Source organism: Perca fluviatilis, chromosome 22 (assembly GCF_010015445.1).
Source record: "Perca fluviatilis chromosome 22, GENO_Pfluv_1.0, whole genome shotgun sequence".
NCBI classification, from domain to species: Eukaryota; Metazoa; Chordata; class Actinopteri; order Perciformes; family Percidae; genus Perca; species Perca fluviatilis.
Genome location: NC_053133.1, coordinates 2442190 through 2586368, shown reverse-complemented (window position 1 = coordinate 2586368; position 144179 = coordinate 2442190). Strand labels below are relative to the sequence as shown.

The 144179-nt window shown below is 40.3% G+C and overlaps 2 protein-coding genes across 7 annotated transcripts in view; both read right to left on the bottom strand.

Annotated features, from left to right (window-relative positions):
* Nucleotides 1–18704, bottom strand: part of gfod1 (glucose-fructose oxidoreductase domain containing 1) — a 48237-nt gene extending 29533 nt beyond the window's left edge. Inside the window, exon 1 of the mRNA XM_039790086.1 lies at nucleotides 18452–18704. Coding sequence (XP_039646020.1) covers nucleotides 18452–18704 — 253 coding nt within the window. The remainder of the gene's footprint in view (nucleotides 1–18451) is intronic.
* A 9038-nt stretch (nucleotides 18705–27742) lies between these two features.
* Nucleotides 27743–127710, bottom strand: slc12a7b (solute carrier family 12 member 7b). 6 transcript variants are annotated; one of them, XM_039789655.1, is made up of 26 exons: nucleotides 127348–127710; nucleotides 72349–72443; nucleotides 70724–70855; nucleotides 66519–66665; nucleotides 60282–60336; nucleotides 59196–59326; nucleotides 58338–58579; nucleotides 56323–56534; nucleotides 54245–54412; nucleotides 54040–54138; nucleotides 52666–52723; nucleotides 51222–51396; nucleotides 51008–51126; nucleotides 50742–50840; nucleotides 49844–49963; nucleotides 48646–48750; nucleotides 47281–47449; nucleotides 45959–46154; nucleotides 44359–44528; nucleotides 44035–44166; nucleotides 42415–42522; nucleotides 41437–41553; nucleotides 37398–37573; nucleotides 35297–35311; nucleotides 33278–33411; nucleotides 27743–30709 (listed from the first exon to the last, which is right to left on the bottom strand). In XM_039789655.1, the coding sequence occupies exons 1-26, from the start codon at nucleotides 127571–127573 to the stop codon at nucleotides 30618–30620; spliced, it is 3492 nt and encodes a 1163-aa protein (XP_039645589.1). In that variant the 5' UTR covers nucleotides 127574–127710; the 3' UTR covers nucleotides 27743–30617. The 6 variants fall into 6 exon arrangements, with proteins under 6 accessions (XP_039645589.1, XP_039645592.1, XP_039645595.1 ...); XM_039789658.1 differs by lacking the exon at nucleotides 127348–127710 and adding an exon at nucleotides 105182–105603; XM_039789661.1 differs by lacking the exon at nucleotides 127348–127710 and adding an exon at nucleotides 85528–85757.
* Between the last annotated feature and the right edge of the window lie 16469 nt (nucleotides 127711–144179).

The following is a 144179-nucleotide window of genomic DNA, read 5'->3' as shown; positions in this document are numbered from 1 at the left end:
CATTGTACTTTGTGTGCTTGGTATGTACTCCAACAGAGATGTTAAAAAAGAAGTGATTTTAAGTTGAAACTGAAACAATTTCTTGGCTAACAACAATGTATCCATCTGCCCTGTACTAAAAAGGACTTTATTAAGAGTTGTGCATAGGTATCCATGGGTTGCCAGGTACAGTGAACGCAGCTTTTGGCTCTCCGCCTGTACATGCATCATGGTACCACACCTTGCAACGTCACTGTAGCCGTTTTCTCATATGAACTACAGACAATGTCCAACGAATCGGGTCCGGACATTGTCCAAAGTTGCCCTTTCACACATGTAGCACACGACAGAAGATTGTCCATTTCAGACGCATTCTAACCTGGAAGAAATACTTGTTTGGTTATACGTTACGGTTGTACATTTGGTTTAGGAGAGTGGTGGCGTGCAGGATGCCCTTTCACACACGTAAGAAAGGGCCTGATGGCAAGACTTTGGCAAGTTGCGCACAGTCACTGCACCCGCCTGTCATCAATAAATAGTTCCAGCACATAACTTTAAAACACAAATTTGATTATTTTTAAATTTATTTTCACAAATGTTGTTGTATGGATTAATCAAACACATACAACATGTTCATGTGTTTGTCTATTTTCGCTTCAGGCCTTTTAATTGTTCTCCTCCTGCCTCCAGTTTTTATGATAAACTAAGCTATTCCAAGTCCAGACTCCAGCTCCATACTTAAACTAAACTAAACAATGTTTTTATATTACCAATGGATTAAATGACTATGTGTAATGTGAGAGGGGTCACTCTCTCTGCCTAATCTCATACACGTGAGATTAATATTGATCATCTAATTGCATTTTCTGAAAGAAAATAAATGCACGTATTTCTCAATATTTTTGAACTTTTCATTTAATCACTAAAGATTATAAATTAGCTGGCTGCGTCATGCACCTGCAGAAAAATTATTTGTCTTCTTCTCTCTGATACATCAGTATCAGTCATTTCTACTGGGAGATGCACATGTTGCTGTTTGTGATTGGCTATCCCTGTGACTGACTAACCGACAGCTGAGTCAGTGGAAAACAGCAGGAATATACTTAGCCCAGTGCTACAGAATGACTGAGTCACGCATGAGAACAAGCTGCTCTTTGTGGCAAAAATAAGAAGGATGGACAGAGATATGAACCATTCAGTAACACGAACCTGAAACCAAGAGTATATTTTAGAAATGGAGAGCTACAGTATCTGAGGGTGTCTCTCTTCACTGCTCACTCCATCTTTACATTCTTCCATCTCCGATTTGGCAGATTATATTCCAACTCGGAGAGCAAAAATAATGCTGAAACATTACGTTTTGTTAGCGGGAACAGATTGACAAGAATCCTTAATGTCACACAAACAAACCGTTTCCACCTATAGCACTCGCAACAGGAAGCCAGACAAACTTCACTGCGGTGAGGATACCAAAATATCACTTCCTGTTGCTGCCGTTTGTCTGTAAGGCTGTATGACCTTATGATCTGCAGTTCAAAACTATGACTGCTTAATTCATTCTCGCATCTTATGATACATGTTTTTGTGTTTCATCCTATCCTACGAAGCACAAATATCTGAAAGAATAAGCCCAAAACACACTGTAGTAACAGTGTCAGTGCCAGGAGAAGAACAAGACCGCTGGATCGGAGGTCCTGACAGACAGCAGCGTCGCCGCCCTGCTCTCAGATCTGCAGCTGCCTCTTGTCCTCAGTCCCAGATGGCTAATTACAAAACACAGACAGGCCTATGCCTGAACACTGGCACATAAAGGACATCTGAGAACTCCTATAATGGAAGAGCTTCACCTTGGGAATACACAGGATAAGCTCAGGACAGAAAATAAAGGGCCAGATAAAGTTCATGACACAGTGCACCAGTCAGTAACACATTATAGAAAATGATCAGAAGCGTGTGGAAGAGGAGGACAATAAAGTTCACACTGGTAGACACACGCTACCTCAGTGTGTTCGTGCAAGATGGAAATATATTTCACAACCGATTTCCCAATACCACAGCTGATTACGCAGGTATCTTTGTTTTGGCATGTCACAGTTAGCTCAGCAAGCTACGCACACACACACACACACACACACACACACACACACACACACACACACACACACACAACACACACACACACACACACACACACACACACACACACACACACACACACACACACACACACACACACACACACACACACACACACACACACACACACACACACACACACACACACACACTAAATGGGTGTGTTTGAATAGTCTCATATGTGAAGGATTTTATTGTTGCCAAGCATTAAGCCTGTAACTTGCATGTAAAAACATGATATAATAGTTACACTGATGAAGCAACAAACTGACCAAAACAAAAACTACTACTACCACAAAGTATTAGACTCTGACATTTGTCTTTATTATGAGCAATAATTCATCCTTAAAATATAAAGATTAGTGTTTATCATTTGGCTTAGCAATAATTGAAAATGACTTTAAATGTATAAAACAGCGAAACAAGCTACAATTTAACATTAATGGGCAATTGTGTACCTTCAATTTACGTCCACAAAAGTGCTTGTTTTAACATGATGGAAAGGATTCCTACAGAGGTCGACCTTTCTGTTTTGTTTTTTTTTTAAACAGAAACTTCCTCGAAATTGCTATCGCTAAAGCCACCAGACTCCATGTAAATAAACAATAATTTTATCATCGGAAAATACATTTCATTCAAAGTCGACGGACACAAAATAAAACTATAAAAAGCCGTTTTGATTCATATTTCCACTTTTCCAACAATCCTCACTCTGGTTTGGTTGAAATAAACACATAGTTTACTAATTTACATGTGAAAATATGTTGGCTCTATACACGCTAAAAGTATTGTTTTTTAAATGGAGTCTGGTGGGTTTAGCGCTAGCGATCTTGGAGCTGTTTCTGGTTAAACAAAGAGGATTTTATGCTTTAAAAAAGGTCTATCTCTGTAGGTATCCTTTCCATAATGTTGTCAGACACTTATGTGTGGCAAAAACAGCATTTTAAGTGGACACGGCTGCTGGTCACAGCTTTCTCAGTAAATACTGGACTAATTTCAAGGTTTTCCCATCAGTCACTTACACACAAAAACATAGCAAAATAGGGTCTAGGTTGAAAAAAAAAAAAAAAAAACGTAGTTACCCTTTAAACTCAGTATAATGGTCCTGACCTGAGGGTTGACAGTCATGTTTACAGCGTCATTGAAAGAAATACAATATCTTTTTTGCTTTGCTAGTTAACAGTTGTGCACGGAAGAGCACAATGTGCTCCTATGTATAATGGGTCAACGTCCCAGAATATCAAACTAGTAAGGGGCAAAAAGGCAAAAACAATCTGACGTGCTAGTTCAATCGGGACATTGTGAGGTTTTCCAGCTGCTGCATCGCTTCTCTTTCACACCACGCAGAATAAAACAAGCAATTTGTGTCACAGTCTGATTTCAGTGTTACCCAACACCAAATGATGAAATATCTTTAGGAACAATGCTGTTCATCGCTGTAGTAGGGTTCCACAGGCTTGAATCTATGGGTGCTTTCACACATATAGTTTGGTGGTGATTCGAGGGTGAAGTAGCAAAATTGTTTCATTTTTCATTTGGTTCGCTTTGCTTTCACACTGCACTTTTTTAAATGCACCAAACACTGTAAACACCAGTCACGCGATCGAGACGGTTGCTCGTTTATTAGACAGACTATCCGAAACCGGCCGACGCTTCTGATCTCAGAAATAATGGAGCAACACCACATTTATAACCCTCTGCTGAATTATTTTGATCCAAAATGTATCACCAATAGCCAAGACCATATTATAATTATGTAACTAAGTAAAGCACTGTAACGTGAACAGTCTATGCATAGAACGATAAAATCTGACCAGCAGTTGCTGGATGTATTTAGCCTACAGAGCTCCAGGACGCCGGCTACCAGCGGCAGGTGTTTAGCCGCCAACAGGTGACTGTGAGCCGGCTCCAGGCGCTGCCAGATGACGGTCCTTTAGGGGCTGTGGTGGCGGAGTTTAGACAGAAAAAGTAAGCGTCATGTAGCAATGACAGTTAAGTTTAGGCACCAAAACGACTAGTTAAGTTTAGGAAAAAGATCGAATTTGGATTCAAACACTCCCGAGGAACCAACGAGCGTTTCCTGGTTGAAAGTATTTTGTTTTCGCCACGACGTGCACCCTGTATATCTGTATATAATTATTATTCTGAAACAGATTTCCACCATATTGACCCTGGTGATAACTGCCATCTAAGTGGGTTAGGGTTCAGGTTCAGACGTCATGGACAAAATTAGATTAGATTGAAAGTGAATTATTATGTCAAGCCCTCCGCAGAGAACCCTGATGGCCTAGAGGTTTTAAGACACTGTCCATGAAATCCCATGTCCCCAGTTCAAGTCTTTCGTTCAGGTCTTTTGTTACATGCCATCCTTTCTCTCTCCCCTCATTTCCTGTCAGCTCTCCACTGTCCACTTTGAATATAAAGAAAAGTCGCAAAGAAAAAAAAGCCTCAAGGACCCAAAGCAGACTTTCCTCTGCTCAAATTTAATAACAAAGAAAAAACCTATCTCATTAAGACTCCAGTGTAATAATGCAGAATCATTCATTATTGAAAAGCCTGCGTCCGATCCCATCCTTTTTATTTATTGGAAATAATTCCACATCAAAAGCAGAGCCCTCTCGACTGCCCTTGGATTTAATAATACAATGTGATTCCTCATCCAAAGCCTGCACCCCAAGTTCACCGCCAGACAGCAGTTCCTTAAAGGTTCATGCAGAAGAAAAGCATCACTTTGAAGGGGCGGGGATGGGGAGGTCTTCTACTCTCCCCCGTTTACTTCAGGAATGCTCACTTGTCAGCGCAGCGTGGCGGCGGGCTGAAAGAGCCTCCTCCATTCAGCCATTCATCTGACACACAAAGGCAATTTCACAGGAAGACAAGCTTTCTCACCGCTTTTCTTTCTCACCTCTCCTCGTCGTCTCTTCGGCCCTTCCCTCTCTCTCGCACGCTGATTCTCACACACACACACACACACACACATACACACACACACACACACACACACACACACACACACACACACACACACACACACACACACACACACACACACACACACACACACACACACACACACACACACACACACACACACTGTCATTAGCATACTAATGGACGTCCAGGAGAACATGAACGTGAACCAGTGGGAAACTGGTGGTAAAAAAAACAAACATAGAAAGAAGGCCTGGGAATGGCAGCGTACCGCTCTATCTGTGGCGTTCTCTTGGCTGACTCCGTCTTAGGCCGCTGTCGATTTTTTTTCTGCTCGGAAACACAGCACGACCCAAAGACCTTAATCCATCAGTGTGATGAATACAAGGGAAGTCACACTAAAGAAAATGGAATTGATGCAGCCTTTCTGTCTGGTCTGGAAAGTCTTCTCAAGCCTGGTTACATTAAGTTGGATGAATCATACTTTAATTGTCGGTAGATTCTAAGGCGTCTGTGCTTGATAGGTGGGAAAACATTATTGCTTTTCCGTAAGTTAGAAATGGCAGGAAAAGAGCCTGATCTTGCATGCTGCAAGTCAAGAAAGACTGACTATCTGCTGTCATGACAAACGGCCACCCAGAGGCTTCAAGCTTAGACGCTGTCTCCACAAATACAGTACAGGCCAAAAGTTTGGACACACCTTCTCATTCAATGTGTTTCTTTATTTTCATGACTATTTACATTGTAGATTCTCACTGAAGGTATCAAAACTATGAATGAACACATATGGAATTATGTACTTAACAAAAAAGTGTGAAATAACTGTAAATTTAAAAAAAAAAAAAAAAAAAAAAAAAAAAAAAAAAAAAAAAAAAAAAAAAAAAAAAAAAAAAAAAAAAAATTTTTATCCCTCTTTTGAAAAATGGGAAAACAGCTGGAGCATTATATTTTATATTTTGTTACCCAGAGAGTGAGGAGAAAAAACTGTGAATGTCCCTTTAATTTGTCAGTCTGTACATTTTAGCCCTTTTAAAAAAAAGTTGAGTGGGCCGTCAAAGAGCTGATCACCGGTTGGAAGTTCAGTTGCATAAGAGCATCGGGGGTTGGAACATGTATTTATGATGACGCCTGGGTGCCCTTTGCAGTCAGGTTATAAATAGCTCTTTGCCTTTGGGTGGCCCTTCAGAGCAGGTGTCTGAGTGCTCATCAGAGTGTGGACCAACCATGGCTGCCATATGCTGCTTACTCTCACTCAGACTGGCTCTCATCTGGATGATGAGACACCTGAATAAATCCCTAATACTCCACAATCGGGAAAGTGGCACAAAGCAACTTAAAATTGGTCTCCCCCCCATCTATCAGTCAATTTAAGGCTTTGATAAATTACTTCCATGTATCTTCTTGTTAGAGCTGTAACAATTCAAAATTTTGCTGTACAATTAATTTTCGCAGAAATAATTGCGATTAACAATATGAAATTGTCTCTTTAATTTATTACATTTACATTTATTAAAGTATTACTTTCGTTAAACAAATTAAGGTTTTGAATGAATTCCAGGATCCATCTTTTGTTATATATCGCTGTCATGTGACCCAGATAATGTGGTAACACAAATACACAGCCTATGAAGTAAACAACACCTCTTTATTCTCAGGCCTTAAAGCGCCCATATTATGCTCATTTTCAGGTTCATAATTGTATTTAGAGGTTGTACCAGAATAGGTTTATGTGTTTTAATTTTCAAAAAACACCATATTTTTGTTGTGCTGCACATTGCTGCAGCTCCTCTTTTCACCCTGTGTGTTGAGCTCTCTGTTTTAGCTACAGAGTGAGACCTCTCACTTCTATCCCATCTTTGTTGGGAGTCGCACATGCTCAGTAGCTAGGTAAGGACTACTAGCCAGTCAGAAGCAGAGTATGAGGGCGTGCTACGCTAGCAGCTAGGCGAGCATTATAACGTGTGTTCCAAAGTGACCATGACAAGAAGCTTATGTCCATCTTACTAGCTGCAGGTAGAAAGGCCATAACTCGTAAATGGCTGAAGCAACAGGCTCCTTCGATCGATGACTGGATAGACATAGTTTATGACATATACAAAATGGAGAGATTGACATATTATCTCAAACTTCGGCCAAGAAGATTTTGCCAGCTTATGGTCTAAGTGGACCGTATATATTGCTCCCAGAAGAGTAGACTTTATATAATGTATACTACATGCATTTAATTCAAGTACATTTAATTCAAGTACACACAGTTCTATAATGTATATAGTTCAAGTTGTGGTACCAGCCAGACCTTTTATTGAAGATTAAGCACAAGTTATCAAAAGACAGTCAATTGTTTTGTTTTTGTTGTTTGTTTTTTTGCTTTCTTTTTTGTATGTGAAATCCATGAGAAATGTGACGGGTAATAACCTGGAGGTTGGCCAGATGTTTTTTGATCGTACTAATGTGGATTCTACTGCTTGTCTCTCTGTGTCTTTGTGAATACGTCCCTGACTTGTGGTTATTGTTTTCTGTAATGCTCTGGATACCAAAAAAAAAAAAAAAAAATATTCCTCAAAGTAGCCACCCTTTGCTTTTTTTGATAACTCTGCAAACCCTTGGTGTTCTCTCAATGAGCTTCATGAGGTAGTCACCTGAAATGGTTTTACCTTCACAGGTGTGCTTTGTCAGGGTTCATTAGTGGAAGTTTTTCCCTTATTAATAAAAAAAGCAAAGGGTGGCTACTTTGAAGAATCTAAAATATAAGACATGTTTCCAGTTATTTTACACTTTTTTGTTAAGTACATAATTCCATATGTGTTCATTCATAGTTTTGATGCCTTCAGTGAGAATCTACAATGTAAATAGTCATGAAAATAAAAAGGAAACGCATTTGAATGAGAAGGTGTGTCCAAACTTTTGGCCTGTACTGTATATCGGCATCGAAGATATGGCCATATGCCCAGCCCTTGTATGAAGTAATGGAGGCTGGGTAATTACCCAAAGTGCCCATCTACTTTGCTTCAAAATATTATTGGAGCGGGATGAGTATTAAATGCTATTCTAAGACAGCAGCACAGTCCGGTCGGTAGGGGTGAGTGGCTCAGACCTGATACCTGATAGTTTCTATCACTGACATGAGAGAGAGATCCCATTCATTTGGGATATACTTTAAAAAGGTTTGGGGAGGCCTTTCAGCAGCTCTTTGGATTTCACGGTGAGTGTGTGTGTGGTTACATTTCTACTTGATGTGATGACAGAATTTGTTCCATTTCCCAATCTGATAAATAACAGAGCAACGTGATGAAGGGGGATTTACATAAACGTCATGAAGTGCCGTTAACTGCTATAAAAAGATACACTTCCATGCCTGTTGCTCATCGCTGTAGAACCCCCCAGAGGTCACCACCGTGCTGCGGGGCACCTCTCCCACCACTTCCTCCTCCCAGTGTCAAACCTAAACTGCACAAAGGGACAGAAAGTGCAAATGAAACTCTTGCTGGTGTAACGTTTTCAGTTCAGCTCTCAGATTGCCTCTCAGCATCTGGCCGGCACACAAGCTGCTGACACACACACACACACACACACACACACACACACACACACACACACACACACACACACACACACACACACACACACACACACACACACACACACACACACACACACACACACACACACACACACACACACACACACACACACACACACACACACACACACACACACAAAGAGCACAATCTTCAAAAGTTGATGTCAACGACAATAAAAGGATGAAACAATCAATTAGTTCATCTACAGAAAATAATCTGCAACTAATTTGACAACACTGACTAATTCTATTAATCAATTTACACTCCCTAATATAGCTTCTCAATTGTGATGATTTGCTTGTTTTTTTCATCTTATGTGTTACTACACTGAATATTTTTTTAGCCATTAATCATCATTTTCTAAGATTTAATAAATCAAATGTTAATTGAGAAAATAATCCCCTGATTAATCGATAAGGAAAAGGAAATATAGTTACAGCCCAGAACTTTCAGACATATTTCACGGTCTTCCTCAGCAGACAAAGCAAACTTCATCTGCTGAGGAAGACCAGAAGGTGTGGTTGAAAGCTCTGTATAAAGCTAATAATTTATTTTATGTTCTAGTACAGAAAGTATACTTTCTGTATTGCGAGTTCATAAACTCCTGTCCTCTTATTGTAGCATTAAAGCAGGACACTTTGGATATGTTCACACCTGAGAACCTTTTTTTACAGACATTAGAATGATGCCTAAAAAAACCCAAAAAAAAACTGTATTCTAAACCTAAAAGACAAAGAAACTGGGGCACCAGCCTTCCCATTTTTCATATTTTTACAAGCATTGATCCCATGAATAAACTACAGCTCTGAAACATTAAAGAGCTACTGCTTCAAGCGACATTAAATATAGATAATAACTAATTCTACTGAGAAACTTACAATCGGCCACACTAAAATGTATCTTAAGGCTCTGACACATACAGTGTCTGAATTCCTCAGGCTGCAGTATATTGGAAATGCTAATGTAGAAAAAAAAACAGACCAAAGAATCCTTCATCCTTCAAAATCCTCTGGTTTAAGAAATCATACTTTCACAAGCTGGTGGCCAAGAAATCCTTCAGCCTCACACAAGTCTGTCTTTGTGTGTGCGTGTGTGTGCGTGTGTGTGCGTGCGTGTGCGCACAGTGCGAGGTCCCCTGCCTTCCCAACACACCAAGAAAGCCTAAGTTGACATCAGATGCCTCAGGAATGCCATAGTAGTGACAAGGAGAAAGGAGGAAAAGAAAGTGAGAGAAATCCATCTGGAAGGAGAGATGCGGCCCAACAAGACTGACTGGTTTGCTGGATTGAGGGGGACGAGCCTACTCTGGTCAAATCTGAACAACCTGTGGAGCATGTTGTACCGGTGTTTTTCCACTTTTCCCTCATTGCTCAAGTCAATATAGTTAAAGTAGGCATTTCATACTACATGTCTGCTTTAAGTCAGTTTAGGCGACTTTTCTTTAGTCATTGTACACTCTTTTTAGTAGTTCGGCATCAAGTTTTAGTGGTTTACGGCTCTTTTTTTAGCCATCGTAACTTACTTTAGTCATTTGACATCTCTTTTTAGTCATTTTACGTCTCTATTCCGTCATTTCGCATGTGATTTGGCCTGCTTGCTCTTTGAAGTCATTTGATTGACTCTCCAACAACAAATGTTAACAGTCATTCATTCATTCAGAGGTTCTGTTCCAGGGCCCATGGGCTTCTACCCAGTAGGCCTGCTCAAGAGTACATCCATGATACTTATATACCAACTAAATATCCCCTTCGGACTCTGGTAGGGGGGGGGGGGGCAACAGTGGTGGCCGACCAGATTCCACCCCTCTGTGACCAACAACATTACTGCCTGGAAGTGCTTAGTAAGGCTAGGGCATCATATGGTCTAGAGACAAAGCCAAATAACACATTTTGAGAGACATTTGCATTTCACTTGCACAATATAAATATAATTGACTTCAAGGCAGGATATATATTTAGTGTAACATTAAAATGGGCTAAAAGACAAATTAAAAGTTTTTTTTTTTTTTTTTTTTTTTTTATTTTTTTTTTTTATTTTTTTTTTTTTTTTAAACAGACAGTTTTTTTTTTTTTTTTTTTTTTTTTTTTTTTTTTTTTTTTTTTTTTTTTTTTTTTTTTTTTTTTTTTTTTTTTTTTTTATACAGCACAGCTGAAGACATGAAAGGAGAGAGAGAGGGGGAATGACATGCAGCAAAGGACAGAGGTCGCAGTCGAACCCAGGCCCGCTGTGTCGAGGAGTAAACCTCTATATATGGGCGCCCGCTCTACCAACTGAGCTGAGCTATCTGGGTGCCCGACCCATGTCTTTTTTTTAAATTATAAATCAGGTCGAGGTACTACTGTATATTAATAATTTGAAAGTATCAAAACGCTCAATCCACAGAGAAATGCACACAGCCCGTATTCAGAAACTGTGCCATTAAACAAGCTGCCAGGACTTCGTACAGTTGTGATGTCACAAGTATACTATATATAGGTGGAAAGTGACGCTACAGTGCCATTACAGTCATCACCGGCTGCAATGATGGTGCAGAGACACTGAGAGCGCAGATGCGGAAGACCCGGAAATGCTGACCAATCAGAGCAGACCGGGCTTTTTCAGGAGGGGGGGCTTAAAGAGACAGGCGCTAAAACAGAGCGTTTCAGACAGAGGGTGAATACAGGTATATTTAGACAGACAGTATGAGAAAAATAAAGTGTTTTTTTTTACATTAAAGCATTTAAACTTGTTTAAGTAGAAACCCAAAATATAACTATGAACCCTAAAATGAGCATAATATGAGAACTTTAAGACAGAAAATAACACAAAATGGTTTTCAAAGCCAGAGTTCACATTCCTCTGTTGAAGAAGTCTGATCACACTTATCAACTTAGCTCATGGGGTAAGCAATAAGCTAGCCACAGGCAGATTACTATCAGCTCACACACCCTGACAGAAGAGGAAGTTAGTTTTGCATTCTCACTGGCCTCAGTGCGTGAAACTTTCCTGGAGGTGTCATGCATTGTGGTGATGCAATATTCTGACATTTGGACTGACGTCTTATGGGGATCATTTTGACTCATTTGGATGACTTTTATTTCTTACGTGTCTACTTTTTGTACAATGGTTTTATTGGACTTTTAAAACACTGTAATTGAGAGGGTATGCAGAAAATTTAAAAGTACTATGTAAGTATCTCTTCAAAAGGTAGAAAATATGTAACATTGTTGTTGTCCTGTGTAAACCATGTATTTCCAAAACATCAACAATTTAAATATTCATGAGCTCAGACTAACAGCCCTGTTTTCAACTTTCTGACAATGCTTGTTTCACTTCATACTGGTTTATTTATCTTATCAGAAGTGGGACCCTTAAATGAACGCATTTATAATATATAAATAGAACGAGACTGACAAATCGCAAAAGCTGCGATCACAAAAAAAGAATTGTTTGGTTTTTCATTGCTACACAATCTAACCAACAACAGGGTCGGAAACACCTGGCCCCTGTGGGCTTATGTGACATATATACAGTACAGGCCAAAAGTTTGGACAGACTTTCTCATTCAATGCGTTTCCTTTTTATTTTCATGACTATTTACATTGTAGATTCTCACTGAAGGCATCAAAACTATGAATGAACACATATGGAATTATGTACTTAACAAAAAAGTGTGAAATAACTGAAAACATGTCTTATATTTTAGATTCTTCAAAGTAGCCACAGTTTGCTTTTTTATTAATAAGGGAAAAACTTCCACTAATGAACCCTGACAAAGCACACCTGTGAAGTGAAAACCATTTCAGGTGACTACCTCATGAAGCTCATTGAGAGAACACCAAGGATTTGCAGTGATTACCAAAAATCAAAGGGTGGCTACTTTGAGGAATCTAAAATATAAGACATGTTTTCAGTTATTTCACACTTTTTTGTTAAGTACATAATTCCATATGTGTTCATTCATAGTTTTGATGCCTTCAGTGAGAATCTACAATGTAAATAGTCATGAAAATAAAGAAACACATTGAATGAGAAGGTGTGTCCAAACTTTTGGCCTGTACTGTATGAATGAGAGCAGATGAAAAAAAAAAAACTTGTAAAACAACACACGCAAGTTTAAGGCTAGCAGTAATACTGTGCAAAAATGGCCAAGGCCGGGTTTAAGAGCAATCCACATGTTCTCATATAAGATTTTGGCAAGAGTAGCGTTGCTCCTTTAAATACTAGCTCAATGCGTAGTGTGTACGTAGTGAGTGTGTGGCCGAGCCAGCTAGAGAAAGATGGTGGATCGGACCAGACAGGTGTTTGCGATCGGAGCAGCGAACAAATTAACGGTAAAGTTGTGGTAGTAAATGTACTGAACGGTATCAGTTTGTCCATGAATAAATGCTGCAGCTCATCAAGACCCAGAGTTAGCCCCGAAGTAGTCTCGCATTGCCAGACCCACCTCCAAAGCGTTGTGGAGGAGGGGTCTGGCTAGTCCACACAGCATTACAGTATGGGAGAAAAACATGCTCTTGATGCTAAGCGCTGGACGGAGCAACGGTGCCTCTGCAAAATAGCCTCGGGAAAGAGCTTGTTTTGGTGGAATGGGTGTACGTTTCAAAGTAAATAAATAATTGTAGCCTAACACCAGACCCCCAACTGAGATGTACATGTGCTCCTGAATTCTTACAAGGTCCAAAGCAAAGCGCATCAAAACATACATCTTTATACTGCTGAGTCGTTTAAGCTATAGTGCGTAGTTTCTGTCGCCCCCATGAGGAATTCTAAGTAATGACAACAACATTGTCGGCATGTCCACATGATACAAGCCTTCCGTGATCACGCACCGCCCCCACGCCTCCTCCACCCAGTTACTAGAAGCCAAGAAGGACACAGAGGATTAAAATAAAAAATAAAAAGATAATTATGTCGAGTTTCTGTGCGTGAAAGTTGCCGGACAACACCAGTTTCTGAACATAGTCCTAATGAGAAATCCAGAGAGAGTTGTGTGGAGCTGATAGTCTTAATTAGCTTTGTAGTTACGCACGAAAGCTTTACGGTCATTTATTAGGCTAAGCAGAAATGAAAAAACTTGCTCTGATTTCAGCTTCTACAATGTGGTGATTTGATGCTTTCCTCAGTTTTATATCATTGAAAATGAACTTTTCTTTTTGAGTTTTCTGTTGGTCAGACAAAGATGTCAACTTGAGCAGCATTTTTCACTTTATAGGTACAATAATCAATAGAATAATCAAAAATAAACAGGCCAATCCATATTGAAACATAATCATAAATGATTACCCAAACATATTATAAGTACTGACAACGATATCGGCCAGTAAAGTAGCCTCACCAATACGTACACGGTGGACTCCGATTCTGACTTTTTGTATGATAATTGAAACCAGGTTCAACAGAATTTGCAAACACTGTTGTTATGTTTGTAATCCAACAGAACATGAATAGGATTGGATACCAGACTTGGCTGGGGAGGAGAGGAGGTTGGGAAAGGAACAAGCGGCGCTCGCACAATGGAGCCGTGAGGAAATGAGCTGAGAGGAAGGAGAGAAAGAATGGTCATTGACTGGTTTGCGGCGGCTGGTGTACAGGTTGAGTCAAGTTCACCGGGACGTGATTAGTGATTCTGGCTCAGGATCAGCTGGCGTGTGCAACTTTCATACAGGGTTACATTTGGACTTTACAAACATTGACCAGTTTTTTCCCTGGGTTTGTGGAAGACTTAGGTGCTTACGTATTTGGAAGAGGGGTCCTACCTCAAGAAAATGTTTTTTTTTTTTTAATGAAAGAAATATGCAATTTCACATTATTTTGGACCATTATTATTATCATATCTGTGTCTAAAATGTTAGAAAAGCTAGAGAAGATAATGAATAAAAAACACTAAGTTTAAAGACAAAACGTGCTAAAGAAGTCCACTGGGGACCGACTACAATCATCAGATCTAAGAGAAGTCTTTTAGTAAGTTTTGATTCTCAGGACTGATGTTACATTCATTCGGCTTAGGTGGAGACTTGTCTATATCCTTGACATTCCACTTCTGGTATTGCTCCGTTGCCGTCATAAATTACGCCAGATTTCACTCATTTTCGGCCGGATGTCCGATGTTTGAACGTACACATGTTCCACCAAAACAAGTTCCTTCCAGAGGCGCCGTGGCTCTGTCCGGAGCTTAGCTCCGCCCAAGACGATTGTGATTGGTTTAAAGAAATGCCAATAAACCAGAGCACGTTTTTTCTCCCATCCCAGAATGCTGTGGGGACTAGCCAGACCTTCCTTAGGAAAGAGATTTATTTCCTCAACAGTAGAGTGTGTGTCTGCCCTATGATTTAGCGGGTGTATATATTGACATTAGTGTGGTCATGGTATAAACAAACACCATCTACTGTACTTCAGGGCCTGTCCCTCTTGTTGGCTCATGCTGCCACTCCACAGAATTTACTGAAGCCAACGAGCAAACAGTAGCAGCAGTGTCAGAGTGAATGGAGCCACAGAGGCCTTATCTTGATGCTGGGATGCCGAGGCAGAAGTTACACGTTTACATTGGGAGTCACAGGCTACTTTAGGGACACTATTTCAACCACGGCAATATGCGGAAGCCCTTTAGAAACACACCCAATTCAGCTAGTTAGTAGTGCCGCTCTATTATGGGAAAAATCATAATCACAATTATTTTGGTCAATATTGAAATCACAGTTATTTAACACGATTACTCATTGACTTTTGGAAAGATGTTGCAATTATTGAATCTTAAAAAACAGCGTAAAAGTTGAACAAATCAACAGTGAAAACACCTTGAACTGGGAAATTTTTCCCTATGAACTTGTTTTTCTCATTCAGAACACAAGACAAAATAAGAGTTGACTTGCAAAACGTAATGTGCGAAATAATCGTTCTCTAATAACTCTGTTTTTGTGATAGTTAGGGACAGAAAGCGTGATCACGATTAAAATGTTGATTCATTGATACACCTTTATGCTGCAGATGCAATGTCTTTTAATTCAAAACTTTAATGACCTCGGCGTTCCGCTAAGGTCAAAAGGAGCACATATCAGCCGAGTCCGGTCACAAGACCTATTCCATAAGAGTCCCTCTGCAGCTCAGACTCCCGAAGCTCTTCCCTCTCCATCTCCGTCCCATCTCCGTCCCTCACACACAGAGATAATGCTAATATAGGCACTCCTGTAAGAAATGCCAATGAACCAGAGCATGTTTCTCTCCCATCCCAGAATGCTGTGTGGACTAGCCAGACCCTCCTCCGCAGCGCTGTGGAGGAAGGTCTGGCAATGCGAGACTTCTTCTAGAGTCACAGCAGCCTTGCTCATTAGAACCACCGTCGTCGATCCGGTTGGTGGATCATAGTCTCTGTCGTACAATAATACTGTACATGACAGGATAAATGGGTGAGGTCCATAGTATGTTCTCACTGCACTAGGATTCGTACACATCTATTTTTTGTAATATTTGGTTTCTAATATTCAGGTTTATAGATTTTGAAGGCATACGTTGCAATACAGATGCTGCGGCTGCAATATGAATACATTATTGAGCTTCAAAGTTTGATCTTCACCTTGGAAACAGCAGTTGACAAAAGTGCACTTAACTGTAGTTGACAAGGTCCATTTAGTAGCCACTCTGGTGCTTTAAATCATATCACATGGGCTTCACCAGAAGATGGGCTTTGCCAAGTAGTTATGGGAGTGCACTAGGATTGGGCATCGAGAACCAGTTCCAACTTGGAATTGTTTAAAAAAATTACAATTACATTGGAATCATTTGGAAAATTTGGTTCAGAATCTGATCATTGGTTTCAAATTTAACATGGGCAACATTTGGTCTCCATAGCGGCCAGGCGCTTGTTGTGTTGGCACCATGGAGCACAGTAAGCGGCGCTCTAACGTATGGCTGAAAAAGCCCGGCAAAACTGTAAATCACCTTTGAATAAAAATAAAAATGTTTTTATCTTGTATATGTGACCCGTTTCAACACCAGCTCTCAAAGAATCAGAATCAAGGGCGCCCGGATAGCTCAGTTGGTAGAGCCGGCAGCGGGCCCGAGTTCAACTCTGCCCTGTGGCCCTTTGCTGCATGTCATTCCCCCCTCTCTCCCCTTAAGCTGTCCTGGAACCAGAATTGTTAAAATCAAAACAATGCCCAACCCTCGATTGCAGATCAAATTCCCATTTGTTTTTCTATCTAGTGATGAAGATCATGCGTTATGATTGAAAGCTCCAGAACAACTACAATGGCTCATTTTGGTTTTTAGACAGTTGGTTGATGTCACTTTGGGCTCTGGAAAATTGTGTTTTATAAATGCATGAAACGTAAAAATTCTCAGATGAATCAATAATGAAGATCATCACTACTTGCAGCCCTGCTGTCCTCCCCCAGAAAACTGGTTTGTAGCTAAGACCCGATGTGTTCCACCCCATTACTCCCTGGACGCTAAGTATCTTTAGACCCATTTGTTTTTCAGCCACAAACCTGACCTATTCAAGCTTACTGCCAGCTGAGCTCTGCTGCCAAACTGTGGTGTAAATAAAGCCGGTGTGGAGTACAGCTCGTAGTCCTTGCCTCCGTTCTTTCACAGCGGCTCCACGGCTCCCCGAATGGGATCTCCAAAATAAGCTGCATTGCTCCAGATTTAAACTAGAACAACCTCTCTTTGTGTGTCTCTCTTTTCTTGCATTCAGGCATCTTCTGTGTCTGCCAGTTTCACTAGCACAGGTTAAGTTTAGCATTTAACCAAGGGCTTTGTTAAACGGGGAGTCCCCTAAGCCCACATCCAGTTTTGCTGTGGGCTTGTTTCCTTAGCAATACAATCAAGACAATCAGGCCTCTTTTAATACAATACATTAACATCACACAGGCAGGACATGTCGGATGTGCTGAGACAGAAACTGTAGCCTATCCTGTCAGAGAAGGTCTCAATATTTAAATCCTGTGCTCGAGGGAGGGAATTATAAATTCAACTTTCAACTTTATTTTGTTCCCTGTGGGCAATTACAGCAAGGCAATTTTGAAAACAACATAGACATACAATACAGAAGGAGATGGCGGGTGCCTAAATATCAGTGGGCTAGAAGATCAACAAACGTCACTAGTGGCCGACTTTTACCGACTTTCACATGTCCCAGTGTGTAAAGCACAGCATCAATAACATCTAAAAAAGCGGCAGAATGACGATAAAAATTAAATTACACACAATAAAGTCGAAGTGACATTCTTGCCTCTACTCGACAGTAGCGTTACTGCACACACTGCTGCACCTGAAGACGAGTCCAGACAAATACCTCGATGTCGACAGTGTGACGATATTGTAGGGTTGACAACTGGTGCTTTGACTAAATATCCTCACAATTAGATTTAAGATAAATAGTCATCAGTAATGTGGACATAATGACTGAATAATAGAAAGCTCTCATAAAGTCAGAAAATGACATCACTTTACTGTCATGTAGCCTTTAAAAACCAGGAAAAGACACCACTTAAGCCCTATTACGATATTACGTTGGGTAAGCAAGGCCCTACTTTTGGAGTTTTTTTCATCAGTAGGGTTGATGTTAAGAAACATTATGGGATGCTGCTCATGGCATCAATCCTCCCTCCAGCCCCATGCACCTATGATCTCATCTCCAACCTGACTGGACTGTTAGTCTGCTCCACTGCAGGACAATAAACCCACAAAGTTGACATGCGAGTGGCCCGGTGTACTGCCTGTCGGCTCGCCAACCACCATTGAACCATCCACCCCTGCCCCACCACACCACACCACACCACACCACACCACACCAGGGCCGCAGCATCCCTCCCTCCCGCCCGCCCAGCAGCTGCAGGACTCACCCAGCGTTTTGACTGCGATCTGCCGCGTCAGAGGCGGCGGCAGGTTGATGCAGACCAGATCCACATCCTGGTGCAGCAGCACATCGTCGATCCGGTTGGTGTAAAACGGGACGTTCATCTCCTTGGCCAGCTCCTCCGCCTCCTCCTGGGTCCGGCCCCACAGCGCTTTGACGGCGAAGCCCTCGTTCTTCAGCAGCGGGATGATCACCCTGGTGGTCAGGCTGGTGCCGAACACGCCGACCCCTGGAAGCATGGCTCGGTTAATTATTATTATTTTTTTCTTTATCTAGTTCTCTCGGTTTTCAGTTGTTTTAAACAGCTGTGGATGACGCCAGATCTGACCGGGAGGGACGCGGCGGATGGGACCGTCAGGTCGGCCATCCACCTGCAGCCAAACACCCGCTGTGCTGCATTTTCCCCGTCGCTCCGGCTCTGCGATCGGGCATGTAATGTCGTTATTACCCCACGGAAAATAATCCTAAAACAGATTTGAAAACCGGGACAGGCTTCCTCCGCGTTAGAAAGACCAATTTAAACGCACCATTCCGGGTCGCTACCTCGTCCACGTCTGACAGCGATCAGCGCATTGACTGCACCAAGCGGTGAAGGGCATGTCACCTCCTTCCTGGGTTTGGTATTCCTTTTCGAGCGGTCCCCTCGGTCCCCCCCTCCCCCCTTCAGGTAAAGCGAGACGGAATCAAATGAGAGCCAGAAAGGTGCTTTATCTGACGGCTCGCTGACACAAACACGGCCGCCGCTTACTGTCCGCGGGATCCGGCTGCAGCAGCGCTACCCTGCTCCAGGCTGCTGTTGATGTTGCGGCTCAGACCTGCGCGGTCAAGTCAGAGACAGTAACAGGAAGCGCTACTTGTAAAGGATTTTCAAAATAAAAGCGTCCATGACACGAATATGTTCAACATTTAATACACCATTGGAGCTTATTGAGTAGGCTATTAGAAGATGTGTAATAAAATACAGCGATACACTGATATTCAGTTTTAAATAATTTTATTTTGTTTTAATTACATACCCTTAAAGCATCTATGGGTAAATGTAAAGCAATCTGAATCTGCATGACCAACCAGCTCCACTACCTATATGAGTATATACTCCGTGATACTCATAGTGCACTGCATTTTTTGCATTATTATTATTATTAGCACGGTCTCTTAAATTGTAATGAGAGGACAGTTTAGATTGTGTTGGTTATGTTTTGCCTGTTATCATTGTTATTCCTGTACATATTCATTTATGTATTGATTGATGAGAAGTAATCTTTTATTCAGCATTGACCTTAGCTTCCCAAACACTGTCAGTGAGCTACTTTTTATTATTATTATAATTATTATAATTATTATTATTATTATAACAAATAGTATACATTGGAGTGGGAGTGTTAGGCTACAAATGTTACACTTTTATTTTATTGACAACCTTGGACAGTTTCCGGTCTTTTTCTATCTGTCTTTGTGTGACTTTCGTAGCTTTTACCGCGCTCTCCTCCCCAATTTAACCCTTCGGCTGCTGGAGAGAAATAATAACAATCACTCTAATATTCCTTCACTAGCAGTGGTGGAATGTTACTACATTTACTCAAGTATACTGTACTGAAGTACAAATGTTGAGGTACTTGTTGTATCACAGTATAAAGTAAACTAGCCAACAATATAACAGCTACAAGTCCAGCTGAGATGATGAGACCATTAAACACACAACTGGTTGGATCCTTTACACACACTACAATGGGAGGAGAGTTCTGCATTGAGTACTTTTATTTGTAATACTTTGAGTACATTCTCCGGATGATACTTACATACTTTTACTAGTAACTTTTAAAGTAACATTTTCAGTGCAGGACTTTTACTTCTACTTCTTCCACCACTGCTTTTTATGATAGTTCAGATGAAGTTAAAGTGCACTTGCTTTGCTTTATGTTATCTTTATCTCAGTGTTTATGTGTTAATGTAATATTGTTGTGTATATTTTTCTTAAGGGAAAGTGACACTAGAGCCATTTTTTGTAAAGGTGCTATTTTCATATGAACAGTGTTTGTCAGAATACAGCATAGAAAATCTGCTTAGAAATATAGGAAATATTGGATAGGGTAAAACAACACAGTGTAATTCTGCTAAATAAAACATTACATTCATTATTAATTATAAACAAATTGTATATCTGAATATAATACACATTTACACATTTGTATAGGCTCAGTCTGCCAGTTAAAAAAAAAAAAAACTATTCCAGTGCTGGCTCCATGGTATCAGAATTTTGGATAGTCGTCATGGAAACATGAATTGGTCATGTGACAAGGGCTGGGAAACCTGGCAGAACAGGTAGCCAAGTGACAGAACTCTGATCCAATGTAAATCACAAGTGTCAGAGTGACAGCACTCTAGCCCAATGGAATGGCAGGGTGCACCAGGGGGAGCCAATCATATTTCAAGGGGCCGGTGCCACCCCGTGCCCCCCTTCTAACCCCGCCCCTGCACACATCATCTTCTGCTGGGTTTATAAAGCAGCCAACTCACACACTGTGGCCTCACTCAGGACTCTGCCACAGTGGTTGGTTTACTACATATTGACCTGAAAATACTGCTACACATTTTTTTTTCTTCTTGTCTTTAAGTTGCATTGATATCACACAAAACATCCAAATGACAGCCTTTTGCCCGGCAGGACCTCTGCTGACCTATAGCTGATGGGATTATCAACAACATTTCAATGAATGGAAAAAAAAATGAGCGTCATAGCTGGAATCAATATGGGCACAAGCACACAAGATGACCCTGAAGTGCACACATCACGTAACTGTTATTTTTGTCATAGTGCCGTGCTGCTGCTGCTGAGAATCAATGAGGAAATGTCTTTGTGCCTTTCAGTCTTAGCGTCACACACACATCTGTACGTTTTCAACACACATCAGGCCGCGCTGTCAACATCAGGCCTCTCTTATCGATTTGGTCAACAAAGCGCCGGACAAACAGACGAGAGGGACAGTGCTTTGGTAAAAGACAACCACAGGCTGCAAGAGGTGAAAGGTCAGCAACGACCAAAACTCAAGAGTGTTGTTGTCAGAGAATGTTTGGCAGAATGTGTGACTGTGCATTTATTCTGCTTAAAATCAAAGCTGGCAGCTGAAAACCTTTTTGAACTCTGTATTATTTGGTAACAGGATTCAGGGTGTTGTTGCAATCGGTTATACATAACTTCCTCCTCACGTTACAGCAATACAACTTACGACAAGCCGGAGAGCAACTACTAGCTTTCAAAAGAAGTCAATACTTCTTCCTGCACCATACATAATGAATGCACAAATGGTAATGGAACAAGCCAGCTGATGTAACTTGTAAACATGAACAGCATCATGTCCCAGCACAGTCTACCTCTTCTTTTTTTTTCTCTCTCTCTGTCACGCTCTAATTGAATCAGATGTTGGTATGGTTTGTTTGTGTGAGACAGATTGTGTCACCAGTCGGGGTCAGGCCTGTGGGCGCTGGATAGCTGATCATCCAGTTAGATAGAAGGGGAGGAGCAGGCTGACACGTCCCACAGCAGAGGGGCTGAAAGATAACCTGACAGCCTGCTGCAAAGAGAGAGGATGCCAGTGGACTAGTACAGGCCGGTAAACGTACCGCTGTGCTGACAAGCATTTGGAACTATCTCTCTGGACGTCGTCTGATACAAAAATGTGCCCATGCTTGATTCGATCTCTATATCAGTGCTGCAGCATGGAGCTGCAGATTGAAGGTGGTTTAAAGGGAAGGGAGAGGCTTCCCTCTGCTGGATGAATGCCGTTCCACCAGCGTGACCACGGGTCTGCACATTCACCGCTGTCCAGAGCACTCACTTCAGTGGTGGAAGAAGTATTCAGATCCTTTACTTAAGTAAAAGTAATAAGGCATCAGAAAAAGGGTCAAAAGCATCAAAAAGAAGTTTCTGTGTTTAATGGTCTCATCATCTCAGCTGGACTTGTAGACCGTTATATTGTCGGCTAGTTTACTTTAGAATCAAACATCAGATTTTATAAACTACATGAGTTCTGTGTGCAGTAATCTTAATGTGTAAAGTAACTAGTAACTAAAGCTGTAACAGATGAATGTAGTGGAGTAACTAAAGTAACTAGTAACTAAAGCTGGAACAGATGAATGTAGCGGAGTAACTAAAGTAACTAGTAACTAAAGCTGGAACAGATGAATGTAGTGGAGTAACTAAAGTAACTAGTAACTAAAGCTGGAACAGATGAATGTAGCAGATGACTAAAGTAACTAGTAACTAAAGCTGGAACGATGAATGTAGCGGAGTAACTAAAGTAACTAGTAACTAAAGCTGGAACCGGATGAATGTAGCGGAGTAACTAAAGTAACTAGTAACTAAAGCTGGAACAGATGAATGTGGCGGAGTAACTAAAGTAACTAGTAACCAAAGCTGGAACAGATGAATGTAGCGGAGAAACTAAAGTAACTAGTAACTAAAGCTGGAACAGATGAATGTAGCGGAGTAACTAAAGTAACTAGTAACTAAAGCTGGAACAGATGAATGTAGCGGAGTAACTAAAGTAACTAGTAACTAAAGCTGGAACAGATGAATGTAGCGGAGTAACTAAAGTAACTAGTAACTAAAGCTGGAACAGATGAATGTAGCGGAGTAACTAAAGTAACTAGTAACTAAAGCTGGAACAGATGAATGTAGTGGATAACTAAAGTAACTAGTAACTAAAGCTGGAACAGATGAATGTAGTGGAGTAACTAAAGTAACTAGTAACTAAAGCTGGAACAGATGAATGTAGTGGAGTATCTAAAGTAACTAGTAACTAAAGCTGGAACAGATGAATGTAGTGGAGTAACTAAAGTAACTAGTAACTAAAGCTGGAACAGATGAATGTAGCGGAGTAACTAAAGTAACTAGTAACTAAAGCTGGAACAGATGAATGTAGCGGAGTAACTAAAGTAACTAGTAACTAAAGCTGGAACAGATGAATGTAGCGGAGTAACTAAAGTAACTAGTAACTAAAGCTGGAACAGATGAATGCAGTGGAGTAACTAAAGTAACTAGTAACTAAAGCTGGAACAGATGAATGCAGTGGAGTAACTAATGTAACTAGTAACTAAAGCTGGAACAGATGAATGTAGGGAGTAAACTAAAGTAACTAGTAACTAAAGCTGGAACAGATGAATGTAGCGGAGTAACTAAAGTAACTAGTAACTAAAGCTGGAACAGATGAATGCAGTGGAGTAACTAAAGTAACTAGTAACTAAAGCTGGAACAGATGAATGCAGTGGAGTATCTAAAGTAACTAGTAACTAAAGCTGGAACAGATGAATGTAGTGGAGTAACTAAAGTAACTAGTAACTAAAGCTGGAACAGATGAATGTAGTGGAGTAACTAAAGTAACTAGTAACTAAAGCTGGAACAGATGAATGTAGTGGAGTAACTAAAGTAACTAGTAACTAAAGCTGGAACAGATGAATGTAGTGGAGTAACTAAAGTAACTAGTAACTAAAGCTGGAACAGGTGAATGTAGCGGAGTAACTAAAGTAACTAGTAACTAAAGCTGGAACAGATGAATGTAGTGGAGTAACTAAAGTAACTAGTAACTAAAGCTGGAACAGATGAATGTAGTGGAGTAACTAAAGTAACTAGTAACTAAAGCTGGAACAGATGAATGTAGTGGAGTAACTAAAGTAACTAGTAACTAAAGCTGGAACAGATGAATGTAGTGGAGTAACTAAAGTAACTAGTAACTAAAGCTGGAACAGATGAATGTAGTGGAGTAACTAAAGTAACTAGTAACTAAAGCTGGAACAGATGAATGTAGCGGAGTAACTAAAGTAACTAGTAACTAAAGCTGGAACAGATGAATGTAGTGGAGTAACTAAAGTAACTAGTAACTAAAGCTGGAACAGATGAATGTAGTGGAGTAACTAAAGTAACTAGTAACTAAAGCTGGAACAGATGAATGTAGCGGAGTAACTAAAGTAACTAGTAACTAAAGCTGGAACAGATGAATGTAGCGGAGTAACTAAAGTAACTAGTAACTAAAGCTGGAACAGATGAATGTAGCGAAGTAACTAAAGTAACTAGTAACTAAAGCTGGAACAGATGAATGTAGCGGAGTAACTAAAGTAACTAGTAACTAAAGCTGGAACAGATGAATGTAGTGGAGTTAACTAAAGTAACTAGTAACTAAAGCTGGAACAGATGAATGTAGTGGAGTAACTAAAGTAACTAGTAACTAAAGCTGGAACAGATGAATGTAGTGGAGTAACTAAAGTAACTAGTAACTAAAGCTGGAACAGATGAATGTAGTGGAGTAACTAAAGTAACTAGTAACTAAAGCTGGAACAGATGAATGTAGTGGAGTAACTAAAGTAACTAGTAACTAAAGCTGGAACAGATGAATGCAGTGGAGTAACTAAAGTAACTAGTAACTAAAGCTGGAACAGATGAATGTAGTGGAGTAAAAAGTCCAATATTTCTCTCTGATATGTAGCGGAGTAGAAAGTGGCATGAAAAGAAAAGACTCAAGTAAAGTACAAGTACCTCAAATTAAGTACAGTACTTGAGTAAATGTACTTAGTTACATCCCACCACTGACTCACTCAGTGTTTCTGAAAGATTCTGAGTTTGTTCAACTGGAGTCAAAGTCTCTACGATCTACTGCAGTGTTATTTCCAACCTTTTTTTTTTTTTGCATGTGACCCCTTAATCTAAGTTATATCTCCTTGTGACTACCTAGCATATTTTGCATGTCTGTGTGAGCAGTGCAATTGAAGAGTTATTTTCCCTTCTCAGATTGTTTCATATAAATCATTTTAGAGGTATGAAAGGGTCAAACTAGTGTTTCACAAGAGAGAAGCAATGTTTTGAAAAAAGTCCAAATAAAAAAAAGCACAATTTAGTGTATTGAAGTGTAGGTTTTTCCTAAATCATCTCCTGACCCCTTGTAGGGTCCCTGTAGGTTGGAAACCTCTCTGTATGAACAGTCTAATCTAAATGTGGCAATAAGTTTGTCAGAAGTGGGAAGGAGGGAAAAGGGCACCCCCAGATAGATTTCAGAAATCCTAAAAAATCACTGGATTAATCTGCTACGTGGCCCCCCATGTTTAAACACATTCTTTTTTTACAGGTATATTAAGCAGTATTTCACTAAAAAAACAATGTATAGACTAATACAAATGGAATCCCTCTCAGTCATAACTTATGACCCACTAGAAGTGTGTGGTGGTGTCTGTATCCTCAGAGCCCCTGCCCTCTGCCGGGATTTTCTCTTTTCTTATTTTGCTGTGTTCGGGACGTTTATGGGCGTCAGCAGAGAGCCTTTGGGCCTCATGTTTGTGTGTCACCCCCAGCCAATGACAGCGTGCAGGGTGTGCAGGCTGTTCTCATTTTCCATACTGTTTTACTGCCGCATCTTGCCCAATGGGAGACCTGCTGACATTTTAACTTACCAAACAGAGTTGGAGACAATGAACCAAATATTTTACTAAGTTCCTCAATATTCAAAAAGTTAAGACATTTTTTCACGTTTGAATCTATTACTCGCAGGGACGTTGTCACTCCCCTCAGCGTTTCATATCGACGCACAAGTTTAACTGACACACACAGAGACACAGACAGGATGTAGCTCTGCATTCACACAAAATCCGGCAATGTGGCACCTTCCAGATGAGGTGTGTGTGTTAATTTGTGCTTTAGAACATAACGGCTGTGAAACAATCAGCAAATAACGTTCTATACCTCTAAATCACAGCTTTGTTCTCAATAACGTTGCTCGCTCTCTTCATTCACTCGCTACCTTACTCGACCACTGCTCTCTCTCTCTCTCTCTCTCTCTCTCTCTCTCTCTGGCTGTTGAGCATAATATCAACTGAAATATTAAAGGTATTACACTTGGACTTTGATATAAACCAGGGCCTCAAGATCAGGTAAAAATGCGAGAGCCATCACTCATGGCCCTCGAAGGTCTGGAGTCCTGGGCAGATGCCCAGTTGCTAATCCAACCCTGGTCATAGTCTTTATGTACCTTTATGTACCGAAACCACACGCATGCACACACACATTGTTTACAACAAGGCCAAGCAGGTGATAACCAGCATAAAAACAAGTGCTAGTGAGACAGTTCATAAATTAATAAAGAAAACCCATCAAGAAAATACTTTCACAAAAAAACATTGTTTGCCAAAGTGAGCTGCATATTAAGAATTCCAATTTGTTAAGAAATTATGAGTGAATACCAAAAACAGTTGGGCAACTTGGGGGCTTTTCCTATTTTATTAATAATAGAAGAAATATGTGTGGCGTCGTTCTATGGATTGCAATGTTGGTCGGTCCATCACTTTGGCTCGGACTGAAATAGTAGTAGTAGTAGTAACAACGATTGGTTGGATTGACATGAAATGATGCTGCTTATTAGAATGAATCCTGATAACTTGACTTTTCCTCTAGATTTAAATGTACTCAGTAAGGTATTTGCTTTATGACCTGCAAAACATTTCCATCAGTCTCAGCTGTACTTTGTGTTAAGTGCTATTTGGCTAATGTTAGCATGCTAACATGCTAAACTAAGATGGTGAACAAGGTAAACATTTCTATTACACATCAGCATGAGCATCATTTGAGCAGGTTAAAGCACCGAGTAGCCTACAGCATCACAGAGCTGCTAGCATGACTGTAGACTCATTCTAACATCCTAAGTTAAACCATGGCTTGCATCACTGCAATGTGATATCAGTCACAGGGACCTTGGTAAGGCCACTAGCCCTTAATGGCTTAAAGCTATGGTGGTAGTTTCTGTCTCCCCCATGAGGAATTCTAAGTAATGACAACAACACTGTCGGCGCGTCCACATGATACAAGCCTCAAGTGACCGCGCACTGCCCCCCCTCCTCCACACAGTTGCTAGTAGCCAAGGAGGACACGGAGGATTAAAAAAACATGACGGACTCTTCAGAAGAGGTCATTATCTTCACTCCAGTTTCTGCGTGTGAAAGTCGCCGGACGCCACAATCTTCTGAACATAGTCCTACTGAGAAATCCAGAGAGAGTTGTGTGGAGCTGATTTAGCTTTGTAGCAACTCATTTAGAAATGGCTTCAATGTAACAGATGTTCATTAATATCAAAAAGTTACGCACTGAAGCTTTAAAATGAAATCATTAATAAAAATAAAAAATATTACGAAAAAGATGATTCTTTGAGTCATGATAAAATGATAAAACTAACATGCTCCTCGAAGAATGAGGTTTTCCCGCAACCAGTGTGACTGAAGTGTGAATCAGGACGCAGACACATTTTTGGTTGATTTCAGCACTTTTAATAATTACTCAGAGGCACAAATACAATTTACAGGGCTACCTTCCTCTATCTGTGTGCCCACAAGTGACTTCCTGTTCCAGCCTGAGGCCTGCCAGCTGAGAAAAAAACAGCAGAAACACAACAGCTTCACCTCACAACAGTGCGCACGGGGGAACACACACACACACACACACACACACACACGCACACACACACACACACACTTTTTTCTGCTGGTCCTCTCACATCACAGAGGCTTTTTCCCTTCCATGAATGTAACATTAGTTCTGAAAGGGAGACGTGATTGAACAACTTTTTATTTCTTCAGCCGAGCCTCAGTGACACCTTGAGGTAGATAACATTCTCCAGTCACCTCCAACATCAGAGCTGAGAAGCACACACTGCTGACAATCCTATTTACCTCCAGAAACTTTATTTTCGGTTATTATTTAGCATCTTCTGTTTAGGGTTTCATGTATTTCATGTTCTCTTTAAGCACAGCTACTGCTATTCATCTCACTCACCAAATTCAAGAACAAGGAAACTTTTTAAATAATTTATCTTTACATCTTTTAATGTTTCAAACTTATTAAAAGTAGACAATGTCAAGTTTATTTATACAGGACTATGTTTTATCTTTGGTGGCTACAAATATAAAACTGAAAGAGTTTGAACTTCCTATAGTGAGAGTTATTTAAACCATTCATTTGTACCCTGGTTTCTTAATACTTTGAGTCCAGGGTTCCAGTCCTGTGTGTTGTGTATGCTGTGTTGAACAAAACACAAAAACGTGACATTTGCTGCCGTCTTCACACATACCGCCTCTCTCTGCCTCCTTCCATAAAAATCACACTGAAAATGAACAACACAAAGTTACAGAGGATCAATTATAATGTAACAAAGACTACATAGAACACAACTATATAGTTACACAGGCATATATGAAAAACTGAACAAAACACAATAAAACACTGATGTTGCATAACTGACAATCAGAAGTCATCATTTCCCTGCAAAGAAGTGCAGGATAATACAACGTTCTGCTTTACAAAATACTGCACAGCTAATTTGAAGAAAAAAAAGAAACTGTGGAGATACACGAGAAAGAGTTGAATTTGCTTCTCCTCTTTACTCTTACACAACATCTTTCTGCAGCATTTAGCCCATGTTAGATGGGTTTAAATGCCCTGGGAATTGCACTGTGAGTTCCATTGACTCAATTATTACTTTGCTGAATTTTAAAAGAATGCAGGCAGGGATGAGCTCTATCAAAAGATTTAAAAAAAAAACTTGTGCTTTTCATTTTTTAAAGATTGTCAATGTAAAAAGCGGTGGCTACTGCATAAGACTCACACAGTTTCTTTCTTTCTTTTGTGATTTTGGCACTTTTAATCCTACACATGCTCATTACAATGAATCTACTCATTCTGGGACTCAAAGCCTGAAGGGTGTTGTTCGCTAAAACATTATAAAAACAACATTTAAACACAAGTATTAGATAGAATGGAATTACTTGCTGCCTGCGTCCTCTTTTCAGGAGGTCATTTATCCGTATCTCGCTCCACCTATGTAAGAAGAATGTAGCGGTGTTTTGACCACTGTCAAGTGTAGGCGATAGAACCAGGTGAGAGTACACGATGAATTAAAGCCTAAACGATCGATAGTGCAAAGTCAACAGTGCTGTAACTACGCCGATAGGTGAAGAACTACACTAATTGACGTGTCAATTTGTGCTTTTACATTTAGCAATTTGTTAAATGCCAACAACAATTCTGAGGGCAAAATAAACATTTCATGTGCAAACCAATTAGCCAATCGACTATTTCATTAAGCTCCTGCATGCTGTCAAACAGCCCTTGGATTAAAAAAAACATAAATCTATAGTTACTCCCAACTGAACACTACTTCTCTTACCATAAATATGTATACATGTGCGTTTGATATGTCATTCTATAAAGCTTACAAAGGGTCCCAGAATATTAACTATGGCTGTTTTCCCTAATAAAACAATAGTGTCCTTTGAGGGTGGGATGTTCAAGATCACATATCGGTACCAGATATCTGAAAATGCTCCCATCCACTTAACAGAAGGTGATCCAACATGTGGTGCACGTTCAGCATCCTCCCGGACTCCCGGCCCTTCACTACATGATTTAAAAGGCGAACAACTACAGAACACTCCAACTACAAATGCTGCTTTAGGGAGGACAACGTTGGCGGCTCTACAACCCCAACCAGGACGTTCTAGAAGCTTCTAAACAGACTGCCCGCCCTCTCTGTAGTTCAGACTGAAGCCAGTTTCCTAATTATTTAAAATGAAAACATTTAGCACAAATGGTGATGCAGAACATACAGACCACCAAACTGTAATATTTGAAAATCCAGTATGAGTTGTTACGTAACTTGTTCTCTCTGTGCATGTTTTTTTTCTCAGGCCCAGTAAACATAAAGACTACGAGGGTCATATCATCAGCACACACTTCTTTGCTTTAAACAGTGAGTGCCAGTAACATGACAACATCGACACAAGAGGGAAAGAATATGAACATGTAATAGGACAAATAATGTTTTTCAGAGTTAAACGAACAATATAAAGTGTCTCTATGCTCTATCTTCCACATGCGGGGCTGCTGTGGCCCAGCGTGGACACACACTGGGGCCGCTCTCCCAGCCAGTCAACCGATTCAACGCTGTTTCCTTCATCCTGGGGTCCTTCAAACCATCTGTCAATCACAAGTGGTCCCGCCTTACAACAACCCCGCCTTCCATGAAAACAAAACAAATTAGGCTTCTTCCCCGAAAATGCCTGGTGACCGGTATCCATGGCAGCAGCTCGTGTGCAGGGTGGGGCGTGAGAGGTTTGGTTTTTTGTTAAGAGTAGATGGTGATGACTTCGCGGCCGCCGCCTCGGACCAGGAGGACCCGGTTCAGACCCTCGAGGAGAACCTCCAGGAACTCCATGTCTGAGAAAAGCAGTCAAGAAATAAAACGTACGGCCAAGTTACAGTGAGCAGCACAATTTCATCCTGTACCACATCATATCCCTCCACTCCACCTTCATTCCTACTGTCTACACCAGGGGTGTCAAACTCATTTTAGTTCATGGGCCGCATACAACCCAGTCTGACCTCAAGTGGGCCAGACCAGTAAAACCAGTGCATAATAACCGATAAATAACAGATCAAAATGTGTCCCTTTCTTTTGGTGAAAAGAGGTACAAGTTCATAATTAAGAATCTATTGACAGAACAGATGATGAACAGCCAAAAAGTGCAATTTCAAAAATATGTCTGTCAACTGTATTTTAGTTAAGATGGAAAAGGAAGTCTGAACATGATATTCCTTGGGAACACACCAAGAACACAGGCTTCCTATTTACCTCGGTGAAGAAATGGAACTGGTCAATTGTTTTTTTGGAAACACAACACTGTGTCAACTCCTCTCCTTTTTGACAAAGACATTTTTTCACCAGCGGCTACTGTATGTAAGCACGTATGTAGCATGTAATAATAACGTATCCAGCATAGGGCCTGCTACACTTATTAGGAAAGCGTGAGCCCCAATGGACAAACACATATTGGAAATCTAGAATGAATGACATCTGGGCAAACTTCACACTTTGCAAAGTCACCCAGTGGACCAGATTGGACTCTTTGGCGGGCCGGTTCTGGCCCTACAGCCATTTGTTTGACGCCCCTGCACTACTAATCTGCAATAACTTATTTATTGGCCAATTAGGGGCAATGCAAATAAATTGAGAATAAAACAATGAATTATTATCACCTTCAAAGTGGCTTTATGTAACTTTCAGTTTGTGTTGATTCTAGTGGCCACTTTGGCCGACACCTGCTGTCATAAAGCTCTTTTCTTTACGGTGCTGTATTACCCACTCTATATTACTGAGTTAGTGTTACAGGGAGGTCATATATTCACGATGAATATTTTGCTCAGACAGAAAATCATTCATTTACAATAAGAGAATATGTAACAGAGGCATCGTTGCATTTCCAGTGTAGCATACAGTAACTTAGTCTACTTTGGATGGATCGTGAGATAAACCAGGTATCACTGTCACTGGGTCACGGGCCAAAGCATTAAGAGATTGTTGTAGCATCCAACGTAGTAATATCTTATAATAATATAACACATTTCGTGAAACCCACGGACGCTTTACACAGGTACAGGGGGACAAGGGAAAAGAAAATAGTAGGGGAACACAAACACGGACTAAAAGGAATAAAATGTCTGCTCTAAATAGAACGGGGAGGTCATTTAATGTCGGCTACTGGCGTACAACCACATCGCTCAATCTGAAGTTACTTTATGAATGAAATAGACATATTACATATCTGAGGGCCAATACCAGGTCGGTTTTGAATCATTTACAATCCCATAATGTTCTCCATCTGTTGAAAGGCCGACTGAGATTGACTCGGTGTTTCACCCGTTGTCTTTCACTTTCCCTTTCAGCTTTTAGTTGATCTTTGTTTCATTCCCTTCTTTCCTGTGATGGTCCTGCCCCAGTATCAGCCATAACTACAACAGATAACTTCTAGAATAACATTAGAATACAATTAGGCCTATATAAAGAACTCTCCTGCTACCTTTTACCTGGCTCCACTAACCTGGCATACACTAACACAGGCTTTTCTGGTGTTCCAAAGAAATCTGTGACCCTTCAGAATGTGTTACTGTAGCTCCGTCTACCTGCCCTAAATCACTCTGTGACTTCGCAGGAAAAATCAGACCAGGGCAGAGACATTATGATAACTATATGAAACTAGCGGTCTTTTCACTGTTAGTCTCGTTTGCTGTTACAGGTCATTTATGATCATCAGATAGAACATTACACAGTTTCAGAAACATGTAAAAGTTACATATAGTCACTTTAAAGTTAATATAGCATACCTGATAGCAAACACTTATTTAAACATCCAGCAGTTACAGAGCAACATTAGCCTTCTCTTGGAGTTGTGTTTGTGTCCACCTGATGAACGTAATAGTCACTCTCTCTTAGCTCGGTTTTTGGTCAGGGGGAAATATCTGGTTCTTTAGCTGCTAAATGCATGGGTTTCAAAACCACTAAAATTAGTCATACTGTTCATAAGGTATGAGCTGTTTTTTATGAGTGGTCAAGGACAGAAAGTGCAGTTTAGTAATCCGTCTCTTTGCCAGTGTGCATTGTGTTTGAAAATAAAATACATTGTGTTGAATGGAAAAAAAAGAGTTCTTTTTTTTACCCAGACATTTAAAAAAATATGTTTTAAAGCTGGAATTGCAATACCGAAATACCGTCATAGCGTGATATTTTTGCTGAAGGTTATCACACCGTCAGAATCTTATACCGGCCCATGCCTAGCTGGTAGTGTACAGTGGGCTTTAAGAACAGATTTTGGGCCCGACAGAAACTCACTATAAAGCTCTGTAAAGCCGAGGGGAGCTGCAGATTTAGTTGATAATTCACATTGCCACGTTGCCATTTGATACAGTTTTTATTATAAAAGCATGTATTATAGCTGCTCTAAAGGATACAGTTTTCGTCTCCTCCTCTGTTCCTTGGTGGTCCGGGCATGTTGAGCAGAACCAGGTGAGCCCCCTGCGACTTGTTGACCACCACCTCGTTCATCTTGACAGCTGTGTGCATCCGGCGAACATTGGACTGGTTCCTAGTTTTGATGTGAAGGTCACAGTGGGAAAGGAAAGCACTGAAGAACACTTCAATGACTAAACTTCACCCTACACTTCATTAGGGATACGTGTACTACTGTACTATAGCCTTCAGGGGTTCATCAAAATGACAAACTAGAGCTGCACTGTGCTAGACATTTCTCTCTGTGCACTGAAGGTTTGTAAAGATTTTGATTCAGGTAATCACGGACATCGTATAAAACTACAAAAGGCCTTTTTCATGGTATACCTATTTGTCCCATAGCTTTCTCAGTTCCATACTACATACTGATTAGAAGGAGGGTTTGAGTATATAGTGTGTTCACAATAGAAAAGTAACAAAAGTCACTCTATCTTCAGTCTCTACTGACTCCAAAAACATCTTGAAATACAAGACAAGTTGAGATCTCCAACTATCTAGGGAGGTCCCCGACACGTATGCATGTATTTAAAAAAAAAAAAGGCGACAAATGTCGGACAAAGTGACAAAAACTTACTCAAAAAGTGACAAACGTGTAAAAACAACTGTCAAAAACATTGAGCTTGACCTTTATTTCCTAGCCCTCCTTCCCTTCCCCTAAGTGTCAGGCTGCCATTGTAAATAAGAACCTGTCCTTAATGACTTGCATGTAAAAAAAGGTGAAATAAAAAAAGAAAAAATACCAGGACCCTGAAACTGAAGCAGCTAAATGGAATTCAGCCATGATTCATGTTATCATTTACAGCTGTGCCTTCCCTACCGCGGCATGTCAAAATGTCTTCTGTGACAATAGCCTATTGTGGCAATACGGCAGCTTTCCTGGGAAAAACAGGAGCTGCGCACTGGAAAACAATATTTTAAAAATCATAAACCTTTGAGCCAGCACTTGATTATGCCTTCCTCTTTAAATGAATAATAACTTTATTTACCAAGCAGCTGGAAAACTCAGCGAGTCTTTGTATAACGGAAAAACTAATCTAACTAAATGCTTTTCCGACTTGCTTATGAATTCAAACATCACCAACACACTGTGTACTTCTAGAGAAAACACCAGTATAACACATAACCACATTTTAGTTAAAGCATTCTGTATGTTAGCCAAAGACACAAATGAGAACACAAAGCATGGAGACTGAAGCGTATTGAATTCCAAATAAAGAGGCAGCATTTTAAGACAAAAGGGACACTCAGTATCACACCCTAAAGTCATTTGGTGTTTATTATTGCTGAGTGTGTCATAGTCAATTATACATGCTGTAGTCTTTCAAATGAATTGAATCCTGTTTATTAATAGTTACCACTGTCAAAAATAGCATCTCCCATCCCCTATCTCTTTAAACGTTGCCTCTTTATCGTCCCCTTCACATTGTTAGATCAAAAGCGATAAAAGCACAAGACGTCGACTGCCAGAAGCCAACTTACATTAAGCAGAAAAACTAATTCACAAAATTCTGCTTTCCATGCTACTGAACGAGAAAAAAAACATTTTAGATTTTCATGTCAACACCACATTAAAAATGTTTTTTTTTTTTTATTTGCTCATCACTTTTAAAAAAGGTAACTGGAAAGCACAAAGTTGCTCATGCATACAAGCAATGTCTTCAATAGTACATGCAAATTAAGTCAATGAAGGCTTTTCCGCCAACATACTGGTTGAACAGGAAGTCCATGCATATTAGGACACACTAACAAGGACGTGCACACACACACACACACACACACACACACACACACACACACACACACACACACACACACACACACACACACACACACACACACCAACAACAACAACAGAAATGCGAGCACGAGCTGGAGGACACTGAACAAAGCTACAGTCACCACAGCAGCAGTACACACATACAGTACGGCCTAGAGCAAAAACAACAAAAACTGCGACTTACAGACTCTCCCACTCTCTAGAAGGAGGAAAATGGGACAGAACAACAGAAACAGGCTTAGATGCTTCCTAGATCAGCTCTCCAGCTCCCTCCACCACACCACATGCTTCCACCTGTCCCAAGCGGCTCGTCATGACACAAAAGGTGAGCCATGAAACCCCCCAAAAGTGACATGGAACCGTTTGATGTGTGTGGTGAGGCTTTATTAAAAAAAAGTAGCCTCCATTTCTTTCTGTCCTGTGTAACAAGTATTACATAATTGTCTAATTGTCAATTTCTTTTTTACATAATCGCCGTTTATTTGTTTAAAGGGTATGACTGTTTTGTTTAGATGTGCCAAATTGTAATTACATCAGTAATTATTGGTCAGAAAAAAAATGTTTTATGATAATAAAGATTCTAAAGCTGGGTACTTGTGTTATTACATTATCTGGGTCACTTAACCAAAATATGTTTCTGGGATTCCTTCAAAACTTAATTCTTTAAGTAATAAATAAAAAAAAGAGACAATTATATTGTTAATTGCAATAATTTCTGAGACAATTAATCGTACAGCAACATATGGAATTATTGTATACTCCTGTGAGATTCTCCGATGTGTTTACGATGGCTAATTTAAATTACAAACATTAGGAGCCAATATAAGTGGACTGGGACACACCTGATGAAGTCCACACATTGGTAGTATGGACAGTATGGGATGAGAAGGTGTTAGTCTAAACAGCAAAGAGGTGTGCATGTGGTCTGGCCATGCGCTAAGACTGAAATGGCTGAAAGTGTACACACAAACACACCCACGCCAAATGCAGCCTGATTGCACACGGCATGCAGTGAGTCGTCCCATTTCAGCCAGTCAGGCTCAGAAGCTTTGGCACCATCCTGAAGCATTGTCAGTACTTAATGTGATGTGGTTTACTCTGCACATTAGGGCAGTACTCTGCACTGTGCATTTAATCATATTTTATTCGCGGGTACGATTTCCTAACGATCACAAAAAACACGAGTAGTAGAGAGAGACAATTATTTCAAGTTTTGCAAGTAAACTCTTATTTTGTCTTGTGTTCTGAATGAAAAAAAAAAAGTATTAATGGAAATTTCAGAGCTTAAGATGTTTTCACTGTTGATTTGTTTGACTGTTTCACTTGTTTTTTAAGGGGGCTTTCACACCTGAAAGTCTGTACCAAGGTCCGGGCCAAGGTTCATGTGTTTGTTACAGTGTATACATTTGATCTGGTAAGACTCATCCCGGATTGGCTCGCCCTGACATTCTTACCCTAACTAAACCGATCCCACTCTTGCCTAAACCCAACCCTCCTCTTGCCTAAACCTAACCAACCCAACCAGAGCAGGCAACGAGTAGTAGCCATTCAGGGTTGAGTTCCCTAATGAATATTCATGAGTCTTCCCCTACCACCCTGCAAAAAGTTTTTTCGCTCCCTGGTCTTATAACACGATGATAGTCTGCCAGAGCTTCCTGATTTCGGTCCAAAAGTCTGAACCATCCAAAAAATGCTTTCACACTAGAAACAAACCGCTCCATGATTCAGCTTGATCCGGACCGAGACTACCTCTTTTGATCGGACCAAATTTTGGCCGTTTGGTCGGGGGGAGCTTTCACACTTGGAATTTTGATTTGGATCAAACTGAAAAGTCTGAAAGTCTGGACCAAACGAAGTAGGTGTGAAAGCTCCCTAAGTTCAATAATTGCAACATTTTTCCAAAAGGCAATTACTAATCGTGTTAAATAATCGTGATTTCAATACTGACCAAAATGATTCGTGATTAGGATTTGTTTTTTCCATAATCGAGCATCCATACTTTAACATCCTTTTAATACTTAAAAATACTAAATATCTTGACATTTTAAACTGGTGAAACGGTATTCAAAATGGTGCAAATGTCTCTTACAAGGCACACGCGATAAGACCATCTTTTCACCACCAGCTTTACATTAGTTTTCAAAAGCATATACAGTTGACTTGACACTCCTTAAAGTTACAGATCCTCGAGGCAAAACTTTCACTTTTCCTTCTTTTTAGCCCCCTAAGATATGAATGTACAGAGGTTGTCTTTTAAGTGTTGCTTAAACAAACAATATACTTACGGTTTCATGTTGAACATGTCGCGTACAGCCACATTGGCATTGTACTCTCGGTTACGATTACGCTCTGTGAAGAGCTTGTCCTTGGTCCAGGTCATGTGAACCCGATCGGGCCCAGTGTCGGCCTTGTCATTTATGGCAGCGTGAGACGCTGTGTTTCTGTCATGGATGAGCTGGGCCTAGAGAGAAGGATGAGGAAATCAAGTATTAACCAGGAGATATTTCAGGGGAGAGACGACAGAATGGAAGCTATAAACAAGGAAAGGTGGTAACAAAACTACGGAAGAGGATTAGGGCCACATGTGAAAACATTTATTGAGTTCTGAGTTTAAAGTCAGAATTCTGAGACTTCTTTTTTTAAAACTTCAAATAATTTTTGTTAAGACTTTAAAAAAAGTCAGAATTCTGAGACTAAACTCAAATACATTTTTTCACATGTGGCCCTAATCGTCTTCCGTACAAAACAATAGCCAGGACTCTAAGGAATGAAATAATGAGGATAACAAGAGGGAGTCCAAGATAATCTCAGAACCACAAAGGACTTAATTGAGAGAAATAGGAGTAAGAAATAAAAAAAAGTTAATAAATGGTGCAAAAAAAGTTACAGATTGGCCAGTGAGAAAGAAAACCGGGACCTAGGAGGAAGGAAAACCAATAACATTTCTTCGACAAGTTGATGCACATTGGGTGAAACATGCTAGAGAATAACGAGAATAATACAAACCTGTTCAGCTGTTACAACAATGACAACACACATGGACCATAAAAGAACAAATATACATTGGACATTACAAGATAAAGTTTCTCTGGGCAGACTGGAGGCCCCAGCTAAGGGTTGAAACACAGTACGTATGGTGACTGACAGGAACAGAGCAGTGGAAGTGGGAATGATCCGGGCTGGGAAGGTACAGCAGTGGTGGAAGAAGTATTCAGATCCTTTACTTAAGAAGTAAAAGTACTAATACCGCACCAAAAATACTCTGTTACAAGTAAAAGTCCTGCATTGAAAATGTTACTTAAGTAAAAGTATTTCAGTTGGACTTGTAGGCCATTATATTGTTTAATTTATAACATCGTATTTTATAAACTAAATGTGTTTTATGTGTAAAGTAACTAGTAACTAAAGCTGTAACATATGAATGTAGTGGAGTAAAAATACAATATTTCTAGTAGAAGTAGAAAGTGTTATGAAAAGAAAAGACTCAAGTAAAGTACAAGTACCTCAACATTTGTAAATGTACTTAGTTACATTCCACCACTAAGGTACAATATGATGTTATCCAAGTGTTTAAAATGGATACAGGACTTCCAAAGATTACTACACATGCTTACAATATGAAATTTAAACAAATATAAAGAAGCCTATAATACAGGGATAGTGCAGCGGTAATACAGCACAGCAGTAGCATGGCAGATTAGGATTAACATACTGTACATCATTATTATATAACGTATAAATTAGTTTCATTACACTGGTTACAACGTTCTTCTCTTCTGTTACTGTGTCTGTGTTACAGAGTACAATGTCAACATTTATACAGCCACAGCCAATGACAAAGGATAACAATAAATGATGGGTATTATTATCTGTCATCATAAAAGATAAGGATTATGGCCTCTGTGCTCCTTGGTACCAGTTCATATTTGATAAAGCCATAATAAATCTTCATAAAATATAGGCAGTGCTCAGAAAACAGCAGGCTGGCTATGTAAACATAGGGCTTACTGATTCAAATAATCAGTTTTCAATGTCTTCATTGTCCTTCAATACATGTAGAAGGGAGGCTATTTGGTAGTTTCTGGAACAGAAACCATTTCCCGTTATGCCAGCTGTGACTGTTACTGTACAGTATGGACATGGGTTACAGGTATGAGTGGCAGGAGGGTGGGAGATGACAGGGGGTTAAGCTAAAGTGCACAAAGAGAGTACAGTATTGTCAAGTCAGAACGGTTAGTATATGCAGCCTGGGTCGCAGCCCTGTCAGGCTGTTATGCTCAATCAACAGCAGTAAAAATGCAAACGTTTGACTCAATTTTCAGGTTTCTGTGGCTAGAGCTGTAACAATTCCAAAATTTGCTGTGAAATTAATTGTCTCAGAAATGGTTGTGATTACCAATATAATTGTCTCTTTCGGTCAAATTTAAAAATAGTTCTTTATTTATTACAATTTAAAAAAGTTTTAAATGAATTCCAGGATCCATCGTTTGGTTATATCAGTGTTATGTGACCCAAATAATGTCATAACACAAATACACAGCCTATGAATTAAACTACGGCTCTTTATACATAAAAAAAATTCTAACTGTACCCCCATTGTCATTTTTGTTGCTATGAACGTGCCAACAATTAACAATTGAAGAAATAATAAAAATAGTCTGACTAATAATCACTTATATAATTACAATTTGGGATATCTAAAAAAAATCCCCATTGACTGTAAATATAAATGGACAAAGCATCCGGTTCGGCGAAGTGCTGTAAATGTGGAAGTGCCTTAAAACTGTATTCTATCTGAATTCCAGCAGGGGGGAGACTCCTTAAACCTGCATTCTATCTGAATACCAGCAGGGGGGAGACTCCTTAAACCTGCATTCTATCGTAAGGGAGACTTTAAACCGTTTATCTGTACCAGCAGGGGATTAAACCTGCTTCTTCAGCAGGATTTAACGCTTATGTACAGAGTTAATGAGGGTATGACTATCGCGGGGGTTAACATCATCTGTACCAGCAGGGGGAGACACGTGCGGTGGCAAAAGGAGTTCGGTTCTGTAGAAGTCTATGAGAAAGTGACCCACTTCTCTCTTGATTTATTACCTCAGTAAACATTTTAATAATGAGTTTATGGTCTTAATCGCTAGTTTTAAGTCTTCTGCAACACAGAATGATGTTCAGTTTTTGAATTATGGTCTTGTTGATTTTAAAATCAACGATAAAACAGGGGGTGTTTTAGGGTGTGGCTATGATGTGATAACCAGTTTGCGGCCTGTCAATCATGACAGAGGTTTAGCAAAGCTTATCCATGGCACGTGAACTTTAAGCGAAGCTAAATCTTACCTCGAATTATGTAGGCTAGCTTTCAGCAGCAGTTGTGTAATGTAACGTAGAGTGTAAGAAGTGTTGCCAACCCTCAGCTAACGTCACAGTCAGATAGCACCCAACAGTCTACGGCTCCTCCCTCACTCCTCCCTCTCGTCTAAAATCGTCACATCCCAACCAGGATGGCTGCGCCCGTAACGGCAAACTCGACGACTCATAGCAGATCTCCACAAACCAACGGGTGACGTCACACATGCTCTGTCCATTTATATTAACAGTCTATGGTCATACCTTAGCACCATCGCTAATGTTAGCAATTCATTGCTTTTAAACAAAGAAACAGCAATTATGTAAATAAAAAATTGACAATTATGTAATCATTGTTACAGGCCTACTTGAGACAATTCTGTCCACTCCTTCCTCTCATGTGGGGATGTGGTGGGATTATGGAGGTGATGGGAGGTCAGGCTGCAGTTTCAAGGTGCAATGGGCTGGTGTTCACAAAGCAGCTCTTAGTGACTACACAGTAAGTAGGACTGCTGTCGAGCCAGTCTGAACTTGTGGTTTTTTAATTGTCAGATGTACAAGATGGATGCTATCTGTACTCATGGAATAGTTTGGAGGACGAAATCAAATTGAGTAAAAATGTCATAAAGTGTAAAATTAAAATACAAATACATTTTTAACCATAGCAGGACTCCTACTCCTCCATCCTTCCTTTACCCTCTGTGGGTTAATTATACTGTATACATCACAGTCTGATGCCCACACCAGAGTGTGTGATCTACTTTATGTATGACTGACCACTTGCACATCTATTTTTGACATGTGCTAAATATGGTCGTACAAGTTTATATTCTTAGTCCAGATTTTAAACCATGATGATGAGAAAAGTCATTAAAACTGTCAAAGGCCAAGCAAAAACTGTAGCCAGAGATCCAGCTTTGTGAAGACAGCTTTGGGTGTCTAACAGGGAGGGACAGTGGGGTTGACAACATTGGCTACCTCGTCCTCGTGAATGTCCTCCACCGTTGAGGACTGCGTGCTGAGGTTCGTGCTCGGGGCAGCGCCCTGGTTCTTCCTCCGGATTGAGCTACGCGATTCGTCAGTGATACTCTGAATCTGAGCGGCGTGGCGTGGCCCAGACAGGCAATGGCAGATGAACAAGGAGAGGAGCCAATTGTCATGTAACGTAGCGGTAGGCCAGATTTACTAAAATACTGTTTGGATTTAACTGTGTTATTTATAGAAAGAAAGAGCTCGTTTTACACACTGTATAATCGGACCTATATGATATTAAAGCTACTTACAGTAGATGTTTATGCTGTTAACACTAACCCTAAGCCTAATTTATGGTTCTGCGTTAAACCTACATCGTAGGTACCCGTACATACGGACCCTACGGCGTCATTGTAGCAGTTGTAGCAGAACGCAACAACTGTGATTGGATCCGCTCGGCCGTGGCTTGGTAGCGTTGCATTTCCTTTTACTCATATGCAGGTTGTCCTTCTCAGTAAACAACATGAAATCAAGGAGAGGGTTAACTTTTCCTGCTACAAATTTCCGACCGTGGTACCGACTATGCCTCCAAAGTTGGTATGCGTTTCGAGGCTAATCCCTATCACTCTTTCACTCGCTCTACCACACATTCCCCACGCATACACACATGCCGGCTCTGCTATTCCCGCTAGATACGCTAGAACGACGCAGACGCCAGCGCGTAAGTATAAACCTCAGGCCACTTACGTAGGCTACGGTGTAAACTCTGCGCAGAACCATAAAAATCAAGCTTAACAGGGAGCAAATTGCAAACAGCACTCAGTAACAATCAATGCCATCTTCTTGAAGATGTTTATGAGCTAATCGTATTAGTATCTAAGACACACAATAAAAATCCTGCAATCGCTTGTGTTGAATTAGAATGAAACTACGGAGACAAAGTGACTGTGAGTGCCGGGTTGTGTTCAGGTAGAGCAACATTACCTCTCTCTCCCTCTCGGTCCTGGAAAGTTGCATCTGTTTCAGCATCTGAGACCTCTGCTCCATCACCAGTGTCTTCTCATAGGTGAAGGCTGAGATGTCGTTATCATGCTGCACAGGAGAGGACAGAAAGTTGTCAATACAATTTGGAGCAACAGCAAACTTCCTGGTGCAAAAACTCTGCTGATGCTGAACAGTTCTCCAATGTCAACGCCAACTCCTCACAAGAGCTTGTTACTGTTGTTTTCTCTTTCAGGTTTCTCTTACTGTTTGGTATCCAAACTAAAGAATAAAGTCACAGGTCTGGAATTAATAACATCTATTTACTGATCCTTGGTACAGGGTTGTCTTACAGTACTTCTAGATTGTATCCAAATCATAGATTTCTTGCAAACAAAGAGATGACAACATAAATAATAACTGTAAAAGAAATATTGTTAATTTATACAATACATGGACATATAACAATCATGGATGGAACTTCCCGGCCCTTTAAGAGTACAAAATAGGTGATGTTTAACTGGTTCTGGCAGTGTTCAGTGCTATGTGACACACTCAGGTCCTCTCGTACTGAAACTGACAAATTACCTACTTCATGCTACAGTTCATGTAGTCTGATCAACGGAATTACATTTCCAGGATAATTGACTAAAATTGGGCGTGTGAGCCACGCACCGCAAATTTGTATGTTGCAACAAGGAAGGCCTGCTTGGTTCTTCCGGTGAATGATTTAACTATGTATCCAGCTAATGTAAATAGCTCACGGTAGGGGTGGGAATCATCAGAGGTCTCACGATACGAAATCATCCCGATACATATGTCACGATACAATATTATTGCGATTTTAACATATTGCAATATTCTGCGATATATTGCAATGTATTACCTTTTTTCCCAATTTCAAATGATGTCCCCAAAAGGAAACTTTGTCAACATCTGTTTTATCTAAAAAGATACATTTCTCTGTTTGTTCATCTCACTTCAATTGTATTGCTGCAAAATGGGATTGTCGTCAAGCAGACAAACTGACCAACACATATATAATAATAGATTGATACTTGCCGTCTGTGTATTGATACAGTATTGCCACGGAAAATATCGCGATACTATGCTGTATCAATTTTTTCCCCCACCCCTAGCTCACGGTACTGTATTGTGTCAACAGTTAACTTCATTTAATATTGTATGTGGCAATTTTGCGGGTGCAAATGTTCCACCAAAACAAGTTCCTTCTATTTTGCAGCGCCGCCGTCGCTGTGTCCGGAGCTTAGCGCTGCCCAAGACCATTCTGAGTGATTTAAAGAAATGCAAACAACCCAGAGCGTTTTTTTCTCCTATTCCAGAAAGTATGTGTGGTGTAGCCAGACCTTACTCTACAGCGCTGTGGAGATAGGTCTGGCAATGCAACATTAGAGTTCACGCTACAGTTATGTAGCATGAAGTCAGAGTAGCATATTGGCAAACTGAATGCAGCTGATAGAGAAACACCTTCTTGATATAGATTTGTGTCATAACATATAAAGCCACTGTATTAGAGGACTATGAGCCTGATTCCAATGTAGGGATGCATCATTACCATTACAGGATCTAATGCAGAGCTAATTTTATCAAACAAAGTCTCACCATCTCCACCACTTCCACTTCTGCATCCAGTCGCAGGTGGTAAAGGAACACCTGGAGATCTTTCTTCATTTGGATGCTGTTGTCATCCATCTGGGCCACGGTGAAGATACGCATCTTACACTTCCTCCACACCTGGAGGACGGAAAGACAGAAAACAAGACCGTCAGTCAGTCAGTTGTAGATGGAGAATTCTAGGATAGACAGATAGATAGGTGAGTTTGAAAGGAGAATTCTGGGCATGGACATGAAAACAGGAATGAAAAATGTGTAAAAAGTATTTGTAGGGGTTAAATCTCAGATAAACACAACCTAAGACACACCAACCTTGTGCTGTCGCAGCAGGAAGGGCAGCAGCATCAGCATGCCTCCATCGTGAACCACCCACCACACGTCGATGGTGCCCTCCGCTAAGCGCTCTTGGTTGGTGGGGAAACTGTCCACATTCTTGGCCACAAGCAAGGCATGATGGGTTGCTGTGGTCTCTCGCACCGTCTCTGGATGAATAGAAGGGGAGAGAGAGAGACAGAGAGAGAGAGAGAGAGAGAGAGAGAAAGAGAGAGAGAAAATTGAAAAGAGAGGAACGTGTCTGTACACTACACATTGCCACCAGGACATCGGAACAGAATTGCATTTCTTATGTATTTTTCCCAAATATGAAGACTTAAGAAACAAATATTTCCCAAAATATTAAAACTGGGAACCCGGATAGCTCAGTTGGTAGTGCGCGCCCATATATAGAGGTTTACTCCTCGATGCAGTGGTCGCGGGTTCGACCTGAGGCCCTTTGCTGCATGTCATTCTCCCTCTCTCTCCCCTTTCATGTCTTCAGCTGTCCTATATAAATAAAATGCCCCAAAAAAATAAATCAAAGAAATTTGAAAAATGCATACCAGGCTTCACTACCTCATTGATGACAAACAAGCTTCCTTTTTTATTAGGGGAAGTTAAAAGCATGGCATGGGTAGCAGCTAAATATGTCTTCTCCTACCACAATATAAGGCAAAATTATTAGAGAATTGTATATATTGGTGATGGTGCAATGAATATGACACATACCTTGGTGTGGGAGATCTGGGTTCAATTCCCATTGTGATACATCAACCAATGTGTCCCTGAGCAAGACACTTAACCCATAGTTGCTCCAGAGGCGTGCGACCTCTGATATATAGCACATATACATGAATTTTTTCTCTTTTTTTATATTATTGAGTGTGTCTATCAGAGACATGGCCTATCAATCAGTAGTCTATATCAGCGACAGTTTATTTACGGGATTGCTCAGGTGCCACCGGAGGTTCTGCTGGATGTCCCTCATTTTAGGCCTGATGTCCCTCACCTTCTGCTTCCTTTGTGTTGGAATTCTAAACTCTGGTGGATTTGTGAGGACTATAGTTAACTGCTCCTCAGATCTCTGCAGGGTAAATCCAGACAGCTAGCTAGACTATCTGTCCAATCTGAGTTTTCTGTTGCAAAACTAAAACTACTTTTGAACGTACACACGTTCCACCAAAACAAGTAACTTCCTGAGGCTATTTTGCAGAGGCACCTTTGATCCGCCCAAGACGATTGTGATTGGTTTAAAGAAATGCCAATAAACCAGATCACATTTTTCTCCCATCCCATAATGCTGTGTGGACTAGCCAGACCTTCCTCCGCAGCGCTGTGGAGGAAGGTCTGGCAAAGCAAAACTAATCAATCAGTATGTGTGGTCTATGAGACATGATGTTATTGCCATCTCAATAGAAAGATTGCATACGCAGCTGTGAAAATATGCAATATTAAGCTGTATTATCATTACTTTCTATGCATTTAAAAAAAAAATCAATTCAGATGTCATTTTCTGTAATTACAATATTCGTCTGATTATGCATTTCTATACCTACATATGTACTTCAATTTATTTGGAGTGTCTACCGCTCTGTACCTATAAAGTTCTTCCACGACTGCTGGTCATTGGACTGCCTCCAGTTCCCAGGCCAGGCCATTAGGACTGTGTTGTGCTTCATGCCTCCCAGCCCCGCAGACTGGATGAGGTGGGAGACACCATCTCTGAGGTTCGAAGACACCACGACATGGCAGAAACCCTTTGTTCGCTCTGCTGACATGGCAGACTTGATGTTCTGGACAGAGAAAGACAAAATGACAAACAAACATGAAGTATGAAGGACATAGAAATTGATAATTGATTGATGGATAGAATAAACTTTATTGTCCCTGAGGGGAAATTTATCTTGGACACAGTGGTAAAATGTGTTGTGAAGCAACATATTTTAGCACTGTGGCCAAGATAAATTTCCCCTGGAAAAAACATTCTTATGTCAACATAAAAACCTAAACATAAGATCAACAAAGCGTCTTAGGACATAAAGGAAGGACACATATGACTGTACAAACAATACGACATCTTAATAAGTGACTGTAATAATTAAAGTGCAAAGTGCAAAAAGTGCTGGTGTATTTATTGCACTTTGCTTCTGTTGTGCTAAGATTCACTGTTGGAGATCAGCAGCTACAGCATACATTATTGATACAGCACTGACTGATTGAGAAAAACACGTATTAAAAAAAAAATAAGATGCCAAGGCTACTCAATGGCAAAATATTCCCTGTTTAATTACGACCACTAACTCCAAATTAAACTTCCACACTCTCATTAGTATCCTTCCATGACAATTCACAATGGTGGGTCTCAACAATGATCATATTACAGCCGTTTGTGTAATGTGGAATTCAGCTTCTGCACGATTGCTTTTGCAGAAAGAGTAATCCACTGATTAAAAATGCCTCTGAGGACACAGTCAAATCAGGTTGCAAAAAGAGAAAAGAATCACACGACCTACTATATTTGGCCAGTAGATGGCAGAGTTCATCTGCAGTTCGGGTGTAAAAATGTTTCCTAATTCTGTAAATCCTGACACAACAGATTTGCTTGTGTGGCTCATTTGCAACACTGCCGAAAAAGAAATATACCATTCTGTTGATTTGACTGTAATGCTTAGCAAAGGATGGACAGATAATAAATGAAGTAGGATAAAACACAATTAGTGTTTTATCAGCAACTGTGAAACCTGAAATCCCATTTTTGGTAGAACAGAGTTGTATGTGGAGTGCACAGTTGTGGGCAAAGGCAACATCAACATAAATGATAATATCCTTGTGCCTGCATTTGCATTTCGCATGTGTGCTTGTGCACTAAAATACGCTGCACGCATACGCTGCATGCTGGTGTATGCTTTTCCAATATACCTGCTCAGCCTTCTTGGCCTCGGCATCTCTGGTGAGATAGGTTCCCTCTAAAACATTCCCTGCTATCGTGAGGCCTTTCCCCGCCTTCAGCTGAGTGGTGAGGGACAGCAGGCGGGGGTGTTTGACTCCTTGATCTGAGTCAACATTCAGGAGCACCAGCAACTGAGGCCTGGATAAAATAAGAGAAAAAGGAGGGGGCAGGTGGTGAGGGACAGGAGCGATTGCTCGATCCTTACATCTCAGAAGGTTCATGAACAGCAACACATATTTTTTTTATGTGAACAAATCAAAACAAATGTACTACTTTGTCGTCACACATTTTCAATGCCTGTCATAATTTAATACAACTACCTTGTAAAGTAACACCACTGTAAAAAATAAAAGCCCATTATTTCTTTAGAGAAGGTGTGGCAACATTATTACAGTAGTAATGGTTCTCACCCAGCTATGCAGGGAGACCTTAATTGGAGTTGAATAGCAGTGGTGGAATGTAACTAAGTACATTTACTCCAGTAATGTACTTAAGTACAAATGTTGAGGTACTTTTAATGCAACTACTTCTACTTCGCTACATTTCAGAGAGAAATATTGTACTTTTTACTCCACTACATTCATCTGTTACAGCTTTAGTTACTAGTTACTTTACACATTAAGATTACTGCACACTAACCACATGTAGTTTATAAAATCTGATGTTTGATTCTAAAGTAAACTAGCCGACAATATAACGGCCTACAAGTCCAGCTGAGATGATGAGACCATTAAACACACAACTGGTTGGATCCTTTACACACACTACAATGGGAGGAGAGTTCTGCATCCAGTAATTTTTTTTTTCCTGAGGATACTCACATTAACACTAACATTTTCAATGCAGGACTTATAATTGTAACACCATATTTTTACAGTGTGGAATTAGTACTTTTACTCTAGTAAAAATATCTGTTGAATAGGGACCTTACAATGCTCCAATACATACAAATAGAAGAGGGGCAGAAAAAAGTTGCCTTCAATGAGAACCATCTGTACAACATCCAGTATCCACACTGAATATGCCAAGAGAGTAAATTACAGTTTGGTTTTTGGACAGGCAGTCTACAAGGTCAGCCGGTGCGGGCCTCTGTACAGTATAAAGGCTCATCAACCTCTTATGTAAGATTAGGTAGAGGACCAAGAGATTAATCAAAGTCACCCTCCGGGTCTATTCCTGTCTCTCTTTTGTCCACCGCAACAGTGACAGGTGGCACTATGTCAACACACACACACACACACACACACACACACACACACACACACACACACACACACACACACACACACACACACACACACACACACACACACACACAGACAGACAGACAGTACCTCCAGTTCTTAGTGTGTGGTGGAGCCTCCTCAAGGCGAATGAGGGCATAACGTGCAGCATTGAGAGACAGGCCCCGGATGCCATCTCCCCACTCCTTCTCTGCCCTAAAGCCAACAAATGATTGACCATGAATTATCAACATCACCAATAAGCAAAAAAGATGAGAACACACAGTATGATAAAAAACTAAAGCCAGCGTGCGATTTCTTACAAAGTCTGACAATGTTTTCGCACCGGTGTGGTTTAAATGTGTTTTTGCTGGTTAAGTCTAGTTCCTTTAGATCTGTGAGAACAGTTTGTGTTTCAACATATATCAGGACAAAAAGCATCTTCCTACAAGTACCTTTCTAGCCGGCCTTAATCTCACTGCTACATTTTCAGCTTTCAACGTCTTATTCTGAAGGAACACACTGTCCTCACTGGCTGAGAAAAACTGTACAACACATAGCTCATTTTAGAATCAGGTGAAGGATCCTAAAATGTATGCTCGCTTATGAAGGGAATTTACCCGCGACAGTAGCCATAAATGTCAAGATGTCTGATCACATAGTACCTTAAAGGATTTTATATTCTATATATAATGTATCAGTTTGATACATTTACCTTTATTCCACTTTGATTCCGTTTATTTTCTGTAAGCACAGTCTAACTTCTGTCATATATGAACTTTCCTTGTAAAGGATTTAGTGCACGCCTAGTCTCGACGACATTTCATTTACGGGATTGTTCTGGTGCCGCCGGAAGATCCGCTGGATGTCCCTCTTTACAGCCGGGTGACTGTCCCCTTCCTCTTCCTTTGTGTTGGCGTTCTAACCTCCGGTGGATTTGTGAGGACTATGGTTAACTGCTCCTCAGATCTCTGCAGGGTAAATCCAGACAGCTAGCTAGACTATCTGTCCAATCGGAGTTTTCTATTGCACGACTAAAACAACTTTTGAACGTACACATGTTCCACCAAAACAAGGTCCATCCCGAGGCTATTTTGCAGAGGCACCGTTATTGCGCTGCTTAGCGCCGCCCAAGACTGTTGTGATTGGTTTAAAGAAATGCCAATAAACCAGAGCACGTTTTTCTCCCATCCCGGAATGCTGTGTGGACTAGCCAGGCCTTCCTCCACAGTGCTGTGGAGGAAGGCCTGGCAATGCGAGACTACTGAACTGACTAGAAAGAAATGACTGCAAACTAAATAAATCTTACCCTCTGTATTCAATGTATTTGTAGATGCACGTAGCGATCGCCATGGCCACAATAGCATAATACCAGGAACAGATGAACATGAGAGCAAGACACAAGCTCATTCCCAGGAAGGACAGAGCCCTGTAGGAGAAAACACACACTTTACAATTCCAGTCTATTAACTATATACCCAGCCATTTACAGAACTGTTTCAGTTTTTTTTGCATATTCATGGGAATGTCCTAATGAAAGAAACCAGTTCAGATTGGACAGCTAGTGCTGCTCTGTATTGTGCTCAACCTTTTTCGTGGAACTGATCTCAGTAAAGGCTATCATCACACAAACCACACTAAAGATGTGGGTCAGTGGTTGTGTTTATGTGTGATTATTGGCATGTGTCTTAAAATCTTCATAAGGAAAGCCGCAGTCATCTCGACAGTAGGTCCCTGACAGGTTAAATAAGCCTGACAAATTGGTAAAACTGCAGTGTTTTAAGACCCTCAGATGAACGTTTAGAGACTTTCAACATCCCCTTCTTTCACTGTAAGTAAGTAAAGTGTGAACTGCAGAGAATTCTTTTGATGAGACCTAAATGCCTGATTTGTGTGTTTGCTGCTGCATTACTACCTTAATCTGAGCAAATTTTGATCTTGCACTGATACTCTGGCAGCCCTCCACCTGTGTGTTGCTTTTTTTCTTTTTATTTCTTCTCTTTTTTCAGTTTCTGATTTGACTAGGTAATTGTGTGACTGTTATGAGAAAATTTAACTAATAAAGTATATATAAAAAAAAATATATATATATATATATATATATATATATATTTTTTTTAATATATTTTATATATTTTATATATATATATATATATATATATAAATATATATATATATATATATAGACTGAATAATTCATCACCCACCAGTGGTAGTATTTAAAGCGTGGTCTCCAGTTCGGCGTCCGTAGCAGGGTCTGAACTGCACAGGCCAGGTTGACAAACAAGTAGCACATGAGGAAAAACCTGTGGAAGAAAGAAAAATACTACTCACTTGTTATCTAAATCTCCACTTTATGACTGACCTTAAGTGGCTTTAAGGAGTCAAATACTTGAGGGATCATGGACTTTATCTGGTGATCCGATTTTATGGAAAGAGAGCACGTAATATTACTACGCAAACAGATACTGACATGGAGAGAATGGGAGCCACGGCGTCCAGGGAAGCGATGAGGATACCGATCTCACAGATCCCACCAGTCAACAGCAGAGCCCAGGTAGGTTCTCCATTAGCTTTCCCATGACCAAACACCTAACACACACAGTCAAGTATGAAAGTTAGAAGCTAAGCAGGTGAGGATGAAGACTGCTTTGACTGTATTTGTGTTGACTGTGTGTGTATCTAACCTGCAGGAAAGGCACGATGCCATCTCGTGCGATGGCCTGCAGCAGGCGCGGGGCGCCAGTCAAACTCTGTAGCCCCGCGCCACAACAGGAGAAGAACGAGCCAATCACAATAACCCAGGGTGAGGGCCATGATAGTGTGCCTATAACAAGGTTCCCTTTCACTGCGTCACCAAATCTGCAATGCAAAAACAATCATATACATTTATTTCACCATATGCTTTTAATAATATCGCATAGATAGAAGACAGACAGACAGACAGACAGACAGACAGACAGACAGACAGGCAGACAGAAAGACAGGCAGGGAGGCAGGCAGGCAGACTGACAGATTTTTTCACAGTCGGTTTCATGCACATGGCAATATACACGGGCATCATGTAGCATGTTAACAGAATTTCAAATAGTTCATTTTAATTAACTTCATAGTTCTGTCATTGGGCGGTTGGATTTATTTACTAACTTCAAAGATTTGCGGCTGGACAAAACCGTTTTGGAACAATGCAGGGATAAGTTGCAGCGGCCAGAACCGGCTTGGAGGTATATAGGTATATGGTCCAGCGGCACAGAGAGTGACTGAAGAGAGCGAGCGTTGTTAAAACAAGGCAGTGAATCAGAGAAATAAAATTCCTCTACTAGTAACGCAGCTGTAGCAAACATCTCACTATCACTAACGCTATCAACATTCATATTTAGACGCAACAGATGATATCCAGCTACAAAAAAGCCTGAAAGAAGATTCGACTGTGAGGCTGGCAGATGAATCAGGCTCTTTCAACCAAAGCATCGTATATTTGACTATTCGAATAACAAACACCAAATTTGAGCCTCTTGTGAGCCTCAGAGGGTAATACTAAAAGAGAAGAGGGGGAACAAAACCCGGTTACACTTTACTTGGAGGTATCTACATAAGAGTGACATGACACTGTCATGAACGTGTCATAAGCGTTATAAACGAGTCATAAACGTTTATGACATAACGCTTCTTTTAGTAAGTGTCATTCGGTTTTTGTCATGACAAGCTATGGTTAGGGTTCATGTGTCATAACAGTGTCATGCGTCGTGACAGTGTCATGTCACTCTTATGTAGATACTTTCAAGTAAAGGGTTATCCAAAACCCTTAATAATACAAAATGTGTACTCTCAAGGACTCTGATGAAGATGTAACCTTACATTGAAACGTTAGTCACTGTTATGCACCTTAAGAAATAAAACTATTAAGTAAGAAGACATCTGTGTTGCACCGGCAATTTTTTGTTATTTTATACTGTTTTGTCCTGCCTTGGTTGCACCAGATTGTTGTGGTCTGCAGAAGCGCAGAGAACTCTCCTTTTTTAACAAAATGTGTACTGTTTTTCCTTCAATTCCTTTTATAAAAACGTCTTTTATAAAAACATGTCCATGTGTATGGTATTTTACAGTATGTGCTCTTTGTTGACATCTTACTTGTCTCGTAGCAGAACTCCCTCAATGCAGCCACCGAATAGAATCACACAGGTGACGTCTGGAGAGCACTGTTCAGGAGGGTAAAGTGAATCCTTGGACAAAGTCTTCTCCTTTCCATGTTGCTGTAAAGCACACACTACCCACATCTAACTGGTGGTCCCTGCCCTGTTGTATCGGGCCTTTGGCAGGCTTGGATTATTGCTCCATTCCTGCCAACAACCTATACACCTAGCAACTGTGGCAACTGAAAGATCATCTTCCATCCATATTTGGCAACGTTCGTTGTGATTTAGAAGCTATATACTAGGCCAGAGATATTCAACAGGGGGTCCGGGACCCCTAGGTGGTCCTCAGAGTTACTGCAGGGGGGGCCACTAAATTATTATTTTTTTAAAGTCTTTTCTAAATTTAAAAGGTCTTAACATGTCTTAACGTGATGTTAAGTCTTATTGGCCCATAGGTAAGGTAGTCACTAAGGTAGCCATCCACAGATACAGTTCATCCTAAGGATTCACTGTGCCATATGTATGTTTAACATTAAAATATTATTCATAAAATCATGCCAACAATTATATGTATAAAGGCTTTAGGCCGCCCTACACGTTATTGTAGGCCCAGTTTAATATGCAACTTAATTTTATACAATATATGTAGTAGGGGGTCCCTGTTGCATCTGTCTTAGTTAAGGGGTCCTTGGCTTAAAAAAACGTTGAAGACCCCTGTACTAGGCACCTGAAGGCCCAGCTGATTAAGCTCAAACATCTTGTCACATGGCTAGAACTAGCCATGTGACAAGATGTTCTGGTATCAGTGGCACAAAAAGGTTTAACCCTTGTGTTGTCTTCCTCACCATGTCCTCACAGTTCAAAATAGAAAAATCAATACTTTTTGTTGACGCTTTTTTTCAATGTTTTTGTTGCTTACACCAGTATATAAGCCACTAACACCAACCTATTACCACTAGTTTTACACTTATTTTTTGGGAATTCATGGTCAATAAACCTCATATGAAATAACCTTAAATGAAATTATACCTGATTTTTTAGTTAAAAAAGCAGATATTATGAATTATTTGACTCATATTAGAGCGTTGATAATCAGACACTTGTGTATGTCAAAGTTTAGTTTCAGGATACTGTTTTGAAACCATTTCAAATTTTTTTGCTTTAAACATTAAACATGCTATGAAATTGAATAAAACACTCAATATTCATTCATGAAAATAGTGATCATGAATTGTACTTGTACTGAAGGGGACATTGTAGGGAACTATCCATGTTATTTTTGGGGTAATTTGGTTAAAAAGAAACCCATATTTCTGTTTCATATTTCTGAAATCTGAAAATCCGAGGACAACATGAGGGTTAAGGATACAGATGAAGGAGGTGGTAGCGATAGCCAGGATGGTCCCAATGGGGATAGACTTCTGGGCATCCCGCAAATCACCTGACCGGTTTGAACCAGCCATGATACCTGGAAGGGGGGTGGAGTCACAACAGAAGATCAAACATGGAATCTTAACAAAACACAGCTCTATTCTGTGGTTCTCTACCATACTGTGTGTGTGTCATAGTCTCACCAGTGACCGACGGGAAGTAGATGCCGACTAGCAGTGTGAAGAAGGTGGTGATGTCATTGACCACATAGGGCATGTAGATGTCCTGGGCAGAGTCTACTTCCCCAAGAGATGGCAGCTTCTTGTTTTCTACCAACATACCCAGAGGGCCATACTCTGACCACAAATTTTCTACAATAGAGACAGAAACAGAGTAATTAGTAGCTGCGGAACAGCCAGTGACTCAAACATGTTTTCAAGAGGTTCATTCAGTTTTGGCCTGACTAGTTGTGCACCACACCAAAAAAAATCAGGAAACTGTTTTTCATACTGTAATTATGCGACACTGCTGTGCAGAATTTGACAAATTTGCTGACTTTGAGACTCAGAATTCCCTACAGAAGCAGGGAGTTTTTTCATATTCAGGCTGTGAAAAAGGTTGTGGTGAGTCGGCTGGGTGGTAGCTGCTTTTAAAAATGTAATCTTTGTTTTTCATGACTTGCGAAATTCTACGATGGCTAAGAAACTTTTTTGCTGACTTTTTTAGGGTTTTATGTCGACCAAATTGTATGGGAGAAAGCTATATGAGACATGCAATAATACAAAGTTAATTGACTTTTTTCATGTCAATAAACTCAACATGTCTGGCCCTTATTGTGATCGTCATTTCCAGTGTGTTAGTGAAATTGAGTTTGACACCCCTGCACTAAAGCTTTAATGCAGTGAGACAGTGTGGTAAAAAAAGCCCAATTCCAATACTATTTCAGAGAAAGAGGATCATGACCCAGTATGGTCAAGGAGATATTTGAGAGGGACTGTTGAGGAACAAAACTATAATTAATATAGTACAATGAAAGCAAATGGAGATGGGAGAAAGCAGAGAGAGCACAGTAATCACATATGAAATCAGTCAGCACCTGCACACGCTTGCTGCAGATTCTTCACAAGAAATATGACAGGAATGCAATTGCACTGAAGGTTTGGAGTAAACCTAGTTTGTCATGGCCAACAGTTAAACATGAGGAATGTTCTGAGTTTGCACTGTACTTAATAAAGCATTGCAGTCCATGACGGGTACATTCCTACTGAGATGTTAGTATTTATCAAACATTATCTGAGCCTCTCCATTTATCTCTTTTGTAATAATTTCAAAAGTTCAATTTGACTGTCAGTATGATAGGTGAAAAACAAATTCTGGATAATTTTGACAAAATATATACAAGTGAATTGTGTGTGATGCATTGGAAAAGGTTCAAAGTATTGTAGAGGAAAGGGATCACTTTCCAATTTCACCACATTTGCCCACTGCTAGGCCTGTAACAATTAATACATCTTTTTTTTTTTTTTTTACTTAATCACGGTTTCTTTGTTTAACTGCAATTAACTGATAACATTAGCTAAGGTCTTAAGGTAAATGACTGGTAATTGTTGATTTTGTGATTATTGGTCGGACTATATATTTGTATTATTATTTTAATTATTAGTTGTTGGCACTTGACCCTATACACGTTCATAGCAACAGAAATGACAAAGGGGGGGAGGGGTGTGTGTGTGTTTTATGATAATAAAGAGGTGTGGTTTACTTCATAGACTGTGTATTTTTATTATTACTTTATCTATTCAATCCAATTCAATTTCAATTTGATACTGTAATTAAAATTTTATCTGGATCACATAACAGTGATATAATCAAAATATGTACACCAGGGTAGCTCAGTTGGTAGAGTGCACGCCCATTTCTAGAGGTTTATTCCTTTACATAAAGGCCCAGGGTTTGAATCTGACCCGCGTCAATTTCCTGCATGTCTTCCCCCTCTCTCCTCGTTCATATCTAAGCTGTCCTCATGATTTAAGGCGGAAATGCCCAAAAAAAATCTTTAAAAAAAAATATATATATATATGTATCCTGGAACTCATTCAAAACTTTCAATATGTTTAAAAAAAGTAATAAATAAATAAATATTTTTAAATTTGACTGAAAGAGACAATTATATTGTTAATCTCATTTATTTCTGAGACAATTGCTTGTACAGCAACATTTGGAATTGTTACAGCTCTACCCACTGCTAGTCAAACCTCCAGAGGAAACACTGTGTTCCAACCTGAAATAACTCCGCTGGCCAGTCCTGGGATGCCCTGCACCTCGGTCACATTGTTTTGGACAAAATAGTCGTTGCAGGTGGCATTGAGCTCAGGTCCGTCACAGAACAGCTTCCACAGCTTGGTAGTGACGGTCACGTTGTCTATAACCACCGTCTTGAGACAACTGTCAAAGTTGTGGTTCTGCAGAGTGCGATTCCCCAACATGCAAACACTGTGTGGAGGAAGAGAAGATAAGAGAAATACACAGAATCTGAAGAAGGCCGTTTGTGTCGCTATGCATGGGTCGCTGCCCAGTTCTATTTTGAATTTGCTAAGATTTCGATATGAAATAGCCATTTAAATAAATGCTTTTTTTTTCAAGAAGAGAGCCTTGGACCTTTTTTCTCTTTCAAACTTTTGTGTCACTGGAAGTCTAAGACTGCAAGACCTCGCCTTTGTAGGTGTGTGTCCAAAAAAGTGTATAGTAACCTATGGCCCTATTATCACCAACACATTGGCCAACTTTAAACAACTTTGCTACACCAATAAGTGGCATTTGAGCACCCCAATTTGGCACAACATGCATTTAATGTCTGTTAACAAACTTTTTGTTTGTAACCAGTGGAGTGACAGAGATATTTATACTCTAGACCAGTTATTCAATGGGGAAGGTATGTTGAGCTTTGAGGACCTGAGAACTAGCTTTGAGATCCCTAGGACATCCTTTTTCCTTTATCTTCGCTTAAGGTCAGCCCTAAAATGTTATGGAGTACCATGGGGAAACAGTCTCGAGACCCACCCAATCATTGAATGGCTTGTTGATTTTCCTGTGAGAGGATTGGTGTCCAGGATTTATGCTAAACTGATTCAAGTATCCGTAGGAGAACTCCCAATACTAAAGAAATGGGAGCGAGAGCTGAGCCCGGAGGGGAATGTAATTAATTGGGAGACAGTTTGGGACAACATTTCCCACTGTTCCAAGAACCCAAATCACCAGCAGATCCACTTCAACATATGCCATAGGACATACTGGACTCCTCAGAAGAGATACGGCTCTAAAGTCATTCCTACTCCCTATTGTATGTTCTGTCAACCTGAACAAACTGGAACTTTCCTGCACATGGTCTGGGAGTGTGAACAGGTGCATGAGTTCTGGAATAAAACAACATCAATAATGTCTGATGGGATAGGATGTCGAATTCCTACTGACCCGATTGTTTTGTTACTTAATGACGACTCTAGATTACATCTGCTTGGGAGGCAGAAGAACATTTGGTTAGCCGGCTCAACCGCAACCAAGAAAATTATAGCTCAGCGCTGCCACCCCCCCCCTCCGACTCACTTTGTATAAAACAGTGGTTGGCGTATTTTCTGGACATAGTTATGCTTGAGCTCTCTACAGCAAGGATTAACAAAGCCAAGTCATCGACTATAGACCTATGGAAAGGTGCAGCAGCACAGGTATCGGTCCTAATGACCTCAACACCACAAGAACTAGAGGAGAGTGACTAGACAAGGTCTAGTCTGGAGTTCTGTTTTTGTTTTTTCTTTATTTGTTTGTTTTGTTTTTTCTTTCTTTTCCTCAAGACCGCAGAGGGTGGGGGGTGGGAGAGGAGGGTTGTTCTTGTTCAAGTGTGTCTGTCTGTTCGGTTTTTGTTAAAAATATAACAAAAAAAATAAAAAAATTGATGAGTGATACATTTTAACCCTCCTGTTGTCCTCGGGTCAAATTTGACCCATTTTCAGAAGGTTTCTATATCAGAAATTTGGTTTTTCTTTCAAACAAATTGTCAAAAAGAAATAACGTGGATGGTTCCATACAAAGCTCTTCACAAGTAAAATAAATGATCAGTTCACTACTTTCATTTTCAACACAAGGGTTAAAATGGCACGCTTATTAAACTGACAAAACATAACGGTGGCACATTGAAATGCCGTCTTCATTAGCCACTATGGCAGGCTGACAAATGTAGTCTGATGCTATTTTTGCATCGTATGGTTCAAGAAAACATTGGAGGTTATTGTATGGACTCACGGAAAGTCTGGCGGCTCAAAGATGCTCTTGATGACTCCAGCATAGATGGCGAAGATGGAGAGAATGACACAGGCCAGGAAGACTAGTGCCAGCTTGTTGACATATTTCACCCCTACGAAGACGACCACGGACATCAGTGCTAGACAGCAGGTGCCGTAAACACGCATGTTATTCAGCAGGGCATCCACCTCGTCCTCCTTTCTCTCGGCCACAAAGATGGCTGCTTTAGGCACAATGTAGGTCTGAATGGGGAAGGGAGAGGGGAAGGACAAGACCAAAAAATAAAAAAAAATAAAGAATATGCACTTATTATTTTAGGTTTTTCTTCTTATAACTAGAGATGGTCCGAATATATATGTTGCTTCTCGATACCGATCCCTGAACTTGTGTCGGCCAATACCGAGTACTGATCCGATGCCAGTGTGTCATATATTTGATTATGTTTTAACAGCTGTATACTACTATCCCTGTATGGATGTGATAGGATTTTTGACTTTGTTGTACGGTCTGGCTCAGGTTTGACTTTTTGTGAAACATAAACAAACAGAAATGAACTTTGTGTTGAAATGAAGGCCGTAGAATTTGATTTTATTATTAAGTTTGACAGTCAGTCATAACAGAAAAAGAACATCAATACATCAATAAACTCATTTAAAGTGGATTTTCTTCGGGTCTTAATTACATGATATCGGATCGGTGCATAAACTCTACCAGTATAGGAACATCTCTACGTAGAACGTGGCAAGTTTTACCCCTGAGCCTGAATAACATTCATAAGTGTTGGACACACAGTGAGTTGGAGCAAACGGTAGAGGATAGCCACGTTATAGAAGTAGTCTGCTCACGATGTTTACTCACCAGCAGAATCTCTATAGTACCAAGAATATACATGGAGCCGGCGAAGGTTGTGCCCAGGTAGAAACAGAGACCTACAGCTCCACCAAACTCTGGGCCCAGAGATCTGGAGATCATATAGTAGGAGCCTCCAGCTGGCAGAGAAAGGAGGGAGCATAGTGGGAAAGGGTTTTATGAGAAAAAGAAAACAATCTTCTCTTAAATCAGCTTCTCAGGAACTTGTGGTAAGAAATTGTGAATTTTATAAAACATCCGTAGATACACTAAACGCAGGGTTTCTGCAGGTTTCACTAAGCCAAATTGAAGACTTTTTTTAAAGACCTTTTTAAGACCATTATGAATTAAATTTAAGACCTTTATCACAACATCAACTAAGCTCTAAATTCAGTTTTATTCAAGCCAAGTATCTCTAAACTTGCACTTCCCCATGGCTGATTGTTTTATGTCTATGGTACAATTTATAAGAGACTCCACCAATAACACGAAAGCTGATTGGCTGCACTATAAGTAGAATGTTGGTCTCATTTGTAGTCTTAATACAGCAAGATTATATTCAGACTAGTGAAAGAAAAAACCACAACACCAAGGAATTTAAAAAAATGAGCATAACGAGGTAGCGTTTCATGGCCGTCGGAAAATTAAGACTTTCTAATGATTTAAGACATAGAACACAATACTTCAGCGCATTTAAGACTTTTTAAGGCCTAACATTTCGATTTTGAATTTTTTAAGACTTCTTAAGACCCCGCGGAAACCCTGAAACAAGGTAAATTGTTGTCAAGGTTTTGGGTAAGCTCTGGGACTTTAAATATTTCCATGTGCCAGAAATTCTCAGCCAGCGACACCTGCTATCAATCACCATAAAATAAAGGTGGAAGGAGAAGGTGGATTCTATTGGATACAAATATCTTATTTATAATTCTATTTAGAAACCAATCAAATAGCAACACTCCCTTTTATCCCCATAACAAAGTACAATAAAAATAAAAAAAGGAAAGTGATAAGACATGTATATTCTTCTCTCTGGATTCTTCTCTTTCCCTTGTTTAAGTTTGTGAATATCTGACTCAGAGTACCAAAGCGACTTACCTGGCACAACACCATTAGTAGCGATTGCACTCATGGATATGGCTGTCAGCATGGTCTGTGAAGAGAAGACCCGAATAAACAACATCAGACAAAAACTCAGATCTAAAGACCTAACACCTGATATTCCTTTGAAGAAATATACAATAACATAATAAAATGCAAAGGTGGGATAAAAAAAACCCTGAGGGCTTGGAAAGGGAACCCGCCTAACATTGATATTAAAGACAGCTGTACATGCTTGCCACAAACGTACAAATAAAGAAATATTTTAAAAATATTTAAAGGAAAGAAAAAAATACAAATTCCAGACAAGGGGTACTGCAGATAAAAAAACAAGGAAGAAAAAGAAAAAATATTACAGTAACACATATCGGCACTGCGTTCATACACTGTATCATAACTCAATTTCCACCATCAACAGAAGTTGTTTAAGATATATATATATATTTTTTTGTATAAATCACAAATGCGAAGGGAAGTGGAAAAACTGTTCCGTATAAGTGGACCTCTGTACCTGATCGAAAACTGGCCAAGGTTAGCTCTGTGGAACTGACTATATAGAAGATCACATCTGGTGTGATGACAATGGATGTGAGACCTAGTTACAAAGAAATTGTGAAAGGAAACGGAGAGTGAATTGTTACAAATTTGAAACACAAAGGTACCTATCTGAAGTTTGTTTAATAACTCCAGGGTTTGAAATAAAGGGGCAGTGTGAGCATTCCAGCTAGAGTACATGACCGTTCTAACAAATTTCTTTTTGTAACAAAAAGATGGGGTCTAGGCTGGATACTTGGAAGGATTAATGTGGCATTTTAGCCTGTTCAAATACTTCTTAGGGGCTTATGCTTTAAATCGTTCAGATTGGTAATGGATAGCAGCTTTTCCATGAAATCAATTGGTGAAGTCCAGGATATTTACATCAGCCTCTTACCTAATAGTGCTTAGTCTCTGGATGAGAGAAAAGGACAGGGCAGCGAGAAGGCAGCGAGACAGGATAAGAAGTACAAAGAAAAGAAAAGAGAGAAAGACATGCTAAAAGAAGAAAGAGGGAGAGGAGAAAGTGTGAAGGTGAGAGAATAGAAGACAAAGGCAAGAGGAGGAAAGAGGAGGAGGAAGGACAAGGACAAGACCAAGATAAACCTTGTGCTGGTCGCCCGGTTTAAAGTGGCTGACGAGCTGGAGTAAAGCCAATTAAGTGAAAATGTGACCGTTTCGCTGAAACCGGAAGCAGCCAAACACTAGCTTGTCTTGACCACAAATAAATCAAAGATGTTACAGCAAATGAAAGAACTGGGAGGCATGTCCTCACTGTTGAAAAATGACCATACATTTTCTATAAGTCATGTGGACACAGTTCTAACCGCACTGATTTTCTTTTCTTTTTATCTCAAGGTTAAAGCTATAGTGCGTAGTTTCTGTCTCCCCCATGAGGAATTCTAAGTAATGACAACAAAACTGTCTGGCGCGTCCACATGATACAAGCCTTCTGTGACCGCGCCCAGTCCCCTCCTCCACGCAGTTGCTAGTAGCCAAGGAGGACACGGAGGATTCAAAAAACATGACGGACTCTTCAGAAGAAGTCATTATCTTCACTCCAGTTTCTGCGTGTGAAAGTCGCCGGACGCCACAATCTTCTGAACGTAGTCCTACTGAGAAATCCAGACAGAGTTGTGTGGAGCTGATTGTCTTAATCAGCTTTGTAGCAACTCATTTAGAAATGGCTTGAATGTAACGGACGTTCATTAATATCAAAAAGTTAGGCACTAAAGCTTAAACAGTTATATGTAAATATTTGTTTTTGTATTTATTGTTTGGTTATTTAATGTTTATTTATAGTGACTATATGTAACTTTTTGATGTTTCTAAAGCTCTGTCATTTTTCATACAATGATCATAAATGACCTGTAACAGCAAACGAGACTAACAGTGAAAAGACCGCTAGTTTTATATAGTCACAGAGTGATTTAGGGCAGGTAGACGGAGCTACAGTAACACATTCTGAAGGGTCACAGATTTCTTTGGAACACCAGAAAAGCCTGTGTTAGTGTATGCCAGGTTAGTGGAGCCAGGTAAAAGGTAGCAGGAGAGTTCTTTATATAGGCCTAATTGTATTTTAATATTTTATTCTAGAAGTTATCTGTTGTAGTTATGGCTGATACTGGGGCAGGACCATCACAGGAAAGAAGGGAATGAAACAAAGATCAACTAAAAGCTGAAAGGGAAAGTGAAAGACAACGGGTGAAACACCGAGTCAATCTCAGTCGGCCTTTCAACAGATGGAGAACATTATGGGATTGTAAATGATTCAAAACTGACCTGGTATTGGCCCTCAGATATGTAATATGTCTATTTCATTCATAAAGTAACTTCAGATTGAGCGATGTAGTTGTACGTCAGTAGCCGACATTTAATGACCTCTCCGTTCTATTTAGAGCAGACATTTTATTCCTTTTAGTCCGTGTTTGTGTTCCCCTACTATTTTCTTTCCCCTTGTCCCCCTGTAACATTACTTGTGTAAAGCGTCCGTGGGTTTCATGAAATGTACTATATGAATCTAAGTTATTATTACGTTGGTTGCTACAACAATCTCTTAATGCTTTGGCCCGTGACCCAGTGACAGTGATACCTGGTTTATCTCACGATCCATCCAAAGTAGGCTAAGTTACTGTATGCTACACTGGAAATGCAACGATGCTTCTGTTACGTATTTTCTTATTGTAAATGAATGATTTTCTGTCTAAGCAAAATATTCATTGTGACTATATGACCTCCCGGTAACGCTAACTTAGTAATATAGAGTGGGTAATACAGCACCGTAAAGAAAAGAGCTTTATGACAGCAGGTGTGGTATAAACACTACCGCTTTTGTCCAAAGTGGCCGCTAGAATCAACACAAAGTGAAAGTTACATATAGCCGCTTTAATATGTTTGTTTAATATGTTTATGTATGCACCAACAACCAAGGGAAATTCCTTGTTGTAAGTGTTTCTTACTTGGCAATAAATCCCTTTTGGATTCAGATGTTCTGATATTACAGGACTCAGTGGAACGTAGAGGCCAGTCAGACCCAAACAAGGTCCAACAACAGCATTAACCAAAAATAATTGTGATCCATGGACGTCAAACACTCATAGTACAAGTCATCACCAAAAAAAGCTAAATGAATTGGCTTTTGCTGTCTTTAATGGTCAAAATTAAGAAATGGGCACAACTGACAAAATCAAATTGCTTGAAATGTCTAACTAAATATCTCAATATCAACTATGTGAAGATCTTGGTATTGTCTTTGGTGCTTTTTTACAATAATTATTATTAATTAATCATGAGTAGCGTTGTTAAATTAAAGATGTTCTGACAACTGTATCGCTCAAAAATAATGCCGCCATTAAGACAAAGATACCTTTTACAAAAATCCCACATAATATCTAGCAGTATTGTAGTACTCAAGACCGGGTTTGGTCTCAAGACCATTTTTTGAAGGTTTCGGTCTCGTCTCGGAATCCACCACATTTTACTCGGTCTTGTCTTGGTCTCTGATGAAGAGGACTCAGGATTTCATTTCAAGACCGTCAAGCCCACAACTGCAGGGATATCACTAAATTGCCTGTGTATCGTCTGATTTATGTGTTAACATCATTACTGTGACTGGACGTTAAACTTCCTACGTCAAATGCAACCAATAACGTCACGCATTTCTTGATTGAAATGAACACACACTCCCGAAGTTAATGTAGGTGACAGGAGAAGAAGCTCTGGCTGTCTGGGAGATGAAAGACGGCAATAACATTTTATTTATTACATTTTAAGTATTATATTTTTTAAAGAGTTTATTTGCAAAACAACATCTACAAGAAAACACAAAGCAGTGTGTAAATTCTGCAATCTACCGCTAAGAGACTCTACTTCCTGAGAGTTCTCAGGAGGAACAACATCCCCCAAAAACTTCTGGTGTCCCTATCGCTGCTCAGTTGAGAGCATTGTGTCATACTGTCTCTGTGTGTGGTTTCCGAGCTGCACTGTGGCACAGAGGAAAACGCTCCAGGGGGTCATAAAGGCAGCACAGAAAATCATTGGCTGCCCTCTCCCCTCCATGGAAGAACTTCACAGGTCCCGCTGCCTCAAAAAGGCCAAAACCATCCTACAGGACTCATCACACCCCGGTCACACACTGTTCAAACTACTGCCGTCAGGCAGGAGATACAGGTCCGTGAAATCGAGAACAAACAGACTACAAAACAGCTTTTATCCAACAGCCGTAAGTGCATTGAATAATGCTGCTAAAGTATAGTTCCCACCACTGATCTATCTCAATAGGGCTATGTGCAATTTTTAAATGTGGATGGCTGTATGAGTGTGTCTCCCATGTGGTTTTAGCATTAATGTTTGCAGTAGTAGCATTTTTTATTTATGTATTTATTTAGGAATATATTACCTCATAGATGTTTGGCACTGTATCTGTTACAATGACAATAAAGATATTCTATTCTATCCTATCCGACACAGCTGGGACCACCTATATTTTGTATCTGCACTAAGTAAGGGCCTTTTTACAGTCGGCGCAGCTGAGCTGGCGCGCGCCAATGTGACTTCAAAATGACGTAGATCTTGCTGGCGCGCCAGGATTTTAAGTTGAATTAAATCATGACCTCACGAATCAAAAACAAAATCATACAGTTCCTACCCCTATTCATTGAAAGCGTTTCTTTTGTTTGTGTTTTGCACTGGATATCATGCTGATGTGGCTACATTTTAGAAAACCAGGTGCTGCCAGTGACCTTTAAAACACAAAGCACCGACTGTACACATGTTGTTGAGCAATACACAGCTCAAAGAACAGACTAATCATTACATGATGGAAAATATTTAGCATGCAGTGCTATGTACTGGAGTAATGAAAACGGGTGTTTGTACTCTCAATATGTCAGCGTCATCCCTGGTCTCATCAGAGCCATTCTGACTCACCGAGCCTCTTTGGTTTCATCTTAAAAACCAAATCGATGTGCTGCTCCATTTGTAGTTCTTTAAGTTGCAATAAAACAGAAAACGGTTTGCAATGGCTTCCATGTCAACAGTAAAAGTAAGAAAGATGATTTAACCATGAGTGATGACTAATAAGAGAAAATTTAAAATACAGTAAACTGTTCTGAAGTGCACAGAGTAAATACTAACTGCTCTAAATTCAAGTCATCTGGATTTTTCTTTTAAAGTTATTTTTAGACATTTCTAGTGTTGGGTCTAGAGCACACAAAACATGACCTATAAACAGGTAGCTGATGTGGAACCATCAGTGCAAAGTCAGATGTGGTCTAAGCAGAGAAAACATTAATCTGTTTGACTAAGCTTCTCTTATTATGTAACAGATGTGATGCAGTGGAGGGTAAACCCTCCAAATGCACTTTAGCTAGATTGTAATATATGAAATGGAGTCCGCATCTCTCTTGGCAACAGTTTGTACAGTTAAAAAATCAAATGTTTTAATTCATAGCTTTACAGATGCAGTGTACTGGGTTACATTTTTTCATTCATTCGAACTTAAATTTCAGGTTTAATTCTTAACTTTGTCTGGAATGTGGTCACTTTGCTAGCCATGGCCATATTGAAAGGGAAATTGATCATGTTATACCATCAGAGCATTCCATTATAAAGCAAAAAGCATTCAACTGAGATAGTACTCAAGGTTTTTGTTCGTACTTTCCCTGATTAAGCTGAAGTAATCCATTGTCTGCCCTGGGATTGGCAAATATAGCCACTGTGTGGGTGTGCATGTCGCTATGTTTCTGACACTTTGGAAATGGAGGGATTACATGGCAAGCTGCCTGCCAGGTACCCATTAGAAGCTAGGAGTGTATGGGAAATGGAGAGTCACAGTGACTAAATATAGGAGGGATCAGTGACCACTAAGTCAACTTGCCTGTCAGTCATTACTGCTGTCAATCCAACATTTGCACCCGTCTGCCATTAAGAGTTGAGGTGACACTGGGGACAGTGTCACCTCAACACTCAAGCACAAGGCCACATATTTACTCTTGTGTGCTAATGTATTCTTAATGCATTAAAGCGCTGGACGTGTACATTAAGTACACTTACATAATCGTGAATGCTCTAATGGCTTAAACTTTAAAACCTTGATATAGGACAAATCATCCTTTCAGTTTGTACTGTTCATTTTCATTTTAAAGCTAAGATGGATAAGAGTAAAAAAAGACATGTAGGTCATAAGGGTTGAGTACTCACACAAGAGCAGCACAAGCAGACAATAGCCAGGGACTCCAAGATGCCGGCAGTGCCGACAATCCAGGTAAGACGCAGAAACAGGATGACCCCCAGTATATTCTGGAGGCAGGGGAGGTAGACACCCATGAAGGTCCCCATCTGAGGGCTCTGTAGAGGGGTTGGGATGTACAGCAGGGAAGGGTGTGAGAGGGGAAAAGACAGTAGAGAAATGAGATTAATGAATGTGCACGAGTGTGTGTTTGGTGATTAGGGCTAGAAAGGGGAGAGGAACATGAGGTGAGAATGACAGCAACAATAGGCAGCAAAACATAAGACAGGAAAAATAAGACCAGAGAAGAAGACAGTCTACTGGGGAACTAAAGGCATATCTAAAGGGGAAGTGAAACGGGAAGAAAATATTATGCAGGCATGGTAATACATGGTATGAGTAAACTCAGTTATTAGTAAAAAAAATAAAAAAATAAAATGAAATCAAAATGTCTTTTCAGAGTTGCAACAAAATGGACAATTGTTAGTGTTGTAATTAAAGATTAAATAAAAAAACAATCACTAAATACAATGCAGTCCATAACTTGAATCAACACTGCATCTGTTCTACATACATACATAGTATTCTAATCTGAGACACTGGTGAGGATCCAGATTTATTTTCCCATGCTTAATAATTTATAAGCTGTGGTTTTACTCAGGAAAAATCTTGTTTAAACATCTCTTTAATAGGGCAGCATCACCGTGTACAGGGAAATCCTCAGTTTGCAAAGCATAAGCTCCTACTCTTAGCAATATGAAGATTGCGCGATGTTCAGCAAAACATGAATGTTCGATGAAAATCAGCTGACGTTTGATATGGATTTAAGACTTACATATCAGTGTCACAGGCATCATTTATATAAACCACTATACTATCCAGTAACCAGTGACAGAACGTGTGGAAAATCCTCCAATGCTTCCACCCCAAAAGAAAGCATTCCTTTCCCAACAGCATGTAAAAAGGCACAGGCAACAGGAATATATTAAAATGTTTCTGACAAAAACACAAAATTTTCAATCAATCCCCTTGTATTGACAAGCAGCTACCTTTTGAGCCATCTATCTCCAAATGTACAGCACTAGTCCCACTGGTCCAGAGAAAGAGGGGCGACAATTCTTTACCAAGATGTTCCTGCAAGCCAATGGGAGGTGCCCCAGGCCTATTTCCATGTAGGGGACAAGATGGAGCAACTGGCATGGGACTCAAGCTGCGGTTACACAGGCATCTATGTGCCGCATGGCAGCACTGTGGCTACTTTTAATATTTATTTTCAAAGAAACCACAACATGAGCATCGAAGGATCCTAAAGGAGAAACATCATGAATGTACTGCAGAGCAAGCGCAGCACAAAGGCTGTGCTGACTGGACAGCCAGCGGTATATTTCTTCTTATTTACTTTTACCATTGTACTGTGTCTCAACCAACAGGGTAAAAAAGACCTACAAGTATTTTGTAAAAAATATATACTGTGCTCTATTTGAAATATAGTCTTTTAAGATAAGACTGATGCCTCGAAGGCAGCTTGTTATTTTATAACTACAACTTGTATCTGTCCACTGGTAATACAGTAAAAAAAAGCATTGTTTCTAAATAAAATTCTCTCTTAAGGGTCCAATTTTTCAGGTCTTACTTTCAAGCACAAAAAGCTTACTGACTGGATTTCGTCATAACTTCTTTGTAGTATTTAATTTGCAGATAGTAACTGGATAACTATTATACACTTATAATGGTAAAATTCTAATATTTCTATTTCTACAATGGTTCAACCTTTAGCTTTTTTGCCCAACACTGATAAAGTTTTACGGTAAGCGTGAAGGGTGAGCAAGGACACAGAATGCTATGGAGAAGATAATAGGGTGCTTAGGTTTGCATAACCTCAGAAAGATTTGAGAATAAAACAAACAGCAGGGCTTCATTGGTCAAAGACCCGGTTATGTAATAATAGTTCAGGGGATTTAAAAGAACAATCATTAATATTAAACTTTTCTTATGCTCTGGAGGCTTAGCTAACCGCCTGAGGTTCTCAAATTAAAGAGAAGTTGACAACTGTTGCAGATTTGGAAGTATTATTGTCCATCCCAAACCATGACTTCTGCAGTGCAAACAAAACATAATCCAACATTAATTAAAGCTGCAAGCAGCGATGAACGGGCCCTTGCACCTACATGCACGTCAGGGGTGCTCAACGGCGGTCGGCGTGGCCGTGCATTTCTGCGACCATTGGACACTGAGCAGAGCGTCAGGCGCTAAAGATGATGTATAGGTATGATCCAAATTTTCAGATCACTTCCTGTGTCCATTATGTGGCGTTAAACAACACGCACTAAACATGCATTATGTTGCTCCATATCAAGTGAATCAATGCCGGCATGTAGATGTCTTCAGGCTGGGACTCTTATCAAGCATGAGACATTTGGAGACAATGTACATTCGAGTTACGACTTCCTGTTTCAATGGCCTCGCCTGTAAAGTGGACAGGAGCAGGCGGCAGCAGCCAGTGGCAGTGACAAAAACCCGCGGTCAAGTTGGACAGTTTACACCCTTTCATCCAGCAGCCTTCAGGCTGAACAGGAAGTCATAGAAACACTCCCATCCTGTTAGGTCCAATTCCAATTAATTAAAATGTTATCAGACCCATATATCAGCTTGTACACAGTCTCCAGTTGTTTTTATTATGACAGAGTAGCTGTTAAAATGCTCTACATGAGATCTGTTGCTGATGTTAATCAAAAACAGACTGTAGATGATCTGTAATCTGAACAGATTTAGTCTCACTGACTTCTGAACGTCACCATCAGCCACACTACATGTGTTCTGTTAACAGAATAAACCTTCAAATCAGACAAATATAAAAAAAATGAAACATTTATATGAAACGTCATCGTGTTGAGTCGATTCTGAACCAATCAGCTGTTAGATCAGCTAAGAACTGCGCTGCCTGCGTCTCCAACCTGCGGCCGCCTTGATCTCGTGAGGTTATCGTTGCCCACGTGTGAATGACGCCAGAGCAAGTCGGACACAGATCTATATAAGTATAGAGATGGTCAAAAACATCCAAAAATTGCACAGTAAATTCAAAATAGCTTACTGCCTGTTGGGTTTAAGATATGGCTTTTTATTATTATTGTTCTGGACATGATACATATGCCTACAAATTTTTATACATCTAGGTAAAACGTACTGTGAGCGCTACTTCTTTGAAATTTTGTAGGGGGCGCTATTGAGGCATTTTCTTACACCCAAGCACAAGACCCATAAATATATTTTTAAAGGGGGGGGTTTTTTTTTTTGGGTTTTTTTGTGGTTTTTTTGTTTTTTTTTTTTTTTTTTTTTTTTTTTTTTTTTTTTTTTATAAATAAAAAAAAAAAAATAAATTTTGTTTTTTTGTTCTTTTTTTTTTTTTTTTTTTTTTGTTGTAAAAAAAAAAAAAAAAAAAAAAAAAAAAAAAAAAAAAAAAAAAAAAAAAAAAAAAAAAAAAAAAAAAAATATTAATATAAAATTAAAAAAAAAAAAAAAAAAAAAAAAAAAAAAAAAAAAAAAAAAAAAAAAAATTTTTTTTTTTTAAAAAAAAGGGAAGGGGGGGTTTGGGGGGAGAGAAAAAATTTGTTTTTAAGAAAAAAAATAAAAAAATTTTTTTAAAAAAATTTTTTTGCAATTGGCTATAAAGCAGAAGAATGATTGAGTTCACTTGTAACGCTTGATCTGTCCACGAGGTTTACCATTTAGACAGCATGAGATAATTCCTCCATAGCTCTGCAGAGGAGGGTCTGGCTAGTCCACACAACAATCTGGGATAGGAATCGCCTTTAGAAGGAACTTGTTTCGATGGAACATGTGCACGTAGGGAGTCGAGCCCTGGAATTAAAATGGCTGTCGAGTGTTGGATGAGAATTTTACTCAAAAAAAAAAGATAAATATAATTTGATTGTCAGTTCTACTTCAGAGGATTGTTTTCCGAACCAACCGGAGTTTAGCATGCCAACACAAAGAAAGTGGAAGGTGAGGGACATCCGGCGGAACCTCCAGCAGCACCGGAACAATCCCGTAAATGAAACGTCGTCTATGTAGACTAGATCAATCTCAACAGTTTATATGCAATTCTACAGTACCTTATTGTACTCCACCTTAGATCTCTGGTACAAACATTGCATTTAACAAAGGCTCTCTGCTGTACCTTAACAGCTTTCTTCTTGGGCCCTTCATCATCATCAGCTTCCTCGTGCTCCTGGGCCCCCTGGGTGAGGTTGGTGTAGTTTGCCAGTTTATTGAGGAGAGATGACACCATGGGGTTGCTGTCCATCTCCTCCTGCAATAGAGAACATGTTTTGTTTTTTTATATGCACAACAAGAGCCGGATCACACACTTCATTTTTTTTCAACTTATCATTTTTTTTTCAACTTCATGTTCCTCACTCTAAAATCATATTTAAACTTTAAAGTGCTCATATAATGCTCATTTTCAGGTTCATAATTGTATTTAGAGGTTGTACCAGAATAGGTTTATGTGGTTTAATTTTCAGAAAACACCATATTTTTGTTGTACTGCACACTGCTGCAGCTCCTCTTTTCACCCTGTGTGTTGAGCTCTCTGTTTTAGCTACAGAGTGAGACATCTCACTTCTGTACCATCTTTGTTGGGAGTCGCACATGCGCAGTAAGCACTGCTAGCCAGTCAGAAGCAGAGTATGAGGGCGTGCCATGACAGTACCTAGGTAAGGACTACTAGCCAGTCAGAAGCAGAGTATGAGGGCGTTCCCTGACAGCACCTAGGTAAGGACTACTAGCCAGTCAGAAGCAGAGTATGAGGGCGTGCCCTGACAGTACCTAGGTAAGGACTACTAGCCAGTCAGAAGCAGAGTATGAGGGCGTGCCCTGACAGTACCTAGGTAAGGACTACTAGCCAGTCAGAAGCAGAGTATGAGGGCGTGCCACACTAGCAGCTAGGCGAGCATTATAACGTGTGTTCCAAAGTGACCACGTCTGTCTCTGAAGTAAAGGCTGGACTACAACAGAGCTGTTTGGAGCAGTTGGTGAACAGTGTTTTCTGTTGGAGATGGTAAGTCCCTTTGGGGGGGACTTTGGGCTTTTTCACTTTGTAAACCTATAATGTGCACAAAAAGATATATAACACAATAAAGGAAAAGGGAAAAGCCAAAAATCATAATATGAGAACTTTAATTTGGCCTTTGAGTGGTCAGTTACCATATGCTTAAAAAGGTACAAACTCTTCCAGGACCAAATTGAACAGTGCAATATTTAATTAACTGTTCAAAGCATTCTTAGAATAACATGGCTGGGTCAGCTTTATGCAGAGTGGGGAACACAGAAGCCGCAGTGCCTAATTGATTCTTTACAAGGGCCAGTGACCACAGAGTGGCAAGGTCTGCCAAATGGCAGAGCAAAGCACCTGGAAAGAGTTCAGCTGAATTTTCTTGAAGGAACGCACCAGCTTTTTATGGCAAATAAACTCTTTGACGCATTGTTGAGCTAAGAAAAGATTGTTCATTTTACTTCCTGGTGTATTTATTTAGTTCACCCACAGCTTACCCCGATGCTTTAGCATACTGTGCATGAATGCTTTGGGTCAGTTCTAATTTCAAATGCAGAAATAAGCAGTTCTGGTAGTGAATGTTCACGTGAAAAGGATATTGATGTATTTGCAGCTTCTACCCCACAGTTTAAGGGTTTCTCTTTCGATCATCTTGCCAAAACAAATCACACTGTCAGGTCCCCTTGTGCAATAAAACATCTCACTGCCCTGTGTATACGTCTATATCAAGCTGATGACAAAATTGTTACCTCAAAAAGGGCCATGTTGGTGCCATCGTAGCTGTTGCCTTTGTCATTGTCTGTGTTGTTGATAAAGGGACTGTTTTCCTTTGGGACGCCATCACCTGTGGAAACACAACACAGTTGATACTACATATGTAGTGTAGGTTTAACATGTTGCAGGGCCAAAGCAAAATATGAGTGGTGGCTGGCAAAGAAATACACTCCACTGTTTCCACTGTCAGACATATTTGCAATAACCTGCTTCCTCAAAGGAGAGGCCTTTTCATGGTCTCAAGTCTGCAGGTTCTTTCATTGTTTCACACTACTGGGGGGGTACCATGAAGCGTGATTAGTGGGTTAGCGAGGTATGTTGAGTCTAAAGCCAGGGTTATCCGTGTCTCAAAGGTGGCTCTCTTTTGACCTGGTTAGACTTAAAGCGCGGGCCTCTGTAGATGGGCCTCTCTCATGTTTTTCCGCACTCTCCGGCAAAATGTTTCTTCTTTTCCCAGTGTAGTGTCTCTCTTTGACCACATTTGTTTGACTCTCTGTGGTCTGTACATGAAGAATCACACAGAGGCAAGCCTGCTCTTCCCCGGGCAAATCAAATGCCGATACAGATCATCTGCAAACTGCCAAAAAACGGCCGATAATCGGTCTATCCCTACTGGTCAACCAATAGCAAGCGATGTGTACACAATCACACAGCACATTGACAAAAATAATGGAAATGAGGAGGCAACTTTTCAGCATGACAGAGCAACAATAGAACAAGGTGGATTTGACAATTTACAGATCATTTCCATAACTGATTCAACTAACCTGCATGCCAAGCCACGTGCCGTCTAAAAGAGGGTTAACAGAGCCAAATAATCATCACTGTTGTGGTGCTGGGCTGTCATATTTCTAGCTTTGATGTGAAAGATGTGCTTTACTTTTTAAATTTATTTTCTCTTCCTAAAGAACTCAAAACTCCATATGACACGTAGAGCTGTAACAATTCCAAATTTTGCTGTACAATTAAATTCTGAGAAAAAAATGTGATTAACAATATAATTTAGCCTGACGTGGTCCTACTCAAATTCTAGTCATAATGTGACCTCGAATTTTGTGGGCGGGGCTAAGTTCGGCTGGCATCCAGGCTAAATATAATTGTCTCTTTCAGTCAAATTTAACAATATGTATTCATGTATTACTTTTTTAAACAAATTAAAGTTTTGAATGAATTCCCTATCCCCTGTCATGTGACCCAGATAATGTCATAACACAAATACACTAATACGCCAATGAAGTAAACTATGCCTCTTTCTTATCATAAAATATATTCTCTAACGGTATCCCCCCCTTGTCATTTCTGTTGCTATGAACGTGTTTAGGGTCAAGTGTCAACAACTAATAATTAAAATAATAATAAATTATAATAATATAGTCCGACTAATAATCACTTACATAATTACAATTTGGCACATCTAAACAAAATCAACTATTACCAGTCATGTGCCTTAAGACTTTAGCTAATGTTAGCAACTCATTGCAGTTAAACAAAGACACCGCAATTATGTAAAAAAAATTGACAATTAGAAAAGTATGTAATAATTGTTACAGGCCTAATGACACAATAAAGATCATTTAATGTATTTACACAGATGTTGCAGCTTTGTCTTTAACCACTCAGCCGACCTTCGTCACACACAGCAACCGAGCCATCTTCAGAGACAACATTCCAGCACCGAACTGTGAACCACATTTTGTCTTTGCTGCTGGGGCCGGTAACCTACACAGCAACCAACTGAGCAAATGTTTTGAATGAACAGACAGCTTAGAGTGTAGGGGCTAAGTTACCCAACATGCTGCAGTCAAGTCCAAGTGTTAACAGGGAGGGATCTTCATTCCAGACGAATGTGTGAGCTAAACATTATCTGTGGGCTTCCTTTTCCTCCATCATATGAAAGATGGAAAAGCTTCTCTGCGGTTTTTGTGATCACGTCATATTACTTAGATTGAAAGCACAAATGCATTTACACACGTGAACAGGATTGGGCATCGAGAACCGGTTCCAACTACAATTGTTTAAAAAAATGTAATTTAATTAAAAAAAAATTGTAAAATCTGGTTTTGAATCTGATCATGGGTTCCATATTTAACACGCACACGTTTTGGTTACCGTAACGGTCGCCGTACATGCACTTGTGGTGTTGCAGCCATGGAGCACAGTAACAAGCGCTCTAAAGTGTCGCTTTATTTAACATTGAAAAAGCTGTAAATCACCATTGAATCAAAATAAGATTTTCCTCTTATCTGTGAAATAAGCATGTGACCCGTTTCAACTCCACCCCTCAAGGAATCGAGAATCGATAAGAACTGGAATCAAAAGGAAGAATTGGAATTGGAATCAGAATTGTTAAAAATTCAAACGATGCCCGACCCTACATGTGAATAACCATAATGCAGTGTTTTCTATACACAAAAAAAAGTAGTTTGTTTTAGGGAAGAAAAAACTATTCAAATTAAGCAGGAGGAAGATCCACTCAATTCCCATAATCATTTTCACCAGATTTTGCCAGTTCCATCTGAGGGTTCAAAATAAGTCAAAATAACATAATCTCCAGGCTGCTGTCTCAACGCTATAATTCTGAGTAAGAAGGAGTGAGAAAAAGTGTCAGCAGTTGAAGTAGATCCCATTTCTTTAATGCAACACGGGTGATAACAAAACTCTGCTGGAGCGAACCTTAGCAAAACAGACAGAGAACAGCAGGGTGGTCGGAGAGCACAGACCTCCGCCAAATGTTGCATTCTTATTTGCATTGTTGATTCGGATCCACTCCAAAAGGTTATGGGTTCTTCCTTGGCCCATGCTACAACCTTTTGACCGAGTTTCATGACATGTTTTCTGTAATCTTGCTGACAGACAAACAGAAAAACAAAACCAACCAAAGACCTAATCTCTTTGGCGGAGCAAAAATTGTCCATTGTGCTTCATAGACAAGACAACACTATAAATTAAAGCCAATAAGACAAACAATGAACATTATGTTCAAAAGGAATAAAAGAGTCAAAATACAACAGGAAACAAAACAGAGATGGTGACTATAAATCTCTTAAACTGAATAGCAAAGCAGTCCATTGCCGGAGCACCAACAAAAAACTAACACCATGCAAGAAAATTGAACTATTGTTGCGTTCCATTTGCACTCGGAAGTCGGATTTTCCCAGCTCAAAGTCGGAAACACGCGCCCTGACCTCGGGTTTCCGAGATTGGAAGTCTGACAGCCTCGCAGTACCCAAAGATAAAAATCTAACATGGCTGCCTCGTACATAAACAGTAGTAAAAACTGTAGTAACATTCAGTTATTAGCATGTCTGTGTTATTTGTGTGTCATTAAATCGTAAGTCGTACACACAGTCCTGTCTAACTTCAGTCTGCGGACATGTGTTAACATACAGTCCCTAATAATAAAAAAATAACAAAGATTTTTTGGTTTGTTTAGAATCTCTTTTATTTTCGTTGTATGCACAAAAAAACTACGTAATGCATTGTTATCAACTGGTATTGCTAACAATCTGGGCCAATCTCGATCTGGGTTCAATTCCCACTACATCAACCAACATCCCTCCTACATCAACCAATGTGTCCCTGAGCAAGACACTTAACCCCTAGTTGCTCCAGAGGCGTGCAACCTCTGATATATAGCAATTGTAAGTCGCTTTGGACAAAAGTGTCAGCTAAGTGTAATGTAATGTAACAATGGCTAACCTGGCTAGAGCTAACCCCACAATGAAAAATCGGACTTGTTAATTCTGACTTGTAAATTCAATTCGGGTGTGATGTCATTCCCAGCTCTGGCTTCTGAGTTCTGAGGTATAGGCTCCAGACACAACAGATTCCTGCAGACGTTTCTTGTAGAAATAGTCAGTCATCATTAAATTTGGCAACAGCATCCACCACTTTAAATGACTGAAAGCCGTACAAACATTCAGGTGGAAAGCCACTTTGCAAGCCCGAACTGGATACTAGCAGCACAATACAGTAGTTGACTACCCCCTTCTGTATGGCAGCAGGCTACTTTTGTATCTGAATGTAACTATGGTTCAGTATGTAGAGGCAACAAGGATAATGACTCAAGTGAATGTGATGAATCGTGTGTTTATCGATGGGAGCCGTCCTGCTCTTTGATTTTGACATTAACCACTCAAAGAGCATGTCTTCTTACTCTTGACACCAATCTCACTCTGTGCACTAAGGCTGCAAATAATTTGTTCCATTACTGCTTAATCTGTTGATTATTTTAAAGAATAATCCATCTGTAAAATGTCAGAAAAGAAAATCATCTTGTTCCCTACAATTAAACACTGCAGTGCCTCAAGTAAGACACATTGATAACCATATACCAATATTTTTCTTAGCTTCCCACTATCTCACATTCTTGAGAGTCCATTGACGACCATGGGTCTTCTTCATTCATCAGTGGAGCTGCCTACTGTGAACTATGTCAGCAGTGGAGATTTCATGGGTAACTTTTACTGCTTGATCCAGCTGCAGAGGGAATAAGAGGCTTGCAGCGTGGCTTAGCCCGGTGGTAATCACAGGGAAAGTCGCCATGTCCTTGTACTGTGTAGCTATTTAAAACACAGTCTGATAGCAGAACATATTAGGTGATGGCACAATGTTTCAATAAGCTGGGATAACGGGGAAAGAATTAAAGATAATGGCCATTGTACTGCGAGGATGCAGCCAAGGGTAAAATCATCCCGTCAGTCATTGCTTAGCTTGGTAGGATGCACCACACCACAGGTAATCATTGTCTTAAATGATACTAGCTAAATCCTCTTTGAGGTCCGGTGGCAGGATAAAACTGGCAGTACTGTTTCCAAATCAGGTGAGGTTTCTGCTTTTAGAATGTGCTGACGTGTAAGGTGGTTTAGACGTCAATCAGGGAGTGTAGAGAATCAATGAAATGTAACAGACTTGGTCGGCATTACTGGGAACGCCCACTGAGTTTCTGTTTATGCTGTGGGGGACCATTGGAATTATTGAGTCTAGACTTTGTTAGCGGTTCATCTTTACTCATTGTCATATTTACGAATGTTTTTTTTGCTTCGTACAATGCCAAAAAGTTGCTGTGTGGCCTTCGGGGCCTCTAATAAATAAAAAAAAAATCCTGATCTTAAGTTTTATATACTGTCGAATAGACAGAGGGAGCCGGTGTTAATTCCACTAACGTCGCTGCTACAGTCGAAACTTTAACAGTTAGATGGAATTTATTCATTTAACATGCCGAGACATACTAGATAGTTTTAATATAGCTTTAATGAACATGGGATAGCAATAGACTTGAGAGAATGTTTAATGACCCTGGGATAATGTTACTGATAATACAATCAGATTGACTCATCTAAGATTAGCTAATGGTTAACGTTATTCAATTCAATTCAATTCAATTTTATTTATAGTATCAAATCATAACAAGAGTTATCTCGGGATACTTTACAGATAGTGTAGGTCTAGACCACACTCTATAATTTACAAAGCCCCAACAATTCCGGTAATTCCCCCAAGAGCAAGCATTAGCAGTGGCTGTTGCGACAGTGGCGAGGAAAAACTCCCTTTTAGGAAGAAACCTCGGCAGACCCAGACTCTTGGTAGGTGGTGTCTGACGGTGCAGGTTGGGGATGTGATGAACAGTGGTAATAATAGTCATAATAAAGATAATGGAACAGTGACTATAAATGGTAGTCGTAGTAGTTCATGTCATAGCAGGGCGCTGCAGGGCGTTACAGGATGTAGCGTGGCACAGCAGTCTCCTACCTACCTTGAGTCTCCTACTTGGAGACTCAATCAGGTAGCTAACGTAAACAAAAAATGTGGGGAAACGACACCTCTGGCCATTATGTTAGGTCATTTGTCCAGTCGCTTATAATGTACGGACAATCCGACCCCATATGGCTCAGTATCTTGCTCTGTCAAGTGGCAAAAGTGCTTTTGAGTAGTCCATACTGGGTTAACGCTATGTTATCCTGTCAAGGGGAAAGGATTGTTTCCCCCAACGGCAACTCTGCCACAGCCCCAGCTATGACGAATCACCGACCAAGTGTATGGGTTAGATTACACGATAAGTCCAACAGTAAATTACAGTACTTACTGCACTTTTGAACACACAACGCCACAGGAGTACAAATTGTACTGGAGGTCTGCCTCTGGAACTCAAAGGCTCCCATTGTTAAACAAAAAAAAAGATAAAAAAAGATTGTCTGTTTTTTTCCTAAGGCAACTTTTTAAGTTAATTCTCATGTGTAATGCAGAACAAGATAGATTCTCAAATGTGAACATTTTAAAGTATCTATGGATTTTGGATTATTGGTCGGACAAAGATGTTAAAGATGTTATTTTGGGCTCTGAGAAATTGTTTTGGGCATTTTGGTTTACAAATGTTTAGTACATTATAGACCCTTTAAATAGATAATAATAGGCAACAGCCTGGCCCCTTGATAACTTCCTGTCAGTTGATGTCATGGTCTATAGGCCAAATTATTAATTGATGAATCAAATGATTGATAAATCCAGAATTAAAACAATTGTTAATCGCAGCCCTAGCTGTCTACTAAGTTATTTAACAAATAGGAAACTTCAACTGGGAAAATCAACTTCTACCTAGTTATTACCAGTTATTACTTAACAAAAATTATTTACAAGGCATAGGAAAGTTAGAAAAGATAACAGTAGTTTCTGACTGTTGCAAATACATTAGCAAACTGAGACTTTTCATGGTCATTTATGACAACTGAAAAAACCTTGTACGGGTATTATGCTTTTATGTTTTTCTCTGCTTCATTTTATGCATCACTGTGTCTTGTTTTTGTTTGCCTAATTTGGAATTAAAATGTCATGGGATCTCATGACCCTTTAAGCTAGAAAAGCCTAAAATCAAATGGTGATGTGTGGCAACAGATTGTGTCCCACCTCCATGTCATTAAATCCTCCAGTGAACATCACCATTCTTAACAAAGTTGCCAGCTGCCACAAATCCTCCCAATTGATGCCAAATACTGCAATTCCTGCAGTAATTTTTGTAGATTGTGTACAAAACAAAAAGCAAAAATGGAAAAAGAACATAGGGGGATGCTACGGAAGATTAAGAAGGTGTCTGTACATGTCTGTCAGTCTGTCTACATATTATCCAAACTGTTGGTGTGTGTAAATGTCAACGTGTGTGTGTGTGTGTGTGTGTGTGTGTGTGTGTGTGTGTGTGTGTGTGGGTGTAAGTGTGACGTCAAACAGTCCTGGGGGACATGGTCCAGATACATATACAGTAGCAATGACAAAACTCTGGCCTAGTTAACAGATGTTAGCCTCTGTGCATATAACACATTTATCTTGGACTAATTCACTCTGCTACCTGGAAATTCATGTTTTTTTCCTTTTACCAAAAATGACATATCTGAGCATTATCTTATGGGACACAAAGGTACAGGAGAACTGACCTTTAATTGAACAACCCGGAATAATTGCTACAGCATCACGAAATAATAACTGAATGATTAGAAGTATGGTTTAGGTTGCACATTGGGAGAAAAAAAGAGGGTACTCCAAAGATGTCAGCCTGCTGTTTGACATTATTAGCCATCCTGCATTGCATAAAAAAGTCCTAACATCAGCTGTTCTCATGTCGGTTCAGGAATGCTGAAAGCGCACTGCACAAGCAAAGTCGTTCATAGGAGCGAATTATGTAAATGTTGGCAAATATGAACCTGGTCTACAGGAAAGAATGAGAGTACCATTGAAGATGAAAGCTGCAAGGAGTGTGTGTATGTGTGTGTTCAAGTGAAACCGAATGAATGCAAAGGATGTCCTATCTCTAAAGTCCAGCAATGTCTCCAGCTAAAGGGAACTTAGGGCAAACCTGTCTGGTTTAGTTTGGTTGAATCGAACCCTGGAGCATTTACCCCCATTCGTGCGGTTCGTTTGGGCAGGTACGGGTCCTTTGTGATGAGAACGTAATCTGACCTCGATCCAACCCAACCACCAGGTGTACTCAGGTGTGCTTTGCAATCTGTCCTGCATCACAACATGCAAACTGTAGCAGCTTGCAATGTTTCTGTCACAGAAATACACTGCTGAGCCAAGTCCTGGCGAGCAGAGCAGACGTCGTGACGTCCCTCGCGAGGCATGTAGACGCTTATATCAATAAGTGGAACTGCATCAAAGATAATATTCAATTACAACTCAAACAACTGCAAAGGTTGAATCACATCACACCTTAAACTACCCATACCCATTATTCACCAGTCTGTATTTGCCTAAAGCTGACTAGACCTGAACTTTATGCAAATATATGAGTCTGTCCAGCAGCTGGCTCACGAAACTTGGACTAAGCTGTCAAACTAGGCGATGCAGTTCTACAATAAAACTGTAGGTGCATATACGTCAATTCAAAGACAAGTTTTCAAAAAGTAGACTAGTCTACAACAACAGAGCAAGACTACAGAAGAGAGGAGGCCCTGTCTTGAAGCAGCTTTGACCGCAATCAGCGTGAATGGCCAGATGTTCCTGGGGAACGTGCACTTCAGATTTAAAGCCAATGCTAATAGGGAATCTGATAACGTTAATGAGGCAATCTGTAAACTGTAAACTTCGGCGGCCACCTCGCACCCGAAATGCTGTGCAGCTGTGGGGTTAATAAAGGACAAATCCGGCGCAAAATGAACCTAGGGGTTTTAATGCTAATCGAATGTGACCAGTTTTAGCACAAACCGCTAATTAGCTTATAACGCTAGTCGTCGGGGCATGGGTAAAGTAAAAATAAATCGCTATTTCTATACTACTAACAAGGCTCAAATCGGGCACCATCTAGGGAAAACAGTCATGACCAGTTGAACAACAAACGCTGTGTAACCAGTAACCAGTAACATAGCTCAAGCACAGCGTTCGTCGTTCGACTGGTCGTGATTGTTTTCTCAAGATGGCGCCTCTCTGCATACGCGAACGGTACAGTCTTTATAATCTATCTTTTTAATAAACTGTCATATACACTTACAAAGTTCTCAATGCTTCGGTTTACATGTAGGGAGCCTCATTATGCTACCATGGAAGTGTGGTGCTATTTTGAGCCTTGTTAGTGGTATAGAAATAGCGATTTGTTTTTACTTTACCCGTGCCCCGACGACTAGCTTTATAAGCTAATTAGCTAAAACTGATCACATTCGATTCGCATGAAAACAGATCCCAGAGAATGGTCGACTCGGTACACATGTGTTATTAACCCCTTGGTTCATTTTGCGCCGGATTTGTCCTTTAACCGGTGGGGAAATGTCCTCACTGTGGCATCTCTAATGTAAGGTTACACTGCATCGCTTTTATTGTGTTTGCCCTCTTCTTCACACTTCCCCTTCTTATTCTGCATGTATATAAACATATTGGTGTCTCAACACAAAACTCCTCTACCTTGTCATCACTGTGGTCAGTAAAGCCAAAAATCCAGGCCTGCTCCAAACATGGCCCACATTTGTGTTTTGCATCTAATTTACTGTCAGGACAGGTTACTCTCCTCTCTTAACAACCTCTGACAAACCAAATGTACACTACCTACACCTATGTAAGAGGTGATTCACTAACTCTATAACAGTCAGCTTTGTATGATCTTGATTAGTGTCTCATTATATTGAGTATGTTACCTTGCTGTAATGATTTGTGCAATTTAGCAATTAATTCATGGCAACAGTATCAGGGCTCCAGACTGTGACCAAATGGTCGCATTTTGTGACCAAAATTTGAGAGTGTGCGACTGAATTTTACATCCAGTCGCACATGTGCGACCAGTAAATTTGCCCCCTTTTTTTTTACACGTTAAACGTTGAAATTTCGGTACCTGAGAGCGCGTAAGCGCAAGCTTATCTGTCCTCTCTGAAAATTGACAGAGCAGAGCTCTGACACAAACACACACACTCGCACACACGCAGAGCTGCAGACGATGCAAACTACGTCGGCTCTGCAGTTTTGTTGAAGTCACAGCGAGTCACGGAAATGCCGATAAAGCGGTTTCAAGTGTGGTTACAGTTTTTCATAACATAACGCAGACAGCATTTGCTGCGATATGATATTAACGGCGAGCCGAAAGCGGTCGCGGTGCTGTTGATGTTACACTTCCTCGGAGACGAGCAGGCACAACAGTGGTTTCTGTGCCCTGGGGACTGACTGACAGGCTGAGGTTGTAAGGCAAGGCAGCATTATTTCTACAGCACCTTTCAGCAACAATGCAATTCAAAGTGCTTTAGATAAAACATTAAAGAGCAATTAAAAACGGTCATGATGAAAATAAAACAGGCTAAAAAATAATATACAAATACAATAATAAAAAAATAAAATATATATATATATATATATATATTTTTTTTACTGTCATGACAGCGATGGGGCTGTCAGTTTACCTTCTATGTTGCAACTTCAAAAGTGACACTGAATTTGAAACAGCACATTGTAATTTCTGCATCTATTATCAAAGTATTTATTAGTAATACAGTGGAAATTAGTAGAAATATGAATATTTGGTTAGCATGTTGATTTACGGTGTGTGCCCCTAAATTTTCTGGTTGTGCCCCTAACATTTTCATTTGGGGGCCACTGTGCTCCTAGTGAAAAAAGTTAGTCTGGAGCCCTGAGTATCAAACTTAAACGGTTCAAGCCAGAATGAATACAGAACCCAAGAAACCCACTGGTCTGTCATTAATAAAGAGGGAGAAAGAGACAAGGGTGAAACCTCTTGTGTAACTGTTGATGAATGAAAGCAGGTGTATTTTACGGTCTGAGCTCTGTGTGTGTGTGTGTGTGTGTGTGTGTGTTTTATACACATGTACCACTTCTGCAGCTGGCGGGCAGAGTCTCCTGCTGTACTATAGCGCATTAAGTGACCCCTAAAAATGCGACATTGCTAGAGGAGATACAGCATGTAAGTGGCAATGATAGACCTTCCTCCACACGCTGTGGAGGAGGATCTGGCTACACCACACAGCATTTCAGGATGGGAGAAAAACGTGGTCTGGTTTATTGGCATTTCTTTAAACCAATCACAATTGTCATGGGCGGTGCTAAGCTCTGCACGGTGCCTCTGCAAAATAGCCTCGGGAAGGAACTTGTTTTGGTGGAACGTGTGTACGTTCAAAAGTAGTTTTAGTCGTGCAACAGAAAACTCAGATTGGACAGATAGTCTAGCTAGCTGTCTGGATTTACCCTGCAGAGATCTTTGGAGCAGTTAACCATAGTCCTCACAAATCTACCAGAGTTTAAAATGTCAACACAAAGGAAGAGGAAGGGGCGAAAAGACATGCATCTGGTGGAATTTCCTGCGGCACCGAAGCAATCCCGGAAGGCTAGTGTGATAGAACACCTTGATACGACAAAAAATATGTCAACTATGCAGTTTGTGTCAGTTCACTTGGAGACAATTCAGTTCAATCTTTTGTAGATTACGTTATTTGAATTACTTTTGTAAGTTTTATATTAAAAAATAAGATCCATTTAGGGCAGACATTTCAAAGTAGTTATTCACAAACACCAAAGCATAATTCTGCAGAGAAACAACAACGGACGAGCCATTTCACAGGAACTAATTATGATGTGGCTCATCACTATGTATTCTATTTGAGCACTCTAGCGCTAATTGATTGCACACTTAATAAATTATAATTAATGAAAGAGCTTGCTGCCAAATACAGCACAAGCTTTTGGCTATGACTGTGTTATGCTCTGAGCATAGTCAGGAAATGAGTAAGGACCATACTGTTGTTTTAGTCAAAATACTACAAATTGCCTATATTTTACAATACTGTTAGTCATTTTACAAAAACTTTTTAGGCTGATTTCCTGCCTTTCAGGGGAACAACTGTTTTCAATTCATTCCAGCACAAATCAACTTGCCGCAACTTAAATTTACTTTAAATAGGTACACACAAGTAAATATATAAGTCCCAGAGTGAACCATTTCGCACCATTACAATGTGTTTTGGAAAGTCATGGTTTCATTGCAAGAGAAAGCAATTATGGGTGCAGAGGGTTTTGAAACTTCTCACTTCTGATGCATGCTAGACTGCCCTAACATCTGATATTTAAAGTGCTGTCAGTGATGTTGCATAAGGGAGTGGGATTTCCTGCCCCTGCAGAGTTGAAAGAAGTCATTAGTCAGGACACTTGTCAAGCTGTCATTTGTTGTTAATGAAAGACTTAACGTTGCATGTCATGTCTGCCATGTCCGTTTTTCTCGGCGCTTTTTTTTGTGTGATCACATCCCTGGCTAAAGAAGCTGTGGAGATGCATGGGCTGAATCACACTTCATCAGCGCTCTGCTTGCTGATTGGTACACAATTCACCAGCGGGTACAGAGGATGTGCTAACGGTTAGGCTCAGCCTCTCTGGTCACTGTGGTAATAAATGACCATGCATCCTATTTATAACCACTAAGCTGCACACTGTGACGACACTGTAATCTGCCTAACACAGCCGGAGTTAGCCCATGGCTCACTGTACCAAGAAAAAAAAAAAAGGTGGGAGGATAAAAAAAAAAGAGGGTTAGCTTTAGGAGACACTGGGAGTCTAGACAGTGCAAGTCAAAAATCTGTGTCTTTAGCTCACAGTTTACATAAAAAGGATACACTTTTCAGCTTCACGATAAAGAAGCAGCACAGAGCAGCAAACTAAATTCATTCAGATGCACTTGATGCAGACTAAGTGACAGCACAGTGCATACATGTTTAGGATGAATTTCTCAACTCTTACTGGCAGAGTTAGTGCAATGCCTTGCCCGGTGATCCATACAGCACTACAGTTCATTCAAATATGATGGCTTTTGACTTTGTGAGCCCCTAACAACAGAAGCACTGCAAACCTACGTGCTGATCATACTTTTTATCAATTGAACAATTCACACCTAATCTAGTATCGGGACACAAAACTCACACACCAACAACAACTCATTCAAACCCAGATTTGTCTTTGGGGGAACTATTGATCTTGAGGAGAATCATAACACAAGACAAAAAAAAATATGTGCGCTACGGAGAGCCCAATAATAAAACAACAATCCTTACAAATCAATCCTATAAAAAGTGAGAAAAAACCCGATAGAGAACAAAATCATTACACCGGTAAGCAAATATCCCCAACAAAGTCTAAATATAGTGGTGCTAGTAAAGGGCAACTGAAGGAGTAACTTAAAAACTTACCCTTCCGTCGAGAGCCTCGCCTCTGCTCCATTCTGAGGAGCGGGGCTGAAAAAGGGGGCAGAAGGAAGGGGGGTTCTAGTAGTGGTCCCTGGGGAACTCCAGTTATGGGGGTCCAAAGTATAAAGATACTGCTAGTAAGGTGCAGAAGTCAGGAATACTGCCTGTGCTGTGTGGATAATGTGAGGATCAGCTATTTCTGTGACAGCGTGTGTGTGTGTGTGTGTGTGTGTGTGTGTGTGTGTGTGTGTGTGTGTGTGTGTGTAAAAGTGGCCTGTGACGACAATGTCAGCGACATCAGCCATGCATCACAAAGTACCCTCACACACACACACACACCCACACACACACACACACACACACACACACACACACACACACACACACACACACACACAAATACACACACACACACACACACACACACACACACCGCCCTTTCCTCAACCTCCCTGAGCTTCTGATTCCTGCTGCACATACAAGCACACATGCACGTGCATGTTGGGACACACACACACACACACACACAAAGAGGGAGGAGCAAAGTAAGCGAGGGAAGTAGAAAGCAGTAGTATTACAGACAGACATCCTTAAGGGAGTGTGGCAGGAGAGAGAAGGATGGATGGATGTGCACACACAATGCAATAATGTATTTTCTTTTCTACGGAAATCATTTGTGAGATTGTGGCGCTGAGAAAGCAGAGAAGCCGCTTGTCATCCAAAGTAAAAGCTGTGCAGTATATCTTTTGAATCAATAATCCTTTGCTGCCTCAGTGAGTGGTGTAATTTACAATCAGACCTCCTGACTGACCTCCAGGGTGCCATGTGTGGAGATGGCCAATCGATCAGCAAAGCACAGGGAGCGCACAGGACAATACCGCTAGAGGCTACGACAACATACTGTACTACTGGCAGGGCAGTCACAGGAGTCTCTCTCTCTCTCTCTCTCTCTCTCTCTAGGAAAGGAATTAGAAACAAAATGTAATTAAATAAAGAGAAAAGGGGCTCTGTTTGGACTTTTTCTAAAAAAGGCAATTTTTATTTATTTATTTATTCGGAAAATTCTGTCTTCCTTTCTTTTACTTGAAATGTAGGGCTTACGTTTATTGTGCTTGGAATACTTGTATTTATGTTCAAAATAGCTATTTGTAGCTGAAGCCTGAGGTTAACGTAATTAATTGGGAGACAGTTTGGGACAACATTTCCCACAAGAACCCAAATCACCAGCAGATCCACTTCAACATATGCCATAGGGCATACTAAACTCCTCAGAAGAGATACGTCTCTAAAGTCATTCCTACTCCCTATTGTACGTTCTGTCAACCTGAACAAACTGGAACTTTCCTGCACATGGTCTGGGAGTGTGAACAGGTGCATGAGTTCTGGAATAAAACAACATCAATAATATCTGATGTGATAGGATGTCGAATTCCTACTGACCCGATTGTTTTGTTACTTAATGACGACTCTAGATTACATCTGCTTGGGAGACAGAGGAAGATTTGGGTAGCCGGCTCAACCGCAACCAAGAAAATTATAGCTCAGAGCTGGCTCCCCCCCACTCACTTTGTATAAAACAGTGGTTGGCGTATTTTCTGAACATAGTTATGCTTGAGCTCTCTACAGCAAGGATTAACAAAGCCAAGTCATCGACTATAGACCTATGGAGAAACGCAGCAGCACAGGTATCGGTCCTAATGACCTCAACATCACAAGAATTAGAGGAGAGTGACTAGACGAGGTCGGAGTTCTGTTTTGCTATCTTGTATTTTGGTTTGTTTTGTTTTCCTCGAGACTGCAGAGGGTGGGCGAGGGTTTTTAGTTCCTGTTCCATTGTATTTGTTTATTCTGTATGTTGTTTGTTCAAAAAATATAAAACAAATAAAAAATTGATCGTAAAAGAAAATAGCTATTTGTTTGCCATACAAATCCCATACGAGTTCAATGTGCCTGTATGACACACATTTGAAAATTGACAACGAATATTGTTGAAATGATATACAAATATACAGTACAGGCCAAAAGTTTTGACACACCTTCTCATTCAATGTGTTTCTTTATTTTCATGACTATTTACATTGTAGATTCTCACTGAATGCATCAAAACTATGAATGAACACATATGGAATTATGTACTTAACACAAAAGTGTGAAATAACTGAAAACATGTCTTATATTTTAGATTCCTCAAAGTAGCCACCCTTTGCTTTTTTTGATACAATGCAAACCCTTGGTGTTCTCTCAATGAGCTTCATGAGGTAGTCACCTGAAATGGTTTTCACTTCACAGGTGTGCTTTGTCACGGTTAATTAGTGAAATTATTTCCCTTATTAATAAAAAAGCAAAGCGTGGCTACTTTGAGGAATCTAAAATATAAGACATATTTTCAGTTATTTCACACTTTTTTGTTAAGTACATAATTCCATATGTGTTCATTCATAGTTTTGATGCCTTCAGTGAGAATCTACAATGTAAATAGTCATGAAAATAAAAAGGAAACGCATTGAATGAGAAGGTGTGTCCAAACTTTTGGCCTGTACTGTACATTGTTGATTTTGTTTAATAGACGTAGGAGTAGGCTTTAGAATGGAATTTAGACATTACAAGGTACGGACCTTTGCTGGGGGGATATTTTAATTGAATACCCCTGTTGTATACTGGATTTTATAGGATACTGGTATGGAGCCATCACAATCATCTTCATGATCAGCAATCACAGGCATCTTTACAACCGTTTTAATGTCAACAGACGATAATTATATAGGCTATACTATAATTATAGTAAACTTAACTAGGCTAAGACTGGGTAACCCTATAAACATAAGTAGGGTTGCAACTAAGGATTGTTTTCATTATCCATAAGTCTGTGGACTATTTTTCAGATTAATCCTTTGGTCCGTCGTTTGGTCTAGGGCTGCAACTAACACTTATTTTCACCGTCAATATATCTGTCCATTATTTTCTCGATTAATCAATTAGTTGTTTGGTCTATAAAATATCAGAAAATGGGGAAAACTGTCTATCAGTCTTGTTTTGTCTACAACTCAAATATATTCAAAGTAAATATAAATGAATTTCTACTTTTTTCATACAAAAATGAGTCAAACCGATTTCTCCATTAACAAAATAGTTGGTGATTGATTTAATAGTTGACAACTAATAGATTAATCTTTGCAGCTCTGCTTTGGTCTGTATCATGTATCCCTAATTTGAACGTATGTGAGACAGACAGAGCTAGAGGTTAGCTAAAAGGAGCCAAGGATGTGCCACAGCCCCACAAACTAGGCTAGACAATGGCTGATCAACCTCTGCCCACAGACAGTAGAATGAATGGACAAAGCGACGCCGCAGATTTCAACGGAGACCAGTGAAGGATATTAGAAGCACTTTTCCGGTGAGCGCTGAGCGTTACTGAGCAGCCTCCAACTGAGCTTGAAGACGTAGATGTGACGTGAGCAACCTGTCTGAAAGTGTGAAGTCTTCTGGTAGCTGTGCCAAGAGAAATCTCAATCATTCCCAATCTTACAGAGACGGAGAGCGTAGGTATATGTAAGGAGATAACATAGGCACAGGCTAATTACTGATCACTAACATGCTAGTTAACATTAGTAATTAAACTTAAACAGCTAATGTAAGTCAACACTGCATGCAAGCTTCTCCTGTACTATACGGTAATTTGTCTACTATGAGACAGTAAGTTGTGTGGTTATGACACAATCGTTAGCCTATTTTTACAAAAGCGTCTGCTATGGAGCCATAACGTGAGATACAAGGTAATGGAGCCTTTTATACATTGTTGTGTTTCTTTAGAAATAAACAATGGACAAATAGAGTCTTTAAACGCTTCAGATGTAAAGTTATTCGCTGTCAAAGTGGCGCCAAAATGAATGGGAGTCAATGGGATGCTAACGGGAGGTGATGGCTTGATAGCATCAAAATGGCGCCATAGGAGCTACGCTTTGTGGAGGCTCGCTTACCCCCTTGCCTCTGCCCCAGCTATTACCCCAAAGCTTTGGTGAACCTAGCACTCTGATCTCTACCTTTGTTTTGGCTACCCATCGATCTTCCTGTCTAAAAGCGTGTGAAGGGGGCGTAATCACTTAACCAGATTAGGCTAATCCTGAACTTTTTATAAAACACAGAAGCCATGCCGAGGCTCCAGGGTTAAGGAAGTCACGGCTTTAAAGCCACGGAGAGTTTCTGCTGCCGTCCTCTGGCCGACCGTCAGTCAGGTGCAGGGGTTGATGCATAGACTGTAAAAGTGAAGCCAAAATATCCCCATCGCCCCCTGGTGGCTGGCTCCAGTATAGGTTATAACTAAGTCAAGTCAACTTTCAAGTAAAAACCCTATCCCCTCCATGTTAGTGGATGGGACGTGGTCCAAACTAAGGCTACACGTCAAATAATTTTTACCAAAGATTTTTACTCTTTTTTTGGTAGTTTCTTATTATGCTGATGTATGTTCAAGTGTTAATTTTTGTGATAGGTTTGGTTTCAATTTGTTATTTGATGCTATATAAAACAGAGAGAAAGGTCATGATTGACAGCTGTGATTGACTGACGATTGGTCAGGCGGGGGTGTATGGGCGGGACATTGATACCGCAGCTCCACCGCCTGATCACTATACTGTGTAGGCTCTGGCTCCAAAATTACAAGAAGGCAAGATTGACCTCACTTTTGGTACAGTGGGAGAAACTGGAGACGCGTCGTCATTTTTATATACAGTCTATGGTCAGGTGAGTGTCCTTCACCAGGCTGAGACATAATAGCTGTTGGTCATTCAGCAGAGACAGGCAAAAAATAGCCCTGGAGCAGCCTAGGTGGGGACTAGGGAGATGAAAAATAGAAAAGTGTGGCTTAAATTTGTAATTTATAAAATTAGTATTGAAAAAAGTATCGGTATCAGAGTCCCAGTATTGGTATCGGTATCAAATATTTTTGAACGATACCCAGCCCTACTGGGGATTGGGAACAGTTTTGACAAAAGGTAGAACTCAGGAGAACACTGTATACATAATAATTCAATAAATTGATATTTACTAAAGAAAATATTTGCTGACAAGTTGAATTAAAAAAATGTCCACCCAGCTTCCACTCGTCTGAACATCCGCAGCCTGCATCATTAATTTGACAGATGTGTAGAAAGCAGGGCTTAAAGAGGGACTATCAAATCACACAGTAAGAAGGATTTAGCAGTATCAAGTTCCACTTGGTCTGATGTCAGATAGGCTGCTGTCTCTGACTGTGTGTGTTAGTGTGTGTGTGTGTGTGTGGGTGTGTACGCGCATGCGCACAAGTGTCTGTGTTGCACTTAATGACGTTCTAAGCCTTTAAACCCTTCGGGTAAACAACACTGTCTGTTATCTGTTATGCAATACACAGTATGGGCAGGAGTGAAGGGACAGAGAGACGAGGGTTACTGTCAGTGTGTACTAGTGTCTAGGGTTATGGGTTTATTGCATACTTTAAAACATCCATACTGGGGAAATCATTGAAAATTGATCTGTTCTACCCACTCAACTGTTGAGTAAGATAATCAGAATGGGCTTTATTATTATCTTTTCACATACAAGGAATTTGCTTTGCTGTTTGGTGCATACAATACACATATTAAAATAAATAATAAAGCAAATACTATTACAGATACTATAACCTAAGCCAATATACCATAGCTGTTTTAAAATCGGAAGCTGTACAGTTTTTGTGCAGGATGTGCAAAAATATATTAGCAAAACTTTACAGAATCAGGACTATGTTCAAGTCAACTTTTCATCCTGGAGCGACTTTAAATTTAACTTATTGAACTTGTGTGGGTATATAAGAAGAGGAAACATATGTGGACGCGGCTGAGGCAGTGTGGGAGCATGTCAGAAAGAAAAAAAGAGAGAAAGAGGGAGAGAATAAGTGTTTGCCAGGGCTTGTAAGATCAATGTTACTTAGCGCCGCTTACACCTGAATCCTCACTCCCTTGTGTAAACACTGCATGAGATAGGCAGGACAAGGTTTTCTAGTGATTGCTGGCACAGATAAGGTGCTTTTAAAAATGTCTCTCCAATGTCACTGCTAAATACTTACAAACACAATAGTCCTGTTTTTGAGCTGAGACTTTGTGTTTCCTGTTCTGTCTTGATATAGAGCATTTGGGTTTTTGTCTGCGTTTCTGCATTTCTATAGCTAGTTAATGATATGTACTAAAGACATCAATGGAAATTATACTTCCACAATTCAAGGTACTACAAATCAAGAGCATTAAAGGCATTTAGATTATTATCAATGCAACAGAAACTGAAAACATATTGGATGGCACACAAGAGTAATGTAATTCTAGACAGTTGACATTCATCTGTACTTCTAAATTGCAAAGTCATCACAAGTGAGTGAAACAGCATCTGGTTGTATTACCGAGTCCTTCCCAATTGTTCTGGCCAAAAGTGCAAATGAATCATAGTCATGTGATAACAACAAAATCATCTGACTGCTGGACATAAAATGGAACACAGAAATCACACGCAAACACACAGACACACACGCACGCGCAAGCAAGCACGCACACACACGTACACAGAAAAATCCACCGTTCTCCAGATGGTGTCACTATTCTCACAATACATTTTAGGATTTCATCCTGAATCACACCAGGCCATTCTCTAACCCTTCAAGAATTACTCCCAGTGTCCCCTTCAAGCGTAGCAAAGTCAATTTAGAGGGATATGATGGCCTCTAGAAGAGGGGGATGTCACCATTTCAGTGCTCCCATGCTATCTATTTTGAAATAAATGTAAATGTACAATGTCCAAATTATGTTTTTTGTTTGTCAGGGAGCTAACTCAGTCAGGCCTGCAACGCCGTGCGAAGCCGTCAACACCAAAGCTCAGCTATGTGAGGATGTTGTCAGCTATAGTATAGCCTAGTCTCTAAAGTTGGCAGAGATTTAAGGACATGTTCAAACACTTTAGCAGAGAACAGGTTTGCATTTGGCTCCAACATGGCTTTTTTGGCCTCTTAACTATGACGCAAATCATGGGGAGACATCTAACCTGTATCTCTGCTCTTCTAAAAGTCTTGGCTCCTCGCCAGCTTTGTAGCTGGTAAACCATTAGTACAAAAACAATCATGTCTTAGTAATTTGCTGAAGATTTACTCTGCACTGATTTAAAACTGCACCATAAAAGCAAAGAACACTCAGCGTCACATTAAACAACTGTCCAAAATCACCACAATAAATATATTGTTGTGTTGTAATGTAATGCCTTAACTAGTTTCCCCTCATATTTGATAATGGAAATGTAGGCACATCAATAGCATTGACCCAGCACTTAGCTGTGGAGAGTAAGACTGCTAATAGCTGTTGGTGACCACATTCAAGGGTGGGGACATTTAGTTCTAACCAGACTTTAACCAAAGAGCTACTTTAAAGGGTAACTATTGTTTTTTCATCCTGGACCCTATTTTCCTATGTTTTGGTGTGTAAGTGACTGAAAGGAAGAACAATCTTTGAAATTGGTCCAGTATAAAGTGTGAACGCTGTTACCGGAAGCCACAGACCGGGCTGCAATGTAACCCTACGGGGCAAATGTTCAGAATCAGTTTGGTCCACGAAAAGTTTTTGCTGCTGACAGACTCAGATTAATATTCTAAGTGTTAATATTCTGACAACATTATGGAAAGGATCCCTACAGTGATAGACCTTTAAAATCTCTTAAAGACCTTTGTGTTTAACCAGAAACAGCTCTGAAGTCGCTAGTGCTAAACCCACCAGACTCCATTTAAAAAAACAGTACTTTTAGCGTATATAGAGGCAACATATTTTCACATGTAAATCAGTAAACTATGTCTTTATTTCAACCAAAACTAGAGTTGTGATGGTTGGAAAAGAGGAAAGACGACCCAGAACGGCTTTTCATAGTTTTATTTAGTTTCTTTTGACTTTGAATGAAGTGTGTTTTACAATGTTGAAATACTGTTTATTTACATAGCGTCTGGTGGGTTTAGAGAATGCAATTTCGTGGATGTTTTTGTTTAAAAAAAGGATATTACTCTTTAACAGAAAGGTCGACATCCTTAGAAAACCTTTCCATAATGTTGTCAGACATTTAGAATACTAATCTGAGTCTGTCAGCGGCAAAACAAGCACTTTTGTGAAGGTAAATACAAGCTGGACAGTTGTCCTATTAACCTACAATGGAGCTTGTTTCACTGCTGCCGACTGCAGCGATCTCTCTTAATACTGGACCAATGTCAAGGATTGTTGTTCCCATCAGTCACTTAGACACAAAAAAATTGGGAAATATGGTCCAGGTTGAAAAAAAACGGTAGTTAACCTTTAATCATGTTTATTGGTTTGCTTCTGACACCAGGTCTAAATGTAACAGACATGTGAATTGTTTGACTTGTTAGCATAGCCTAGTCAAGAAAAAGGAACTGGAGTTTACCATGTTTGTACAGCCAATATGTGATCAAAAGCCATATTAGCCCTGAGGGCCTCACACAAACTACAGCCAGTAGTGAAAGAGTATATCTAGAGAAAAGACATAGCCACAAATATGTGTGTGCTAATTGGCTGAGGGCTTATCAGAGACACCATATTGAGAGCAAGGAACTGGTGTGGAGGAGATCACTGAACAGGAAGCAGGAAGCAACTGTCATTCAATTGTTATATATGTTATTTATAGTTTCAAATCTGAACTTATTTCAGGACACTTTTCATATAGAGCACACTATATCTTACAGAAACCCAACATTCCCCAATGAGCAAACACTTGGTGCGACGGTGGCGAGGAAAACACCGTTAAAGGCAGAAACCTCAAAACGAACCTGGCTCTAAACCATCCAATTAGCAGGAATTAAAATGTTCTTTTAGCTGGAGGGTTCAAGATTGTGAACTACTTTTTAGCATTACCTTGAATATATCCAGGTGAAGGCCCGAAAGAGGTAATGGCTTTATAATGGATTTATAATGGCTTTCTCCAATACAAATTTTGACATCTGGACACAATTTGATGCATGTACATCATATGTAGGATTTTGTTTCCTAGGTACAGGCCAAGCAGAGGTGTATAGTCCAGGTGCCGGAAAGTAAAAATCCTGCCATGTTTTTGGATCTGCCTCTACATCTAGAACAGGTGTTTTCACTAACGAGCTCATCTACCTGGGAGAGGAGCTGGTTTAGTGATGGTTGGGACAGCTGCTGGACAGGATTTCTACTTTCTGGCACCTGGACTATACACCTCTGAGGCCAAGTGATGAGTCTCAACCTGAATATTTTGCCTATCCTTATCTTTGCAAGCCTCAAAACCAAACCTCAAACCACATGTTCATACTGGTTTTGTAGCTTTGAGAACCTCCCATGTTTGGCCAAATCTCAGTTTTGTTTTTTTTAACCGTTATTTATTCAGGGAAGGTTCACTGAGAGGCAGCCTCTCTTTTGCAGGACCACCCTGATCACATTCACACAGTTACACATTCACACCTGGAAGCTGCCCAGTCCAACCACAGTCTGATCTGCTGCCCACTGAGCAGCTCCACTGGAGCGGTTGGGGTTAAGTGCCTTGCTCAAAGGCACCTCAGTGGTGTTAATGAGGGAGGGACAAGTGCTGTTCTTTCACTTTCCCCACCCAAATTTTATCCTGTCGGCCTCCCGGTCACAAGCTCGCATCTGTAACCTTTAGGCCAAACCTTTTTTTTTACTTCCCAGTGAAGTTTACATTTTAGTTTTATATAGTTACCTGCTGTATTTCTTTTTAAATATGTAACACACACACTAAGTTTCAAGGCTGGCCTTGCTAAATCAAATATTCTGTGGGCTTATATGTCATGGCACATTGTGTCATGTCCCAGTCCTTGTCTCACACCCTACATTCCTAACGTATCTTCTCTCTCTCTCTCTCTCTCTCTCTCTTTCTCTCTCTCTCTCTCTCTCTCTTTCTCTTCCCTGCATTCATTCGTCACTCACATACAACACACACCAATCAGCATACTACACCACAGAGACAAGGGGCAGCCTTGACCAATATTCTTATTCAACTTTTTTTTTATTTTCATTGCACATGTCACAAGTACATAGCAACGAAATGTAGTTAGCGTCTAACCAGAAGTGCTTCAAGCAGTGAATAAATAACATATGCTACAGTATATACAGAGTACAAGGTATGAAATGATATATACATATATGTGTCTATTTGAGTGTCTATTACTACAGGTATGTGCAAGCTATGAACAGGCTATGACTATGGCTATGTAATACAGAATAAATAACTATACAGTACGTACAGTGGTGCAAAATTGTGAGTATTGGAGAGATTATACAATATGTAATATATCTATATAGTGGAAATAAATCAGAATATGTGAATTGAATTGCATAAGGTATATTGACCTGACCTGACTGAAACCAACGTTACGTTAGGTACACCCTCTTGACAGAGAAAAAAAAGACATGGTAAGACTCCCACACCCCTAAAACCAAACCGGGAACTGCAATAACAAATACAGAATGATGGACAAGTACATTATAGCTAATAAGCCATTCCTCACCCATCATCACCCTTACCTGTCATCATCAACCTCAACTTAATCTCAAAGCTTCTTTCCCAACTTTACAGTTCAAAAAGTCATACCTGTCATAGTATAGTATAGAGTATAGTATATCCACAACATTCCACTTCCGGGATTGCCCCGGTGCCGACGGAAATTCCGCTGGATTTCCCTCATTTCGGCCAGATGTCCGTCCCCTTCCTCTTCCTTTGTGTTGGCGTTCTAACCTGCGGTGGATTCATGAGGACTACGGTTAACTGCTCCTCAGATCTCTGCAGGGTAAATCCAGACAGCTAGCTAGACTATCTGTCCAATCTGAGTTTTCTGTTGCACGACTAAAACTACTTTTGAACGTACACATGTTCCACCAAAACAAGTTCCTTCCTGAGGCTATTTAGCAGAGGCACCGTGCCCCCGTCTGCCGCTAAGCGCCGCCCAAGACGATTGTGATTGGTTTAAAGAAATGACAATAAACCAGAGCACGTTTTTCTCCCATCCCAGAACGCTGTGTGGACTAGCCAGACCCTCTGTGGAGGAAGGTCTTGCAGGCAAGGCAAGGCAGCTTTATTTGTATAGCACATTTCAGCAACAAGGCAATTCAAAGTGCTTTACATAAAACATTAAAGAGCAGTTAGAAAACAATTAAAAACAATTTAAAAACATTAAAAGACAAGAATAAAATTTACAGTGCAGTACATGACGCCAAATTGTGGTGGAAGTTTTTCTTAAAGCAGCAGGGTTTTAGATATCAATGAATGAATCAATTTTATCTTACCCGTACTGCTTGAAATCTCTTCCTGTTCATTTTTGATCGGAGTGGAAAACAGTGAAGAGCGCTCCGCTGTCCTGACCCCCTTCTCTCTGAAATACCTTTTTAAGGTTAAAGGTATGAGGCAGGTGCTTTTTTATCCCTGGATAGCCAGTCATCAGCGACCCACGGAGCTCTTTTTCTCTGTTTTCTTATCCAATCCTGTTTTATCGTATAATGTACAATGTGATCGTCACCACAAGGCGAGGTTATTTCTTCGGCAAACCTTCGTAAAAACCTGGGACAGCCCTGCAGACAAAAATCTCTTAATAGTCAAGAGCTTGTTTAAAGTGTCACAGACCATTTTTTAAAAGTAGTCAAGAGCTTCTTTAAAGTGTCACAGACTATCTTATAAATATTCAAGAGCTTCTTTAAATTGTCACAGACTATTATTTTTTATTTTTATTTTTTATTTAATTTAATAGTTTCTCAGACTATTTCTGTTCAATTGTAATTGTTTTGGTAATGCGAGACTACACCAGTCGTAACCCAAAACAGAATGTAGAGGCATGAACACAGGTCATTATGTTCCCACACTGTAGGAGCCCTCCCTGAATCGGGGGAATTGGGGATTTTGAGAAGCTCCCCTTTGGCAACTTGTTGCTTAATTTCAACCACACTGATGGTAGATTGGCAGGCTAATGCAATGCAAAGGAACATTATTTTAAGGAATCAATGCAAGTTTTGATACAAAAAGAGACAACAACTGTCTAGGAGGAAAAATATACACAGGGAAAATGATTAGGTTAGAGATTAAAGTATTAGTTATGGATAATCCAACATGTGAGGTTTGATACAATGGTACAAGGATGAGAAAGTTGATGCTAATGAGTGAAATATTATTGGGTAAACTATTCGACTGAAAAAGGATAAGTCACCCAAACAAATTATCTAGGTTCTCACAACACAGTTGAACATGTATTACTCACATAGACTGAAAGAAACTAGTTTAAGACATGTAATTCAAACCCCAACATCAGACTGCATTATGATTGCATGGTAGCTTGCTGAAAACATAATACAGCTAGTGATATGGGCAGTATGCAAAAGCATAGAGACTAAACAACATAATAGGGAGAGAAGGAGAAACAGAAAATACAAACAGCCACATACAGATGGCAGCTTTGAACACAACAAGACCTGCCTGGGAAAAAAAACAGGAAACACATGTCTGGGACAGATGGGCAGACGGACCAACGGACGGAGGCAGCACCACCGCAGGCACTTTCTCCAATCACCTGCTTATTTTCAGCTTAAACACTACAATAAGGTTGCATTTTACTAAAGCAGTTTTGCATTTAGCTTTGTAAACAAGGGATTTACTGGGTCACAACCAACCACTATAAACACACATACTGCTACTGAAGCCATAAGCTCCACATACTATGTGTCATTTATTAAAAAGGTGTGGCTTTGTGCAGCGGTGTGCATATATACCCTTTGTAACACAATGAACAGACTAAAGCTTGAATCATGGTTCTGCGTTAAATCTACGCCGTAGGTAGGCTACATATGTAGGCACACGTAGATATGGACCCTCCGCCTACACTGTAGCCTGACGTGCACCTCCCCAGAAATGTAACTACACATCGCGGCGACGCAGACCACAACAACTGTCAGGGTTTTCCTGCATAGAGAAAGTTTTGTCAGGCTAAAGGAAAATCCAGAGCGCCAAAACGTCAATTTTTTTAGCAGACATAGCCACTATGTACTCTTGCGGCTGGCGCTGATTTGACTGGATCGGAACGTTCCGCTGTGAAGCTAGCGCTAATGGGACCTCCGTTTGCAGAGTCAGGCTGTCCCGGACTCTCCCATTGACCATGCTGGACGGGCGCGGCGCTCTCAGCCTTCCGCTGAAGCTCTGACTGCTGTCTCTCCGCACGGCGGGCTGCCCTGCTATCTAAAAGTATTTAATTTAAGACCATTTCATAACCGGTTATAAACATCTCGTAGGCGTGTTAAATTGTAGTCCAATTACGTGTTTAGGTACAGTTAGTTTTAACGGCTAATGCGAGCCGTACGATAGCATGCATGAAAACCACAGGTTCAAGCCTGTATCGGCATTAACATTAACGTCCTGCTCCGTCTCTCTGCTGAGCCCTGTTCACATTAACAGCGGCAGTTAAACTGTATTTGACACCATGAAGGTTGAACTGTGCAATTAATCAGCAGTTCATATGCATGCCGAACAGTAGGGGCTGTCCTTTACACTACTACTGTATATAAAACATCACTAATAATTTATTGATAAATAGAATGTATTTCAAAACAGAAAACATAACATTTCATCACATTTTCTATTGATAACACGATTGTATTATGGTACACATTCGCTACAACAGTAATGGCAGTCACCTTATGAAAGTCACTCTCAACTTTTTTAACTTAGGAGCAAAATGTGCTCCTTGGGGAAAAAAAGCCTGTTCATATTAATCAAACGAACTGGACTTTGTGGTCAATTGTAGTCGGATGTGAAAGCTTCTTTACTGCATTATATTAATTATTTTTATATTTTGATTTGTTCCCGGCCACCATAAGTTTGTGTTTTCCTTGACATAAATAAATAAGTTTTCAACTTAAATGTGTGCCTAAAAATGTATCAGAATACAGAAAAATACTCTTTTGACGCTCAACATTTCTTGGGGAAGGACCCTCAGACCCCCCACTTAATAGCTGTACCCCCAAAGGCCCATTTTGAGCCAGGAAAAACCCTGGCTGCGATTGGTCAGCTTTGCTAAGCTTGGTAGCGTCGCATTCCCCCCATGCTCATTTCCTGGTTCTCCTACTCCATAAACAACATGAAATCAAGGACAGGGTTAACTTCTCCTGCTCCACATTTCCCACCAAGTATTTCCCACAAGTATAACTCCTACAGTAAAGGCTCTGCGTAGAGCCTACGTACTACTACCACTAACATACAGTCACTCTTGGGGAGTCAATACTAGAGGTCTACACAGGGCTGTTTTTTTAATCCCGCGCCAGCCATCTCCCACAGAATTTCTGACGATTATGTACGCTCCTGCTCACACACCGTCCCACTGCCATGGAGATTCTGATCACGCACCTATGCAACAATGTGTTCTGTCGAAAATCTGTCTGCCCTATGCGGCAGAGAAAATAAGACACATGAAGCCCTTATGGATTTTATTAATCCAAACAATTTCAAATACAGTTGCCTAATATGTCAGCTTTAGATAACTGAAGATAAACTGAAGATACACCTTTATAAAAGCAAAAAGAAACAACTTCAGCAAAAGGCGGTGTGAACTTATAGATTCAGACCCTCAAATTAACAATAAGCTTGAGTCCGGTGGAATGCCCAATGAGAAGAGGGGTAACAATAAGGTGATGAAGGGATTTTTGTAAGCCAAAGAATTCTCAGGATAATAGAACCATCAACTCAGCAGTACACAGTCAAGCAGAGACTTTCAGTTCAGTTACACACAGTGAAAGCTACAGTGCACAGGCACTGTTAGGCCTCACCAACAACAATGAACTGGTTTTATATGTTTTAAAAAGCGCAGTCAATAACACTGTTTATGTGTGTTGCATTGGCAAAACACAAGCCAAGCTCTTCTATTGTGTTTCAAAGTGTTTTAATGTGGATACACATTAGCATATAGTCTCGTTTTGTTGTTTGAACACTTGTTACTTTCCTTCCACCACAGCTACACACAGAACGTATTTTTTTAATTAACTTGTGTTGTAGACATTTCTTGTTAGAAGAATGGCCAACTGTGTGAGATAAGGTATTAGAGGGTGACACAAAAACACTCAAAAAGGGATTGAAGTTTGACATTATATGATCTATGCTTTCACTTTACCAGGATATTAAACAAATGTCTCAGAAGTCAAAACTGGATCTCCTAAATAGAGGGTTTCTGCAGGTTTTACCAAGTGTAATGCAACACTTTTTGAGACACTTTTAAGACCTTTATGAATTAAATTTAAACCCTGTATCACGACATTAAAGTACAAAGAAATGCAGAGTCACAAAAGGACTTGCAAAGTAAATAAATGTATTCAAACTGAACTAAATTTTAGACTTTTCTAGACTTTTGAAGACCCTGCGGAAACCCTGTAAATACTGGGTTCATGAGGTGCGGAGTTAGCTAGGACACAAACCTCATTTTCAGAAGGCAAAAGGCAACGGGAATAGAGACAGAACCGAAAGGGAGGGTAAGACAAACAATGAATTCAGAGTGAATGAGGAGAACTGGACATTACATTACAGCACGGGGGTGGGGTCTCACCTCCCCCCACTCAGCCAACAGGAAACAAGCCAGCGGGATAATCAATAACAGTGACTGCTATTTGACCCAGCCCTCCCTACACAACATGATCATGAGCAGCATTTACCCTATCAGGGACCCTCCCTGGTAACCCTTCAACCATTCTGAACCGTTCTCTTGAACTGCTGCTACTTACACTCACACTGTACTATGTTCGTACTGTATTTATGTTGAGACTGTACTGTATTTATGTTCACATTGCACTACAATAGCATTTGTACAATCCATTGTTTTAGCAATATAGGGGGAACAAAGCACGTCGCAGTATGATATCCTGCATTACCATCATAATAAAATGCCATTCTCTCTCCAACAGTCTGTAAAATCTTACCCAGCATGCAGCCGTAATTGCAGCTCCACGGCAGAAATTAAATACTGGGAACTGATTCGCTCTAGTGTGTAAGTGCTGTAAAAGCAGAGACTTCACTAACAACAGTCTGGCAAAACATGGGAGTGTTAGAGAGGAGTTTGTTAAATATGCACTCCATGACCTCTCCCTGCTGAATATTCTGGGAAAAAAGAGAGGGCTTTAAAATGATGCCCTGGCTTTATGCCTTCAAACAGGTAAATATCAGGCTGGTACTCTTGGCAGAAGCCAAAGAGAAGGGAAACAATTTTGTTCCAACACCAAATCTCTAATGTTACACTGATGTCCAGGTAGAATGAATTACGTGTCAAGAAAAAAGTATTCAGATTAGTGGGGCAAAGTTAAAGCCAAGTGTTACCAAGTCCAGAAAGCTGGCCTTCTACCAACTGTTATTAAAAACAGGTAATATATCAGGCAAAGTTTTGAAAGGTTTTCAAATTGGGAATGGGGGCAGATTTGCTGAACTTCACATATACAGTAATACACCGACAAGTGCTATTAAAGTTAATGGATGTATTTTGTCTTGTCCAGCAGGGTTCACATGGGAATATGTATCATGCTTGAGACAATGGCACTTTTTAAGATTGTCCTAGTCTTGCATTGCCAGACCTTCCTCCACAGCGCTGCCGAGGAGGGTCTGGCTAGTCCACACAGCATTCCGGGATGGGAGAAAAACGTGCTCCGGTTCATTGGCATTTCTTTAAAGTGACCATATTATGCTCATTTTGAGGTTCATAATTGTATTTAGAGGTTATACCAGAGTAGGTTTACATGGTTTAAATTTCAAAAAACACCATATTTTATTGTACTGCACATTGCTGCAGCTCCTCTTTTCACCCTGTGTGTTCATGTCTCTGTTTTAGCTACAGAGTGAGGCATCACTCACACACATGCTCAGTAGCTAGGTAAGGACTACATCAGCTAGCTGTTTGTTTCTCTAACTTCAGTCAGTACAAGGCAGGATTAGCCGGGAGACTTCTTCTAAACGAGGACGCACTTCACACTTTGCATTGAATCCCTGCAGAACAGGGACATGGAAGTAGTTCTTTTGTAGATTATGGTGAACTAGTGTGTGTTGTAGCAGTGTTTTGCCATTCAGAACGAGCTAGCATGCTAGCGCTAGCATGCTACGGTTAGCCACCTCGTTTCAGCTAGTGACGTAGAAAGCCGTGCAGATTTTGAACAGCTCACCCGGAGACTGAAGGCAGGACACATTCAGAAACCGTATCTCACTCAAAACAGCATGGATGTTTGTTTTTTTTCAAGGTTGCATGCGTGTGGAAGCACCAGAGGCACAAAATAACACCCCAAATCCCAGAAAAGGGGATTTTTTTCATAATATGGGCTAGGGGTGCACCGATCCGACATTAGGATCAGATATCAGCCCCGATATTGAAAAAATAGCTGGATCGGGGATCGGAAGAATTAACAGATCCAGTTTTTTTTTTTTTTTTTTTCTCTGTCGCAGCACCGGGACCCCTGTTAACCGCGTACCCTTCTCATTCATGGTAGTAACTTTATAACACAACAATTAATAACCCACAACTAACTCTCTTTAAAAGGATAAAACACCATAGCATATAACAATTTGAGAGTTAAACAGTTTCTCTAACACTAATAATTTTACATTTACAAATTTAGCTACACCGTCCAACGGCATGCTGGGTAACATTATAGCTGGTAGCCTAGCTAGCTAGCCAGGTAGCATAACAGTCTGTTAAGCTGGGAGAGGCTCCGGTCGGTACTGCACATTCAAGAACAGAGAAGAAAGTTAGCTAGAGGATGAAGAAAGACCGGAGATACACCAGAACAACGTGTGCTCAAGAGAGGAGCTGTCTGTTGTTCCCAAGTTTTTTGTTTCTAAAACATCTGACATAATTTAGCCACTGTTGTTGCCTGTCGTTCTACGTTACTCGGCCGTGCTAACGTTACCGTGGTAACGTTACTGTGCTAACGTTAAAGACATGTCACTTCAAGCATGCAGCGGAGCAACGTTATGAACGCATAAGCGGGTTAATGCCCTTCGAGGTGTCCATTGTCAGGTATTAATGGACTTCGGCGCAGGCAATCGACCGTTGCGCGTCGGTTCACGCCTCGCCGTCGTCCATTAATACCTGACAATGGACACCTCGTCGGCCATTAAAGGAACACGCCGACTTATTGGGAATTTAGCTTATTCACGTAACCCCCAGAGTTAGACAAGTCGATACATACCCTTCTCATCTCCGTGCGTGCTGTGAAGCTGTCTGACGGCTCCAGCAGCATCAGCCCATAACAGAACAGGCAGGTGAATGGTTCCAGTAATCCTACTGCTCCCAATAAGTGACAAAATAACGGCAACATGTTCCTATTTACATGTCCAAATCACAACATGTAAACAGGAACATGTTGCCGTTATTTAGTCACTTTTGTCACAATTGGGAGCAGTAGGCTAGTTGGAACCAGTTACCTGCAGGATCTGTGCTGGGCTAAGCTAATGCTGGAGCCGTCAGACAGCTTTACAGCACACACGGAGATGAGAAGGGTATGTATCGACTTGTCTTACTCTGGGGGTTACAGTGAATAAGCTAAATTCCCAATAAGTCGGCTAAGCGCCGGACTCAGCAACGGTGCCGCTGCAAAAATAGCCTCTGGAAGGAACTTGTTTTGGTGGAACGTGTACGTTTGAAAGATAAAACTTAGATTGGACAGATAGTCTAGCTAGCTGTCTGGATTTACCCTGCAGAGATCTGAGGAGCGGTTAACCATAGTCCTCACAAATCAACCAGAGATTAGAATTCCAACACAAACAAAGCAGAAAGTGACGAACATCCGGCCTAAAAAGAGGGACATCCGGCGGAATTTCCGGCGGCACCTGAACAATCCTGGAATTGGAATGTCGTCAATATAGACTAAGGTTATCATGTTGTTTGTTGCGCACTAAAGTTCACAGACACGTCTTCAGAGGGTGAGTGATGTCAGAGGTTGCATGTCAATGGTAATCAACACAGAGAGATGTTAGGATATGCAAAAGTCATGGGTGTCCCAATTAGAGCATCTGTGCTGGTCCTGTGTTTGTAACTACAACACTTGGAGACCTGGCAGTATATTGAAACAATAAGAAATAAAAAAAATGTAATCAAAATAAATGGTTTGTTGAGAAACACACGGTATACAAAAGAAAGGCAACCTATGGTATGGAATGGGGTAAATAAAGGGAATTAGGAAAGAGATTCGGGCCAAAGGGGAAACGCTGGCATGGAACAAAAATTCACGTGCAACTCCTTTGAGCAGCAGTGGCGTGTGAGGGAAACCGTCATCTCACGCAGTTGCTGGAAAGTGAACAAGCCTTCCCTGAAATCCACTGTCTTCCCTACACATTATCCACCCACACACAGCCCATAAACATAGGAAACAGTAACCCTTGCAATAAAGCCAAATTATCAGCGTGCACTGGATACTGTCGGCAAAGTCTGGAACTTGCTGGGACTACTTCTCTATCTACTGTCACAGAAAAGTAAAGATGTGTTTCCAGTTTTAAAAAGGTGCCACGGCTGGTAAAGTCAGATCTGTGAATTAGTTGAGCTTACAAAGTTGTGAACTTTGAATTAGCGTTACATATCTCATTTGCGTTAATCACCCACCTGACGGAGCTAAAAAAATTAATCTGATCTCACCTGTGGCGTCCTCCTCTTCCTCTTTCAGTACGTTGTTGTCATCCACATCATCCTCCTCGTTCCCCTTTTTTGCCTTTTTAGTGTTGTCCTTCACTGGGACAACAGTGAAGTTGGTAGGCATTTTTACACCATGTGCTTCTTCTCAATGTCTCCTGTTTGCCGCACTCTTATCTCTTTCTCCTCTCTCCTCTCTCCTCCCTCCTCCCTCCTCCCTCTCCCTCCCTCTCGGTTCTGCTGCACCTCTCGCTCTTCCTCTGTCCAACAGCTGTCACTCCTCTCCTTTCTTGCTCTCCTCTCAGTTGTTTGCTTTATCATCGAGACTTACTGCCCTGGTTTACTTTACTCTCGTGCGCAGACGTCAGGGCGTACTTCTGAGTTTTTGTCCCTATCGCTAGGATTCTGCTGTTCACCCATGTGACCCCGAGCCCCCGACGCACCAACTATCCAAATAAGGAAGAGCACGACTGTCCCGCCCAATGGGGGCAGTACTCACAAACACACAGACTAGAAAAAAAACATGACATGCATTTGTGCTCGTGAGTGTGTGAGAGCATACATATGGCTCTTTCTGTGCCTGAGAGCAGAGCCTCTGCCTTTGTTCAAAGAGTTGGAGGAGCTCCAGAGTTGTTCACCCACAAACACATTTATATTTCCTCACTTCCTATGCAGTGTTATTTGAGCCCATGTGCATAGTCAGAAGTGGGCAGGGCTGATTTAAAGACGCACACCATTTAACACACACCCCTGAAGAGGGTTTGCAAACATGCATGCACATGCTAACACACACATTCAACCTTTGCATTGCATGTACATGTCATTATAAGTGTAATGTATGTTACTGTGAAAAGACACTTAAATACACAGGGAGAGGGAGGGGGATCTGAGGGAGTCAAAGAGTTCATGCTCTTATCTCTTCAGAGCAACCTCTGAAATACGAGGTGCAGTGTTGACAAGAGAGACAGACACAAGCCTGACAATTATGGGTCTGCTGTTTTTTTGTGTCATGTCACTATTTCTTCAGTGTCAGATCTTTTTGACACTGTTTTGGTGTGGAGTTGAGGGGGCAAGGAGAGCGTGATTTACACGTTAATCTGGAGAAAAGGTCAGCCTTCTGGCCCACAGCCCGCTGCTTTGAAGCCCAGCATCACCACACAGCTAGCAAACGGTAATGTCCTCCGTGAGTTCACCTGGAACTCCCAGCTCCAGGTGAAGTCGGGGAAGCCGTTGCTGTAGAGATGTACGGTAAAGCCAGAGGCTGACAGAGATGAGGCGCTATTCTCTGTTTTTCTGTGCTGGTCGGCATTCTTCAGCAATTAGCGTCAGACTAGAACACTTGTAATGTTACTGCCCCCGTCAGGTCCGGAAAAATCAGTACTGTCACGTTTTCACAGTTTTGGTATCGACTTGGTACCAAAGTATCGGTTCTCGTGACATCCCTACAGTAGTGTGATGAGAAATGCTGAAAGGAACTCTGCTTAAGGAAAAAGCCGCAGCAGCAAATGCTGTTTCATTCTTTCATAATGCTACAGCCCTTGAGCCTCATTTGGCTGCTTAACGTCTGGAGCTCCACCCAGAACACCCCTCTCCCCCTTTTGTTCCCCAACATGGGAAGGGTGGGGGCTGCAGGATATACAGTACCAGTCAAAGGTTTGGACACGCCTCCTCATTCATTTGAACTGGAAAGTGTGTCCAAACTTTGGACTGGTAGTGTAGGAAAGGGAGGAGGTGGAGCGGAAGAACACAAGAAAAGAGACCGAGACGGGCAGGCAAAGTGACCAAACCTAAAAGTCTATCACGGAGTGAGTGAGTGTGCTTTAGCAATACTGTGTGTAAATATGGTCGTGCTAATAAAGCCTCTTTGAATTTGAGTGAGGGAGTGATGAATTTGCACTATTGGTCAGAGTAAGTGGTGACATGATGTGGTGTTTCCCAATTGGCCGTTGCTCTTTCGAAATGAATAGGCCTTGAGTCCCAATACGTCCTCAGGGGGCGTTTACAGCCGTTCTGTTGACTGCAGTTCATTCCCAACTCGCCATACACCAACAGACGGAATAATGTGCAGGTCTTAGATGAATCATCTCTAAGGGATGTCGGAAGTGTGAATTAGTGTAACGTCTTCTCGCACACACGCAGTGTATACAACACAAATAAATGTAGCCTAGTGACAGGTATCTCAGTGTTTTTTACAAGCTATTCAACTAAGGAGGTTAATTAGCATAGCTCCAGGCAGGGACACAAGGAGGTTAGCTGGACTGGACCATAGTTTGCTCCAGACCCGGCCGCCAAAACCAACATGGCTACGCCAAGCTACCAGGCGGTACTACCTGCCTGCCACAGCTACGGCCGTGCTGCCGGTGTTATGACCGTTTCCCCGTTAAGATGCATTTCCCCTATGTCACGGCAGAATCTTTCCTATTGGCTTGCCAGGCTGAGGTGGGTGTGGCTTACCTGCGTCACAGCCGCTAGGAGTTTACAAAGCTGAAGTTATGGACAGACTAAAGGGCAGTCAGAGAGGAAGGACGTGTTTCTGAATGTCACGGGGAAGGAATTCTTTTTTTCCCCATCAAATTGTGTTAATGGTATTTGTCCGCGTCTTAAATGTCTAAAAATAAACTCACTGCAGCATCGAGGCTGATCACCACCAGACCAAAACACAGGTGGGCCCATCCACTTAACCTGTAGCCTGACAGACCAGGTGTAGAGTCAAATGTACAAGCAGCCAAACTTTGGAAGCCCCTAGACACGCAACAATACTATCAAGTTGTGGTTATGCCGTGACACCTATCTTAACCTGAACCAAATCGTATGCCCTTACCTCAACAACGGAGGGGCTTTGGGGCGGCTGTGGCTTAAGCAAGACACCTCACCCGAGGTTTCTCCCGATGGCAGGCCAGCGCCTTGCACGGCAGTTTCGCCACTATCGGTGTATGAATGTGTATTTGAATGGTTGAATTATAGGCAAATTATAGGCAAAAAGTGCTTTCTCCAATAAGGAAGAGAGGCACTATATAAACACAGACCATTTTAATAGTAAGTTCTCTCCAACTTCACCCCAGCTACCGAAAATACCATCACTGAACTCATCCTCAAAGCCAAACCCAGTACCTGTCTGCTGAATCCCCTCCCTACTACCTTTGTCAAAGCCTGTCTGCCATCTAGTTCCCCCTTGATCACAAAAATAATGAACTCCTCCCTCACCTCTGGAACTGTACCCCACACTCACACTGTAACCCACACTCTAAAAATGTCTGCATTACACCCCTTAAAAACCTCCCTCGACCCAGCTGACCTGAACCATTACAGGCCCATCTCCAACCTTCCCTTCATCTCTAAAACACTTGCGAGGGTAGTTGCCAGTCAGCTTCAGTCCCACCTTGACTCAAACAACCTCCATGAACCCTTCCAATCTGGTTTCTGCCCTAAACTCAGTACTGAAACTGCTCTGGTTAAAATCACTGACTCCTCCGCTCAGCTGAAATCATAACTCATGGACATCTCAGGACACTTTACAGATAGAGTAGGTCTTAACTATAATTTACACAGAACCAACAATTCCCACAAGAGCATGCATTTGGTGCGACAGCGGCTAGGAAAGACTTCATTTTAATAGTCGAAAAACACACCGGCCCCGTAAGCAGAGTAGCACAGCTCATTTTATTTCGGCGCCCATGTTATCCAATCTGTCCGTTCATAGCGGGCGCATAGCATGCGCGTCGGCCCACGCGCTGCAGCGATAGCTTCAGCGTCTCCTCTATTTCTTGTGCGAGATGTGAGAGTATGTGTCAAGCCAGGCAGGTAATCACATACAGGAAGACCCCAGTAAAGCCGGATACTTTACAAAAATAAAACATTTCAAAATAAAACATCTAGGTTCATGGTGATTTTGGCTGTCTTGACTTCTTGACACACGATCAGGCACACGGAGAGAGAGGCCGACGGATGGACAGAAAGAGTGACACACACACACACAGCCACACACACACATACAACCACATATAGGCTACAATTACCAGTTTCCCCACTCAACCTGTCTCTTTCTATCAAAGAGAGAGAGAGAGAGAGAGAGAGAGAGAGAAAAAAAAGAGAGAGAGAGAGAGAGCTGAGAGGAGAAGGATGGCTTTGTGACCGGCGCGCCCGGTATGAATGGCCAGGCGGACGATCAGGCACCTATCTAAAGAAAAGAAACCTCGGACAAAACCTGGCTCTTGATGGGCGGCCATCTGACACAACCGGTTGGTGAGAGAGAGGGAGAGAAATAGAGAGACACTAAACTTCTTTCCTCTGTGTAATTTCAAACTAAGAACAAAAAGGGAACATTTTAGGGGGTTTGAGGGATTCATCTGAAATCTGTACTTCACTATAGGAGGAAAAACGTGGAGGATTCAATTCACCAGAACACTTGTCACATATCAGGAAAGCACCAACCATCCAATCAGGTATTTCAGAAATACGTTGTCCAAACCTTCTGCTATGGAGACGGCAGGTCAGGTTTCAATGAAACATTTCCAGTAAGTTGGTGTGGTTGCAAATAATGGGACTGGCTCCATGCTACAGGCAAATCAAGTGTTTAGTGAATAAGCCCAAGAGCTAATATACTGTCCGAAGCAGCTCCTCGAATCATAGGGAATGTTTCTGTGGATAGTGAAAGTAAGGCATTAATCAATACTGTGATCTGACAACTCAATGTTCACAAAGTATTATGGTGCTACTAAGGTAACAAAGAGAGCACTTATCTACTTCCTGCTCAGTGGATGAGCAGTGATGGAAATGGCATCCGTTGATTAAGTGGCCAGACAGTCAGACTGCTTCTCAGTCTCAGTCAGTGCATCCAGGCCAGGAGGACAATGTCCCTTTTATGAGAGAGTTTACAATGATCCACAGTGGAGACTGAAAACTAGGCTAAAATGTTGTGATATAAGCAGTTCCCAGACGGTTTTTCACCATTCCATGCTTGATGCAATGTCTCCCAGCCAAAGCACAACATAATAACACAGGAACACAAGGGTATTTATTACATAACTTCATTACAGACTCATCTGTTGCTCCAAAATATTCATAGGCGGAGGAAATAATCAATTTATAAAATCAAAACAAAAAACTGCTGATCACTATGGCATGGAAAAACACAGGTTAATGGAAATGCTGTACAGGAAGGTAGGAGACATAGATATTATGTGTCTATGGTTTGAACTAGCTCCAAAGTAGGGTTGGGAGAACATTTCTATTTTCATATTGTCCAATGGTGATTACTCGAGATTGACGATTGACGATCAGCTCACCAGTGGATGGCGGGAGTGTGAGGGGAGTCACATAGCACACCAGTGAAATACCAGCATGGACAACTTAGTCTTAGTGTCAAAGAAAAATGTAAGATCTTTTATAAATTCATTTTGATGTATGATTTGGATTTCTAAGAGTAAGTAATAAACGTTCTTCTTAGTAGTAGTAGTAGTAATAGTAGTAGTAGTAGTAGTAGTAGTAGTAGTTGTTGTTGTAGTATGCTTATTCGTTTTTATTAAATCATTTCTTTTCTATTTAGCAATTTTTTTATTATTGACGTTGGAATTCAATATGGATTAAAATGTTTGAATATCATCTTGAGTGTGGCTCAGAGCTTTGAAATAAAACTTTATACTATACACATATATATATATATATATATATATACTATATATATATACTATATATATACTGTATATATATTTTTTTTATATGCCCTTATAAACAATGACATTTGAAATGGGTGTAATATGATAACTACTGTTTAAGTTACAAAATATACAATGTACAATCTCTTCTTAAAGTAAAAGTAGATACAAAATAAAACTTCTGATGCTCACCATGACCATACACGACACACACGCTACTGCCTAAACAGAGACTACTCATTGGTCACATCTTTTGTGAACGAGGGTAGTGTAAGTGAGAGTGAGAATGGCAGGTGCGTTGAGTGAGTACTGCAGGTAAAGTGAAGGGTGTTGCCCCCAAAAGAGCATTGGCCCTGGAGGGAATGTCTCCCCTGTGCTACCGACCACAATCAGGGAGCCTAATACAGGACTGCAGTCAAGGCAGCCGTTGCTTGGATCTCTGTGGAGAAATCAGCCGACACTGTGCACCCATGTACTGATACTTAACGCATAATGATAGGTAAATGCATTCAAACTGCATCTGAGCGACGGCTGCTTGACCGCAGTGAAATAGGAAAGGTGTAACAATGTGGAGACTGCAGTACAACCAGAGACTAGAGTGCACAGCACATCCTTTTGTTTTATTTAATCACATTGTTTTGCGGTTATGTAATCGCACAGAGCAACATCGGGATTGCAACTGCGATTACAGTAATGGTGCAGCCCTAGAAAAAACAATCAAGCCTTAAATCATCGCCAATCAGCCCATCCTACTTCACAGACAGTGATGGATTTATGTGCTCAGAAAATAACAGTTCAACTGAGATGAACCTTTTCCCAGTAGGCTCAGATTTCTAATCCCAAAATACAGTATGTATTGATTGATTCTACAAGGGAAGATGGGAGGAGACTGGATTTGTAACCGATACACCAAGTACAGCTCAAGGACACAGCTCTTTCCTTTCTTTCTAACCAAAAGATAATTCCACAGTTGTTTTCTCAACTCCCTGATTTCTATCCACTTTAATGACCTTTCATCTAGCGCTACATTTCTTTCCATTGCTCCTTTTTTCTGAAGGGAATGTGAAGAGATGTTTGGGGCCTAAAATGGAAAAAAGGGGGTTTTGTTGCTGTTATTTGCACAGGACTAGTATTACCTGGGGACCTAGAGGTTTGTATTAATTGCAGAGGTTGACTGTAATCTTAATCCCGTGCGAATCTGCCAGGTCTGTAATTTGTCAAGTAAATATTCCACCGTAAATTACCTACCATATTTCACCAAACACAGAGGTTGTGTGATAATATTTGTCCCGTGCGAGTCAATCTGTGATTTAGAGTTGTATTGGCTGTGTTGGCAATTATACTGTATATGAAAGTTTTAACAGAGCCCTGACATCATATGGGTGGGATAATGTCAGTAAATGCAGGTAAAATACAGACTATCCTGTAGTGATAGTGTACAGACGTGACAGGATCCCTGCTAATACCAGTCCTGTGCAAATAGCACTAAAGATTTGTTGCTTTAGTAAATACAGGAGTAAAAGGACCCATACTATCAGTTTCAAAAATGTGGTACACGTTGTTCTGCGAGACTAGGACAAAGCAAAAGTTAAAACTACCTGTTTGACAGCAGCAAGGTAACACAGTCAGAAAACGCCACTCCATATGTCTGACATTACCATCTGCCCTACTCAAGAGCTGTTAAGTGATACACTAAATCCCCACCAGTATGGGATAGCGCCCTCTGGAGTTGGCATGAGGAAGGTCAACCTTCCTTTGAGATCATTATACTGAATGACTCACTGTAAAACTGGAAATCATGGTGTTAAACAAGCTAGAATATCATCTCTTTATCATGTCATGTGAGTTTGGGTCATGGCCTTCGTCACATGACATCTACTCGTCTCTCTATTACTTCCTCCTCTTAAAAAATGTTTTCTAAGAGAGGAAAAAGAAAACCCTCAATATACTATACTGTACTACATTATAAGCCGTTATGGCTCAATTGTTAACAGAAAATGACCATCATTTATACATCCAACAGAACAACACTGTAGTAGTTTTTCTTGCCACTTGATGGATGCAAAACTAATATTCTGCAGTATTTTAGCTCAGAATTGGTCCACTAACTCCACTTCTGAGAACATGTTCTGGGTCGTTTAACTCTGTTTACCAGAGGCCTGTTTCCTTCAGCTCTAAGCTTTTTGGAGCAGGGCCGATGTTGTACAATTGGTCTGTGTGAGATTGTGTGCTTATACGAGCCATTTGAATAGAACTTACAGTACGTGTAAATTAGATAACACAGGAGTTTGAACGCTGGAACAGTCACACACATGTCTGTTGCAGTAACTGTAGTAGAGTAGAGAAAACTAAAAACTCACACTTTGCAAAGGCTCATCTTTGACTGGCGTGTCCTTTTGAATTTGACTAGACTCCCCTCATTATGCAACACATAGCTGAAGACTAATAATGACACTCTGTTGCCCCCATTTGATCACGTCCGGAAATACACCCACCAGTTAACACCATCATGACATAATATGGAAGGACAAACTATTTGTTCTATAATTTGTACACCTAGACCAACATTTCACAGCAGTGTTAACAGTAACCTGTGTAATCAGGTAAACTGGCAAATGGAAAGGTTATTTTCTTTTACAAGCACTGACTCAAGTGAAACTGAGGGGAAACAATGCGAGCCATCATATTCAGTCAGATTTTCCCTAATGTTTGACTGTAAAATGGTGACTGAACCTTTTAGTTTCCTTTCTGAAACATTTCCATGACTTTTCTTTATTGGTCTGTAAAGGAGACCTCAGCTGAACTGCAGTCTGCAGTGAGACATACGTACATTCTACGATGATCCAATGATGGAAAAATCCCACTACTCACTATCAGCTATTCAAAGTCAAGGTAAACTACAGTGAATTAGCTGGGGAAAGGTAAATGCCACTCACTGCATGATGTGAGGCAACATGAAGTCTGTAACGACTTTACTACACACATGGGCAGCCCCACCTCAACCATCTCAGGTAACAACACACTTGCCTGTAAACTGTATTTGACACAACAGGATCAGGTGACACTCCTTTGTAGACGAAGGCATGCACCCTGTATAATTTTTTTTAAACCTTTTTCCATGGATGCTGGGTCTTCTGTGATCATTGCTAATTCCAAACTATGATTCCATCTCTAGTTTAGAGTTACTTGAAAATAGATAATACACTTAGTGCTTACATTATGGATTCATGTTTTGGCTCCATGAATTGTCTTAAGAGCAAGTAAGGTGATCTTCTTCTGTTATTGTTCGCCATAAGCGGATGTAGAAAGGCCCCTAATCACCCTTTTGCATGTCGATACTTCCGCCTGTCAATTAAAAGAGGGCTTAAGAAGTGCATTTTACAGATTGTTTCGCATCAGTGCGGTTCCTACAGTAGGCATATTATGGCAATCTATCATCAGTTCAGCTTAGTATTTTATCTCTCTTGATATGGCAGGTAGCTGAACATTAATGTCAGCCCGTGGGTACGTTTAGCAAAAACAGAAGTTGGCTCAGGTGTTTTGTGACCTCAGTTCCTATTTTGGCGGACAGCTCAGTAGAAGTCATGAGAGATGCTGGAAATGATTGAAGCTTCCACTTTATCAGTTTCATCTCTGACTTTTAACTGAGTCATTTAGGCTGCTTGTAGTTATGTGCGTATAAGCCCGCCATTGGCCGCCTATTTCAGATGGAATTCTCCTCTCCTTCCACTATCTGCACGTTACCGTTTTCAAAATCCATGTCGCTACATGAAAAAACCCCAAGCTAGCAACCTACACGTTAAGTCCGTAATTTATTACATTACTTTTTTCCAGCACTGCAAGAATATATTCTCAATTTTCAAAGCGTGGAAGTATACATTGTGTAAAATAAAAAAAGAAAAAAGAAACGGTAAGTGGTGCTTAACATACGCTGTACTCTGGTCCCGACCTGTATGCATTTTTGGTGTCGTAAGCCCATGCAGGCTGGGCTTACTTAAAAAAAATCCATCCATGCATTTCCTATTGCTATTATTAAACAATTGTATTCTCTCTGTCTCAGTGACACACAGACAGAATAAGTGGCCTATGTACATCAATACAGCTGCTGCTATTAATACTTAGCCAGTGTTACTGGGATGTGCACCAAGTGGTCGGCACACTGTCAAAAATTCTTGTGGAACTTTCTAGTCGAAAGCTAAAAAGTATACGCAGGCTTCACCTCTCTAGGGCACCAATGATCAAATTATGTTTGTCTTTTTTATCAGTAAACGTTTATAGTCGACATCGTCTTTTATGACTATGGTTTTATGTGGCGTTTTCTTCTGCAGGAATTGAGCCATTTTAATGCCAGGGCTCGCCTCCCCACGTGCAAATTTTCCACCAAAACAAGATATTTCTCGACACAATTTTACAAGGGCGCCGTCGCTGCACCCTGGGCTTAGCGCCCAGCCGCCCAAAACGACTGTGTCTTTACCTCTTGTATATACCTAGAGTGGACACAAAAACATGAACACCTACACAATCTAAGGCAGATATTAAACATAAAATGAATGCCTAATTTCTGGTGAGACAGAGCAGAGACATTCATTCAACTCTATTTAATTACAAAATTTCTAAATTCTTCTTAAAGAGGTAGCGTTTATTGCAGGGCTATTGTACTGGAAGGCATAATATAATCTCTTCATGTTCATGTTCATGTGTCCAATCCCTGCATGTGCCTGTTGATTTGAACAAATCCTTGCCAGCTCCTGATGTAATTTCAAAGGCAGATTTTGCACTCCACATGCCTCATTTGGCATTATTTTTGTCCTACAGGAGTATTTATTGCAGTAGCAAAGGTAATAAGGCCAAAATGACTCACTGTAAATGCCTTACTTAGCCATACACATTCTGCTGACCAAGAAGTGGAAAACCCCAAGACTACCAACAGCAAATATAGAGAACGTCCAGGGGAAAAACATGTTAAGTAGTTTTTTCCCACAACGTCTGTTCAATGTCTATTCAGTAGCAGTGGCTTTCAGCTGCTGGAAAATGTTTACTGTTATCAGTCTGACCACATGCATTGTGTGTCTGAAATAAACACCAGCTTCACTTTTATGTAAAGAGCATGAGAAGAGATAGCAACAGGATTTCAGGTTGACGACAGTAGTGTTTCCATATCCAGTAAGTCTGGCACATTGATTAGCAGATATTGTGCATAATAATATTATTTAGGGATGGCCCAATCGAGTTAGTTTGGCCCTGGTCTCCATTCGAGCCCTTTAATATTAGGTATCGGCCGATACTGAGTCCAACAATCCGATACTTATATTTCCTTACCTTTAAATTAAGTATCCGACACAGCTGTAGCTTCTAAATGTCACACACCTTATTTTTCACAAGCTATCTGATCCAAATATTGAGGGTCATTGTTCAAAATGATTCAATAAGCTAATCATAAACTTAAATTACTGATGGGAATAAAAGATTTACTGTGGAATGTGACTGAAACGTGACACAATCAGCTAGAAAGAAGACAAATCACGTTGTTGGAACTACAGAAACACTGATCTTTGGCCATACAGACACCGGACTGACAGAGCAAGTTTCATATGGAATTAACAATAATTAGCGACAACGTTTGTCATTTTAACTGCCAGACGTGATGGTCAGTGCCGGCTAAAAATGAGAAGCTGCTTCCTGAATGCTTAAAAAAAGAAATGTAGTCAATAAATATTCAAGTTAGAGCTAGACCAAACAATTTGCCAGCCAATATTAGCTTATTATCATATATTATATATCATATTAGTGTATGTCAGCCAATAAGTAACAAGAAGTTGCAGTACAAAAATGCAATAGGTAATTTGTGTCACATTTAGCAAAGAGCACTGACAAGTTGATTTACACTGTCAAATGTTTCGCTATGTATGTAAAAAAAAAAAAAATCCATTTCAAAACTGTTGTTTGTTCAAATATATATATTGGTCATTATATTAGAGCTGCAAAGATTAATCAATTAGTTGTCAACTCTTAAATTAATTGCCAACAATTTTGATAATCGATTAGTCGGTTTGAGTAATTTTTTAAGACAAAAGTAAAAATTCTTTGATGTCAGCTTGTTAAATGTGAATATGTTCTAGTTCCTTCTCTCCTCTGGGACAGGAAACTGAATATCTTTGAGTTGTGGACAAAGCAAGACATTATCCGAAGAGCCATGGCGGCAGTTGGCAATACAGATACTGTGCAGTTCTCTGCTAGTTTAGCAGTTGTAATTTATGTGGTACTTGAATGTAATGTCTATCTGCTTAACGCAATAAATGTGTCAAACAAAATTAAATAAAGTTAATAATGGAGCCAGTAAAATGGTCAAAGGGTTTATGACTTGCAGGCAAAAAAAAGGCCTGCTAAAGGCTAGATGGGATGATGCAGGATAGTGTAGTGATTCAAGAACCGTAAAATAAGAAAGATGTGTCCCTGCATGCCTTTGGGTCAGGAATGAGTGAAGGTGTATTTGCAGCTGTAACTGACACTGACAGACTCCCTCGCTCATGTGTTTCACATTTGAGAGGTTAAACTTGCACTATTAAGTAGAAGAAAAAAAAAATCGGCTTTCCAAATGAAATCGATTTTCATTTGAATAATCCGATCCAGAATCAATCTCTGTCTGTATCATAAGCAAGTGGAAGACCAAAGGAATCCATTTCCACCAACTATGTCATGCTAGTATGTCATCCAAATATAGGCTACATTTTGGCGGGGGAAAAACTGGCATGGCCGTTTTAAAAGGGGTCCCTTGACCTCTCACTTCAAGATATCTGAATGAAATGTCACTCATTACTTACTGACTGGACTGTCTGTAGAGTTGCACTTTATTGTGTGTTTATGTTAAACTAGTACAGAGCCGGTTCAAAATGTGCCTGTTTGGAACGGGCCGCTTGATTGGCCTGTGGTATTGCTACTTGTAGCTTTCTCCAGAATCAGAAATGTAGTCAAAATTGTAATTGAATCAGGACCTTGTGAATCAGAATCCAATCAGGAAATCCGTGGCGATACCCAGCACTTATTAATAAGTATACTGTAACTGGTATAATGCCCTTGATAAAAAAATAAATAAAAAAAGCCATTTCGAGGATTGGGCTAAACTGTGCCTGTTTGCATTTCCCAAAAGAGAAAGAAAGTTCTCTGAAAACCCTTCTGTTTGACTGGAGAGGGACACACCCCTTCTCCTGAGTGTTGCGTGTAAATGAGGAGCAACTGGAACAAACATCCCACGCAGGATTGGCAGGGAAGCCAGCGCAGTGGACTGGGAGGCCAGGCCACACAGCAGCAGGAACACATATAGGGGAAGCCAGGGCCCAGTTGGTGTCCATGTGCTGACTGCCGGGCTCCAAATAAAGCAGAGGGCAGCACATGATAGCCCAAGGTGCATGCTTTTTTAAACATGAATGCACACACACACACAAACACACACACACACACACACACACACACACACACACACACACACACACACACACACACACACACACACACACAAACATATTGCTGTGTAGTGAGGACATTCTGAAGACTCGCATTCATTTACCAAACCTAACCCATTTATACTGCACCCTCCTTAAATCATTAACAATATCTATGCTTTATGTTACCTCAGGCTCCACCTGAAAAATAGTCCCATTTTCTTTTCGCAATCCATCTGGACCCAAACGGTAGTAAAACACATAAAACAATCACAGACCTTCACAAACCCAAATCTGTATGTCTTAACCTCAAGGAGACCTTAAGACCTTAATATATCTGTCACTCTAACAGATGGTCTAGGTATAACAGCACTTATTACAGTAAAAAAAAAAGTATTAAACAGATGTCAGAGGTTTTGCATTTTAATAAAATTAACCTACCAAATTAGTATGTGTAAAGCAGAACATAGGCCTAGCTTTTGGTTTGATTGGTTTTAAGATAAGATAAGATTCAGAAAAATCATCTTGGGCATCCTATAACCATAATGGCAAGTACAAATATTATTTAGTAGTATTAGTCACACATGTGTGACTACTAAATAATATTTGTGGTACAGCTTGTAAGTATTTCATCAGTGATCCCCAATGTTATAGGGATACTCTGGCAATTACCCTTCGATAAAGGTGGGGGACTTGCAAGAGACACATTTTTAAAAGTTAAAATCAAAGCAGACATTCTTACTTGCACTCCCTAATAGGGCTGGGCGATATATCGATATAAAAAATATGTTGATATATTTTTAAATGAGATATGGAATTAGACCATATCGCATATATCGATATAGCTCAAATGTGATCCTTGCTCCAAGCAAGCTGCTGACTCCTTTTGGATTGGCCTCTTTTATTTTATAGGCTTTTTATTTAAGATATTTTTTAATGTAAATGTGCACCTTATGGAGCTTTGATTTTAAAAAAGGTACTCCTGTTATACAGTATTTATGTTTACATTTTATTGTTATTTGAACAGCTGAGCATTTAATCATGAACCAGTAAGAAACCAGTTTATTATTTATTTGATTTTGCAACTGTTTCTATGAAACTACTTGTGACATGTCATATTTGATTTTGGCTTTGACTGAACATTTGCTCTCACTTTGCGGAAAAAAATATCGGGATATATATCGTATATCGATATTCAGCCAAAATATATCGGGATATGACTTTTGGTCCATATCGCCCAGCCCACTCCCTAATATGATTAAAGCTCCAGAAACTCTGGCTCCTACTTTTCCTATTATGCAGTTAATAGCACCTATTCATAAGACCCTTCTTGCCTATCAAAAGGTAACATCTTTCAAATTCCACACCCCCAGTTTGTAACGCAGGCTTTCTATTTAAAATGTGCAGTCTCCAAGCCCAAGCCATAATAACCCTTATGACATTGTCAGGGTCATTTCCATATGGCAAAGCTTCTCCATATCAACAGAAGACAAAATTCAACTGTTGAGTTGTACTGCACATGAGAAGTAAACTAATTGCGATGAGTAAAATCTGTGATAGTCAGTTCAAGTCTTTCTGGGTCTGGCATTGTAATTTAAAGGTCCCATGGCATGAAAATTACGAGGCTTTATGAGGATTTTTAACATTAATATGCGTTCCCCCAGCCTGCCTATGGTCCACCAGTGGCTAGAAATGGTGATAGGTGTAAACCGAGCCCGGGTATCCTGCTCTGCCTTTGAGAAAATGAAAGCCCAGATGGGCCGATCTGGAATCTTTCCTTTATGAGGTCATAAGGGGAAAGGTTACCTCAACTTTCTCTGCTTTGCCCGCCCAGAGAATTTGGCCCACCCATGAGAGAGAGGCATCATGGCTTGAAAACAAACAAAGCATGGCAGTTGGTCAAGGCCACATGCCCAACCTCCACCTTGCCCCCCTCTCTCCTCCTCAATAGCATTTAAAGCTACAGACACAGAAATGGCACATCCTAAGGAAAGCTCATTGTGGGACTGGCTCTAGTGGATGTAATTCTGCACCAGAATTTCGAGAAAGAGACTTCAGATACAGTATTAGGGGACCACTAAGGTCTATATAAAAGAGACTTCAGATACAGTATTAGGGGACCACTAAGGCCTATATAATAGAGACTTCAGATACAGTATTAGGGGACCACTAAGGTCTATATAATAGAGACTTCAGATACAGTATTAGGGGACCACTAAGGTCTATATAAAAGAGACTTCAGATACAGTATTAGGGGACCACTAAGGTCTATATAAAAGAGACTTCAGATACAGTATTAGGGGACCACTAAGGTCTATATAAAAGAGACTTCAGATACAGTATTAGGGGACCACTAAGGTCTATATAAAAGAGACTTCAGATACAGTATTAGGGGACCACTAAGGTCTATATAAAAGAGACTTCAGATACAGTATTAGGGGACCACTAAGGTCTATATAAAAGAGACTTCAGATACAGTATTAGGGGACCACTAAGGTCTATATAAAAGAGACTTCAGATACAGTATTAAGGGACCACTAAGGCCTATATAAAAGCATCCAAAAAGCAGCATGTCATAGGACCTTTAATGGTATCCAATAAACAAAATTGACAAAAAACAAAAACATGTGCATCACTGTGTGTTCATTCACACAAATAATTCATATAAGCTTCTCTTTCCCTGAAATTCCCAGTCCAGGATAACAAAAATTCGATGACGGCACTGAGCAGAGGAGGCGTGCATTAGTATGAAGCCTACTGTGCTACTGTTCTGCAACAAGCCTCAATAGTGTTTCCCAACCCCAAACATTTGCCAGTGTGTGAACTGCCAGAGTGATAGATTGACAGTCTGTCTCTGTCCAAGCTTAAATCCAACACCTTTTGGAGACTCTTATCCCTGTAGAACCTCGTTTATCTTTCACTGCCTGCTTAATCTCTCATAAATCCAAATGTAATCTTAGTCATCCTAAGCATCTGAGGCAAGCAACAGAGTGCATCATCTGTTGTACCCTGAAACCTCTTCATGTGATTTCAACTATTAATATATATGTGCATTACGTTGTTTGTTAAGACTCTGTGTTTATAGAGCATACTTGTTTAAACATATAGAACACATTCTTAGAATATGTATAATAAACTTCATACATTTAGGCATGTTTGTATATTCACATCCCTTACTTTACTCACAGCTTCGCCTCTGCTTCACACAGACTGAACAAGGAACAAGAATAAAGTACATTTATAGATGGCCTGCAAGGCTTTAATAGGACAAGCCAGTGAAACAAACAGCCACTATGATTCACACAGCCATCTTCTTTTCTGTAATTGGCACTTCTTCATTAACCACTACTTCCTCTTTACAATATGTTACTTTATCTTCCCTGTTGTGTAACCTCAACGACAAGTATGACACAGTTTCCTGGTCCAGTTAGAAAAAAAGAATAACTCTACATTCACACAAGAAAACCTTAAATTGTTTATCAGTGACCTACGAATGTCAAGGAAGCCGTCTTTCTGTATGTTTTAGATAACTGGCATCACTCAGTCTGCTTTATCAAGAGCCTTTAGGTGCTTCATTCAACACAATCTACCATTTGATAATAATGAGCCAGAGAGTAAACAATCAAAAGGACAATGTTTTTGAACAGCCTACTTGGACGTGGAAGTGGCTCTGTGTTGCTAAAAACAGGTGGTGCCTCTGTAAAGGAAAATGCCTGACCATCCAGTATCTAATCTTAATGTTATCTAGACTCATTATCTGCTATGGTTATCAACTTCATCATCCATGAATTCAATTTAGTCAGTAACTAGATTACAGCAAAACAATAGGCATCCCCTGCTGTAAGTCATGTGCTGATTGCAGTACAATGACTACAGTAGAGGGAGGAACTGAGGAAATTGAAATCCAGGATAACTCACAAAACAAAGTGTCAATCAATAGTCAATAAGATGCTTAAGTGATACATGACTCCTGATGTCCAGTTTTCATTATCCAGTGATAATATGGTCCAGGTTTCTTTTAATGCCAGCATTTCCCATGACAGTCAAGAGTTGCTGACAGGCTTGAAACAATCCTCCACCCAAAATCTATCTGTTGAGTATCAAATTTACTGTCCAACATCCAAATCTTTATAACATTATCAGTTTAACCAGGACTAAAATGTGTTAAAATAATAAGTTCAAGTGCAAGTAGAGGATGGTTTCATTTTCAAATTTTCTTCAGTCCATTAAATGTCAAAAGGTAGTCAAATACCCAACACAACTTCCAAGTGACAGCTTCAACAGTCCCAAAAGATACAAATAGCAAAAAGAGCAAATTATCATCATTTGAAAAGGACATGAGGTCTTCTGCTCCTGTATAGTTGGGCTAGGTTGGGTCCAAGGAAGAGGCCAAATTTCCCGGCAGGGTTGAATTAGCTTAACTTAGCCTAATTAACTTTGTCTAACCTAACTATTAACAAACACAAATTATACCATGACACCATTATTCTAATCATATGACAAAGCCACATCCTTTCATTATGCCTCCACCTACTTCAGTTTGTGTCAACAGAGGGGATACAATATTCTTCAGTCATGTAGCAAGTACTCCGAAGCTTATTGTTGCTATGCCGGTGAAAGTGTGTTTCCATCCAGCGGCATTAAAGCTAATAAAAACCTGTGCGTGATGACGTCGCATGCTGTTTTCCTGTCAAATTGGTATATCGAATAGATGAGAAAAAAAATTTTCCATTCATTTTCGCACTGAATCGCACAACACTCAAACTAACATTTGCAAACAAAGTTTGCTATCCAAAATGGATTGCGCTGTCTACCTACAAATAATTAATATTGCACAAGTTGTAATAGTGCTTATGTGCCAGCTAACAGCGACATATCAAGCTATAATAAGACAAGGCCATTTCATTCGTGAGTTCTTAGTAAATTATGGCATTTCTTAGATTTTTGCAATCTAAAATAGCTGTTATATTTCGCTCGTAAATTAAATTTAAAAAGTCTCTTGTCTCCTCATTCGTACACTTATATCTGTCTTTGTTGACACCTGCCATGTCTGCAAAGACAGCGTAAATTACCTAAAACTTCTTTGTGTTAAGTTTCCTCTATGTACAAAATTTCTGCCGCCACAGTATCAGAAATAGGGCAGACGCATAACAGTGTTTCCGCTATGTACACCGCTCCTTCAGCTGTTTATGAAAAGTCATAAAGTCGTAATTATGCGACTGTCAGCGAACTGTCATCCTCTCTCTCTCCCCTTTAGGGTGAGAAACTGGAACAGTGACAGGACGTCATCACTCGCGAAGTCATGGCAACCAAATAAACAACAGGGCGAGTACTACTTGTCACTCAATCTTTGGCAAACAGCGACGAAAGCCGCGATATGAAATCCGCAATCACGCGGGTCCTGTGAAATATGACAGCTACAGTTTATTGGAAAGTAGCGTTGTGGACACTGACTTTGATGAATTTACTGTTGATCAGACCCCAGATGAGACAAGAAGCTAATGTTAGCCAACGCTGCGGTCCCTCTGCCTCCCCGCTGCAGGAGACAGGCTGTATTAACGTTAGTTACTGTTTTAAAACCGGTTTCCAGGTTAGTGGGGGTGCATACGGCTCAAAACCAACATGAAAAATTTAGCTAGTAATGTTAACTCAGCGTTTGGTTTTGTTGTTAAACTGAGGGCTAGATTTATCAAGCCGTTTGCGCCTGTTTCCAGGCGCTAATTGGTCGCAAAGACGGACGTAACCGATGCGGCATATTTACAAACAGGGCGCACTTGGGTAGAATCGCAGATTGTCTGCCACATGAGCGAGAAGAGACAAGTTGCGCTTTCAATATGCGTTCGTGGGAGGGTCGTGGGGAAAGTGGGAGTTCCACCCAAAAAGGTGGGAGGATAAGCGCAAAGTGCCCCTAATTATATATTCCGTGGTGTTTACAAAGACTGTCAGTAAGAGCGCGCCTCTATTCTGCGGGGGAAATTCTCCGCCTCTTAAAAGCAGGTCTAAACCAGCCGCAGTCGAGTTTCCTCGTAGACCTTTATGCCGCTGGTGAAATGGCAACAGTAATTTGAGCAAGACGAAGACATAGGCGAGGCTGAAAATATTTTTAACACAAGAATCACACTTTGTCAGTGAACACAACATCATTTAGCGTTACAGATTAAGCAGCCATGCAATATTAGAGTTACTGGAAGAAATCAAAGATGAAATTGAATCTCCCACTCAGCGTTCACATCCCATTCCAGCAGTTGTTAAACTCCTCGCTACATTACAAATATTGGCATCAGGATCATTTCAAACAGTCCTAGCATCAGCAGTGGGAATATGGCAGTCTGCACTCAGCCATATCATAGCACCAGTACCGCTTTGCTACAGCGCAATTTACGGTATAGTGGGCGGAGAAAGACGCTGATTGCCTGATGGGTGTCAGGGTTGATAAATACTACGCAAAATGTGGAAGCATAGCGTGCGCTATTACCGAACTCGCATAAACAGACGCAGCGCAAACTGCGCTAGTGTTAGTAAATCAGGCCCTTAGTATAAAATGTGCAGTGACGTTAAATCACCGGTTTCAGGTAACGGCACCCTACGGACTACGGTACCGTCTATTTGCTGGATGGTTTCAAGCTAACGGTCGGTAGCTAGCATTAGCAGATAAGCCCGTTGACAGAGACGTTATTGTTTATATTTTGGCCCAATGTTTCTGACCGTAGTAGTGGTCATAGTGACTGAAAGTGTGATGTGAGATGCTAAAAAGAACCTACACGCTGTTTCCAGGTAACGTTACTTTTTGACGTTCGCTAATGTTTGCTGATGAAAGCTCACAAACAATATACTCAATAGTCATTGTGTAGCTGAGAGAAATGCAAAGCAAAGGCCATAACAAGCACTGCAGACACAAGCTGCTCACAGTGCATGGTGCACCTTCTTCTTAGTAACTTAATCTGATTTAGAATTAAATTCAATCCATGCATTAAAGCTGAATAGACAGCCAACCTGTCCTTGTATCACAGAAGAGGAAATCATGTGGAAATTATTCTTCTACTCTGAGGTGGAGGTATTGATTTGATTTAAGACATTTCTACACTCTAAATGAAGCTATGGATGAGAATACACCCGTGTTAATACCCATGCTGGATAATATACTGTACAAGCAGTGTCTGAATTATTTCCTTAATCCTGAAATCCACAATCACAAGCCATGGAGGTCTGAATTCAAAGTGGCTTTTTGCCCAATCAATAGCACTTTATAGGGCTGCACGATATGACCTAAAATAACAATTAATTGCACATTTTACCTTGATAACGATAAATGAATGATAATTAATCACGTTTTAATCACTAAATCTTCTTTTCTGAGTTATCCTCCATGATGCTTTCCATGCGGCTGACTACACATGCGGTTGAATGTTTTTAAGGAAAAAGTAGGCCTATCAACAGGAATAAATTATCGAAATTACTGTCATGGGAAAAACACGTTGATAACAGCTTCAGAATTTTTATGTCGATAAATCATTTAATTTTCAATTAATCGTCCAGCCCTAGTCCTTAACGTGTCAAATAAACAGAAGCATTAAAATATAATCTGTATTTCGTGTAGCGTAATGTTGTCAAATATTGTTCTGAGTCTTCACAAAAGGAGTGGAAAACATTAGTACTCTTACAGGACTCTAAATCACCATCAGTGTAGTCGGGCCAGAAACGGACTTGTTAGCCACCCAGCATCTTGTACTGGCCCTGGGCCAGTGAGACATTTTTTATTGAGCCTCAAATCCAACACCCTGATACAACATGTCAATAGCAACAATCTGTTCTGTTGCCATGATCAAGCAGCAGTACAACATAATCACCAGCGTGATCTTTCTCATTTTTCCATGCAGATTTTTTTATTGCTCAAAAACCTCCGTTAACTGTCTTCCTTTTTTTATTATTATTATTGTTATTATTTGTTATTATTATTATTGTGACATTTAAAGGCCTGTGTGAATCCAAATATAAGTGGAAGGAAGGGACCCATGTTCATCAAAAGCAAACAATATAATACACATCTAAAAAGAGACCTATTTAACACAGTTTAACTAAAGTTGACGATCAACAATCAATCATTACACACAACAGATGTGCAGTACACTTAGCCACTGTGCACACTGTGCTGTGACTGTAAGTCAGCATGCTTGCTTGGCTTGTGTGCCAGGCAACTATTCCAGCACCTTCTAGCCCTCAACCTGTTGCTATAGAAGCACCTTGTTTGTGAGCAACTGGTCGAACAACGCCTGAGAATAAAGACTGCAGCCAAATTATGGTTCAGAGCAAAAGACATATTCAATAAGATAATAATATTCAACGGTATAATAAATACAGTGGATTTAAAAAATATATATATAAAATGGAAATATCTTGTCATATATCAAGTTAAAATTTCTTTTAGAAATAAAATCCCATGGTGAGCTAATAATACCATTTTGAATGACAAGGTACCACAGGCACGCCTAACTTTTCTGGAGGATCATTATTTGAGCACAATAGTGAGCTTAAATAACAGCATACTGGACAAAAGATTTGTTAAGCCTACCTCAAGTTTCTTTTGTGTTCAAATTTTGTAAGACTCGAATTGGTTATCTACATTTAAAAAAAGGTACAACAAGAGCCAAACCCCCTACTCACTCTTATGATAAGAAGAATAAACAGGTTCGTTGCATAAAGGGAATGTACAGGGAGTTCAACACAGACTGCTCATTAAGGTGAAGCAACATTTGTGCTGGCAAAATCTTCGACCGCAATGTCTGTTATGTTCTCAGCGGACCGTTCGGTGACTAATGACATTTTCACAATAACCTAACCAAATAATGTTTTATAGCAGTGTTCAAAACTTGTTGTGGCTCTATTAAAACTAGTTGTAACGGTATCTCTTTTTTTGCCCCAGCTTCGGTTTTGGGGTACTATATGACGCCCCGGCTTCATTACATAAACGGGAGGACAAACAGCCAGACAACAAGTGAAATGTGACGGCTAAAGTTAATCCTCTGTTAGATAGATGAGATAAGAAGTGGAACACGGAGTTTGTAGCGGCCAGCTGTCTTACCGTACTTGTTGGGCTCCCTGTTGTACTCTAAGATAGGTACCACAACGTTGGGGTCCTGCGGCTCGAACACGCTGTCCTCCCCCGCCTCTTTTTCCTCCACTGTTACACCCCCGCTGCTGCTGCTGCCGCCGCCGCCGCCGCCGGTGTCTGGTGCCGGGTCGTGCTCCCCGTCCCTGGCGACCCCAACTCCTCCGTCAACGGGGACTACCACAAACCTTTCGCCCATGTCCGTCTTCTCCCCTCTTGTCGCACTTTTAATGGAGGAAAAGCACAGCCTGCGGCTTACCTCCGCGGTTCACACTCCGTGAGAGCGAACACACAGGACAGCTCCAACGGAACACAAACACACGCAGACACTCACGGGATGATCAGCGGATTGATTATTACAGTACAGACGTTCCCGCCCTCGACCGTCCCTCGTTGGTTGAAAGAGCCATGGAGCGCTGTCAATCACCCCCAGAAGCAAATCAGAGTGCTTGAAATGTGTTACTGCGGGGAGTTCTAAAATTTGCTACAACTTCGTGATTTATGAAAATATCATACCGGTACAAATTATTTTTATTTAGTATATTTTGGAGTATATCTCAAAACACAAAACATAAAAAAGTATATATCAAATATATTCATTTTTGCTTCATGCCTTTGAAATTAAGGTAGGACAACTAGCAACTCCTTAAAATACATGACACATGTGCATGTCACACTAAACCTATTACAAGCTTCTTTAATGGCGTCAAAATGATGGAGTAATTAACACTCACTCTGCACATCCTCCTCTAATAGCCTGCCACGGAAACTCAATAAAGCATTCTAATTTAAAAATTGATGATGGTTTAGTCATTTACAACACCTCACCATAACAACTTTGGTATGTTACAGCTTGGAATAAATTGTTTGTCAATACTCTCAGTATAGGATGACGTCTCATGTTTCCAGGCTGATTTTACTGTAGTCTACAGCTCTCAAAACTAACCCAAAGAACAACATTTTTTTCAGTTTTTTACCGGTTGACACATTTAAAAGCATAGGGCACTTCCTCAGACATTCTTAAAATTACTGGATACACAACAGCAACATATTTAAGCTTTTTTCTTTCACAACATCTGCTTCGAATTTGGATGTTTTGAATCAACTTTTTTTCCCTATTGGTTTCATTAAAAAAACACATTATCATCTAGTGCTGGAAATCCCAGATCAAGATCACCACCCCAATCTAATTTATTGTTCCTTGGGCAAAGACACATCTGTTCATCAAATTCAAGGCAAATTCGTTCACACGTCACTCTGATACTAACAAAGTAAGAGGGTTAGAACAGTGTCCTTTACAGAAATTACATAAGCAGCTGCCTTGTAAAAAAGCAACAGGTTGTCAACTTGTTTCACTGAAAATATCTATAGCACATCTATAGCATACATCAGACATAAATCACAATTGTAACATATCCCTCGTGCATTCGCTACAGCCATTGTTGCTTCAGTACCATGGTCAGCTCATGAGCAACAAATGCGCAGCAGTAAAAGGAAATCAAAAATTGAAAATACCCACCAGAGCATTGCTTGATTTAGGAACAATATAATGGAAAGTAGCCCGCACACCGTATCAGGTGCATGATGAAGTGACAAGGATCAAAGAAAACAAAAACTCTGTCAATCTCAGATATGTCTTATTCAACAAACGTATTTCAACTAGCAAACAATAACACAAACAATTCCGAACAGTCTTCAGTGTTTTCTCCAGCTATTTAGTGATATAGTTTCATATTAAAATATTGAAAGTATACTCCTTTACAAATGTGCCCCCCTTCTTTAAAACTAATTATTTTCATAGCTTAGTATTCTATGCACCATGAAAAGGTATGTATTAGTGCTGTCAAACGATTAAAATATTTAATCACGATTATCGCATTAATGTCATAGTTAACTCGCAATTAATCACAATTAATCGCAGATTTTTATCTATTCTAAATGTCCCTTGATTTCTTTTTGTCCCATTGTGCTTTTGTAGCCTGGCTTTGACGAGGGGGGGGGGAGAATTCGCATCAGCTGTGTGCTGGGCCATCAGCTGTGTGCTGGGCCATCAGCTGTGTGCTGGGCCATCAGCTGTGTGCTTGACCATCAGCTGTGTGCTTGGCCATCAGCTGTGTGCTGGGCCATCAGCTGTGTTGCTTGGCCATCAGCTGTGTGCTCGGCCATCAGCTGTGTGCTTGGCCATCAGCTGTGTGCTTGGCCATCAGCTGTGTGCTCGGCCATCAGCTGTGTGCTTGGCCATCAGCTGTGTTGCTTGGCCATCAGCTGTGTGCTCGGCCATCAGCTGTGTTGCTTGGCCATCAGCTGTGTGCTCGGCCATCAGCTGTGTGCTCGGCCATCAGCTGTGTGCTTGGCCATCAGCTGTGTGCTCGGCCATCAGCTGTGTGCTCGGCCATCAGCCGTGTGCTCGGCCATCAGCCGTGCTGCTTGGCCATCAGCCGTGCTGCTTGGCCATCAGCTGTGTGCTCGGCCATCAGCTGTGTGCTCGGCCATCAGCCATGCTGCTTGGCCATCAGCTGTGTGCTGGGCCATCAGCTGTGTGCTCGGCCATCAGTCAATTCAATTCAGCCCCTGATAAAAATGACAGGAGAGTCAACATAAAGTTCTTTACTACACAAAAGTTTATCTACAAATGTCATAACAAATAAGGTGCTTTTCTTTTTTATGTGTACAATGTATTTTTCTCTGTGTAGATATTCTTGCCTTTTTTCATCTGACTGGATAAAGGGTGGACGCGTAACACTCAGGGTGTGAGACTAAAATGCAGGGCTGACAATAACTTGTAATCCTCCATGTCCATGTTGTTTTACTTATCTGCAGCTAAACTCGTCACCCCAGGTCAGGGTGACTTGCACACAAAATGAAATGCAGATTACTTCTTTTTTTTAAGCTGGGTGAAAACAGATTGCCTTTACAGCACAACCACAGCTGCAAGTGTTCAGGATGACAAATGTCAGCCTTCATCTTTTTGCCATCCTCATCTTTCCATCCATCCATCCATCCATCTTCGTCCGCTTATCCGGTGTCGGGTCGCGGGGGGAGCCGCTCCAGCAGGGGACCCCAAACTTCCCTTTCCCGAGCAACATCTCCTCATCCTCATCTTTGTCTTCAATAAAAGAGATAACGGAGATCCAATTCTGTAAAAAAAATGTAATGCGTTTTTTCAGTCATTGTACATTTATGTGTTGTGTATCTTAGTGTGTAGTGCTCTTGAAAAGCACTGTGACATTAAACTGATTTCTTACAGTGAATTAAAGACTTGGCCTGATGTCATCAACGTATTCATTTATTTATGGTACCTATACATTATGAATGTGTCAAGGGGAAAAAAGGTTTCAGACTATTCTAATAAAGTTAGGAAGAGAAAAATTATGAAAATTGTATGCATGATAAAAAGTCAAATTTCTATAAATTTTATAGAATAATTAATTATTTTATTTATATTTATTGGACCTACGTAACTTATGATAGTTAAACGGAAAGCTTGTAGAGGTACCCTTAATATGTCGCTTGAGAAGGGGGCAAATGCCAAGCTCACTGAAAACGACAGAAGCTAAATTGAAATTACCTTGTGAATTTTTCTTTTAGTTTAAGTGGTTTTGAAATCAATGTATAAATGTCATATCTAAGCCCTTTTTTTAATTGACCAAACAGCAGTTGCTATAGCTGCTATGGCTGATAAAAATCTCTATAATTTTTATCATCTCAAAAATGTTTTTATAATTATGTCATAATTTGGATTTAGTTAATCCAAGTTTTTGATATATAATATCCATTGATGCAAACTGGTCAGCGGTGAAAATTATTATTTTTACAATTAAAAAAGGGCTTAGATATGACATTTATACGGTGGCCGGGAAGTGCAATGCAACATTACAAAGAATGAAACACTTTTACAAAGCTTGAGACAAATTTACATTTTGGAAAACAAATTTACATTTTAGAAAACAAATTTACATTTTGGAAAACAAATTTACATTTTAAAAAACAAATTTACATTTTAGAAAACAAATTTACATTTTGGAAAACAAATTTACATTTTAAAAACAAATTTACATTTTAGAAAACAAATTTACATTTTGGAAAACAAAATAACATTTTGGAAAACAAATTTACATTTTAGAAAACAAATTTACATTTTGGAAAACAAATTTACATTTTAGAAAACAAATTTACATTTTGGAAAACAAATTTACATTTTAGAAAACAAATTAACAAGATGCAAAACACTTTTACCAGTCCTGAAACAAATTTACAAATGACAGATTCTTCACGGAAAGGGAATGTACCACATACCGGAAGTGATGAGGTTTTGTATACATGTCGCCTTGACTACGGCAGTTATGGATCGAATGCGTCAATAGAGCCGCCATCTTGGAACAGGGGAGGCACTCCCTTATATGCTGTCTATGGGCCGTCGTTAATGCATCAGCGTCAATGTAGGCAAAGGTCTAACGGAAATAAAATCACTATAAATCGTCAAAATCTCATGCGATGTTGTAGTTTTTTTTAAACAAAAAGACTTAGAGACTAATTAAGGTGTTAATACAAAGAATATTTATTATAATCAGTTCACAGATATGAGTACAAACGGAAACTTCACCATTCTGAACTAAGAGGTTCTGCTTCAAAGTGAAGTTTAAACAGACTGAAATGTCCAGGCTCACTCCCCCACTAATGATTCATTTATTTCTGCATGTAGTTATTCATTTAACGAGACTTAAAGTCATGTTTCGTCATCCACAGTCCGAGTCCCGCCAGACTCCCTTTAGGAAACCTGTGATTTAAACTTCAGCAGGTTGTGACAGTCCGCTCCGCTCAGTCCTGGATCTGATTCTCCCGGGCTTCCCTTCCCTCCAGCGGGCCCAGCAATACGGCCTGGGTCTCCAGCTGCGTGGTGTCGTTTTGGCTCCCAGGAATGGGCAGTGAGCTCCAGGTCCTGCAGCTGTAGACGGACTCAGCTGCCCCCCCCCCGCTGTAGCTTCGATCCGGCCGCGGCTGTCGATACGTTCCCTGTTTTTCCAATGGTTCTGTCAGGTCCGCGTCTTTTAAAAACTCAAAACACCGACCACACGTAAAGTCACCATAAACTTCATTCACGCCTTAATATACTCACAACAACACAAATTGACTGCGCTCACCAGCAACACCTCATCACTTCCGGTATGTGGTACATTCCCTTTCCGTGAAGAATCTGTCATTTGTAAATTTGTTTCGGGACTTGTAAAAGTGTTTTGCATCTTGTTAATTTGTTTTCTAAAATGTAAATTTGTTTTCTAAAATGTAAATTTGTTTTCTAAAATGTTATTTTGTTTTCCAAAATGTAAATTTGTTTTCTAAAATGTAAATTTGTTTTCTAAAATGTAATTTTGTTTTCCGAAATGTAAATTTGTTTTCTAAAATGTTAATTTGTTTTCTAAAATGTAAATTTGTTTTCCAAAATGTAAATTTGTCTTGAGCTTTGTAAAAGTGTTTCATTCTTTGTAATGTTGCATTGCACTTCCCGGCCACCATACATTTATACATTGATTTCAAAACCACTTAAATTAAAAGAAAAATTCACAAGGTAATTTCAATTTAGCTTCTGTCGTTTTCAGTGAGCTTGGCATTTGCCCCCTTCTCAAGCGACATATTAAGGGTACTGCTACAAGCTTCCCGTTTAACTATCATAAGTTACGTAGGTCCATTTTAGCTAAATGTCTATACCATTGTCTCATAATTTAATCTCATGTTCCAAAGCCAATTTCAAAGGCAAATTTTTTAATAACATTGTGGTTATTAAAGCATTGCAAATATTATGTTAGAATAAAGAAAATGGAACCATCAGGGTTAAAAATGTAAGTTGGCACTTTGGCGGCAAAACGTTAAACGAGTAGTCCCAGAGCACTAACTTCAGTGACATTATAATGTTACAAGTGGAATTTGGAATAACAAGTACGCTAGCTAACATTAGACTCCATGGTAATAACATTAACACCTAACATTAAATCAAGATAACTCAACCTTATCAGGCTAATTAACAGTCCCATGCTTGTCATATATATTTATATATATAAGACAGTTAATAATATTATAATCTCATAATTCGGCTAACTATTTCAAAATGTTGACTTATTATTTCACAACCTTGACTTAGTAATTCAAAGCCTTGACTGATGATGAGAATTTTTATGTTTAACGTTCCATATATTATTATGTCTGTTCTTGGCAGAAATGGGCTTCCGTAGAAAACCTGTACAGCAACAGGGCATTGTTATTGCATTAATGGAGCTGAGAGCCTACTTAGGCTATCTTCTTTGTGACAATATCATTTCTTTAATTTCTTTCTTTTTCTAAATAAAATAATATTGTTGTACATTTTCTGAATTACATCAGCTATGAAAAGAACAGGAATGTTGTATTCATACTGATAGAAAAGAGCAGGTTTGACTGGATTTTGCATGATGAGTCTTGGCTCATTAGAAATAAAGATCAGCAGTCTACAAACAGTCTCCTCTCATACCTTTTCTGTTGTCACAGAGACTGTTCTCTGGGAGGGAACTGTGAGCTGTTGTCAGGGTGCTTGAGTGAGACACATTTAGCCCTCTTGACCTAGCTTTTTGTTTTCAATGTCAAAACCGAACAAAATGAAGATTATCACATGGTTGAGTGTGTTATCCTATTTATTGTAATTATCTGGAAGTTGCCTTTCTAGTGATACCCACTTTGTATTTTTGTATCATTCTAGTTTTTTTTTTAACTGTAAAGAAATGTTAAAGCTGAATCTACTCTCAGCATTTGTTCATAGTCTTTTTTTATTATTATTATTATGTCATACAACAGTGCTCATGTTAATGTCAATACTTCACTGCTTTCCTCCAGATTTCTAAATCCAGAGTGGGTAGGCAGTTACACTCAGTGCTCTATGGCAGCAACCAGGTCATTTACACTTCTAGGCTAGTGGGAAGGCACTGAAAATCTAGAGAAAGAGAGAACGCACACCTGTGAAGCTTGACAAAAAACATAATGTGTGTGAATATGTGATTATAGTCTTAGTAACATAACACCCTGTCAAAATAACAGTGTGTATGTGTGTGTGTGTGTGTGTGTGTGTGTGTGTGTGTGCGTGCATGCGAGAGAGAGAGAGAGAGAGAGAGAGAGAGAGAGAGAGAGAGAGAGAGAAAGCCCTTTTTAATATTCCAATAAACTAATGTTAATACAGGAGTGGAAGAAGTACTCTGATTTTTTTTTTTTACTTAAGTAAAAGTATCAATACTACAGTATTCCCATTTCAGAATTATATATAGATAGCTAGATATGCATATTTTTTTTTTTATTTATTCATCAAGCTATTCACATTGTGTTTGATCACTTCTTTTATTTATGGGGTGTGTCACAATATCTGTCAGTTTAACCCCTTTTGCATTCAAATATTTTTATACAAGACTCAATTTAATATGTGGGAGATCTAAGAGAATATGAAAAACATTGCTGTGCTTTGTTCTACCTCCGGTAGGGGTATCTCAATAACTAAAGCACTTTTATGGGTCTTCCCTCCAGCCTATTGAGCTGTGTTGGGGAAATGACTGGACCCAACGATGCGTGCCTGGAGTGTATGTAGGTCAGCGCTATAGCATGAAAGGAAGCTTTCATCACGAAAAGGGTCCCCCACTGCTGTGTCATTGTGCTCCCCCTGTCACAACAGACAGTGGTGGGTCATCAGCAGCACCTCCAGGGCTCTGTAGTCTGAACAAATCTCAGAGGGGAACATGATGTAAGAGTGTACAGAGATACTGTGAGGAGCAGAGGCCCAGCTGCCACACCTACACGTGGTTGGTAGAGCATCCCCGTACCCAAGACTCAAAGGCTTCATACTAGGGATAGACAGATTATCAGCCCTGGCTGATTATCGGCCCGTTTTTTGGCAGTTTGCAGATTATCTGTATCAGCGTTTTATTTGCCTGATAACTGATAAAGTGAATCAATTAAAAAGTGGTCTACTCTGGCTCTGCTACAGCTCTGTGTCTGTCCCTCTTCTTCGGTTTGACTCCCCACTGAGTCTGACTTCATGTCCCCCCCCCCCCACAACACTATCTGACTCTCTGTTACTGGGGATTATGGTGAACGTTTCTCATTTATTAAAGAATTGCTTAAAGAATTTAAACTAAGTTTTGTGTTGGAGTTTGTAACATTCCAAAGTCTAATTTTGATTTTAAGATTTTCATTTTCACTGAAAATACATATCGGTTCCAAATATCTGTTATCAGCTTCATTAACTGATCGGTATCGGGCCTGAAAAACCAGTATCGGTCGATCCCTACTTCATTCTGTTTAACACTAAAAAGGTCTGTTGGTCTGTCTGGTTGTTTTATATTTTAAAATTAAAATGTCTGCACACAAATCAGGGGAAGATTTACAAAGTCACACATGCTAACACTGCATAGTTTAGATGATATATATGATATAGCTGCATAATCATTGCTTTTTGTGTATCATAAAATGAAGAAATATTTTGGTAAAAACTCAAATTGAATGATCTTCATTTATTAATTTAGGTGTGTGTGTGTGTGTGTGTGTGTGTGTGTGTGTGGGTGTGTGGGTGTGGGTGTGTGGGTGTGGGTGTGGGTGTTTGGTGTTTTTTGCCCCCAAAGTCGCCTTGCAGGCAGCACGGCAATGGTTATGTTTAGGGTTAAGGTTAGGGTTAGCTGCCTGGAAGGTGACGTTGGAGGCAAAAAACACCATCGAGTGTGTGTGTGTGTGTGATAAGGAAATTCTAGGCTACAACTTTCATTAATGAAAGCTATTGGTACCTTTCATAAGATTAGCGCTGCCTAGTTTGACAGTTTGATCGCAGTTCACTAGCTCTCATTGACACTGCGTTAGAGACTCCTCGGCTCTGATTGGTTGTTAATCTACGGTCGCGGTGGATTAAGGGCACTATGGGGAGGCAGAGGAACCTGATTCTTTCACAGATTATCTGTCATGTGTGCTACTGTCAGGATATAGTGACAGTTTCAGCAAGTATTACAGATGAACAATATTTTCATAAAAGTTACCTACTGAACCTTTAAGCTTTTATAATTCTGATACAATGAACCAGAAAATGCAGCAATCCAAAAACAATAATACTTTTTTTACACATTAATATGCAGTATAAAACAAATCATGTGTACAACACTATAATGTACAGTATGTAAAGGTAGTTTAAGCTATAGTGCGTAGTTTCTGTTGCCCCCATGAGGAATTCTAAGTAATAACACTGTGATCGCACCCCCACCCCTCCTCCACACACTTGCTAACATGGAGGATTGAAAAATCATGATGGACCCTTCAAAAGAGGTCATTTTTATGTCCTTTTTGTCTCCAAAACGGTTGTCCTTTCTCAGCGGTGACGCAAAACGCATCACTCGGGCTGCTGCGTGCGAAAGTCACCGGACTACACCATTTTGTAAACATAGTCCTACTGAGAAATCCAGAGAGAGTTGTGTGGAGCTGATAGTCTTAATTAGCTTTGTAGCAACTCATTTAGCAATGGATGGAATGTAACGGATGTTCATTAATATAAAAAACTTGAACTAACTTTGAATGTGTGCCACAGAACATAATGTGTGTAAGAGCTATGATTGTGAATCAAAGGTTGATTGGCTGAAAACCCAGGCCACAGGGGATGACATGCTGAAGCTGAGAGGTAGTGATTTCAGACGAGGATGGAGACATTAAGAGGACTTGTTTTTTTCAAACAGTTTGCAGATGGCACGCTGTTTGTAACAAGATCCCACGGGATGCACTATCCATAAGGGACACTGTGTGTGTGTGTGTGTGTGTGTGTGTGTGTGTGTGTGTGTGTGTGTGTGTGTGTGTGTGTGTGTGTGTGTGCAGAGAGACGCAGAGAATTTGAGTACCCTTTACATCTGGACTTACATACACATAGTATGTGACAGTAACTGCCTTTACAATGTGTAGGTAAATCACAAATGGGTGAGTCTGCAGCCAGGCAGCTAAATCATTTTAAGTTGCCTGGCTGATGACAAAACTGCCATGATGCTGAAAAAACTGCAACACTAATCAAATTTTCCACACGTTGCAAGCAAAAAGTGTGTTTTTATCGCATATTCAAATACTTTATATGCACTCCTTAAATCAAACTGCTTGTAAATGTAGTGGGGATTGTAGTTGAAGTTCATCTTTCCTACTTTTTCTACTTTAAAAAGTTTTTTTACAAGAGGAAAGTAGGGCGGATGTGCAGTTTGCTGTGACAACGATGACTCGGACGTCAAGTGGAGAGCAAACATTAGAAAAACTTCTAACATGCTCCTATTTGAGTAGATTGGAAGAGAGGAGTTCAAAATGCAGCTTATTACGTTCAAGGCTTCTTCACTGTGAGCTCTAAATTAACAGAGCTCCGCAAAATACACGCAGCACCAGGCGTGGGTTTACGGGGCTTGAGCCCCAAATGTTTTTAGCAAACCCCAAATCGTATGTTGCTTTTTTGAGATCGCTTTTTGAGGGAGCTTTTGTGGTTATGAAAGTCTGTCAAAACCACTTATTACATTGAATGTCACATCACAGTTATTGTGAATAGCACACTGAAGTAATAAACATCTTGGAGTTGTGAGGACATTTTATTTTACAAAAAGAATGTAACGTATTTCAACACAGAAGTAGATTGACGCACAAGGCACTCACATGCGCTAATATGCACCCACGGTGGGTTGCCTATCCAGGGGCGTAGCACAAAATTCTGGGCCCTGTAGAAAGGCATTTTCAAAGGGCCCCTCCCCGCATCCACAGCTATTCATTCTAGCATCTTTTCGTGCCCTTCTCACATTAGGGCCCTGGGTACTCAGTCCCCTTCCCCCCCTCCACCCCCCCCCCCCAGTCCGACACCTCTGTGCCTATCTAATCCAATCCAATCCAGCTTTATTTGGAAAGCACATTTAAAATAACCAGGTTGACCAAAGTGCTGGACATTGACATGATTTAGTACAGATTATGTATATGTATTAGTGTGGTCTAGACCTACTCTATCTGTAAAGTGTCTCGAGATAACTCTGTTATGATTTGATACCATAAATAAAATTGAATTGAATTGAATTGAATTATAAACACACAAGTGTGGTGAGGTTAGCTCAGTTGGTAGAGCAGGCGCACACACGTAAAGGTTCTCTCCTCGATGCAGTGGCCGCAGGTTCGACTCTGACCTGAGGCTCTTTGCTGCATGTCGTTCCCCCCTCTCTCCCCTTTCATGTCTTGATCTGTCCTATGGAAATGAAGGCCTTAGACTACGTTTACATGTGGCCGGCTACTTTCATAAACGGACATTTAGAACGTCTACGTTTTCAGAAAAGTGTTTGTTTACATGTACCCGTGTATATATGCTGTAAGTGCCGTCAAGAGCACGCCAGACCTGTAGGTGGCGGTGTAACGAGAAGCTCAAGCCCACGTTAGCCAATCAGAATCCCGAAAATAGCAACAACTGCATCGACTCACTTCCTCTTTCTCTCTCTCGGCTGCCTAAACCTCCGTTTGTCTCAGTTTACGTGCAAACGTGCAAACGAAGTTTTCCAAAATCTCCACTTTGGCCGGAGTTTTTAGAAATAATCGTTTTCTGTGATAAAAACGGGGTTTTCGTGTAAATGAGAGGCCAAACCGCAGGAAAATATCTGCGTCTTCCCTTTGTGTAAACGGGGCCTTAAAATGCCCTAAAAATAATCTTAAGAAAAATAGATAAATAAATAAACACACGAGTAACAAAACAAACGTTTAAAACAAGTAACAAACTGGAAAAAGAAAATGCAGAGTACAACTCTCAAGGTTTAAAGGCCAATGAATAAAAGTGAGTTTGAAGTCCTGATTTAAAAATCAACACAAAGAAGCTTTGTTTACAACACACACAGAGGGAGCGTGACTTCATTCTCTGCTCATGACGCCATTACTCCACTATATCATAACATAGCATTACTGCTATATTAATGTAATCGAGTATACAACCTTGCTGAGACATGCAACATGCCACCTGCATAAAGTTTCCCTGGATAACATGCATACATCATTTTCCTGTGACTCGGAATCTAATCCAGCACGGGAGCACAGGACTCCGCCACTATTCTCTGAGCTGGAAAACAATCATTTTCAACACAACGATTGTACCTTCAAGGATTTTGGCCGAGCAAATCATATTTTACATTGAGATCACCAGTATGGTTTCTCTCCAGTGTGGCAGCGCAGGTGTTGATTGTAACTGCTTAAATGAGAGGATCTCTTTCCACATTGTTCACATCGATAGGGTTTCTCACCAGTGTGGCTACGCACGTGTCTGTTATAATCACTAGACTCAGTACATTGTTTTCCCCAGTGGTCACACTGGAATGGCTTCTCTCCAGTGTGAATAGTGTGTCTCTTATAATCACTTAAGAAACGGAAACCCTTCCCACATTGTTCACACCTGTGTGGCTTCTCTCCGGTGTGGACCCTGTCACTACCCGATGTGAGTCGAGTGCAGATGTGAGATGCGCATGCTCAGATTTGAACGGTTTACGGCATAACGCCAATCTATGATTGTTTGATTGCTAACGTTAGCTCAAAACGGCTTTCAAGTGACAGCCTTTGTTGTGTTTGATTGCTAACTTGTAGCCAGCAGTGAACGGACTTCGTTATGTTGGTCCATTTTTATTGTATTGACATTACAGAAGTCTCTCGTTAGCAGGTTCATGTACTTCAGCCTCTAATCTAGAACTGACATCAGGGATCATGCCGTGAAAATGTGACGCCTTACGCTAAATAACAAATTACTGCTGTGTAATGTACCTATCTCATTATTCTGTGGCTAACAGCAAAACAGATCTGCGTGAAATCAGGTCTAGCCACTGTCGCTAAGTGACTCACATCTGCACTCGACTCACATCGGGTAGTGACAGACCCGCTGGTGTGTCTTGTAATTAGCTAAGCGACTGAAACCCTTTTCACACTGATCACACTGGTATGGCTTCTCTCCGGTGTGGACACACTGGTGGTCCTTGCAACTACTTAAAGCGTAACTCTCGCCAAAATGCAACCTAGGTCGTTTTGTGAATGTACCCGAGTCAAACCTTCATTTAAAAACATATTTAGGACAGAATCGCCACATATAAGATTCACCGTATTCTCGTTTTTCGGTCAAATGGCCTTTTGAATGGGAGTGCTAGGGGCACTACTATGATCGCATCAAAATCAACATTTTTAAACCACTAAGAAGGCTCGACACAACGTGAAACTTTGCTCCAAGTAACCCCAGGGGCTCTGTGCATGAACTCCAGCACTGAGAACACAGAGTTTACTAAAAAAAGGAGGTTTTGAACAACTCACATTATCAGTTGTTGTTTACGCTATCCGCCATTTTCCCAGTCAAAAATAGGCGATCTCCGAATGTGAATGAACGGACTCCATAGGAGGAAATGTCATTCTTATATGAGGCTCCTTTTTTAACTACAAGGTCAATATTGTGTTTCACTAACGACAAAACAACACATTATCCGTGCATTTATATGGAACTAAGCTTTAGGAGTGTTTCATCTTTACTCTCCTCCCTCGACTATTTTTGACTGGCTCGATGGACGGCGACCGGAAAAACAACAGCTACGGTGAGTTGTTCAAAACCTTTCTTTTTAGTAAACTCTGTGTAGACAAACAATGTTCTCAATGCTGGAGTTCATGTGTAGAGCCCGTGGTGATACTTGGAGCAAAGTCTCATGTTGTGTCGAGCCTTCTTAGTGTTTTAAAAATGCTGATTTTGATGCTATCATAGAAGTGCCCCTAGCACTCCCATTCAAAAGGCCATTTAACCAAAAAACGAAAATACGGTAAATGGGGGGGACTGGGCGCGGTCTTGGAAGGCTTGTCTCATGTGAAAGCTCCGACAGTTTTGTTACTTACCTGCTTAGAATTCCTCATGGGGGCGACAGAAACTACGCACTATAGCTTTAATTTAGGCTTAACACTTCCTTGTTTACATATTGTCTTTATAAATCCAGTGTAATGTACATTCCACAGCACTAATTCCATCAGTACATCAAGTCAATCTCGCCATCTGTCGCCCTGAGTTTCTTGCCTCTACAGCCCATTTTCCGACATGGAATATGTAACATTGCTGACTTCATCTATCTTAAGATTTATTTATTTGAATAGGACAATGCACATTAATCAACATTTCTGTAAATGCGCCAGTGTTAGCCAGTCGGCTAATTTTCAACCGTAGTCCTATCTGTTAAAGTGACAGCTTTTTGTTATTCAGACATAGGTGACTTTTACATTCATGTACCTTATGGCTTTATTCAGACATGACAGGACATTTAAGAGTGTAAGAGCCAAAATGCTCGCGCTACGTCACGTGATATTTGTGCACCAGGTGCAAAAAGGGGGAGCAGAGAGAAAGAAAGAGAGAACAATTTAGTCAAAAATGTTATGAGAGCAAGGAACAAGAGGGTTATGTTCTTTCACACATTTCATTTGAATTGTATTGAGTTATTTGATGCCTGTTGCCTGCATGACATCTGTGCACAGTGTGATGTGTTTTGTTACTGTTATGTTCACAGGATGTAATGTGAAGCTTTTTGCTAGATATTCATTTATTCATCCATGCAGTTGGAATAAAAGTTAAAAATATAGAGAGACACTTACTATATATATATATAGATTATTTCTAAGGTTGAACAAGGTTTATTATATATATATATATTATATTATATCCTCTTTTGCCACAATCACATCCAATTTATTTTTTATAGTCTGATCTGATACGAGAAGGAACTTCAAGTTGGTGGTTTATTAATCTGATAACTTGTATTTTATTTGTGCTTAAGAAATGTAGATTGAGATAATACACAGTTATCACAGTGATGTTAGAAGGCAGTACAAGACACACGTCTCTCTTTCTCTCTCTCTCTCTCTCTCCCTCTCTCTCTCTCTCTCAATCTCTCTCAATTGCAATCGGCACAATCCTTATGTAAATTCAATGCTGTGTGCAGCAAAAAGTATACTGGATAATGTTAATGTAATTTGATTTGACCTTTTCTAAAGAACTCATTTCTTATTGGTCAAAGTTTACATCCTCCAGATGCTTTTCTTCCTGTCAGCACACTTCAGCTCTGAAATCATCCAATAAAGGCAGACTGGTCAGAGCAGGATCACCCACTGAACTAGTAATAATACTGCCGCTAGACATGACCTAGGCAGAATTCAATTATTGAGTTTTATGCTTTATTAGAAGTATGCCTGGTCAATAAAACAATAGTAATATACCGTGATAGACAAGTCATCAATAGCATTAAGACATGTTTAGATAGCAATAGAACGTTGACACGCAAACAGCCAATCATTTGACAGCTGTAGTTTGATTGCACCATCGACATGTGACACAACAACAGAGCGTGCGGTAAAATGAGGAAATTCTTTGTAAAAAAAAAGAAAAGGTCCCCTAGGTTCCCAGTAGGGCTGGGTGATATGGAGAAAATCGGATATCACGATATTCTTGACTAATTACCTTGTGGTCGATATTGTGACAATATTATATATGTAGGGTTGACAATTGGTGCTTTGACAAAATATCTTCACAATTAGATTTTAGATAAATAATGTGGATATAATGACTAAGTGGGTAAAGGCAAATAATAGAACAGCTAGAACAGTCTGGTACGTTCAGAAAATGACATCACTTTACTGTAATGCAGCCTTTAAAAACCAGTACGTTGGAAGTGTAAGAGGAGACCAGAGCTGTGTCTAAAGAACCATGACCTTGGTTGACCTGATACATGACTCACTAGCACATTTACACCAATGACACCAGCATACTTATTTCAGTGACAGGACATTTTTACACCACCAAACCTAAAATGATATCTAAACTAAAATGAACAGGTGTCAGGGCAGATTTATAGATTGCAAGTCCTCCTTAGAAATGTGTGGAATTCCTGTTTATCGAGAGGAAAAGTAGACCTACAGTATATTAGCCAACACAGTTCCACTCTTCTACTGTTGACCTTTGGACACTAGTTCAGGGTTGAGAGTTTTTCCTAAAAGCGTCATGTAAAACATGAACCAAAAAAACAAGCAAATCAACTGATATGAGACCAGCTAATATCCTCATTGGATATGCATTTTCTCTATCCCTCTTCTAGCTCTCTTTTTGTTTTGTGCGGCCTGTCTGTCTGTCTGAAGTTTTGTCTCAGCTGCTGTTGGGGGGCTATTTTGAGAAGTAGACAAAGAGGAATGGGATGATTGGCATACCATCGGGGACACACACCACCATGCACAGACCTATCTACAGATGCACGCATGCATGCACACACACACACACACACACACACACACACACACACACACACACACACACACACACACACACACACACACACACACACAAACATGCACTTGCACACATACTTTCTTGATGAGGGGCAGTCTTATTATAAAGATATTTTCAGTTTATATTATATGTGCACTCCTGCTTGATGAATGAATACAGTTAAAGCTATTAATGCGCAACTATTTTACAACAGTGTTGTTGTCATTACTTAGAATTCCTCATGGGGGAGACAGAAACTATGCACTATAGCTTTAAAACAACACCAAAGATTATTTTGTACCTTAAAATAATGTTTCCAAAATCATTTCAGTGGTTCATCAACTCGTAACAGGGTGAACGGCACTTGCTTTGTGGCCCTCTGTCGGCTATAACCGCACTATGCACAGGTTTGCCAGATCAGGTAGCGGATCTGTAGTTTGAATGATACATACAAGTTTGATACATAAGAATAATGGTAATGGTAACAGTAATGGACAATTCTGCTTCC

Excerpts from the sequence above, each read along its gene's own strand:
- slc12a7b (XM_039789655.1), bottom strand. The coding sequence starts at position 127,573 with ATGGGCGAAAGGTTTGTGGTAGTCCCCGTTGACGGAGGAGTTGGGGTC. Across the intron at positions 58,580-59,195 it reads GTACTATAGAGATTCTGCTG|ACCTACATTGTGCCTAAAGC; the intron begins GTGAGTAAACAT and ends TTCCCCATTCAG. Across the intron at positions 49,964-50,741 it reads CGCTTTAAATACTACCACTG|GGCTCTGTCCTTCCTGGGAA; the intron begins GTGGGTGATGAA and ends TTTCTCCTACAG.